The sequence below is a fragment of the Xiphophorus hellerii genome, chromosome 21, assembly GCF_003331165.1.
Source record: "Xiphophorus hellerii strain 12219 chromosome 21, Xiphophorus_hellerii-4.1, whole genome shotgun sequence".
In the NCBI taxonomy this organism is placed as follows: domain Eukaryota; kingdom Metazoa; phylum Chordata; class Actinopteri; order Cyprinodontiformes; family Poeciliidae; genus Xiphophorus; species Xiphophorus hellerii.
In genome coordinates this window covers 19,823,452-19,947,566 of record NC_045692.1, presented here as the reverse complement: position 1 = coordinate 19,947,566, position 124,115 = coordinate 19,823,452, and the positions used below count along the sequence as shown (strand labels likewise).

At 38.8% G+C, this 124,115-nt stretch overlaps 6 protein-coding genes across 9 annotated transcripts; 4 read left to right on the top strand and 2 right to left on the bottom strand.

The window, feature by feature from the left end:
- The first annotated feature begins 13,180 nt into the window (after positions 1–13,180).
- Positions 13,181–16,555, top strand: LOC116711986 (ADP-ribosyl cyclase/cyclic ADP-ribose hydrolase 1-like). The gene is made up of 8 exons (XM_032551645.1): positions 13,181–13,455; positions 13,535–13,655; positions 13,744–13,879; positions 13,965–14,038; positions 14,394–14,467; positions 15,037–15,120; positions 15,404–15,487; positions 15,585–16,555. Exons 1-8 carry the CDS (start codon positions 13,301–13,303, stop codon positions 15,640–15,642), a joined length of 786 nt encoding a protein of 261 aa, XP_032407536.1. The 5' UTR covers positions 13,181–13,300; the 3' UTR covers positions 15,643–16,555.
- A 5,111-nt stretch (positions 16,556–21,666) lies between these two features.
- LOC116711498 (TNFAIP3-interacting protein 3-like) lies at positions 21,667–25,819 on the top strand. The gene is made up of 10 exons (XM_032550811.1): positions 21,667–21,726; positions 22,474–22,577; positions 22,662–22,746; positions 22,915–22,986; positions 23,066–23,128; positions 24,074–24,187; positions 24,267–24,395; positions 24,487–24,564; positions 25,355–25,480; positions 25,563–25,819. Exons 1-10 carry the CDS (start codon positions 21,724–21,726, stop codon positions 25,677–25,679), a joined length of 891 nt encoding a protein of 296 aa, XP_032406702.1. The 5' UTR covers positions 21,667–21,723; the 3' UTR covers positions 25,680–25,819.
- Positions 25,820–27,713: 1,894 nt separating this feature from the next.
- Positions 27,714–54,212, bottom strand: si:dkey-192l18.9 (F-box/LRR-repeat protein 7). The gene is made up of 4 exons (XM_032552129.1): positions 53,770–54,212; positions 47,616–47,705; positions 31,417–32,034; positions 27,714–29,000 (listed from the first exon to the last, which is right to left on the bottom strand). The coding sequence occupies exons 1-4, from the start codon at positions 53,804–53,806 to the stop codon at positions 28,264–28,266; spliced, it is 1,482 nt and encodes a 493-aa protein (XP_032408020.1). The 5' UTR covers positions 53,807–54,212; the 3' UTR covers positions 27,714–28,263.
- Positions 54,213–54,932: 720 nt separating this feature from the next.
- med1l (mediator complex subunit 1-like) lies at positions 54,933–62,951 on the bottom strand. 4 transcript variants are annotated; one of them, XM_032550687.1, is made up of 17 exons: positions 62,824–62,951; positions 61,944–62,036; positions 59,817–59,892; positions 59,680–59,734; positions 59,387–59,513; positions 59,274–59,302; positions 59,040–59,111; positions 58,883–58,957; positions 58,676–58,752; positions 58,520–58,582; positions 58,294–58,423; positions 58,081–58,205; positions 57,883–58,001; positions 57,596–57,791; positions 57,376–57,471; positions 56,511–56,622; positions 54,933–56,421 (listed from the first exon to the last, which is right to left on the bottom strand). In XM_032550687.1, exons 2-17 carry the CDS (start codon positions 61,944–61,946, stop codon positions 56,124–56,126), a joined length of 1,653 nt encoding a protein of 550 aa, XP_032406578.1. In that variant the 5' UTR covers positions 61,947–62,036; positions 62,824–62,951; the 3' UTR covers positions 54,933–56,123. The 4 variants fall into 4 exon arrangements, with proteins under 4 accessions (XP_032406578.1, XP_032406577.1, XP_032406579.1 ...); XM_032550686.1 differs by lacking the exon at positions 62,824–62,951 and adding an exon at positions 62,659–62,803; XM_032550688.1 differs by lacking the exons at positions 61,944–62,036; positions 62,824–62,951 and adding an exon at positions 60,214–60,675 and having other exon boundaries at positions 58,081–58,139.
- ralaa (v-ral simian leukemia viral oncogene homolog Aa (ras related)) lies at positions 62,388–70,216 on the top strand. Its single transcript, XM_032550690.1, has 5 exons — positions 62,388–62,567; positions 64,938–65,173; positions 65,258–65,466; positions 65,880–66,054; positions 66,137–70,216. Exons 2-5 carry the CDS (start codon positions 65,060–65,062, stop codon positions 66,257–66,259), a joined length of 621 nt encoding a protein of 206 aa, XP_032406581.1. The 5' UTR covers positions 62,388–62,567; positions 64,938–65,059; the 3' UTR covers positions 66,260–70,216.
- Positions 70,217–72,570: 2,354 nt separating this feature from the next.
- On the top strand, positions 72,571–82,927 carry cdk13 (cyclin dependent kinase 13). Its single transcript, XM_032550684.1, has 14 exons — positions 72,571–74,620; positions 76,116–76,679; positions 76,771–76,923; positions 77,022–77,161; positions 77,474–77,644; positions 77,724–77,913; positions 77,998–78,054; positions 78,160–78,261; positions 78,354–78,431; positions 79,431–79,547; positions 79,618–79,749; positions 79,832–80,028; positions 80,523–81,017; positions 81,510–82,927. The coding sequence occupies exons 1-14, from the start codon at positions 73,473–73,475 to the stop codon at positions 82,193–82,195; spliced, it is 4,230 nt and encodes a 1,409-aa protein (XP_032406575.1). The 5' UTR covers positions 72,571–73,472; the 3' UTR covers positions 82,196–82,927.
- The last annotated feature ends 41,188 nt before the right edge of the window (positions 82,928–124,115 follow it).

Genomic DNA, 124,115 nt, shown 5'->3' with positions numbered 1-124,115 from the left:
CAAAAGAAAAACCCAAAACTATTGTAACCCTGGGATTTGAAGATTTATACAGAAATCCGTTGAAAAGAACCAACAAATGCAGGATTTTTCTGCTTCTTTTTTCTCCTACAGTGTTCTCTAATCCGACATCCAGCTGATCCAAGATGCTCTCATGATGCTTTTATGCCTCGTATACCTTCTCAGGTTTGTTTGCTTTTTGCTTGTGCGGACATGCAGCTGGCCTTTAATGGCGTTGTGCATGGTAACCACAGCTTGGCTACTGTCCTAAAAGGCTTTTATGGCTCACTGTGGCGAGATCAGTTCACTGAGGAAGAGGTAGTCGATGGTAGAAAATGCTGACTTGTTGCAAAACTTCAGAATTACAAACCCAAATTTATTTATCTGCGTCTGGAAATCATAAACTGAGTTATTAATTCTGTTCAGATCCACTATTTTCATTAATCCCAGAATATAGGCAGCAGCAAAACAATGCTGAAGGGTAAACGTGAACCAAACAGGGTAGCATTGATCCCAGCATGTTGAGAACTTCAGGGACTTTCTGGTTAAATATAAGATTAATGCAGCTTGCAGCAGGGATTAAAATTACAGCAATATCACCAAGGAGATCCTGGGAATAAAATGTGATCCACTAAACTGTTGTGCACTGCAAAAATACAATATTTCACCAATTATTTTTGGTCTAGTTTCTACTGCAAATATCTTAAAACACTTGAAATAGACTAAATTCAACATACAAGTCAATAATTTCTTAATATTGATTAAAAAGTACTAGTACTACCCAGATTATTTCACTTATAACAAATCATTTTTTCCATTTTATAAGTGAAATAATCTGCCAACTTTTTAATCAATATTTAGGAATTATTGACTGAAAACAAGCTCCCACAAGATGTAAGCTAATTACAAATTAGCTTACATCTTGGTGTTGACATGTTGGGGGGCCCCCCAATAAAAATCTGCTCAGGGCCCCACAAAGGTTTGGACCGGGCCTGGTGTTGACTCTGCAGGACAGAGGGGTCCAGCAGGACTTATTTTTACAGCGCAGACGGTGATTGGTGCGTGAATCACCGCGGTGATGTGGGCAGTGATGGACAGCGGCTGGAAAGATGAGAGGAAGCCCATCGCTTTGTCCACTGACTCATCCGTCTGCTGAGGCCGGGGGAGGGAGGTGGGAGGCGGGGGAAGACTGTGAGGACGTTGTGGATCCATGAGTCATGCGGAGGGGAGGGAGATGAACCGGGATGGAGGCAGAAACATGCAGCCAGCACCTTGTGACTGCAGCAGCAGTTAGACGGTCACCTAAACGTAGCTGTGGTGAAGAGTTGGCTAAAAACACAGCATGATTCAGCGGTGAGACGACTGACTCAGATAAAGAATTTTAAAGAATAGAACATTTTTCCACTGGTATTAAAAAAAAAAAAAGAATTTTGAATTCTACTGGTTTTCTCATAATTTTTATTTTTCAGAATTCTGATTTTAAATCTCATTCTAACTCTTTTTTTTAGAATTCTGAAGTTTTTCTAAGAATGCAAACTTTTCTATGAGAATCTGATTTTAATCTCATAATTATAATATTTTTGTCAGAATTTGTTTTTTCTCCCTCATTTTAAATCTCATTCTAACTCTTTTTTTTTGCAGAATTTTCAAGTTTTTCTCATTATTCAGAAATTTTTTTTAACAAAAGCTTTTTTCTCTGTATGTTGAATTAATTTCAAAATTATGAAATTTAATCAGAATTCTGATTTTAAATCTCATTCTGTTTTTTTAGAATTCTGAAGTTTTTCCTCATAATTCTAAGATTTTTCTAAGAATTCAATTTTTTTCTCTGTATTTGATTTTAATCTGAAAATTCTACAGTTTTTCTTGTAAATCTGATTTTAAAGGGTTGGGTTCTAATTCTAACTCATTTTCAGACTAATGAATTTTTTTCTGAATTTAGATTTTTCTAAGAATTCAAACTTTTTCAGAAAAAAATTCAGGGATTTTTTTCCCAGAATTTTGAAGTCTTTTCAGAATTCTGATGTTTTTCTTAGAATTTAGAGATATTTTTCTAGGAATTCAACCTTTTTCAAGTCAGGATTCTTTGTTTTTCCTCCTCCTTAAATTTAGAGCTATAGTTAAATTAGGGTAAAATATTGGACCAGCATTTTACTGCAGAAAAGAAAGGCCTAATTCTCAAGACAGTAAAGAAAAGTAGCAGTAGCCTTTATGTGAGGACAGAAACCAGAGCAGGTGGTTTAAAGATGAAACCGCTCAGGTGTAAACCGTTCCCTGATGTTTTCTCCAAATCTGTCTGTTATCTGTACGAGCCAGGAAGGCAACGCAACACAAACAGCAACGAGGAGGAGGGATGTGACAGACTGTGGGCTGAACACTTTGTGCAACAATCCTTTACTGAGCAAAGCGTGGTGACAGGAGGGAGAAAAGCAGGTTTTATTCAAACGGCAGTCATAAAAGGCAGCAAGTGGGCAGCCGGCGAAATAAAACATACATAAAACACAGCCAGGATTAAAATCAGACGTGAAAACCAGGCTGAGGTTGTTTCCAGGAGGCGCAGTAGGTGGTCGACTATGAGACAATGACTCTGCAGGCGAGGTAGCAACCAAAATATTCCCTCCTTTTTTCCTATTTTCTTTGTTTTTATTATTGCAAATGATTGAAATAAATGTATGAAATAAAATGTATTGGTTTGATTTCTTGCTGCAATAAAAGACGGTGCTGTCTGCTGCCGAATGTCATTCTTTTTAAAAATCTTTCCATATTCATGACAAACACCACAGGACGATGTTTAAACACATCCCGCGACACATTTTCCGAGGCTTTTATCATTCGAAATGTGACGAGCCCCCGGTTGGCATCTATTCATGCTCAGTGATTGATTGCACCAAATTATAAACCCAAAGGGCTAATAGGCAATTTATCTCAGCGGCTGACAGGACGGAGGCCATTTCTGGCTCTTCTCTAATGTCGACTGACGAACATAATGGATTTGGCCCAAAATGAGATGTGATATTTCTGGAGATGAACTCTGCAAATATTGGCACATCAGCGCTGATGCTACTGCCAGTGAACCCAACATGTCAGTCAGTCAGAGGCGGCTCCAGAAAGTTTAACATGGGAGTGGCAAGAGGTCTAAATAGAAACAACAAAATGTCTACAAAAAAAACATATTAATTTATTGGACCGGCAGCTGGATTTCCATTATAAATGTACGCAAAACTGTCAATATTCTGGTAATGTTGAAACAAATGTTGCAGTTTTGGACCTTCATCGAACCGAGTTTACTGGACTATCAGGTGTGAAAACACTGAAGTCATAATTCAGTGTTGAATTATGACCCCCCCCCCCCCCCCCCCCCCCCCCCCCGCCAACAAATCAAATATTTTGATTAAAGGTTGCATCTTTTTTTTTACTTTTTGCAAAACTATGCAACATCATAGATGCAACCATATGACACACACACACAAAATTTATAATTTATTTACAGGAGCTTCAGTCAACATCGAAAAAACACAATGTAGCAATTATGGTGTTTCCATTAATTTTACTAAAAATCACATGGGAATAAGTTTGTTCACAAGATAATTCACAACATAGCATGCCATGCCATCATCTTCCTCCCACTTCCTGACGTCTTTTTCTTCATTTCTGCCAGTAGTAACATCATGTAGTTGATCACATGACTCCTGTGATGTGAGTCATGTGATCTTTTCGTGCAGTTTGTTTTTGTTGGTCTGGAAGCCATGGTTCATCTATGTTTTGCGCTGCGCTTGCCTATCCCAAGATGGCGGAAGTGATAAGAAATACAGTTAGTGTTTAAACGGATTTCTAATGGACTTATATGAAATCTTCATGTGAATAATAGGGTTCCAGTGACTAGAAAAGTAACATACATGCAGGCTACATGCTACATGCTAGCTAAGACATGCTCGTCTTAGCTAGCAGATAAAAGCTACTAAGCTAATTTCGCTACTTCGGCAGTAAGTACTACAGTAAATATCTGATATTTATCTAAGTATTACACAGAAGTGGAGGAAGAGTACTTAAAAAGTTGTAATCGAGTAATAGTTGTAACATACTTGTATTGTTTACACGTTAAATGTGAACGAGGTGATCTAAGCTTGTGGCTCGTTTATTGTTGTCATAGCGACTCCATAGCAACTGCCTTCCAAAACGGCTGTCAGGCACAAAGTTTACGGAAGTGCGACACATTTTTTGTTGTTGGTTCCGTCACATTGAACTGAGTGGTTGTAGCGTGATTAAAAGTTTGATCATTTTTAATTTAGATTTCTTCGAAATCTGGCTAAAAAAATTGCGCCTAGAAAAACGGAAATGTGATCAAAAATAGCGAGTTTTTTAAAAAAAAAAAAAAAGTTCTGTCATCAGACTGAAAGTAGGTGTAGAAGTCTGCCTCCATGTTGATGCCGCCTCCATCCTCCCTCTCTCTCTCTGTTTCTCTTTCACACACACACACACACACACACACCCACGCCCACACACACACACACACGCAGATTGGAGGCCTGGGGGAAGACTCTTATTGTCAGTGGGCTTTACTACAGCAGGAGCTAAATGGAAAGCTGAGTCTCTCACAGAAAGGCGGAGGATGGTCGATGGAGGAGACTGAACACATTTATTCGTTTCTTTTTCTACAGGAACTGAACTGGACCCTCCATAAAATGAAGTGCGCTTCAGCTAAAAGGATTTCACACTTTAAATATGATGTTAAAAAATCTGTGAAGGCGCCAGTTCAGAGACACGAAGGAGGAAAGGAGACAAATCATGTTGCGTGAATGGAAACGTAATGGTTTAGTTTTTAGGAAAGCTGAAACAAAAAGAATATGAAGGAATTTGTTTATTGTTGAGAAATGAACAGATGAGAGTAATTCAAGTAAATCACAACATGGATGGACAGCTGGTTTCCCCGAATCACCTGACTCCGTGTTTTACAAAGTTGGAGCCACCAGGGGGCGCTGTGGGCCTCAGGAAATTGGAGGGAAGATGAGAAAAAAAAGTTTAATCCTATAAATTTTTATGTTAAAAAATTTATGATTTTTTAAAAATCTTAAATAAATTTATTTTATTCTTTTTAATCATATGACAACACAGTTAGAATTCTGAGGGGAGAAAAAACAATTAAAAATTCTGAGATTAAAGTCAGAATTCATTTTTCCAGTGGCCCTAATCCTCTTCCGTACATTTCAAAGTCTTAATAAAAGGTTTGTAAATTCATACGTTGCCGCATGCATTGTAGTTTTTAAACAGCTCGTCAGGCTCTAAACAAGAGGAAACGTTAATTTTAAGCTGCAGTGACTGAATATGACCAGCAGATGGTGCTGTCGCTCCTTATACTGTCAGTTTATAAATCAAGTTCTGCGGTTTTGTCTCTTTTTATTTCGTCTTTCATTTTTTGTTTTGTACAGCCACCAGTCCAAAAGTTATAGTGAATATTTAAGACCACACGAGGTGCTCTTTGTTTGTTTGTTTCTGTGATTACTGTAATTGCTTTAGAGATAATATTTTTGAGGACTAGAGTGCTCCAAAATAGACAAAACAGTTTTTCAGACACAGATTAGTAAATTTGCACGTTCCCACCTACACTGTAGATATTTAAAACTAAAACTATTTCTGACTTCCCCTCACACATTGCATTGGATCTGCTGACAAACAATCCTCTGTCTGTGACTATTGACCGCAGGAGGTTGTCAGGCTCCAAACACGATGCGTTTGAGGTCCAAACAGGAGTCTGGGTGCTTTGTCAGAATGACATTACAGTCTACAGATTCTCAATGTCCCCTTGGTTTCTTCCACAGACTGGTACCACATTAAACCTTCAATAAATTTGGGAACCAGACACCCCCCAATATGGCGACGTTGCATATTTAATGAACTGAAAATAGCTTGAATGTTTTATTCTTATTTCTGAGGTTTTCTGTCGTATTAAACCAACTACAAGTGAGCATGTTTCTTCTGTATGTCAATAAGGAGAATTGATAGTTTGTTGTCTTTGGGTTGTATTGAGTTTTATTTTTCTTCTTTTTTCTACGTATTAGTTTAAAACTTGATCAGTTGTCTATTATTGTTGAAAATAACTCTTGTGTAGACCCCCATTCAGTTTTTTTGGTTTTCTTTACATCTTTGATTTAAGCACGTTACCAGACTGATTAAATATAATTGCCATGAATTAAAGCTTATCAATGCCAATTAATTCTTTCTTTAGGTTATTATCTGTTACCCAAATAAATGAAACTGTGACTACTTAAATCATCAGTGTAAACAGAAAACCCCACTGCAGTAAAACGACGCAGCTTACCGAGGCTTGAATGAACGACCTTGATGCTGTTAGCTGCTGAATTGAGCTTTTAAGTTGTTTTCCAGCCTCAGTAATTGATCAGTATTTGAACTATTCAGCAATAGTTACAATAGTAATTGTTGATGCTCTTTGTCAGAATCTGTGTGACTTTATCCACAACAACGCAGAAGCACAATTTATGCTGTTATGGGAAGATGTCTTACTTGGCCTCACTAAAAGCTCAACAGTTCAGAGTTTCTCATAAATCCTTTATTGTCACTAGCTAAATATCATATTCATTGTTCCAGGTAGGGGAAGCCATGCCTTGCTGCGTTTTACAATGAAGTTAAGTTTTATATCCAGACTATCAAAGACTCTGACAGAAAATAGCTATTAAACAATTGAAATCTGTATTGCTTTAAATGAACCCTTAGCTTTTTCTTTATCTTGAATATGTTTATCTGTATTTGTTTTTTCTTGAGGCAGAACAAATGAGGCATAACTCTGTCGTTATACAGTGTGTCTGCAAATAAAGTTTTAAAAAAAACATCCGCCCCCTCTCCCTCCCCCTCACCCAACAGACTTCTTGTGGCTTTGATGTGAAGCTGTGATGTCACTCATCCAGTCTGTGACATCACAGCCGCCTGTCTTTGTATTCCCAGATTCCACAGAGAAATTCATTTGCAGTCTTCAATCTCTAACAGAAAGGAACAATGGCAGAACACAATTTATTGCTGGAGAAAGTAAAAATTTTGGAGAACAGCAGAGGATTCTGGAAGCTGAAAGAGGATAACAAGCAGCTTCAGGAAACGGTTCAGTATTTGATGCTGCAAGTAGAGAAACTCACTGCCAGAAAAAATGATAACGGGCAGACAAAAAATGAAGTGCTGGCCGATGCAAACGGCTACTACAAACAGCAAATTAGGACTTTGAATGTTGAATTGGAGGCAGATATAGCTACAATAAGACAGCTTAAATCAGATAATGACATACTGTCAAGGCACAATGCGCAACTGGAATGGAGAGAATCGGCAATTAAGAAAAAACTGGAGGATTCAAAAAAAGAAGCATCAGCACAACTGGAGAGACTTAACAAGACGAACAAAGAGTTGAATGAAGAAATTGTTGGATTGAAATTAAAGATGGAGAGAATTAAAAGCGGGAAAGAAAATTCAAAGAATGAGCCACAAGATAAACAAAAGATGGAGAAAGCAGAGAATCAGAGCCCAGAAGAGGAAACTAAAGAAGAGAAATCAAATATATTACAGACAATTGGGAGAACATTTATCAAAATGTATCAATCAGGGACTTTAAGATATTGGGTGCCACCCTGGATATTTTAATTTCAAAATAAAATGTCTAAATAACGACCAGAAAAGCAGGGTAAGATTCAGATGAAGCTTGAGAGCAGAGGCAGAAATCTGCGGTTTCCAGCGGGAGGGACGGACATCAGAAGACCGTGGCCACAGCAGGCTCCTAGGAGTCTCTCAGGTCTTTTCCAGGACTGTGTCTCCGACCCGCCTGCTGGAAACCAGCTGCTGACGGGACGTCCGTGAAGGGGGGACAAGTGAGTAGCGTTTAAATTAAAAAGTGAGCGAACGATTGAGGGTCGTTGGGGTGTAAAACCCCATGAATCCTAGGCACTGATAGGTAGCAGAAGGACAGCGGAGTCCGCGTAAACTGAAAAACCCGTAATACCAAGTGTGTGTGTGAGTGTGAGAATACTTGGAGGAATTTAAATACCACTAGGTATTTGTCCTCATACCAAACGGCAGGAGTGCAAACGGTGAACCTCTTGTGGATGCATGTAGGCAAGAATTTCCCACCTGAAAAGGTTGAAGAGGGAATTATCACAACAGGGGATTGATCACCGTCCTGCTAAGAATTTATCCAGTCTTTTAGAGTCCACCCTATGTGTTTTTAAGACTGGAACGAAATTGACTAAATTGCTCAAAATGGGAAAAGGGAATAGCAAATTAACACCGAAAGATAAACTCCAGTGTAAGGACTGGAAGTTTATGGAAAGACAAAACCCTAACTCAGTAAAGAATTTAAATAAATTGATAGAAAAATATAACTTTCACGGCCAATTAAACACTCAAAAAAAAAAACTGACTGAGTTATAGGATGAAGTACGACAGAAAACAAAAATCAAATCAATAAAAGATGAGTAGTGAAGGAATGGGTGAGTTAGAAAAGTGGATGGAGGAGCTAAAAAGAGAGAAGAAGGCAATCAGAAAAGTTAGGATAAAACAGGAGAGCAAGAAGAGTGAAGCAGATCAGGCAGCAGAGCAGCGAGGAGCTCAGGTAGGAGTTATAAGAAAAAAGCAATGTCAAATTTATTTATATAGCACTTTAAAAACAGGCATAAAACTGCACCAAAGTGCTGCACAAGAATGACAATAACACAAATGAATAAAAACAGAGTATCAAAACACTAGTTCAATTAAATGCCAAGGAATAAAAATGAGTTTTAAGAAGCGATTTAAAATGATCCAGGCTGTGGGTAGATCTAATTTGGAAAAGTAGATTGTTCCATAGAAGAGGAGCAACAACAGAAAAAGCCTGATCTCCTTTCCTCTTAAGCAACCAAATACAGAAAGAAAATAAAAAGAAGATTTTGAAGATATAGAGTATAGATAAATAAATAAATGATTTAGTAGATAGATAAACAAAATGAATTATCTAAAAGCTGGAAAGAAAAGTAGGTATAGTTAAAGAAGGCAAGGTGTAAGTGAGTTAAAGAGAATGAAAGGATGATTTGAAAATTAGAAAATTAGAATGATAATTGTGTTTAAGGTTCATAGCAGTTTGAAAGAACTGAGAACTAAAATATTAGATAAGAATGTGAATTATTCCTTCTGGGCTGAGAAGGTTGTAGAAAAATAGAATAAATTACAAATAAGTTACAGTGGGAGCATTTTATTGCAATGAGAATAAAGATAAAACAGAGAAGATCGTTAGAGAAACAGGCCCTAACTGGAAGAGGAATTGCCCAGATAACAACAAACTACAGCATGAAGCTGATTCTAGATATTTTCACAAACCGTCTTTTTAATAATGACCAAACTTTGGTTAAAATAGAGAAATATTATTAAATCTACAGGATTTATTGATTACTGATTCAGTGAAACTACATGAAACTCTCTTGGTAAATAGAAATTGATCAAACAAACGAAGTTTTGGTAAATTTATAAGATTTGTGGTAAGAGGAAACTTTAGCTTAATTTAAAACATTTAGCTGAGGAACTTTGGGGGTCGATTTCGGCAGCAGAGGGAAACCTACCATTGTTTCCTCAAGCAATGCTTTGCAAGTGTCACAGTTAAGACTCTTAAGTCTTGCATATTAAATGTGCAGCTCTTCACATAAAGCATTTAAAATAAGTTATGCTTTATGATATTTTCTTTGCAGACAAAGACAATAGAATAGTAGTTAATTGAGAACTTTACATGCTCTTCATGCAGATCAGAGCATGTTTGTTTACTTAGGGAATATTAGAGCAGTTTACCATATATTTATCTGTTTTCTCAACTAACTAAGTGGGAAGGGAAGGAAAAGTGGAAAAGACAGAATTATTAAAGTAGAAGTTTAAAGTATACCGTTGTCTTTCCCATTCACCAAGATTCCTTAAAGACTATGAAATGACCTTTTATTCATTCTGAGAGACAATATAGACACCCTTATGTCAAAATTTAATTGATAGAGTGATTTATGACTTTAATAATTAATTGCTTTTAATTTCCGGAGACCGGATGCCTCCCTCTTTCCCCCTCCTTATAAAAATAATCATTCTTTTGACATCTGTTAATCCCATCTTTGTGACAATTGAATGGCCATTCAGGTTTTGTATAGTTTTTTGTTTCTTTAGGTGTTTGTTGCACAAATTCAAATATATGCTGCATATCAAACACAAATTCAATCAATGAATCTGTGTTTATTTCTTAAATACCTTTTTTTATTCAGACTTATTTGCATCTTCTATCTCTGGAAATTAAAGGCAATTAATTATTAAGGTCATAAATCACTCCATCGATTAAGTTTTGACATAAGGGTGTCTATATAGTCTCTATTGTTCACTTATTTATGTTACTGAAGCCTGATTCTAATGCTGTGAAGCATTATATTTAGTATCTTGGTTAAGGTGTAGATTAAGTTTAGACTGAGGTTAGGAGTAGTTTTGTGTTCTGGTAATGTCAAGGTCTAATGGTGCGTTCACACCAAACACGTTACGCGCGTCAGAAACGTGTCCAACGCTTCAAGTTCAACGCGTGTCCACTTTCCTGCGTTCACACCAAACGCGTTTTGAGCGTCAGGCGCGTCTGGTTTACAGTCAAAGTCTATGTGGAGGCTCGTCGAAGGCCGTTGCGCGTTTTGAATCGTTTGACGCGTCAAGAGCGTCCAACGGAAAACAACGGCTAGAGCTGACGTGTCCTCGACGCGCCTCCAGTCTTTCAATGTACACCAGACGCACCAAATGCTAGTTTTCAAGCATTTCGCGTCAAGCGTCTGCATTCAAAGTGCACAAGCGTCGAACTTGAAGCATCGGAGGCGTTTTTGATGCACGTTTTGCTCAACACCTATCATTTTGCACATCTGGTTTACATTCTCAGTCTATAGAGGTGTGTCAGACGCGTCAGCTCTAGCCGCTGTTTTCCGTTGGACCCTCCAATAATAGTGTGTTTGGTGTGAACGCACCATAATGGTGCATTTACCACGAGGCAATAAACTACTTTAAATAGTCAAGATTAATCAATCTGGTTCCATCCATCCATCCATCCATCCATCCATCCATCCATCCATCCATCCATCCATCCATCCATCCATCCATCCATCCATCCATCCATCCATCCATCCATCCATCCCTCCCTCCCTCCAGTATTATTATTATTATTATTATTATTATTATATGTCCTGTAGTGTTAAATAAAAGGCTGCTATATGTGTTTAAGTAAGGAGCAGTTGGTAAATGCATCCATTTCGGAATAAAAGTGATATATTGTAGAATAAAGGTCATACGTGTCAGTAAAAGTGAAATGGGTTCATTTTCTAGAGGCTTGTGTCATGGCTCGTGACTTTTGAAATGTCACTAGATGTTTTTTTTTTTTTATTGACTATGATAAAGACGGTGATAAGGAGGTCTGGTTCTGTTCTGGGGACGGATGTGGGATCTAGAAATTCTTTATAAACTGAAGAACATTCCGGACGACCCACAGGATCAACTTCATGAAACTCCTATGAAACAGCATATCTTCAGTCAAGAGACTTCATCACAGCCGCTGTTATACAGACTGCTACAGGAGATCCTTCCTGCCCAGAGTCATCTGCATCTACAAAAACTCTTTGAAGATACTTGGATAATATGAATTAAATCAGAAATTGATTTCCCTTTGGGGTTTGGAGTATTTCTGACTTGAATTGTTTTTGTTGTTCTATTTGTGAGATTTGTTCTTTATCCTTTCACAGCCACCAGAGGTCCTCGTTTCGCTTGTTTTTGGGTCTAGCTCAGGTCATTGCCAGAATTTCTAAGTGAACATTTTATTTTAAAAAATTTATTATTTTGACAACTTTTTCAATTTTTTAATGTCTCTTCTCTACCGGAAAACAAGCCATTTGAAGGTGAAATAAAATAAAAAACATCAACAAACTGGTTACATGAGTGTGAATACTTTCATGTTAATAATTTGCAAGTACATCTTTTTATTACTGTCTCATCTTTCAGTCTTTCTAAGAAGTCCATCAGCCTGTTGTGTCTTCTTGACTTCACAGTATTTGAACATTTTGTTTGAAATGAAAACTCCTTACGTGTTAAATATCTGGGGATTCTGACTCAGCTGTCCCAAAACTTTAATTTTCCTCATCATAAACTGTGCTCTCATAAAGTCAGTATTTTTTATTTGGATATGTTTTTGGACTCTCAGTGATGCAGAAAAATTAAATCTATTTTCATCTTTGACCTTGCATCTAAACACCTGAATGGTTTGTGTCAAACCTTTTTAAAAAGGTAACCCACTGCATGGTGCTACCGCCACCATGTTTCAGTGCTGGTGTGGTGTTCATTTGGTGACGCCCACTGCAATAGTTATATGTTTTGTCAATGATACTTTTTGAAATTAGGGCCAAAAAGTTCAAGTTGAGTTCCTTCCATGCTAAACACATTTCTCTCCCAACAGTTTGGGTGAAATCTGACTGGTTTCTTGAGCTGATCATAACTCCATGATCAAGTTCCAACCAACCAAAAACGCCTTTCTGACAAGGTTTCGGTAGATTTTCGCTGTACCTGAAAGACGTTTCTCGTTTTCAATCATACCTTATTACTCCAGACATGAGATTGGTTTCACATGCAGAACCCAGTCAGAACTTGGCAAAATTCCCTGAAACCTCTCTGGTGTTGCTGTCGTTGGGTAATTGCCGCCTCCCCAATCGGTTTTTGTCTTTTATTTGCTGCAGTTACAAGGAAACATTTTTGTAGTGTCTCTTTTGCCTCATATTTTCTCCAGTCATCTAACAGAAGAGGACTGAAAACTGAAACCTACAGAAAAGGGGTTTTTAAAAGAGCAGACTCATGCAGACAGGTTACTGCACATTAAGGTCAACAAACAAGAAGATATGGTCTTAAATTCTTTTCCCATGACTGAATGTCAGAACAAAAGACCCTTCAGTTTGGAATCAAACGCTACGTTCACTCTTCCTGCAGCTTGTTAAACTTCAACCTGCAGTGGATGTGTGTACCTCCCACATTCTTTTAATAGCAATTATATTAGCAGGATTTTATAAAATAATAGTTATTTAAACTCCTTTGCTCACATTTAGTTATAAAAATACTAATTTGACAAAGGTGTATACGTCCATCCCTTTGCTTCACACCACTGATAGCACAGGGTTAATATAAGCAACCTTTGACCTCCGGAAATGTGCCTGTGATTGTGCTCCAGGTGTTTTTTAAGTTGCCGCTCTACAGAATAATTTCATTCCACTTAAAAGACGTTAGTGAGAGTGCAGCTTCTGCAATGGGGCTCAAAACAAACCTGGCCGTAGCCGCTGGTCTCTTTCTTTTGGCTGTTGTAGTCGTGGTTCCACCAGCAACTCTCCTTTCTCCTCGAACGTCCCAGTTCAGGGCAACATTCAGGCAGAAATGTCAGGCTTTCCCAGAAACCAGCCAAAGGTAAAACCTCTCTTCAGTTTTTTTAAAAATGCTTGCAAAGTAAAGTTGCAGTGTTGTTTGGTTCTGCTTTGGTTTTCAGATGTGAACAGTTATTAAGTACGTTTGAGGAAGCCTATGTCGGAAAAGATCCATGTAACTTTCCAGATGAAGCTTACCATCCGCTCTTTGTGGAGAACCCCTTCACACATTCATGTGACAAGGTAATTGGTTCTGGTTATAAAGCTGTCAGTGTACAACATCCAGGCATAATTTACAAGTTTTGACTTTCTTATCTCCTTCTTGCTTCAGACAATGTTCTGGAGCGACACAAAAGATCTGGTGCATCAGTTCTGTAAGGGAAGGAATCATTTCGTCTCCCTGGAGAACTCGCTGTTAGGGAACATTATGGATGGCCTGACATGGTGTGGAAAGAAGAGCAGCAAAGGCGAGAACGTGTACCGCAGTCCACGATATGCTTCAACTGCTGCATGAGAGCTCACAGATAACATTGTGTTCTGGTTTGGTCGTAGACACATTCTTCTATTTGTGCGAAAAGTGTGATATCAACACCGTGTCTTCATTCTGGGTCAGAGCCTCTGCAGAGGTGAGTACTCCCAAAACATGACTGACCAAAAATGTAGAAATGCTTCCCAGTTTGATTAATCCTTCTTAGAGTTTAACAGTTTCTGAATTATTTATATTTATATATAACCTCAACCCAATGATAAGTGTGTTTTCTGGAGGTTTCTTAAACACTGTGGATTTCTGATACAGGTATTTATTTCAGCAAAATAAACATGACATTTGAAGATAGAATATTAAATCAGACTGATAAATAAACACTTATAACAACTACATCTACACTCTTAAAAACAGATGCATTTTTAATCTGACAATCTTCCTCATCATAACGCCTTTTTCTAATTTATTGATTTTTTTTTTATTCACTGTTTGTACAGTTTGCAGACTATGCATGTGGAAATGCCAGTGTTCTGCTAAACGGAGCGATAAGCAAACCATTTGATCCCACCAGGTAAGCGCTGTGTGCAGTGACACAATGTCAGAGAAATTAAATGAATAAAATGCTTATCAGGTATAGAGGAGCTTTTTATCTGGTTACCAGATGTACCCTATAAACAATTTGCAGCAAATATTTTCTTTTTCATAGGAGAGTGGCTTTAAAGTTCATAAAAGTGCCAAACATCAGGAACGTCTACAGTGTTGCGCCACTTGTAGCGCCTGGAAGTGATTTGTTAGCGTGAACAATTTTTAAATTCTTTTACCAAAATTGCAATTCAAGCAAGGCCTGCAATTGTAGATAGTTTGAAGTAAAAACACACAGAAGGAGTAATTTCCATTTCTAGGTCTGTTCAGATTGTGCAGTCCATTAAACCACATCCCAGCTCTTCTGAGTTTGATTGGTTTAGTGTTTGAGAAGGTCGCTGTTTCCCGTTTGACCTCTAGATGTCATTAATTAAAAATCTGTTAACGTACATACTGTACATGCCCATTTAATTATGATTTAAAGTATTTATTGAACACATCTTTATAGAGCAAGCGTTTTACAGTATTTCCTGTTTTTTTTATTTTTTGTTCTGCCAGTTACTTTGGAGCTGTTGAAGTTAGGAAACTCGCCTTTCCCAGAGTGCAGAGCCTGACTGTTATTCTTGTTATCAAGAATAATAAGTAAGTTTTTTTTCCATATCTAGTTGTCTGCTGTACTTTATTTGTTAATTTGCTCTGTACTTTGTACGTGCTAGTTTTACTCTGAGTTTGTGTGTGATAGTTACTGTATATACCTCTATATGTATTTTACGCTCATAAAATGAATTTGTAAATTCAATGTACAATTGTAATATGAAATGACAAATTATTTTATAACTAGTTTGAATGTGTAATAGTGACAGGTTTGTTCTGATAAGTCAAATACCAAGTGTGACTTTTTCGTTTGTGCTTTTCTTGTTTTCAGTGCAGATTGTAGCCACGAGTCTCTGCAGGTTTTACGAAACGTTCTGGATCCAAATGTTACTCTCCACTGCCGTTCGGTTACTGAGTAAGTTCAACCTAAACATATTGTACTGCAATACTTTTAATCAACACGTGCCTTCGTAGATTAATGTAACTATGTTGTATTTTGTCTTTTATCATAGATCCAAGCTACTGGAGTGTATAGAAGCAGGTACAACCACTGATGCCTGTTGGACTTAAAACTACAAGCTGCAAAGAGATATCTTAACAACTTAATTATATGCAACATATTTTATTACCATTCATAATTTGTATTTTATAGGTAGTATTTTGTGTTATAAAAGTGTCACTTATTCAAATTAAACCAGAATATTCAATGTACCTTATTGGGATTTTAGGGTATAAACTAAATTATTCCTCATTATGAGGTAGAGAGGAACCAATGCAAGGTTACAAAGATTTTTTAGGCAATTACTTTAAAATCAGCCCCTTTACTCTGATAACTATAAATGAAATCCAGCACAACCAATTACCTTTAGATTAATAGCAGAGTCCATTTATGTGTGCTTTAATCTCAATATAAATCCAGCTGTGGAAGCTGGATGCAGCTAAATGCAGGATAATCCCGGCAGAAAACCTTAGAAGCTGGCAAAAGAACTGAAACTGGAGACGAGAGTCGGCTTCCAGCAGAACAAACATATAATGGGATACATATTATTTATGAGTCAGAATAAACAGTTAATTAAAAAAGAAGTAATAAATAGATTTTATTGTCACGGTAGTACCACAAAAGAAAATCTGAATACAACTTTAAGTCCATCGCCCAGCCCTAAAATACAGTTAATGGAGGTTCTACAAAAACATAAATATAGAAAACCAGTTTTTTTATATCTACATGTATTTTCTGCACAGTTTGTGGTGGTAACAGGAAAATGGTTCATTCATAGTTTTTAAAAGGGACTAAAATGTAATCAAATGAAAATATCTCTATAAAAAACCTATTATTTTTATGAAGTATTTCTATTCTTTAATTATGGAGTAGAAATTTAATCACAGTTTCTTGCCAAGCTTTCTAAGTTGCACTGGTGTAAATGAATAAGCCAGACCTGATAAGTTACCTATTGTAGCAAGATATTGATTATTAATAAACCACTTTGACATCCTGCCTGCTTTCTTTCTTTGTTCTTGTGAAACTGCTACTTGACACCAGAAAGGGTTTGCAGACTTGAGAATATAAATATACGTGAACCTGCTAAACCGCCAGAGAGACTAGAAAGTCTTCCAACAAACTCTCCGGTCCCACTCACTTCTGGGCTTCAATCCGCAGGCGTTGTCCACAAAAGGTCTCGCTCCGTTTCATGTGTAAACAAAAGGGAGCGCCTGTTGTGCAGTTGACAAGATCAAAACGAGTGCGTAGAGAAATGTGTGTGAGTCCCTCGCAGTGGGAGTGCTGTGGCAGGAAGAAGGAGGCTCACTGACATTGGCTGAACCTCCTCTTTCCTTTCTGGTGACTTGCTGGTGTGTCACACGTACCGTAAAAGGGGCCTGAGTCGGTGCTGGGAACAAACGTTCGGGGTTGTCGCCACCCAGGTGCCGCATGAAGAAGGCCCCTTCATAAAAACCACAGCATGGCCCTCTGTGATGTACTGTAATGTCGGTAAACGCGGTGGCAGTTTGACTCACTCATAAAGCAACATTTATTTTAAATATATTTTTTTTTTCGTGTTCTGCTTTTGAGACAATGGCAAAGTGCTGATGTGGCATTACTGAAAGCCATGAGGTCATTTTTCGACATTTGTGAATATTTGTTCTCACTGACATGAATCTGAACTTCATTTTTAAATCACTACTGTCTTCCTTTCTACGTCCTCTTGTTTTACGAGCAAGACTTATTCACGTAGTTAGTTGGAAAAGCTTTACGGCCTCTTTTAGGCCGTTGACAAAAGCAGAAAATTTACTGCAGGTTAAGCCTGATCAGAATGACTGTGAGAGCGTCTCATACTTAAATCACACACAACCCAGACCAGAGAGACTTCCAGTGATCTTTTTTACTTCGTCTCAAACCGAGAACCAGGAAGAGGTATTTCACCTAGTTACTCATGAGGTTAGATTTCTTAGTGGATGTCGTGGATTTTCCAAAATGATCAAGCATTGAACCGCTGATCTGGACTGTTTGTAGCCTTCTCAGAAGAAAACAGAAAAATCTGCATGGTGGGGAGAGGGCGGCTGAAAGGAGGGTGAAAATACGACTTGCTTCACGTAGGAAGACATTTACACAAACACGAGCAGAAAGTCAGAAAATGAAAGAGAAACCCAGAGCAGACGGGATGAGTTCACAGTGCAGACCTGAAGTTAAGGGCTACGATGAAAGGTTTTGGCACGTTTTTAAGATTAGTTTCAGGAAGAATCAAAATCTGATATATTGGCCAAGATTATGTGTATAAAACAAGGAATTTGACTTGCCCAGACATAAACTATAAATATATAAACTTTAGAGGAATAAAGGAACAATATATACAAGTGTTTGCAGCCAATTTGTTGAATAAAAAGCAATGGAAATTACAATATTACAACTTCCACATACTTCTGCATGCCTCAGGTCACCTTGCTTGTGTTTGCAGCATATAGGAAGTATTAAACATAAGACTGTAATCATAACCGTACAACTCGTTTCTATTATTTTGTCAAATTTACTACTTTTCCTCTAATTTTTTAGTTTCTATCATTTTGCTTAGGCAAAAAAATCTATATGATGGTGTTCAAAACCAGTTTTAAACAAAAATGCATAACATTATGTATAGTTAAGCCCGAAATTATTCATGCTACTTACAGGAGTTTGGATTTGAGCAATAAAAGTTTAGGATGACGGCAGAAATTATAAATAGTAATATATACCAGTGAAAGAATGCAAAGAAGCAAATAAGTAATTATTAGAATGATGTAATGACTATAAAGATGTTTTTAACTGATTATTATGAAGCATAGTAATCATTCTTAATATGCCATTTCTTTACAAAGTGCCGTTACAAACGGATTTAGTATTTTCTTTTCAGAACTGATGCCTGTTTTCTATTGTTTTGTTGTCTTTTGAGAGACGCCGTCTCATTTTCTATGAGAAGCAAAACTATAATTTTCCTCCTTTGGTACAAATGTTTTGGGGATTTATTGTTTTTACTTTGAAATTAAAACTATGAATAATTTTAGCAAAATGTTTTTTTTAAGGGTGTTTCAAAATGCTACACATTATCCACACCAGACTAAAATCTTGCATTTGAATAGCGACCTGACTTCGGATCACAGAAGTTTTGCCACCTAGTTTTTGGGAAGTTATCAGAAATGTAATTTCTGAAAACTATAGATGTAGTTTTTAGGGTTAGCGGAAGTACACCAGTAACCGGTACTGCCTGCTTATGCAAGTATGTTTTATTTTTAAAATAGGATATGTTGCTACATTGGTGTGTCAGCATGAATTAGATGAGGACATTAAGGAGAATCTGACATTTTAAATATTTCGTAAACGAATCTGTGGGCCCGTTAGAGCATACTGGAAATATTAGCTAATAGTAATTTGTTAAGAATATGCAAAACTGTAAAGTTTCATGGGAAACTGTAAACGAAGAGTCAAAAGGGCGTCTGCTGACCTCATACAAGATAGGGATGTAAATTCACTGTAATAAGTAATTACAGTTGTCTAATTAAGAAACAAAGTTGTACTATTGTAGTTTTAATGTACAGATGACACCAGATATTTACTATAAAAACACATATAACCATTTCTTCTAAGTCTCTGACTTTAAAACAGATTAAACCTTTTATGTTTTAGGTGAGTAATTTCTTTTTTGGTTATAAAGTTTCAACAAATCCTTAACAAAGCAAAATACAATGGTTAAGTGCTTTGGCCCATTCTTCTTTGCCAAAATGTTTGAATTCAGCCTCGTCGGATGTTTCATTTGTAGCCTGTTTAATTTTTCACCCTTTTGCTCGTTTTGTTCCATCCAAAGCTGAACTTTATGGTCTGATTTGGATTATTCCCCTGAATCATAACCCTTTAGTCGACTTTAACATGAGGTCACACCTCTTAGCTTTTTACAGACTCGACAGATGCCTGTAACTTTGATTCCCACCTACATTTAGTTTATTTAGATCAGGAAATGATTTGCTGAATTTTGAGAATGATGTATCCTACTTCATGTTATCAGAAGGGTACTATTTTAGAAAATGTTTCTTTTTTTCATTCTGCAGATGTGACAATAAAATCAACTACTGATAGGGCCAAGTTAACTCTGGATTGCTTTTATTTTTACCCTGATAAATAAAATAAATTAATTTAAATATATATTTTGTATTCACTCAGGTTATCATCGTCTGAGTTTAAAATTTATCTGAAGATCTAAAATATTTAAGTGTGAGAGAAAAACAGAAGCAGTGTTCAAAGGAGCCAATACTTTATTAACATCCCTTTATTTATGTTTTCTGCTAATTCACTTTTGAAAACACTGAATATTTCTGAACTGTTTTGTATTTTTCTTTTGTTTTCCAATTTGGCACAACTGGAAATGAACATGCTTCTCTTATTTGCTGGATTTTTTCTTGTTTCTCTCCTCTTTTTTTTTTTTGACATTTTGAGGATAAATAAAACAAAAAAATCCCTAAATGTCTTTTATCCTCCCAGCCTGAGACGTCGGAATGTCTCGGCATAAAATCCGGGGAATCCAGCAACATCGGTTCAAAACCCCTGACAAAAAAATAATAAGAAATGAAAGATTCCACTTTAATCAAACGATGCACAAGAACACGCACTCCAACACGGCGTAATGTGTGTTTCTGTGAGTTTTCATCCAGTATCCTTGGGAAAATACATGTTTGGTTGCTTGTTTCGGTGAAAATAACTCCAACCAAAGGATGATGGTTCAGATAATTGATCCTTTACTCCATCTGTCTGCACAAGATGAAAGGGGGCCGCCTTTCTGTACGCAGGGCAGTGAAAGGCCCCGGATCCTCTGCTTATACATGTTTCCACAGGCCATGGTAAAGAGCCCCTATGGGTCCAGTCCCCTGCCGCCCAGTTTACTGGAGGAGGAGCGGCGACGTATTTTCCCCTCTCCTTCTTCCCTGAAACAAGGCTGCTCTGACTCAGCAACTTTGAGAACAGGCTGTGAGTTTAGATTATGCAATAAGATTAGCCTGAGCGACGTGTGATTTTTCCCTTAACCCCACCGCTCTGTAGTTTACTGTTTTCTGGACAGTTTCATTTCAGTATTAGTGGCTCTGAAACGTTTTGTGTTGGCTGAGCAGCTGCAGTCAAACCACTCAGGAAGTCGAAAAGACGCGGTGCTGACACAGTTGACACCCGACCTCTAACTACAGGAAGCCTACTGTAAAAAATGGAGATGTTTTCATGCCAGACGTGATTGTGAAAACAGATCTGCACTTGTGTTGTTTTGTTTGTTTGTTTTGAAAATTAGCTTCCTCGTTTTTGATGCTGAATCAGCCTCTTTCAATCTTTTAAACATCTTACATTCATATTTCTGTATGGCACGCTTCCCATAATAAGCAAAAATGTTGCTGCTGCTGGTTGGAAATAAATGGTGATTAAACATGGTTTCCATTTTTCTTTTTAAAAAATGTCCAGGGTTGGATGGAGGGCATTTATTTTTCTCTTATCTGATTCTCACATTTAACTCAGTCAAACTTAGATGGAAGTTTTATCCAACCTCCACCTCAGTTTCAAGATTTTTGCAGCCTCTGACAAGTTTTGTTTGTTTTTTAAATGTTTAGCTCAAATAAAAATGAGCTAAAAATAAAAACAAAAAAGCCATTCCAACATCATGTTGCTGCCACCGATACGTTTTACAGAGGTGATCTGTACTCCTACATTGTGATCCTTTTGTTGCCGTTTTCTACAAAATGTGTGCAAACTATACATAAGTACTTCAATAAAAGTGTGGATACATTTTTTTTTCAAGAAAATTGCGTAAATTCAAAGCAAATGACAACCAAACAAAACCCGAACAGCTGCTTTCATATTATCACGAAAACCTCCGTGTTTTCTTTACGTAACTTTTTGCAGTGTGGTTGCAGACTTTTCTCTTAGTCATCGATTAATACTGTAAACACTTGGCAAATTACCGCACGCGCACTTTGTACTTTCCTTTCTTTTTCAAACTCGGTCAGCGGCCGCTCGTGAGGGAACCCCGGCGCCGCTGATTGGACGGCGTCGGTTTTAACACGTCACAGCGCTGCAGGATTAAATTTGCGCAGTGGAAGCAGAGGCGCTAAAACAGACACCTAAACCGGCTGAAGACGCCTCGGGGTTACAGCATGGTGAGCTAATGCACTGTACTTTTAATTCCGACTGTTTTATGGCATCAGGTGTAGAATTTATAGTAATCTGTATTGTTTTTAATTTAATTATTTTAGCGTGATAAATATTAGAAATCGCAACAATGTGATTTGTTCTTATATTTTTTTAATATTTTAGTATAATTCCTCATTTATTTTTACATATTATCTTGAATTTATTTAACATAAGTGCTGCGTATCGTAAATTCCTAAGGCTGAAATGGCTAGAAACCTTAAAATTACATCCAATTAAATTAAATTAAATTAAATTTAAAACATAAAATCTGAAAGAGGTTACTTGAGCGAGTTGTTCGACACCGTTTAAAAACTATTGCGAGCGAGACGGACTGCGAAACAAGGGATGACTCAAAGCCTTTTGTAATGTCTAAATGGAAATATCTGAACTGCCACGATGAAGCAAACATGTGGAGGTGAGATCATTTTCTGTGGGCTTGAACCGGATCTTACTCTGAATCACGTTCGAGTTGTTTTTGCATCAGCAGCACCGCTGCAGGTTCTGACGCTGGTCTGTTGTAATGCTGAACTATGATTTGCTGAAACTAAACACAAACGCATAACTTTTGAATTTTCTGCAAACAATATTATTATCTACGGCCAGGGGGAGAGAAAAGATGATGGCGAAAGTAATTCGTCTTTTTTTTTTTTCATGTTCAGATCTTTATGTGATATCTCATCAGTTTGGATTTGCCTTGTTTTGTTTTCTTACAGTCTGCGCATGAAAACACAGGAGACAGCTCGCCTGTTATGACGTCAGAGGTCACGCAACACAAACAAACCCACAGACTGTATCCAACACTGCCAAATATAAACAGGTGAGACTCTTTACGTCACCTCCTGAATCTGAGACGACAGATTTATAGCTTGGAAACCAAATCATGTTTTGTTTATTTCTCTAGGTTGGAGGTTTGCTTGCCACTCGGCTCCACTGGGGAGAAACTTTGTGCAGCTGCTGAGAGTCACAATGAGCAGAAAGACACACAGGTTGGTGGAAGCGGGCAGTTTTTCAGTCTCATGATTCTCCCTTTACTGCAACAGTACAGCAAAACTTCCCGAACTGTGTAAAAGGAAGTTTCATGTTGCACAAATGCCTCACTGTAGGATGCTGCATATCAATGCTTCCTCATTTTTCTTCTGATCGCTGTGATTCAGTTGGAAGAGCCGGTCAGCGGTTACTACGCCATGAAAGAGCAGATTCTCATCTTGGAGCAGCAGAATAAAGAGGTGTGAACATTTCAGAATTGAGTTTTATCAACTCATGCATTAAGTTTTGTTGCTTACAGAGTTCTCTGTTTTTATTCAGCTTCTTGCTATTAACAATAAGTGGGCAAAAGAGTACAGAACGATGGTGCAGTATTACAAGAAGGTAAGGACCACAAAGAGATTTTCTCATACAATACATACACATCTTTTGAACTTTTTGGGATTCTGCCTTATTATGTTGGATTTTCCTTTGGTTTTCAACATGTTACACATGAGAAATTGACTGATGTGGTTTTAGAGCCTTTGTTTTGCTGCAGTCTCTTGATGGTCAGGAGTTTTATATTGTTGCTCATTAAGCAGATAAACAGCTGAAACTCAACTGGATTGAGTGTGTCTGGAAACATCACTTTTCAGGTCAATTTGAACTTTGACTAGGCCATTCCAACCCATAAATAGTCTTTGACCTGATTTGGATCTGGATGTTTGGGGATTTTGTTCAGCTGGGCGATGAACAAACTTCTTTTTTTTTGGGAAGCTCGGCAAATTTCCTTCTTCCATGTTGGTAAAAAGTATTCCCACGGTTTGGTGTTTCACCCTGTGGTTGGTGTGCTGAGTGGAATGTGATATGTTTGTTTTGGGCCACATCTTGGGCATTTTGCATGTCGGCCAAGCGTTGGTGTCATCTAACCAGAGAACCATGTTCGCCATGTCTGCTGTGTTTCCCACATGGTTGTTGGAACTTCATGTTCGTTTCTTTCAAGAATGCCTTTCTTCTATGAAGACTATATTTGTAGAGTAAATCCTGTTGACAGATTACCTTTAGATTTGGATCTCTGCAGCTCCTCCACAGGTCACTTGGCTGCTTCGTCCAGCTTCTGTCCAACAGCACACGTCCATGTTTAGATTCAAACCATGTATAATTTTCCTTCAACATAACAAACATGCACTACTTTGTGTTTTGCTATAAATTCCCAGTAAATGTCAAAGCAGTTTGGTGCTGCAATGTGATGAAAATTGGAGAAGTTCAAGGGGTTTGAATACTTTCCACACTGTACATTTTATTTAATTTAAGGTTATTTCAGCTTCCTGGTCTGCACTCTATTCACAGGTCCAGGTTTTAAAAGCATTAAAACAAGATGGCGTCTCTGAAGAGGAGAGAAGCGATGAAGAAGAGGGGCCTGTCACATTCTGTAAAAAGGAAAAGGTCCATAAAGACACCCAGGTAAATGCACCAGACAAGTTTCCAACATTATAGTTTTTATTTTTTCATTTCTAAGCTCTATCAATTTTTTTTAATCCAGCCTGGAAAAGACGGAGTTCGAACCGAGTTACGGACTGCAGAGGAGGAAACCGAAGAGCTGCGAGCGCAGAACCACACCCTGGCCTGTAGGTGTCAGCATCAGCAGGAGGAGATCAGGAGGCTCAACAAGGTCAGAACTCAGTTTCAAACACTTTACTCCTCGGTTCAGCACAGAGGAGTGTTTACCAGCTGTAACATCAGCTTCACTGTGTCTCCCGAAGGCCTTAGAGGAGACGATTCAGAGATCTCAGCCTCTGGAGAACAGCAGTGAAACACTACAGGACATCTGGAAACATCAGGTGAGAAATGATCACCGTCTGCTCCTCAAAGTACTCAGTGAAGGCGAATCTTATGGGATTTTTTGTGTTATTTTAGCATAACTTTGGCTGTGTTGAGAAAAACTGCATAATATTATGACAGGTATTTTGCAGAAATTGTTCTTTTTGTTCAAATCTGGGAGGTGGGTGTCAGGTGTTTGGATTTCTGAAATTGGCACTTAAGAGGTTAAATATTGATAAAAATGTATTATTATTTGCTTTGTATAGTGAGGAGAGATCCATTCATAATTTTCTGTTTACTGGCGTCGGGTCACAATCACTGTTTATGACAGGATTTATAAACACGTCTTACATTTTGATTTACAAACTCTGAAAAAATAAAAAGCTGTTTTTAAAATCTGTTTAAGACAATGTGGGTAACCCCTGTTTGTAGTGTTGCTTCCAAAAATCTAATTAAGATCTTTATAGACACACACTAGGCCATAAGGTGTTTATAAATTCAAATCTTCATATCAGGGAGGACAGAGTCAAGATAAAGTGCTGCTGGGGTTGCTATGGTGGCGCAGGGGCAAAGCCCGACCCACGTATTGAGGCCTTAGTCCTCGTGGCGGTGGTCGCAGGTTCGATTCCCGGCCTGGTGACATTTGCCGCATGTCTTCTCCCTCTCTCGTTATCCTGTTTCCTGTCAAACTACTTTCAAATAAAGGCCACTAGTGCTAACAAAACCTTTAAAAAACAATAAAGTGCTGCTACAACAGACTGAATCATCTCCACTGATGTCAGGACATGTTGTCATTGTTGCCCGTTTTAGGCTGAAGTCTACAAGGAGGACTTTCTGAAAGAGCGCAGGGACCGGGAGCAGCTAAAGGGGAAAAATCTGGAACTGGAGAAGCGATATAAAAAGGTTCATGACGAGCTTCGTGTCTTCAAATCCCAGGTACGTCAAACGGGTTTTTTTTCGCTTGTAATTTTCCAAGTCGAACCCAACGGATGCTGACGTGGTGCTTTCGCTCTTCCAGGTGACTTTGGCGCAGCCGGTGCACTGCTGTTCCTGCACGAATCGACGCAAATATCCGGACAGGGAGCAGCAGCACGTCCAGCAGCAACAGCGCTACACTTTCAGCAGCAAAGACTGAATGAAACATTTAGGGTTTGAACGATGATGTTTCGGTGGATCTCAGTGGAGGAGGAGGTCCTGACAGAAGAGCCTTCAGGAGGACAACCTGCAGCAGCTTCATGTTACTGAAGACACAGAAAATGTTGTGCTGTCAAAACACTATGACGGATGTTAGACCTCAAGGGAATGTTTTAAGGCATATTAATGTCTGCAAGAAAGGAAGGAATAAAACAACCATAATTGTTTGCTTTATCACATAGTAAGGAAAAGGAGCTGAATCTATGCTGTAACTACAGCTTATAGCATCCGACTTCTTATACACTATTAACATTTAACCACTTTTAGGACTTCGCATTTTGCTTTTAGGGATTAGAAAAAGACAAAAAATAAACTCTATGAAGTACTTGATGTAGTTTTTTTTTCCAAGAAAAGTTATATTTTATACAGTATATTTATTTATTTAGGTATGATGGATTTAACGGCACTTGTATTTTCCATAGTTGATTATTTATGATGAAAATAAACTTTTTTCTTTACGTTTTGACTCTGCATATCATTCGAGAAATACTGCTGACTAAGTATATATATATCTATATTTTAGTTAAACCCTTTCATGCATGAATTAGGATTCTTTGTGTCAGGATTTGTTTCCATTTTTTTATTTTCTTAAGGCACAGATGTCAAACTCCAGTCCTGGAGGGCCACTACCCTGCAACTTTTAGATGTGCCTCTGCTGCACCACCTGAATAGAATAATTAGGTCACAATGGTTTTCTTACCTGCAAGAGTCGTCTACAGTAGGAGGAGGAACGGGTCGGCTGGCATGCTTTTTTGTCTGTCGGCCATATTGGATTTAACAAAAATAATTTCTTGCATTTGCAGCTGATGGCCAGTAGTTGATGGTATATTTTATGATGCATTAGTGTCCACTTCAGTGGTCTGTGTGCATTTATAACATAAAAATCCACAAGAAGCACAAGAAAATGGCTTTTACATAGCTGTCCACTGTAGTGACCACTATGCATGAAATCATTAATTCTGTGCATAGAACTAAAACTTGACTCATTTACAGTTCAGTTGAATGACCAAATAACATGTTCAGTTTTCTCTGTTCTTTAATCTGTTTTCTTAAGAAAAGATACAAAGAAAACTGGAGAACATACTAGGATGCAGTACCTTGCAAAAGCTTTTATAGTTCTTGAACTATAAACATTTCATAAATGTTGTGGGGAAAAAAGCCACAACATGCATCCATTAAATCTGACTGCGCTTGAGTTGTTTTGCAAAAGAAAATGGGCAAAAAAAGTGAAGCTCTCCAAAAGCTTTTAGAGCTTTTACTGAAGCCAAAGGTGCTGTTGCAACGAGAGATGAATGTGCACCAGTTCTTAAGATGAAATCAAAAAAGGAGTCAATACATGTATAATTTTCCTTCTTCTTCACTTAACTGTGAAAAAGTGCCTGCAGGCTGGACGCACACTTAGCTGAAGGCTTTGGGATAACAGCTTTGTGACAAAAAGTGAAAAACCAATTCTGTCCAAGAAAAACATAAAGGGAAGAATTAAATTGTGATCCTGAAAAAAAAGCTTTTGAAATTTATTAAAGATTTAGCATTTTTCCGCAGTACATAACACAGTACATAATAAGCTTTCGTTTGGAAAAACAAAACAAAATGCTGCTGAACAAACTTCTGATAAGATGCTAAAGCTCAATCTGACCCAGAAACCAGAACGTAACTTCATTGAAAAACACCAACAAACAGATGGGCGAAACTCTAGTGACCTCTAGTGGTGAGTCTTAAGAAGTGACAGAAACATCCAGATTTTGTTTTTCCATTAAAATGTGCACAGGGATAAAAAAAAATATTGTTAAAACCGAAATATTTTGGTCAAGATACTTTCTCACGTTATATTTGATTTTTTTTTTTTTTAAAAAAGGGCATAAGCTTTGGGAAGAACCGTCATGGTCACAGTCCTACCAGGAGTCCCTTAAATGCCCCTTAAACTTTTACACCTCTTCTCACTAAATATTCTCAGTTACGACTCGCACAAAAGAAATATTTTTGGAAGAAATTTATTGGCACAGTTCTAGCAGCAATGTGTCCCTGTTTATTTCCGACATTGGTCTCATAACATTGCGGTAAAATTCCTTTCATGCAACAGTAACCTTTAACAAACACAAAAACTGTAAGTTTTGACACTTTGAGCTCAGTTGAAATGATTGTCAGCGCAACAGCGTAAAGTGCATCTGCACAAAACACACAGGTATCAATACTTATGTTGCTTTTTTGCTGCTTTTTGACTACATTCTCAATGACCTACTTTGACAAAGTGTGACTATTACTAGAATATTGCATGATATGGCCTTAAATTGAATTCAATTTAAAGTAGAAATATATATTAATAGGCTTTAAATGCAAACACAGCTGTACTCAGTGCTCAGTGTTGTTACAAATGCTAATTATGATGCTGGGGGAAGATGCCACGTAAGTAAAATACTGCACTTGTCTGCCTTTTTACAGATAAATATGTTAAATACATTCTGCTGAAGATTTACCGCCACTGACTTAAAAAGACAAACGCTAGCCAGATCGACCCGCTCTCTGCGTCAGTAGAAAGCCGGGTTCGTGTGCTCGATGACGCAGCGGCGGCAGTGGCGCCGGACGAAGCGCAGAGCTTCTGGCGACACCTCGCAGTCCTGAACGTTGAGAAGCTGCAGCTCGCAGCAGTTAGCCGCCAGAGCTTTCAGCCCTCTGCCCGTCACGCTCTCGCAGGCCCGCAGGCTCACCCGCCTCAGGCCTTGGCAGTACATGGCCAGCTGCTCCAGCCCGCTGTCCGACACCAGTGGGCATTTCCCCACGTCCAGAGATTTCAGTTTGGGGCAACTCCTGGCCAGGTGGCCCAGACCGTGATCCGTCAGCCCCTCGCAGCCCCTTGCGTTCAGGTAGCGCAGTCTGGGGCAGTAGCGGGCCACGTAGCGGACGCCCACATCCGTGATTCGGGTGCAGTGGGCTACGCTCAGGTAGCGCAGGCAGCCCTCCAGGCGGGCCACCTCACGCAGGCCGAAATCCCCCACCAGGCGGCAGTCACTGAGACTCAGCTCCCGTATGGACGGGCAGTGGAGAGCGAGGTGGCGCAGGGCTTCGTCTGTCAGCCTGCTGCAGCGGCGCAGATACAGGTGAGTGAGGCGAGGGCAGTGCGAGGCGATAGTTCGTAAACCCTCGTCCTCGAGCGAAAAGCAATCGGTCATGTCCAGGAAGTGGATGGAGATCTGCTGGCCATGCATGGGGGACAGCTGGAGTGAGGCCTCCTGGGTAAGGCTGATGCAGGTCACCTTGGAGCAACCTGGTCAGAAAAACAAAAAAAACTCAAGTGAGATAGACTGCAAGTTATCATTTTCAGCTAAGATGATTCTTAATACAGAACATGCCTGGGCATGAACTATACACCACCGCATTAAATGTCTGAGGGAGTTCCACAGGGATCTACTTTGAACACTAGTTTATTTTGTAATTTCAAAAATGACTTCTAACTGGGACATATTTTAAATAAAGAGATAAAACTTGATGAAACAAAGATTTAGAGACTTGTAAAAAATATTAAATGAATAAAAAAATAATTGAATACAGAATTACAAAGTAAAACTAATCAAATTAATCTTTAAAAATGCAGTAATCTGCTGATGACAGTCATTTTTAGCTCAGAAAATGATTTGAGCGAACCATAGAAGTTTTGAAGTCTGCTTAGTGGCCAACAGTGGGATTGCACAGTAAATGAATGTACATTGGCACGTTTTCATTTCTGTAGAAATTAGTCTGAAAAACTCAAAATGCCCATAATGAGGAAATACTAAGGTGTGATTACTTTTTCCCTATGCAATGTGTACTTGCTTTACGATTTTGATGTTGGCAAAATGTTATGTTTATTGTTTGTTTCATACCTGGTGTCTATATGAGGTTTTTATGAAGTAAAGCGCTTGCAGCCTTGCTGCTGAAATGTGCTACACAAATAAACTTGACCTGACTCTTTTTTTGTAAATTGTGGTTTAATTAATTAGATTTAATTGCTACTTCTTTTTCAAACCAGTTTTCTTAGTGCATGCTAGCGTTACTATGCATGCATTTGCTTTCATTTTCTCTGGCTTTCCACTGCAGCTCTCCTCAAGCACACAGACTCAGTGATGATACAGTGGAAGGAACCCAAACTTTGATGCTGATTTTATTTCAAAGTCTCGTCTATGGCTCTATTCATCCAGAAAGCATGAGTGGGAAACTTGAAAAAGACTTAATTCTTTGAAGATGCCCACTTGATCCACCACAGAATAAATTAAACTGATGCTTGGAAGTTATTTTTGAACAGAATGGGTCTGCGGGTTTTGTCTTGGATCACTTAACATTCAAACTGAGTCAGGAGGGAATCTCATAAAGGCTGCTGAGGATAGAGGGAATCATCACAGCAACCAAAATTATGAGACAGGGCTTTATTTTACAGGTTTGCCACATGGGGGCGCCAGAGAGTTTGGTATGTTTTGTTATATTTCAACAGAGAAGTTTAATATTCAGTCAGAAGTGGAATATATCATCAGCTTGAGTATTTAAAATGATTCTGATTGTTTTTCTTCCAATCAAACTCACTCAGTGTGAAAGTATTTGCTTGCATTGTGCTAGTTTAGTGGTGCAATGACGTTCCAACTCGACGTTATTTGTGTCACTTCCTTAATGAAAGCAGCAGACTCATTGCTCATGTTGAAGAAGCCTCTGCTTTCAGTTAAAGAAAGCCTTTCTTCTCCCAGAGGGGGACTGAAGGTTGGCAGAGCTGCTCCTGTACCTCTAATGCTTTTACCAGCTTTACAAGAAATAACTGAAAACCAGAGACTGGAGATAAATCCACACATGTGTACAGCATAAGGAAGCAGCCACTTCTTAATTTAACCTGAATGGAATGGCTGGGGCTCCAGGCCAATTCGCTCCTTCACTAAATTGTGCTCCCATTTTGACCCACTTGTTGCCAGTTTGGCTCCTCTGACTTCCGTTTCAAACCAGTAAACAAATCAGTTCATACCTATTCCCTTAGCTGATGCATATCATTTGGTTTATGTTTGTAGATGAGAATTTTCATGAATTATGGAGGAGCAAAGTCATAAAATTGTGCAAATGTCATGAATAACTGAATTTACTTATGTTGAGTTTTGCAGACTTGGCACCGCACAACGTCTTCAGTCATTTTTAGCCAGGTGATAGTTTGGAAACGCTTATAGAAGCCTATTTTAATAGTTAAAAATATACCAAATATACCTTTATGTGCATTGATACACACATTAGAAACAGTTTTAGCATGACCAGAGAAACTAACATCTACAGTCTTCCTTATCTCAGCTAATCAATGCCACAGAAAATAAAAGCCACACCTGGATTGGTTGCTTTGCAAACACCACCCAATAGCATGTCCAGCAGCACTGCGCATTGGTATTTCACCTTATTTAGCTAATTAAATTTTTTGTTAATACTTTGGATATGCTCTACGATAAAATCCATGAACAGGTGAATCCACAAATATTAATCCAGATGAAAGTCCAGTGTAATTGATGAATGAGGCAATGCCTGCAAGGTAGTTGAGAGTCAAGTCGAGCTGTGGTCTTTCATATGTGATCTTTCGTATATTCTGCAGAATATATCAAGCATACCCTAAGAATTCGAGCAGCGCCTTTAAGTTACAAACATCTGCTGTTTGGTTCTATTGTCTTTTGTGTTTGTCTTCTTACCTGAGAGGTCCAGGTGTTCCAGGTTGGGGCAGCGGGACACCACCTCAAACACTGCATCATTTGAGATGTTATAGCACCCAGCGACCTCCAGGTGTCGCAGCTCCGGACAGCACTGGGCCAGGATGTGCAGGCCGCGGTCGGTGAGCCTCTTGCAGCCATTGACCACCACTGTTTCCAAAGTCAGGCACACATTGGGGGTGTCCTGGCACAGCCTGTGGGTCAGGACTCGGATGGCGCGGTCGGCATGCAGCAGCTCTCCCGTGAGCCGGATGGTGCTCCACAGCCGGGGATCCCATGCCAGGTTGTACCAGCGGCGGCACACGCGAGCGCATCGACAGAGCTGGTTGGTTGGCAGGTGGGAGAAGATCTGAAGGAGGGTGTGGTCGGGGAGCAGGTTGATAGGGGCATAGTGGTGGGATTTGGACTGTCTAGAGCGGGAGTGGACGCCAGGCTGAGGGTGGATCACGGCCACCGTCTCAGTATGGGCGGAAGAAGAGGATGAAGAGTTTGTTTCGTTGCCATTACTTGAAAGGGCGGGTGAGGAGAGGGAGGAGGACTTGGACGGTAAGATCAGACCTGGGCTGGGGGTGCTCAGTGTTCTGGTGCTCGTCTCCAAACCTGAGAAGAAGAAAAACAGAAGAATATGAATAATAGTAAATATGTAAAGTTACTACCTGCTGTACAAATCTTTAGATTTTAAAGTCTTAGCCTATTTTTTCATTTGGATTTAGCTCTGGCTATGTTGACATCCCAGCCCCTAACACGTTTTTCTCTACAATTGTTCTGTGTTTGCTCTGCTGATCTTTTCCTGCAACTAACTGATGTAAATCTGTGATTCTCCTCAACAATGAACACTAAGCCCAATATGGCTGATTATTATCTTTATATCAAAAGGCTTTAAACATGATACATCATGAGAATAATCACTACAGCAAAACCTATTTGATTAATAGTTATAAGTGACTATTAAACAGCTTCAAGATTTACTATTGTGACCAAATTGACTTTGTAGAGTATTGATGAATTTCTGAAATCAATGGCCATGTTGTCTGTTTTTGATGTGTTGATTTGCACACGTGAGTTTTCACACCACCTGATAAAAGAGTCAATGAGTGGACAATGGCTGCTCTCATTGCCTCAGAGAAAACTGACAATTACTGAGTCATCCGCATACTTTATGACGAAGCAATCTTTGAAAGCACTCTGACACATACTGGTATATTTGATGAACAACAGGGCTGAGCGTACACACCCTTAGGTTGAGTCAGTTCAATAAGATACATTGTCAATAAAACAGTACAAGGAAACATATTAACCTTAATACCCCAAGGTCTGCCTGGAAACCACACCCAAGTATTTTTGATTGGCTAATTTTATTTTTTTTTAAAATCTCATTTAAGTACATGTCACACAGACTGAAAACACAAAAGAAAATGTTTTGCATACTGCTGTATTGTCATGAAGCATACTGTACCTTTTAATATTTTAAATATTCAAACAGATGAGTGAAACAACATTTTATTTACTGTTGTTTTTCTTTCCTATGTCAACACCTTAACTGGGGCAAGTTAATCCTGTAGTAGATTAGGTGTTGTTTCTCTGGGTTCTCTTGGATGAGTCAGCGGTGTGTAATTTTGGTAGCTCCTGATAAGGTCCACCTCTGTTCAAAGCAGGTCCTGTTTAAGTGATTTGTTGAAGGATTGAACAACATTCTTGAAGAACCTTTCCATTAGAGCCACAGTTTCTTTTTACACCATCAGCATTGTTTTCTTTGACTAAACCAACTTCATCCAAGCCACAGATGACATCACACCAGCGTAGTAATAAATAGTGATCAATAGTCAAGAATTTTTATGGACTTAAAAGGAGAGAGAAATTAATATACCTTGGAAATATATTGAAAATATGACCGCCAACAAGAAGTTAGTAAAGAATAAGAAGTTTTTAAAGAATAAATTATTTATTCAATGTTTCTGTGTTTGAAGTGACAAACGTTCATAGTGATGATTAGAAGAGAAGGTCACACCAGAATCACTTATCTTAAATGTAATACAGTTTCTGTGGATCTCATTGTCATGTTTTGGGACGTTTGAAGGAAAAAGCAAATCAAATTATACTCCAGGCGTTTGCTGAAGCACTGGCAGGGCCTCTCCATCAGATAAGCTGAGTGGTTTCAAAGTATCAGAAGCGTTTGCTGCTGCAGCTGCCAAAGTGCAGTCAGCCTTGTGTATAGGCCGAGGTCTTCCCAGTCTGAAATATTATGCGCTGATTGTGCATAGATGCAGCAGCTATGAGCAATCGTTAGATCCCGTCACTGTGGCATGAGACGACAAAATCCTTCCTTTGCCAAAACCTCCGACCTGATCGCCCAGATTCTTCTCTATTAAGCCGAGACGCTGTGTAAACTCCTCTTATGCGTCCTGATATTCATCATTTATACTTCAACCTTCACTCTACGAGCGTTTTGGCAAAAATAATGAGGTGATTAATCTTCTTGTATGAGCTATTGAGGTTATACTGGGATTTTTTTCCCCCAGAAACCCATCCTCAGAAAGGATTTACAGAGTGTTAGAACTGCTAAGGTTTTTATAACAACACTGAAAAAATGAAACTGTGGAGCAATATTATTGGAAAAATTACTTTGACGCAAGAGAAAACCGAGCTACTTCCAAACAAATGTCAGAAAAACTTTCTGATTCATGAAGAAATCACCTCAGTTTTCAGCTCCTGGTATTCTAAAACCCAGATGTTATACATTTTCAGTCTGTTAATGTAACTATTGCCTCCAAATAGCTATTGGATAGAGTACCTTTATGCTGCAAAACTATTAACCTGTTACATAATTCAAAATCACTAGAAATTTCTTCACAGAGAGGGCAATCAAAATGCTGCCACTCTTGTAAAACTCACCAAAAAGGTCTTTCCTGCAATTGTTTGCATCTGCAAGTCAATTATGTTGCCACATACCAAAAGTCACACAATGCCACAGTCCTCCCTCATGTACAGTCCTCTTTGGCTGCATCTGGATGCAGTTTCGGGACAGAAAATTACACCTTACTAGAATGATGCTTCCACCAGAAACACAGAAGCTTGCATAAAGTATTCACAGCCTTTATGCAGGGCATGTACTTTTACTGCATGCAAATTTTTTTTTTAATAATTAGATCTTATTATATTGTCATTTCATCATCAAAAACATACTTGGAGTTTTGCTTTGATTCTTTCATTCATGTTTGAGAAATCCTTTAATCTCCCGTGGTAACAGCTGGGTGGACCTAGCTCCGCCCTCAAGACGTGTCTGCAGTTTCCAAACGTTTGAGCTTCTGCCTCATAGAGCAGACCTTCCCCATTACTCCTCCACTCAGCTCCTTCAGACTAGCCAGCAGCAATTAGCAAACACCTGGTGGAACTGCTGAGCTCTTTATAGGAGCTACTTCTCAGTGCAAGATGGTAAAAATAATGTTAAACAGTTAAATCAGGAGCTATTTTGTTTTGACTTTCTGAAGGCAGAGTTTCAAAAAGAGCAAGAATTTTCTTAGAGAAAATGGTCCAATTTCAAGGCTTTGAATTACTGTCTAAGTCATATTTGATGTATGTAATATTTTTGTAACCAATGAAGGTTAACATCACAGCTTGATTGTGCTATAAAATGGCACTATGTGCTTGGAAAACACAGTACTGCACCTTTAATGAATGTTCTTGTATTCACCCAAGTGTTCTTGATCTGGTAATAATGTTTGATTATCTGAAACTATTAACTGAGACAAAAAAGTAAATAAAATGGAAGACATCTATCATAGCTAGAACTAAGTTGATAAATGTTCGCCATTGGACCAACAGTCAGCTGTTTACACAGCGGATGTCGACATAAATAACAAATGTGCGCCATCCCGTCCATCACGTGGATCCGTGAGCCGGGTCTGACAGCTGGGCGGTGGCGCCGCCCTCGCAGATCTCTATTCCAGACCGGCGTCTCAGTCGGCCTCCTGGCTCTGGGCTCTGATGACATCCACAGACTCAGGAGCATGTTGTCTGATTCACGACTATGCTAGAAAAAAAACAAAAAACGCCATTCCTCTGCTGACTTGCAACCAAACTCAGGTGAAACAAAGATCGGAAGTTGGAAAATCGCAGCATTTTCATGCATCACATTTCTGCGGGTGGTCTGTTAATGATTAAGTTCAGTTTGCCTGAGGTCATCTAGCTTATTTTGACAAATACATATTTTAAACAATAAATTTCTAAGCTTCATGCAGAAGACTTTAATAGGCTGATGTCATTACAAACAAATCCTCCATTGTGAAGTTCACACAGCTGTTCAAATATATCCTGACAGTAATGGCACTGCAGTTTTTATATGCAGAGTTTCAAAATTTTAATGGCTTCATCTTTTATTACGTCATGTTTGTGAAGACATGAAAAAGAATCACAGGCTGCAGAGAAATAGTCCAGAAATTGGGGGAACGCTGTTAGTTTTTAAGGTTAACAGGCCTATTTTCAATCAACAGTATTAACAGTACATTAAAGCAAAACATCGGATCTAAACAGCCTTTGAGTCATTAGTTCCTGATGGATGAGGTATGGCTCTGCTCAGTTCCAAGCTGAAGTAATGCTGTAGATGCTGTATGCAAAACATCTGCAGCTGCCTAAAGAGTAACTTCCAGTTGGTGTGATTACATGTGTGACTGATCAAAGGGCGGCTTCAGCTTTTTACATTTACAGGGACACTAATCACACCAACCACTCATTCTGAGATACAGATGAGTAAAGTTGGCTTCACTTTTGTGTGGATGCTCTGGGATTCTTAATCTGACTCCAGTTGATGGGACTTTTCAGTGTTTTAGGAACCTTTCCCGGACATTTTACTGACAAAGGTCACTTTAATTGTCAATTTAAGTTTACAGATCCATAAGTGCTACGATAACGAAAAGTAAAACAGCCTGGAAGACAAATTGTCCAAGAGAGGAATTGAATACTGAAACTAAATAAAAACAGGACAAAAAACCTAAGATAAAATGAAAAGGGCTTAAAACCAAGGTAAAGATTCACCTGTGAACTATAAACATACAGCCAGAGCTGAGACGATAATTTTCCTTCCATTTTTGCTTAGCATTACATCATCAATAAAACCCTTCAAAATATAATAAAGTTGCAGTGTTACTGCACTAGTGGACTAGTTATACAAGACAATGTAACCAAAATCTATAAAAAAAAATCCAAACACTTATGGCTTACGTAGGTGTGGATACAAAATCCTAAAAACATTTTCTGATTTCTAGTCTTGACAAAAAGGAAAACGGATCACGAAGAAACGGCAGAAAATTAAACATTCACTCCAAATTCTCAGCATCGAAGGTTAAGCTTTCAGTTGCTGCAACAAAAAAAAAGTCTTTGAATGAGCTAACCACGAGTGTCGTGTTTTATATCTGTGTATCGTTATCCCAACAAATACCACGCAGCTGTTGAACTCTTTTTTGAAGGCGCTGCAAGTGCAGCTGGTGGACGACTCAGCTTGGTTTCGGAAATCAGGGGAGAACAGTGGAACATCTGGTCTTTACCCTGGATGAAGAACAACTGAGCTCTGGTGAAGTGAAAGAAAATCTCATGCGTTCTGAATGCACACATAGCCACAGCAAGGCATACTTGGCTGAAACCGTTCGCCGCTAATGTGCGATCTGTGCCGATGCATGGCAGTGCTGCACCAGGATCTCATTAACATTAACTTAGCCTTGGTTCTGAGGCACATCTGGATGGCGCTTTCATACTAGGAGTTTAATGTAAATCAATCAGTGGAGTCACTAAAGAGCCAAGAGGCCTCAGATGTACGGAGCGATGTGGTTTTAATGATAAAAACCCAAATAATAAAAAAAAGAGAAAAGAATAAAAGAGCAGGTTTAAGGCATGGGACTTCTAAAGAGAAAACTGGGCAAAAGAGAAGATAAATTGGAAAAAAAGAACCTGCAGACTTTACCAGAGATGGAGACAAGTGCAACGGAACGGTCAGTCCAGACTTTGGTCATAAACCAGAGCCAGGGGGATTCTACGCAGAATCTTTCAGCACGTCGAGGCCCTGCTAAGACCCTGTCTGGTGCTCCAAGGATTATTACTGCTGCATCTGGCAGAATGGACCTATCTATTACCTCTGTGCCATTAGCTCTGAGACATGTTACTGCTCTGCAAGGTTCCTTAGGGCCCTTGAGGCCAGGAATGTAAAGGAATCAGGTGGATCCTCCAAAACACAAACCCTAATTTTCAGAAAACAGAAAACTGCAGGTGTTGGATTTAACTAAACCAAACACAAATGATTTATCAGCACTGGATGGTTACATGCTCCAGTTTTATTTCAAACCAAACATCTGAGGAAAAAAACCTGCTGGGATGAAAAACATCTGGGTCTGTCTCGGGTTTAATTGAATACATGGAAGTTGATATTAGCGTACAGTGTGGCGGCTTGGCTATCAGCACTACAGGAAGCGCAGACGCTACTGAACGACCTGGAAAACAATGGGACCTGCTAGTTCCTTCACAATGTGCACACTTGGGCAGGAAACAGACCTCTTCTCACTGAGAAAGCCTCCCTGTTGTGCTTTTACTTAAAGGCAGCAGCGTTTCTCACAGTCTCAAGATACTGCGCTAAAGCAGATTTGCAGAAACCACAAAGTTTTTTTTTTCCACAGTGCAACTTGTTTCCAACTTGAGCTCTTTAAAACTCTCTATACTCAGATTTCACCTCTTTTCATAAATCCATTTTTGTGTTGTCTGTCCACCCCACATTTCCAGCACACATATGGAAGAAGCAAGTAATTTGGCATCAATCAAAAAGAAGAAAAAAAGGAGCAGGCTTTTTGGGAAATTATGTCATTCCTAAACGTTTGTTCAAATGGAATGCCAAAGACGAAGGTTGATGAAGTTAGGAGGAGGAGTAAAGATCACAGTGTGCCTTTCTGTACAGTCCATTCATGTCGGTGGAGTTGCGTGACGAGGTTTAGCGCAAGGAGGAAAATCATGTTGAATGATGAAAGATGGAAATGTGGCTACACATGGCACCCAGAAGAACTCCTCACCAAGCAGGAATGGAAAAGGAAAACTGGGCCCAAATGCTTGATTTGGTGATGATGAGTAGCAAATGTTGTGATCTTATGTGGTTAAAGCAACAGAAAATGGGGGAAGGGTTCCAACATTTGGGGCTCTAAACTCCTGACAAAAAGGATTCTGTTTAAATGATTATTACGGTCCTCTTTCTAGTTCTATATCTTATCCTGGAACTCTTTTTGGACACATTTGTGTTACTTTGAGTCCTTTTCATTTTGAGCAGCCCTTTATGAAACCTCATGATACTTATGAGCTACGTTACCTATAAATCTGTGGACAGGCTGACCCATTTTACATGGCACAGTCAACTCACTGATCTTGAATGGATAAAGGGAGAGTCTGTCCATTGTGGGAAAGCCTTCAGCAGAACATCCCAAAGATTCTCAACGGCGGGGTAAAGAAAAATAACGTCTGCTGATCCCTGAACTACTGTTTTACGATTTGAGCCCAATGAATCCAAGCATCTTGGAATATCACTGCGTCATCAGCAAAGAAATAATTTATTGATGGAATAACTTGATCATTCAGTATATTCAGGTAGTCAGTTGACCTCATAGTGTTGCTAAACATTGACATGAGCAACTGCAGCAACCACAGATCCTTGCACTTCCCCCACAGGTTGCTACGGTAGACAATAGGCACGTTGGGTGGATCATTTCGTCTGTCTCCCCTCTTACCCCTATACCCTGATTTAAGAAGATAAATCTGGATTCATCAGCCCACATGAGCTTCTTGCATTACTCTAGTCCAATCTTTCATTTACAAATTGTAGCCTTTCTCGCTTAGCTTCACTGAAAGTGAGTAAGGGCAAATCAAAGTTGAGGTGTGGAATTCAAAAAAGTGCAAGGAATATTTAAAAAAAATAAGATTTTGGAGTTAGAACAGGACAATTTCTTCTCGAAAATGTATGCTTGAATTTATGGAACAAAAATTTCCCAATACAACTGGGATTAATATGTCATCAGGCATTCTTGCATTAGTTTCTTGTGGAGTGCTTCAGATGGTCGGACTTAATAAACAGCAATAAAACCCAGGTCTATATCATCTTCTAGATAATAGGGGTTATGTTTATTTGACTGCATGGCCCTGAAGTTATATCTGCATTGTGATGGTTTGTATTCTAATAGTATTATGAGTGGTGTATCTAATTGGATCCTTTCCTTGTGAAACAACAATCCTCTATTGTAATAATATTCATCTGTCTGTCTGTGTTTATTCTTTAATCTGTCACCATGCAAAACAGAAAGCCATCCAAGACTCCCTGTGGAATTATAAAAACTGCTTCTCATTTTTGTACCGTTGCCGATTCAACCACAGCGGACACATCCAAGATTACGTAATGACGCACACCACAAAATGAGACGAAGAGAGTCTAATGTGTTGGTTCAGCTGGTCCATAGCTGTGGTCATGCTGCCACTTAAACGTCCCAAAGACCCAGGTGGATTACATAAAAAACATAACAACCCAAGCCAGGATCTTACAGGAAGCAAAGCCAGGTGGTGTCACTGCCAAATCCTTTCAAACGTAACTCTTGCAAAAATTCAAACACTCTCAAAACTACAGGGTCCGCATTCTCTTCCTGTCAAAAATAGAGGATGGGAAGACTGAGCAGTAATCAGCGAAGAGTTATGAGACAGAGAGATCTCCTCTCTGTGCTGGTGTATCTCTCCTTCGCCTCCTCCTTTTTCTGGAAATCTCCTTGCAATTGTTTTGCATTTTTTTCACTCTTGTTCTGAGCTTTTCTGCTTCGATTTCCTGGCTGTGGCAGGCCGAAAAAAAAAAGGAGGAGGAGTGAGGACAGCTGATGGAGAAAACGTGAGGAAAGCAGCACTGAATGTTTTTCTCTTCTGTGTTCTTTACATGGACAAGTCCCAGAAGCAAAACCTTTACACTTTACACTTCCAATGAAACTTGCTATAAATTCACGAGACAGCTTCAGCTACTGGTCGATTCAAAATGCTCTGAAGTGGGGAAAAAAAAAATAGCCATTTCTAATGAAAAAATTAGAAATGGCGATGTTACGGCCCCTGGCCTCTTGAGGCTGTGCAGGCTCTTTGTTTTTTTCTATTATGCAGGATCAGCTGTGCGGGCACAACTTTCTGATTGGCTGCCTAGAGGCTGCAGGAGAGCAGCCACCTCATTGGAGCAGCAAAGCCAATCAGACGTTGGTGAGACCCACCTGCACCATATAAAAGATGTCTGAGTTCATTCCTCCAGTGGGGCAGCTAGCAGGAAGAGGTTGTGTACAGCTGACCCCCACCTTCTGTGTTTGGTGACTGATTTTGGACAGTTTGAACAATTTTGTTCTCGCTTATTTTGCTAAGTGGTGAATCTGCTTTAGATAAATCTTGAACAAGCTAGAGGCTTGTGTTTGGGAGGTTTTGGTGCTCCTTTTTGTCTTTTCTTTTTGGTTGTTTTGAGTTACTTTAGACTGATGTGTTTGAACATCTTATTTAATTTGCACTCAGTGATTTCTGCATTTGTTGGTCCTTTACTTTTGTTTAATTGGGTTAAGTTGTATTGTGTTTAGGTTCTGTGAAAACCTTCTTTTTGCAATAAATCATTTTTTTATTCCACTTTTTCTCTGGACACATTTTTATGTTACCGTCCCTGAACCCCTAGACCTTGGGGGGCGTAACAGGAGAATAAAAAAATTCAAAGCAACTCAAGTTAGTATTTGCTCCGTAAGGTGAGAAGTTCAAACATCCAAAGAAACAGATGCATCCACATTTAAACAAACTTCTCTGTTTGGATGCAAACATAACAGAGCTCCGGTGTAGCAACAGAGCAACTCCAACCCAAATCGTCTCTCTCCAGTAAAAAAAATGTCCCAGTGGCAATGACACACACGCAAACATCTCTCTGTAAGGAGTATTTTAGCCTTGGCGCAGCAAAAGTCAACAGTGAAACACTATATATCTGGCTGAGCAAACACGAGTAAACAGTTCGTCAGTACTCGAGGTTAGTTTATGGGTAAAGTGTGACGGATTTGTTGCTCCTGGAAGGTTGGAGAAATTGAACATGTTGTAAGAAGGGAGTTTTCATAGCAGAGCTGTTTAGACTTCATTTCTGACCTTTACACTGCCTTCAACACATCACTGTGGGAGTGTTAGGATACTTTATTTTCATACATATTTCACACTGAGGCATGAGCCTGTCACTTATTATTATTTATGTGAATCTACGTTATTTTAACAGATGAGAAAAATCACGCTGATGATGTGGAACTGTAATAGAAATGTCAAGGGATTCTGGTTTATTACCATATTTGATGATTTGTAGTGCTTGACAGTGGACCTTTAATAATTAAACACTATAATCTTTCTTGGAGTTATTTGGATCCCTCTCACCGAACCTGTATTTTCCTATCAAGGCGTTACTTCGATTATGTATGCTTAAGGAGGGAAGTTGGTGCCAAAATCAGAGCATATTGTTTACGCTGCAAAATTTTACTTTTTTTTTTTTTTACCATTCACTGGTGTTTATGTTTTGGGTTTGTGTTTTCATCGTTTGTGGGTTTATAATTGTAATAAGGGTCTTGCCACATTTAATTGTTACTCTCATTAGAGTTTTGCCATTGGAGTTCACTGCTTTGTGTTTTCTTAGTTTATTCTTATTTTCTATTCTTTGTGCATTTAGACTTAGTTCTCATAGGTCAGTGTTGTTCTTTTCCTCTAGCTTATAGTTTGAGTCTCAGTTGACCTCCCTTGTGTTAATTAGTCGCTCTTGCTCAGTTCCCAGCTTTTTGGGGCATAAAAATTTATGTTTTATTTTAGTGAACGGTGAGAGTTTTTGAGCAGTTTTCACAATTAGTACTTTACTGGTGAGCTTGGAATGGTCTGGCGACCCGTTAATTGCTGGGATAGGCCTTCCCTGAAGCCCAAAAAAGAATAAAACAGTTATAGAAACTGAATGCATGGTTGGACTTTATGGACGCTGAGGTGATTGAGGTATGCTGACTCCCCGTTGCTCCCAGACTCAAAAAAGGTGACAGACAAGTAACGTGACTCACGACAGACGAATACTGAGCATGACTTGTTGGCATAATGATAATATTTCACAAAGTATATTTAATTATTTTAGAATGAGCTTATATGGGACCAAATTAGAGACTTCAAAGCAAATGCTATTAATGATGTTCATATACATCTGACCTTGTTTACATCTTATTAAAAATTCATAAAATACACAATAAATTTAAACCTGTGCATTCAAATACTCTTTAAAAATTAATCAAAGTTATTTGTTGTATTATTGATTCACCTGGACCAAAAAAAACAAAGACAAAATAAGCTCAATGGACGAGCGTATGTAAACATCTGACCTCTACTCCATATAAATCTGAGCAGACTCGTATGGCTCGGTTGTGGCTTTAGGGAAGCTTTACCGTGTCGCCGTTATCAGTGCTTCTTTGGTCCTTGACTCCAGAGAGGAAGTCGGCCTGTTCATTGTTCCCTCTGCTTCCCACCTTCCTGGTGCCACTATAAACGGTTGAAGAAACTGACCTCAAACTTCTCCTCTGAGGTGCCCAACACCCACACCGGGTCTGTGTTACATCAGTGTTTTAAAATTTAAACAAAATCTGCCTAGAAATGTCAAACTACACAACATCCTGTTGGGCTCCCACTTTATCTGGGCCGCATTCCTCAGGTACCCTGACTTGGACAAATCCCGGAGGCCCAGATAGGGTCTAAATGTAACCCCTGCTGAGAAATACTCAAGTTCATCCCAAAGGAAGGATTTACTGTCCAGGACTGTGCCTGTTGAGTCTGCAGCTAATAGGAAGCTAAACTAGGTCATGCTACCTCAAAATTGCCTAAATAATAACTGAAAGCAGAAATGCGCAGCTCCCTGCCTGACTCGGTTTATTTTCAACAGAAGAGTGAGTCCAACTTCCTCATGCCGATTTTCTGGGAATGCGTGCAGGATTGGCGAAAGACAACAGGCAGTGCCCTGGTTCTCATTAGCTGACTGATATTAATGCAGGCCAATAACTTAGCACTGTGGTTTTTGTTGAGTCTTAAAGAAAGTCTTTCCTTCAAATTATTGTCATGGAATAGATTATTTTTAACAGAAAAATGAAAGCTGATGCTCTCTCTAACAGCGTCTGGTTAGAATCCTAGACACAGTGGCTACTAAAACTATATCCTCTAAAGGCAAAGAAAATTACTAATATATTGAAGAAGGTAAAATTGAATTTGAACTTCTAGGATTACTTGTGGCTGTACGCTGTTAATATCAGACTGCTATTTCACTCGGTAATTAAATAAACTTCACAAAACAGACACCGCAAGTCCAAGTCTCTGCTTCCCCGCACCACACAGAATCATAATATACTCAAAATGTCAATGAATATCTGGTAGAGAATGAATATCCAATAGAGCTGCAACGCTGTTCCAAGGAACAAACTTGAGATTTAAAAAATGGCAGTTTGTTGGCGAACAGACACAAACTGGTGTAGTATTTTGGTAGTGATAATTTTGAGCTTAAACAGCATGGTGTCAAAGTAAGAAAACAAAAACTAGAATTAAAATCTAAGAAAAGTATACCCTGGACAAATGCCAGTACAAAAACAAACTGTGTTGAAACTCATCACTGAGGATGTTTCATTCTCAGCCACATGCTCCACTTTACAATTCTGATTGTGTCCCTCTTTCTTTCTTTTTCTTGTTAGCAACAAATATTTTATCTCAACTGGAGTTTCTGCAGGAAAGTATATAGCTTCAACAAGGATTTAGTTATAAAAATCTGTTGTCACGACCTGATAGCGTCACCGAAAACATGCAAAGCTTTGTGACTTTTACTAAAGATACATGTGACTTGAAGTGCTATGCGGAAGCTAACATGTTTGATATGACTTGTTGATCAGATGTGGAAAAAATAAAAAATAAATAAATAAACTTCTTCATAAAATTGACCCTTTGAATATTGTAATTTATTTTAGCTGTCTAACAGCTTAGAGCAGCAGCTGGGTGAAGGGAGACCTACCTATTTATGAAATTTTCTGTAAAACGTAGCTCTTAATTAAAAGCGGAAAATTCACAAATTCACTGATTTTTTTGTACAGCATATCTAAAATATTCAAAATGAAATGCCGGGGCTCAACACGATTTGACACGCTTTTGGCTGATGTTTGCAAAGCAGCCAATCCAGAAGCAGCATTTAGTTTCTTGCCATTCGCCCAAGAACAGAGATACAGAAGACTGTAGATGTCAGCTTCTGTAATAGTGCTAAGAAGGTTTCCACTGTGTGTAATAACACATATTTGGAAATATTTAGTGAGTGAACTATTAAAATAGACATGTTTTTAGAGGGGGGTCTCAAATATTTGTGGATGTTAACTGTTCAAGGACAGCTGTTACCCCCAACCCCCACGAATACCAGGGTGCCACTCTACACATACACAGATGACTGATGGCTTGCATGCAATGGGTCAAGGAAGTTCTCTTCTATGTGTTGTACAAGCAGAGAAAAATCTGCACACTCTGTAATGCCAATAAAACATTTTACACTGCAGAAAAAAATTGCAAATGCTTAAAACAGTGTTGTTTATCTTGAATCAGAAACCAATCAATGCCTGCTGGCCGATAAACAAAAACCTGTGGCTGTAGCAGCGCCAACTTGTGCTGGAGAAATTAGAAATGTTTCTCTTTATCGGATTACCGATTTGTTTACTTTAACGGACTACTTTAAAATCACTTGTTGTTTTTGAACGCCTGACATGTGTGGTTCCAGTTCAGTTAAATACAGTGGCAGCAGAAAAAGTCTCACTAAATCGTGATGCTTGATGCTGAGATAAAAAGCAAACCGAATCAGAGCAGCGGTGGCCGTAGTACAGCTCTGGGACGGTATGAATACTCCCAGTGTGCGGTGGGGAAACAGCCCAGACTGCTTCCTGATTAGTTTAGTGGACCACAGGACTGTGTGGGCCAGAGCTGCCTGATCTGCCACTGCAAGCGAGTATCCGTACAGGGGTCTGCAAGGCCTGTGTGCGCTTGTGCCTGTGCACGCATAGTGTGTGCGTGTCTTTCTAAGGAGGGGGGATTTGACTGTGGCTGTGGTGGTTGTAGACCATGTAATTACTCCCACTTAGCATGGAGAAAAAAATAACAATTTCAGTCAAAACACAGTTGAGAATTATGGTTTGGACGCAGTTGTCTACGGTCTGTTACTCACTCAGCCCGTATCTGCACAGGTTGTGCTCAGAGGAGACGTATTCAGGACAATTATACAACTGCCTGGGTTTATTTCCTCAAGCTCCTTTAGGTGGACAGATCCAAATGAGTCAGCGATTCCAGACCAGCTAAACGTGCGGTAATAATCGGATTCTGCTCACTCTGAATCGTAAAGGTTAAACGGGTGAATTAGCCTCTCACATCTAGTATAAAACTAAAGACAATGCATCGTGAGTTTGCCAGGGACTTTCTTCCTCTTCAGTGCTTAACTTCTGCTCCCTGAGAAACACCTAGTATCTTTCTGCCGAGCGACGGTTATAAACACAGGCTCTAGCTGCTATTTGTTTGTGAGTGGGCAGCGCCAAACCACAGGAATATTATGTTCACTATGCCAGAGCAAATTTGAGATTGGTGATGACAATGGCTGACAGCAGCCGGGTGAGTGTGCTCCGTATGTGCATGAGTGAGCAAAACAGGCAATGAGTCACGACTCAGCCGGAAGAAACTGCATGAAGATTTCAATCAGAGCTGATCAGTGACTATGAGTTTTGAAACTTAATGCCTCCTAATGATATGTTTGTTACAAATAAACAGAATTTTTTTCACAGTTTGTCAAGTTAAAACCACAAATGTTTAAGGAAGCTATACAAACAAAGATTATGAGTTATGATCAAAATTTTTACTAGCAAAAATCCCAAAAAATGTTATTCATCCTTGTTTACTTCAGTTCCCCGAATTAAAATTCATCAGTGTAACCTCAGGAGTGCATTAGAAAACATTAACAAACAAACAAAGGATCATGGGATAAAGTCATAACTTTGAGCAGGTGTCATTTTGTCATATAATTGTTCAGAATGAAAATCAATAATATCTTCATAAATGAAAGTTGAAAGTAAGGAGCATTTACAGCAAACATTCCATAATATTTGACACAGCACAGGCGTATCTGTGGTGAAATCAGCCTTTTCAGTTAAGATATCACTTCTCACAAAATGTTTTTATACTCTTGGAATGAATTGGTGACTTTGCCCATCAGCAGTGTGACTTTGACATCACTGCCTTTTTTGGAGCATGGCTGCTTTGTTGAGAGCGTCGGTTTTACCCACAAAAAAGGAAAGTATGAACACCAGAACCCAGGATTCAAACAGGAGCAGAAGATATTTCCTCAGTACATTCTGTTACTCAGCCTGTATCTGCTGATAAGGGCTGAGTATGGTCCCATATTTTGGAACCATACTCTCCAAAATATGGTTAATCAGCAGAACCATATTTTGGAGAGACGCAGGGCATAACTTTTTACTGCGAGAGTAAAAATAAGGGATCAAATGTATGGTTAAAAAATTGTAAATCACCCTGAACACACCGTACCTTTTGTAAAACACAGTAGTGGTAGCGCCATGCTTTGAGGAAGCTGTTCACAAATATGCACCACAGCAACTACAAAAAACCCTGAATTTTGTGGTTGCAAGACCTGCAAAAGATTAAGGGGTTTTAATACTTTTCCAACGCAATCTGTGGTTTGCCATTTTGTTGGGGTAAGCAAACAGAAAATTATGAAGAGAAAAGAGGAAACCAGAGACCTAACTGAGAGAAGTTTAAGTTCCTCAACCTCATATTTACTCTCTAGACTGTCTTCATCTTTACAACAACAAAGAGAAAACCTCTCCTGCAACCGTGCGTCTCCCTCCCTGCCGGGCAGCACTTTGAGCCTGATACAACCTCAGTTTAGATAAGCATTCTTTCACTATGAGGAGCCAGAACTGTGTGTATTTTTTCCTCCATCTTCTGAAATATTTTCTTGGTTCTGATGGGAGCTGGAACCAGGAAACACACAGGTTTCTGTCCCAAAAAAGGCAGCGCATGAGGAGGAGGAGAGAAGAAGAGGAGGAAAAAGGGAGGGCAGTTTGGTTAATGAGCACCAGATGCCTTACCTTCAGTGGTAGCCACATTCTTCAGAGCCTTAGTTGGTGTGTGATCTGTGCTCGAGCTTATGTCAGAGGAGATGCTTGAGCTCCCTTTACCTGCAGAAATGAAAAACAAATGGACTTTAGCTTGACAGCTGAGAAGACAAGTTGACTTTCTCAGATTTATGCATCACTAATCTTAGGAAATCTGTGCCCAACAGTTGCTGAAAATGATTGTTTTTCTGTAAGAAAACAAGCTTTTCAAGTCCATCAGAGATAATTCCTCTTGTATGACAACCTTAGTGAAATTCAAGTGTAAGGAAACGAGAAAAGCCATCAGTCTCTGCTTTTATGACGTTTATGTTGCTTAGTTGAGGATAAATATCTCCTCTTGGCACATGCACAAAGTCTGGGCTGCTCTGTTTAACTAAGCATCCGTTTTTTTTTAGATATTCGGAGGAGGAACTAAGTCCACTGAAACCTCTCCCCAGTCTTCATTTCCACACAGGACGATTGAGGAAACGCTCCAGAGGAAGACAAAAGCATTTAATAAATGATTACAGCTCTTCCACAGCATATTTCTTAGGTCATGGTCTCTTCTCTAAACTGCCACATCAAAGCAGTTTCATTGAGTTTACATGAATTCCTAAGTATTTCAGTATGAGTTATGTTTGTCTTTATAGAAATTTGGTTTAAATGTCTTTGTAATGACTAAAAGTCATGGACAAAGGAATATCACCAAGAAAGAGTGCCTCTGCTGTTGGAGTGGTGGCTGCAAGCTGCTTTTTGCATGCTTGGAAATGTTGCATTTGGCGTTTTGTTCCTTTGTCGGGATATAAAAGCAGCTTTGTGGCCTTCAGTGCGCACAGCAGGCTGGAGAGGTGTTTGCAAGAAGCGATGCCCAAAGAACAGTCACTTCCATAAAATAAACTCTTCCTGAATAAGCAGTCATTTGAAAGGTGCAAAAAATTTTTTAAAAGCATATTACGACTAATACACAAGAAATGAACACAAAAGACACAGCAAACTGTACAAGAAGAACGCAAATGCCTTCATAAGAAACAAACGCCCCCAAGAAAACTTCAGGTTGAAAAAAAATGTAATTTAGTGTTTTGTTTAGCTGTCTTGTTTTTTTTAGTTGGGGGGGCAAAAAAACAAGTTTTGGAAAATGTTCTGCTTGTTTCCTTGTGGATGTTTTGCTGCATACTTGTAACCAGTGTGTAATTAATTGTGGAGATAGACTTGAAAACAGATGTGGACCAAAGCCCTGAAGAATTCTCTTCATATAAATAAGAAGCACAGCTCTTGTGGATTTTGAAGCAGAAATTATACTTCTGTAAAATAATTAATACGGAGGATTTTAAAATGTAAAAGTTTTATGATCAGTTAAGACAAAGATGGAGCCGTTTGGCTACAGTGAGAAGAAGAATGAGGTTTTTCATCATGTACTGTACTAACACTCAAGTATTTTGGTGGCAGTATCATGGTGAGGAGGAGGCCATGCCAGGAATCCCATCAATTAAAAAAAAACATGTGATGCTGCCAAGAGGAAAGGTCAAATATCCAGATAAACCCAGCATGTAAAGCCGCTGTGTGTAACTTTTATAACAAATATTTTGTACATATTTATTGAAACTGTCACTATGTTGTAATAGTATGTTATGAGAGAGGTAATCTGTGAAAAAATCCAGCTCCTCTGCCTTCTCCCAGTGCTAACTAGAAACAACCAATCAAAGCCAGAAGGCGGGTCTTAGTGCTGTCAATCACTCCCATGCGTGCATCTTTCCCACTCTCCTTGCTCTCTGCTATGATATAGTTTCTCCCTGTCATCATAGTTTGTTGTGAATGCTAAGGCTAGTTAGCCTGGCCACCGATGACGGCAGATAAATGGTTTTCCTGTAATAGTATGTTGTTTCTAGATCCTTAGCACATTTAGCAGCATGTTCACAAGGTTGACTGACAGCACTATGACCTCCTGGCTCTGGTTGGTTGTGTTTGGTCGGGAGTGACGCATTTCTTCAGATGGCAATAATAACTCAGGGAAGAGGTGGAGGAGTTTAATCTTATCACGGACTATCTGTCTTATACTGCCACAACATGGTGAAGGTTTTAACAAATATGTAAAAAAAATAAATTATAAAAGTTATGTACTGCAGCTTTAAAACACTTTGGGACTCCTGGACACCACAGCAAAGACTTTTATCTGAAAATGGATCAAACTTGGACCAGAGGTGGACCTTAACAGGAGTAGTTAGCCTAGCAGGATTACTCCAGAAACACTTTGACAACAATCTAAAGCACGGCAGACCTCCCTTGGGGTCACTTAAGGTCAGTGATCATGATTCCAAGAGGTTGGGCAAAAATGGTATGAATCCATATTTAAATCATTTCCAGGGTTAGTGTTAGAATCTTGTGAACCCAATAGAACCAAGAAGAGGTGACAAAGTGACAGAGAAGACAAGTGGTTTGTAAATATGATGAAAAAATCCCCATATATATCTGTAAATAACAATACTGAATTGGTATTCAATTTATAGCTTCTCATTTGAAGTTGAAAATCTAAACTACTTACATCATTTTAACCTGAAGTTAATATTTTGCCCAGCTTACATATCCTTTAAAACATCCCCTAATGTTAAACCGTTACTCTAGTTTTAATAGACAAACAAAAGCTTGCTTTACTCTTAATAGCCTGCAGAAGCTAAGCTAACATTAGCGAGAGATTTGAAACACTTGCCCTACAGCAGTACTTAGTAAGGGTCCATGATAATAAAAACAGTAAATATTGCTATAGTTTTTGTACACCCACTATCATGTAATGCCTCATTTCCTTCAGCTAAATGTATTGTTACCCTCTTATTCCAAAGTGACGAAGAGTGAATCAGCATGAGCTGAGTCTAAATCAGTCTGAGCGAGTCTGGAGGAAGTGGATTTTCCATCTTCTCAATGCGTTTCATCTTTCTTAGTAAGATAAATCTTCCCATCACACAACATCTGGATCTTCATCTAAACTAAACTGAACTTCAATTATTGATTTAAAAAGATGTGTGTTGATTTTACAATCATGTAAAGTTTAGGTTATATCCACTGCACCAGCCAGTTTTTCCTTGATAGGCTCAAGGCTGATCATTGATAGATTAAATAAAAACCTATGATCTATTTATTAAATGCATCAAACTAAAAACCAGCAGCTTGTATTTTGATGTACCTGTATCAGATAAATGTCTACTGAAGAGTATAAACTAATGCTGTTCCCAATGTTAAATGGTGCCTATACAATTTTTCTGATGACGTACTATTAGAATACAATTTCACATTGTCTCCTCAGTTAAACAAGGATCTCAGTTTCATTGTAAATCTATTTATTTGATATTAAACACATACAAAGGTTTGCTTTAATCGCATTTTCTAGCAGAATCCCTTCTGCGGAGCTAAAAGAGCAACTTCAACTCAATTAGAAAAGCCACTAGTGAAGCTTAACATGATAAAATCAAAGGTGGAGAAGGACCACATGTTTTCTTTTTTTTTTTTTAAATCACGAGGTTCAGGCATTTCTCTGCACTTATTGACTTTGGAAGAGAGCTCATTGGAATGTTATTTATACAAACATCACTGCTCTGAGGCCAAAAATAATGCATTTGGCTGTACTGGACAGCGACTTTAATATGCTATGCCCAAAATGCAAGTAAAATGTTATTTATGGTAATAAAGACGACACAGACTGTCCACCTGAGCTGATATTCCAGGATTATTAAAGCCACATGGAAGAGATGTAATCATTTTATGGTCAACAGATGACAGCAAGTTGATAAAAATGAAGTTGAGTCAAGTTCAGTTTGAGTTTGTTACATTTTTGTAGATTAAAAAAAGTTGCATGAATTGGACAGTTTATATATTATTTTTTCTATTTCCAAAGCTGTTTTAATTTATGGATTTAACTTCAAATATTTGATAATTACTTTTTTTGCTCATATTTCGTATCCCAGCTTTAATCATTGATGCTCCACACATCACCACATTTATGATAATAATCAGCTGCAGGAGTCCTCTTATCACAAAACTAATAAACATAAAGATGGCTTTCCATCATTAGTTATTCTGCAAGAGGCCGCATACTTTCAAAGTTTAAGTAAAACTAAAAAAATAAGAAGGCTGAGGAAAGTCTTATTCTGCTTATTTTGTTTTTAAAAGAGTTTAGAGGGAAAGTGAAAGTGGATTAGTCCGTTTGTTGTTAATCAAATGAACTAAACTGATAATCAGCAAATGTGTCAATCTGATCTGGAGGACACAGCTCTGTCTCACCGCAGTGACATAGAGTGAAGACATCGCCAAAGTGACCAAAGTGAAGATATCTGACCATAATTCAATGATTGGAGAAAACCTTTCACAGCTTATTTCAACAAGACCTAATACCAGATGTTACATAGGACTCAGACAGCATGTTATATAACAGATTTTACTTGTTTGAAAGGGTTAAGAGTTCAGTTCCAAAGTGTAGGTGCTTGGGCATAGTGAACACCTCCATATTTGGAGGAAACCACACAAAACACATCAGCACAGAGACTTAAACACAGTGGTGAAGTGGTGCTGATTTGAGCTTATTCTGCCATCACTGAAGCATGTGAGTAAAATACCTACCTGACAGTTACAGTTTGCACAAATTTGAGTCATGGAAGCATTGAAGAAAAGTGGGGAAACTTTCCTCCACAACGATGGGAGAGGCTGATAAAGATACGCTGGAATGCAAAAACTTTGAGATAGCTGTTGCTAAAGGCGGATCTACAAGATCCAAGATCCACAGTTTTGTCTTCTCCAAGTTCGTTTTGCTGCATAGCAACAGTGCTACTAAGTGCCCCACCATGCAGTCCGTAAACCAGGGCTGTCCAAACGTTTTGTCAAAATCATCGGACCAAAAGTACTCATAGGCCAAGAAAAAAAAGAAATTAAATACTGAAATCAAGCAAATAAAGCTGCATGGTATTCATTTTTAGTAGAAAAGGGGTTATTAATTGCATAGATCCAAAACTTAAAAAATATTTTTGCACATTTGCTGAGCCTAAAATACATTTGCTGTATTTAAGGCTCAGTTGAACAAAATTATTCTTAGGTTTAAAAACGGGATTTGTGTCACTTTCTTCCAAAACACCAGCTATATTTGGACAAGTTTAGTAAATTAATTAAAAGCTAATGTGGGTGCAGCAAGATGGGCTTTCCAGTAACAGCCTCTGGATGTGTGTGGTTCTATTAGTTATAAGTTTGATTGAAAAAGAAAAAAAAAAAGACATTTTGTTGTCCTTAACATTTTCCATTGTAATAATAATTTTACCCTGAATAAAAATAAACCTTAACAATTTTGAATCACTCTTGAGGCCAAACTACATGCACAGTGGAAAACAGATTTAATTTTAGAATAATTTTAGAGCCTGCTCACGTTTTTCCCCTATAACATAAAACACTCCAGACCAAATGAGGCGACTATTATCCATGAAATGGCTTCCAAGCCTTAAGATTGGGAAGAAAAATCTCAGAAACTGTTTCTTGTCAAGATAAGATGCCCAAACCACAATATTTTGTCTCCATATCTACCTTCAGTTAACCAGCAAGAGCAGGCTTTTTCCTTTTAAAACAAAAAGGGCCATAAATTACAGCAGTTGTGTTGACAGATGACTATGTTGCCCTGCCAAGGCAGCTAATTATGTGAGGTGATACTGAATTTGAACTCAAGATATCACAACCAAGTGTCTGCAACAGTCAATTGTTTAGTTTCACTTCATAAAGATGAACGCAAACTGATTTTAATTGGGTCAGAAATAGAAATAAGATGAAGAGGAGTTAATTTATTTCGGTAAAGTTGCGCTTATGTTCAACGAGTTTTACATTTAAAAATGAGAAGATATGACCAGCAGATGTCACTCTGTTGTGTTTTTTTTTTGTGTGTGTTTTTTGTTGCATCTAATAAAATAGCCGTTAGAGGTCGAAAAAGACCAAGAAAACTAAGGATGTCTGGAGAGAGAAGAAAAAGCTCCAACTCACCCAACCCTGCGTGGTCTTCTATTTTTAGTTTACTACGGGACAAAACACGCACATAACGGGATTTTCATACCAACTACACCGAGAATTACATATGAAATCAACAGATTCAACATAAAGCGTGATCAGAAGTTATCATCGCTTCACTTACCCTCGCTTCCATACTGTTTTCCATTGTTCGCACCCATTTTAAAGAATACATAATCTACGAGCAGGCACTCGGGTTTATCAGGCTGAACTCCAGAGGAAAACACAAAGGAGGCAGGCTGCTTTAAAGTTGAAGTTTGCTGTTGCCGTTAGATCCGACTTCAAATAGTTAATCCAGATGTTGAACTGAGGACGGCGGAGCATTGCGCAAAAAACTCGAGTCCAGATTTGGTGCGTTTTGCAGCGTTGCAGACTCTAAATCCGAACATCCGCAGACAAAAGTCCCGATACCAGATGAGGTCCAAGGAAAACTTCTTTTTTTTTCTCCTTTTTTTCCTGAGAAGTTCCCCCTTAAATGGTAAGCAGCTGTTTATCAGGATGAGTGGAGAGTCCAGACAGGCTTTGTGAGGACGCACAGATCCCGTCCACTGGTTTGGGATTTAAAGAGACCGCAGACCAAGAAAGGAGAGCTTTTTCTCCTCCACCCCCCACCCCACCCCCTTTTTAGGATTTCCTTAAAATAGGCCAAGAATGCGACCTTAAAATAGTTACAGTTCTATATATTGTATTTACAATTCTGGTTAATAATTTCCACCTACAGATGTGTTTGATAGGAGTAATATGGCTCACCTCTCAGGGTGACAAAAATTAGGGGATGGCACAAGTGTAAGAAAATTGTAAACCTTTAAGTTATTACAGTTTGTGTCCAGTTAAGAGACAGATGTGTAAATGTATTACACATATGTCCTACTTTCATCAACAAAATGCAACAAGATTAGACTAATGAATAATTAGATCTGCAGAAAGGACCTTCAGGGCTTAACCTTCTTCTACAAGTCTAGGTTCAGAAAAAAGGGCAGATGGCAAATATGCAGATCCCTCATATCCTGAACTCAAACTGTTTACCTTCAGTTCAGGGCTACAAATGTATGCATTCAGAATTACATTTTAAATATTGAGAGTAAAGTGTTATGGAGCACAAACGTAGCAAATGGAGCACATTTTGATTGAAACACCATAATCTTGTATGGCAGGTGGTTAATGATACTTTAGTGTCTGATCAAAATGATTTGAATAGTTTTGGACTAAAAACCAGATCTTTAAACAGAAATTTCTTTGGATTTATGAAACCTTTATTTGATTTGTACAAAAACAAAAAAACAAACAGTAATTTCAGTTTTTATTAGTGGAGGTAGGAAAGCATATCCTTTAGACTGGTCAAACTTTCAAGCTCAATATTTGATATAATATTCTAATTTTTAGTTGTAATACATTATATAGTGAAAATATATTTTAAATTCCCTCCTGCTGTCCTCATATTATTGTTTTACTAGAACATTGCCCTGTATCTTTATTTCAATATTCTACATGGCAATTTGAAGTAAAGATTTGCAACGCTGTAAAACAGCCCAACATTTTGATGCTGCCACCACCAGCTGACTGTGTGTGTGTGTGTGTACAGTTTACTTAAACTTGAAAGCTTCACCAAGACCCCTACAAAACACACTTTCTACTATTCTGTGTAAATGGCTACATTTCTTTCTCAGGTTTACAAAGGCTTGGACAGTTATTTAAAATCCAGCATCATCATGTGCTCCTTTTGTGAACGTTCTCAACCAGCCAGAACAAAAATATTTCAAGGACACAGTTCCTCTGAAAGAAGAGAGCATTTCTAACCCCACATGTTTGGCTACTTCAATGAATATCAGTCACACAGGTCTTTGGATATGCATACAGACAAAGCCAGTTGTCTACTGTCAACAGTTGGATCAAATATTCTAAATACATGTTAAAAAAATAAAACTAATAAAAAATCCTCCATTTCAGTAGGTTTAGAAAATTGTATACAAAGACCTGTAATGCAGTAAAAATCACATTGTCTCCTCTGTAGTCGTATAAACATTTCTTCTTCGATTGTACAGGCTACAGGCTTTTGTTCTATATTTGTACAAGTCCTGGCAGGAGTCCAGAAAAAGCAAGATGGTCCTCAACTGTAATCAAGAAATTTCTTCTAGCTTTTTTTTCTCTATTCAAACCAAATTGTTTCTTTATTCAACAAAGTTTTCATTTTTTCAAAGCTGAAAAATGTCAGATCTGTTTGGTCTCCACAAGCCAATATAGAGACATTTAAACCAGGACTTACTGGCTCACATGGTAACAAGCAACTGGTTTCCTGCCCTTTTGAGGCCCACTGCCAGACCTCAAAAACCTTTACAGCCAGCCATCCCTACCACACTGGAATGCATAGTGAGACAGATTCAACCATCAGCATCTCAAATTGTTACACAGTGGCCAGTTTCTTAATAAAGTCCAATAATCTGTGACGCAGGCAGCTGCTAAGCCCTCCTTATGTTGAGATCAGCTCTGACAGTTTGCCATTGGAGCCACAGGAACGAATGGGTGAAGGTCGTCAGGCATGCTGGCGCTCATTTCAGGATGAAGCTCAGATTTAGAGACAGATACGGCACCGTGAACTGAACCAGGAACACCGTCATGCTCTGGCATGGCTGCGCTTTGGGAGGCTGCAGGCGACTGGCCATCGGTGTCCATCACAGGACTCAAACGGTCGTTTTCAGCTACTGCGGTGGTGGGGCAGCTGGTGGTTTTCTCCAGCCTGATGTATAATGCCCTCATGGCCACAGGAATGGACATACATCTGAGATTAAAAAATATATATTTATATACACACAAGTATTATGAAAACAATTATTAAAATGTGTATTTCTGCAATAGTACAAAACAAACCTAGTCAGAACTATGGAGATGTATTCGTCCAGTATGGCAGTAGATAAATCATAAAGTCCTCCTCCAAACAACTGGCAGGTGATCTGACGGGGATTAGGTATGTTGACCAGCACTGGTGACAGAAAAGCACATGAGTCTATATGTTTTCTAAGTAGTTCTGTAGAGGTTATAAGGTATATGTGTTTCAGTTGCAATAAAGAAACTATGTTAACTTCAGTTGGACAAACAGAAAGAAGTTTGCAGCTGACAGTGACCCTGAGCTGGCAATTTCATCATTTTTAAGACTCCTTTTACAGACACCAATTACACCACTCTGAAAAATTAGGCCACAAATTTTAAGGTGTACATAAATAGACTAAATATTTTTTAGTTAGAGTTACAACTAATGTATATTTTTTAACTTTCCTTACATTTTGAAGCAAAAGGTTTACCAATAAACACGGTTCATAGATATTTCTTGTTAAAGTTGCACACACTCAGACTCACATTTACAGTTCAGTCATTTTTACTTCATTTAAAAATCAGTAGTTTTAGCAGCAACAGGAGTAGTATATTAATATACACCACTTTTACACTACATATAATCTAATGATGTTAATGGCTAAGGCAGATTCAAAATGCTTAGAGTATTTCTACAGGTCCACTACAGTTCTTTTGAATTTACAGAACACAATGTTCTTTATCAATTTATGACAGAAATTACTGCAGAGGACAGGCTTTAAATACCAAACCTGCAGGAACCATAAACCATATGAAATCAAGTCTGGAAATTCAAACATTTTCCTCCTATACTTATCCAGACCTGAAAAATACTTAAATTAAGTGGCTTTTTTCCCCCATAAAATTCTCTTTAAAAAATGCTTACAGACAGCAAGACGGTCAATGTGGGGTTGACGGAAGGTCACGGAAATGCTGGTAGTGTACTCTGGGCGAACCTCAAAGTGCAGGTCACAAACTGAAGCTGGTGGGAATTCACAGAAATAAAGCAAAACACAACATAAATATAATAAGAGCATTACAAGTCTTCTTGGCAGCATCCCTTCCTCCATATTGGATATAATTCTACCACATGAACATCCTCCCACCTGGACTGGCACTCTGAGTCAAGCAGCTCCTCAGCAGGGTGTTAAAGGCACACTGGTGACGCAGCAGCTCCAGCACGGCTGAGACGTGAGCCGGCTGGGTGAAAGGAACGCTGGCCAGCAAAGTTGCTCTTTGTGTGGGAACATCCCACGAAGAATCAGGGAGAACATAAGTGTGCATCCCACCCTCAGGAAAAACCTGGACGACACATTTCGATTCTCCCTCAGCATATATTCCATAAGAATTTACATTGACAAAAAAATAAATAAAGCTAAAAGCAGATTCGTACCACTGTAAAGATCTCCTGTCCATCTAATGGCTCTGAGGGGCTGTTTGCACTTGCAGAAGCTTTCATCAGAAGCTTGGGTAATGGTGCCCACTGGAGGTCACAATCTGGTATAGTCACGCCTGGAGAAACAATGGAATAAGTGTGGAGCTTTCGAAAACAAAAAGAAGTTAGATTTTTTTTCTAGGAAAGGTTTCTAACCTGTGATTTGTCCAACTCTCTCCACAATATGAAAAAGCACAGGTATTGGTGTCTTCAGTCTGAGCAGGAAACACGTGGGAAGCATCTCATTCGAAACCTCACTGAAAGCAGCGACTGCAGGACAACTGGCTCCAAGATGCAGGTTTATTGTTAACTAGCAGCTGGGACTTTCACATTATTCTACTGAATGAGAGACTAAAATAAAATACAGACCTCTGAGTGTCCAGCTGAGGAGCCTCTGAGATTAGAGATGTCGTCTGAAGCTTGCGAGTCAAGTCGCTGACTCCGATTGTAGCCCGGGCTGCCTGGACAGCTGGTTTGAAATCCTGCAATTCCTCAAATGCTATGAAATAAAAGAATAAAAGATGCAACTTTGAATCTGCTGCATGATCAGACATTGAATTGAGAAGAGAAATCAGAAGCCAAATCAGAATCTTACACAACTCTGAGTTCTTCAGGCAATCGTTTGGTGAGACATAGAAGTAAAGAGATGGAGGATAATCTGGAAAAAATAAAATAAAAAAATAAGAAATCAGATCCTAAAAAGAAAAGAAATCCATGTGTATGATTTAGTGTAAAAAGTTCCAACTCGTGCCTTGTTTTTCTGCCATTAAAAAGCCAACCCTGCCATTGTTTATTAAGCCCATTTGAGCTTCAAAGCACTTTGGTTCACTAAAAGAAAGAAAACATCGTTAATGAATAAACAGTTTAATTCAAGTTGTCCAAAAGCGGTGTAAACCGTTACTGCTATTTTTAATAGTAACTGCTAAAAATCACCATGTTAGCCTTTTTTGTTACTTACTTTGGCATATCTGATATTTGCTGAAGGTCTTTCCAGAGGCATTGTAGGGATTTCAACATTTTTGATTTTGTTTCACTGTGAAAGCAAGAGATGGGAGGCCAAATGGTAACTATTCCAGATTTTAAAAGTGAATTGTGAACGTCTTAGGAAAACCTACTTGTCTCCAGGAATGTTGTACTGAGCAAACAGTTCTCCCAGCCTCATGGAAAAATCAGAAAAGTTATTGGACCTTTAAATTATCCAGAAAAAAAAAGGAGAATTAGCATTTGCAGGTAAATTACTCATCTAACGGCTGAAACTGTTGTTGTTATCCAAAGTTGTTGCCGATAAATTGCCTGTTTCACCTGACAAGATGTCAGAAATGTAAATTTAACATTCCGTCATCGCTTACCTAAGAAGATGCAAAAGGGACCTGCTGGGCTGCAAAGCAATGTTAGTGCATTAGTGAACAAAATTCAAAAAGAGGGATAGCTTCATATTGTCTGAAGGGCAGAGTCAGCTTACAGCAGGGTGTTCTCCCTGTAGAGCCACCTTTACCTCCTGCACCTCACCAGACGGCAGCAGCAACACTTCCAGGTAGAAAAAGTCAGCTGTCAGGTAGCAGGTGGACTCAGTAAAGTGAAAACCCATCCTAAAAAAAAGCAAAAAATGATATATGAATGAAGGTTAGACACTACAATAAATGATGCATCAACTACAAGAGAGCTAGATCTGAGATATAAACACTTTTATTCACCAGCTCACAAAGTTTTTTTTAATTATTATTATTTTGTCATGTTACAACCAAATGCATTTACCCTTGTTGTTTGGCGATCATTTCCAGTCTGCATTTCATGCTGTTCATAGTTGGTGCTGAAAATTAAAGAAAAAAATAATGTTACCAATATTACTGTGCTAGGAAGCAGAAAAATGAATCATTGGAATATTTGTTTACCCTGAAGCTCTTCCTGGAGTCTCTCCAAAGATCTCACAAGCGGCTCACAAGGTTTGGATTCATCCCTGGATTTCTCCTATTGTGGGACAAAGGGAAGTGAAAACCCAACAAAGGATGTGTTGTGAAGCAATGTGAGGCTTGTGTCAACAGTCCAGTGCTGTCTGTCCCCTCAACGAACACGAGCTGCATGATACCACAGCAAGGGAAATATTGACACTGAGGATCCTTTACACAGAGTCTTAAACAGAGGGCAAATATACTGTGAACTCATCCTTTGGTTTGAGAATCTAATTTCTTCATAATCCTTGCTGGTCAGTATTGTATAACTAGCCCCAGCTGCAGTATCCCTTTGGGCCACACATCACTTTAGACCACCAAGTAATAAAGATTGCCTTACCATACTCTGGAGACTGACCCCTGCCAAACTCCACTTTAAATAAATCCACAAATATTCTCCTCTCTGAGGGCTCCACCCATGAAAATCTCAAGAAAACTCAACCGTCTTCTACTTCCAGACTCTCTGCACGCGGGTTAGCTTTGTCGTAGCCAGGTAAAAAAACCAAAAAAACAGCCCCCTTACTCTACACTTTGCTTCGCACAGAAGGGCTATTGTGTCCTGGAGGCGTGGACTCTTCTTCTATGTTTTTTGGCAACTGACCAACAGCAAAGTCGGTGCATTACCGCCTCCGACAGGCGCGCACGCTGTTTAAGTTTTACATTTTACCCAATCGTTGACTCGCAGGTTGGAGTCCTATTCTCATCAAATGAGACCTGAAAGGCGGGTGTATATAAAGGACAGTGCAAAGGGACCTGCTCTACTAGAGCACCTTAGTAGTCGTACATTTTTTTGTGAATGGAGTGCGATCCCCACAAAAATTCAGAAGTGCATGACCAGATTACGCGCGATGCCAATGCGTGTGAGCGGAGTTGACGCGTGCCTCCTTACGCACGGCACCTTAACCATCCTTCACTGCAAAAAGAGAAGTGCCTATCCGAACAAAATGGCGTGGCCAACACCGAACGGCTTAGTACAATTACGCTGCTGCCATTAGTAAAAGTACAGGCAGACTACAATTCTACAGCAACACAGAAAATCAATATCATTCACAACTTCTTCTGTTCGCTGATTAGCCTGGTAGAAATTCTACCGGAGGGAATCCAAGTAAACAGGAGAAAACCCAGACTGGGCTGTAAAAGAGATTTGAATCAAGCGGAACAGCGCAGGAAGTAGTGGCCAGACTGGCTTCAGTATATTTAAAAACGGCATGATTGGGCTGCATAATAAACATTTGCACATTCGACCCTTTGTCCTTAAACTTTTATATCATATTGTTGGCAAACACACTATATCTCTCAAGCTCTGAGTCTTGTTCCACCATTCTGCATTACACAAAAAATGTTTTTAATATTTTAACATGTGGGGACTGGGCTGGTCACAGAACAAGGTTAAATTTGTGTCCAATGAGCCATTTCTCTGTCAACTGGCCATGTAGTGTGGATCATCACCCTGTATAATTACTCGTTTTCAGTTTCCTAGTGGAGTCAATCATATTTTTATTAGCTTAGTTCAAAGAGTTCCTAATATCATGTAGATTCCCAGGGCTTAGTCAAAAAGAAACAGTCCCACAGCATCACAGAACCTCTACTGTACTTAGCTATGACTGCGTTTATTGCCAACAATAACACACTAGCAAACGTCCTACATTTAGGTTAGTGATGGAAGTAAAAGTGCAGAACTGGCAGCTTTATTTACAAGAAATATTTCTCACTGAGGTTGTATTTCTCGCTGAATGCACTTAAATAGTTTGAGTGTGAGCTAATGTAATAAAACAAATTTATTCTAAGGCGTTTACATAAGATTACATTCTAATGTAGATGGCAAGTGAGACTAAGTAAACATCAGAAGCACATCAGTGTCCATAGTAATGATCAAACAAAGGCTCAAGTATCCCACTATGGATGATCTAATGGGAGTGCATCGCCACACAGCAGTTCCTGATTCATCACGTTATATTGTTAAAGGGCCCATCCCAAACTGACTCAACAACTGTAAGGCAGTTTTTATTCTTTTAAATGAACGTGTGATTAAAAGGACAAAATGTTTGCCTTAACCATAGATTGCCTTACCATGCATCTGCGGACAAGCTGAAATGTGTGATTCCAACTTCTCTCTGCAGACTTGCAGTGCAAGTTGGAAATGCTGATATTTTTTTTTCATTACTGAAAGAAAACCAAAGCAGAAAATGTCAACTGTGGCAAATGAGATTAATTTACAGTACATTATTACTGTAGCCGCTAGAGTTGGCTTTTATAGCAGGAAAGTGTAATTAAATTTTCAGCACTTTTCAACAACACCTCTAGTATTTGGCCATCTTAGTGCCTCTCCAATGTTTCCCCATTTAGGCAAATTGGCCCAATTCATATCATATCATAAGCTTCACGAAAATTATTAAAGTTAGTAGCATCAAAATAAAGTGATTTTTTTTTTAGAGACAGAAGAATCAGTTTAAATTCAAAAGTAAAACGTAGAGCTGGGAGAGTGTCCCTGGCGGGCGGGCGTTGTCAGACAGAGCCAAGCCCACAGGACGTTCAGTCAGCCCGCTGCTAACAGCTACCGCCAGAGTCCCTGGAGTTAGCCACTGAGCTAGCCATGAGCTAACAAGCACAGGAAGCAGAGTGTTTTTATTTTGCCTCTTCTCACTCACCATTCGACTATCATTCTGCCCCAAGGGGAAACCAGTTAATTTGCAGGTATGTTGTTCTATTAAAGCGTCTTTTAACCGCGGCAACCGGTTTCCCCCCTTTTTGCGCGTTAGTTGTGATTAGCTGCTGTGGTACCAACCGCTTGCTGCTAGCTCCTCTTTTCCCCCTTCTGCTATCGACAGAGCTGTTCAACGGTGTAAGCATCTGTTGCTGGGTGTCAGGATAATACAGATTTGATTTTAGAGGCGTTTCAATCAGCCTGAGCTTCCCCGGCTGCTAATTAAACGTCAGGTGACATGTTTACCTGCTCCGTGCGGTTTAGGTAGCTGCTCGCTTAGCCACATCGCCCACTTTAATAGCCTCCAGGCTTGGATTTTGAGTATTTAGTCTGTACATTCGTAGTTTAATCATCTGTTAACGGGGTTGTACATGTTTTCCATATCCTCTTTTATTAGTTTGCTCAATTATAGATTGCTCAGTTACCAGAAACTAGCATTTCAGTGCTAATTTATCTCTCTTACTGGTTTATACTAGGAAAATGATAATAGTTTTTCCCTTCAAATATTATTATGTAAAAAAATAACATAATTTAATCGTTTTATCAAGAGAATGAGACTCTTACAAGGCGTTTATAGTTCACTATTTTTATTATTTGCACTTACGTTAAGTAAATAATAGGTGAGCATTACATTAAATGCTAAATCGTTGTATTGACTGACAGCTGACGTTGCAAATTAGCTTTTGTTAATTTGTCTAATGAAGTATTGGCAGAATTCCCATGTTTAATCCTGCTTCCAAGTGGTTTGCCTTGGCCTGTGCTGGGAATGGGCCTTCACCCACGCATTTCTATGCATCATGATTCCCTTATGGTCTCCATGCATTAGTTCTGACCACTAAATTGCTCTTGCAGATGTCAGATTTGGGGGAAAAAAAACAACACATCACCAGATGCTGCCTGGAAATATTAATCATAATAAAACAGTTTTATGTTACACATGTCATGCGTATCAACGATCCTTCATCAACTACAGGATACTCCTGCTACATTCTGGGAATTTCCCAACTGTTTTACCTTCAATGTGAAAGAAAAGGTGCAGTTAAAAATTAAATGTTGATGCATTTTAGTAATATTTTAATTCCAGTGTGTGTTAAGGCAGTGTTGAGATGTTTTGTCTCTTATTCTGAAAAGCCTGAATTGTTTTACCGCAATCCATCATAAATTATTTAATTTCCCATAAGAATTGCACATACTGGTCAGTATACCTTTAACACATCTCCACCTTGTGAATCATAGTTGCCTTTCAGTCTTGTCCTTCTTTGCATAAAGAGACTCTTTTGCATTCAGTGAATCTTTTCTGCACACTTTGACTGCTGCATGCGTTGCTTTCACAAAGCGTTAGAGGAAACGGCACGGCAACTATTAACCACAAACACTGTAAAGCCTGTCATTTATGGAACAATGGTAAGAAAAAAGCTGCTTCTGAAAGAAAACCATGTAAAGAAACAGCAAACGTGGGAGAAGGTGATTAAATAAATTGGACATCACACTGGAAACTATTGCAACTGTAAAACATGATGGTGGCAGCATCATACTCTGCAGCGGCGTATCCTTCTGAGATTCACCTTCCAGCTAGAAAACATTAAACACACAACCAAATTACATTGAAGCTTGACTGTGTTTTGTGTCAAAGTACAGAATCAGAGGCAAAACTTGAAGATGAATCTTCAGTCATTTTCCATCTGTTCTGACTGATAGTGAGCTATTTTAGAAAAAAAATTGGGAAACTTTTTAGTGCGTAGATATTCAAAGATAGTGGAGACATACCCCTAAAAACCGCTCTGGTGAAATTACAGCAAAAGGTCGTTCTAAAAAATACTTACTAGAAAGTAACGTTCAAATTCAATTGCACAATATGCTTTTATTTGTAAAGAAAAAAATTACACATGTTTTGTTTTCCTATCAATTTATCATGCATTACTTTGTGTTGGTGTATCGCATAAAATTCCAGCAGAATACAGAAAAGTTTGTGGCTAAATGAGAAAATCATAATAAACAGAGCAGCCAGAATGTGATTTTCTTTCTTTTAAATTATTTCATCTTAATTTAATGATAAATGCTGCTAAATGAGTAATTTGTACCAGCAATCAAATATATTTATCTTCTCTGGCATTAAAAAGATGAATAATTAAATTATTTCAGTGAAAAAAGGAAGAAAGCATATTAGGAGAGAGGGAATAAAATGGAGACAGTTTAATTTATCTGGTGCGATCTGAAACAGTTGCTCTCCACAGCTTGTTTAAGTGTAACATCCGTCTCTCCTGACAAATCCATCAACCTGCAGACATGGAACAAGGAGCCTGTGGAAATTATGATGCAATGTTTTTATTATTTTCTCCTTCTCGCTGTACTTTTAACAGGAATTTTTACCCTGCACTTCGTTACACCTGGAATCCTTTTACGATCTTCTTTTCGCAATCCCATCCATTCACCCGCTGCCTTGACCTTTCACCCCCCCTGCCCTTGACATCTACGCCAAGCCATGGCCGCTACGAAGCCCAAAGGACAGAACTCTCTGGCCCTCCACAAAGTGATCATGGTGGGCAGCGGAGGGGTGGGGAAATCAGCCCTCACCCTCCAGTTCATGTATGATGAGGTCGGTGTCTCGCATTTCAGCAGGCATGTGAAGCTGACACGTTTCTTCCACCTGTAACCGGTCAAATCTACTTTTTTTCCCCAGTTTGTTGAAGACTACGAGCCCACTAAAGCAGACAGCTACAGGAAGAAAGTAGTGCTGGACGGTGAGGAGGTGCAGATAGACATTCTGGACACGGCCGGCCAGGAGGACTACGCCGCCATCCGGGACAACTACTTCCGCAGCGGCGAGGGATTCCTCTGCGTATTTTCCATCACAGAGCTGGAGTCTTTTGCAGCAACAGTAGACTTCAGGTGCGAGAGAGCGTATCTACATGAACACCCACACTTTTTCCTTTCACTTAACTTTTTTTGAGTATACTTGGGGAAAAAAGCACTCTATAAAAAAAAAACCTACTACCATAGCAATAACTTTTGTGCCTTTCAAGTCAGCTGTCTTCCCCATGATTGTGTCGCCTACTGACCTAGACAGTGAGAACGTTTTTGCAGGCTCAGGAATCTTTTGCAGGAGTTCATTAGCTGATTAGGATGTGACACTGTGAGTTACCGATATTCGCCTTAAAACTAAGACAATTTTATAATGGAAATGTGGATTTAAGGAAACATATCCTTAATACCTGCTTAGAGGTTGTTATTTCCAAAAAGGTACTTTTAATTAAGACGCACATTCCATTGTACCTGTACATGCTCCATGGCTGTTTTTGCAGAGAGCAGATTCTGCGAGTGAAGGAGGACGAGAATGTGCCCTTCCTCTTGGTCGGCAATAAATCGGACTTGGACGACCGGCGGCAGGTCAGTGCGGACGAAGCGAAGGCTCGTGCAGAGCAGTGGGGCGTCTGTTACGTGGAGACTTCTGCCAAAACCCGTGCCAATGTGGATAAGGTTTGTCGCCCCCTCCTAGTTGAACTAGCTCATATTATGTTATATAAATATAAAATTTAAACTTTTTTTTGTTTGTTTTCAGGTGTTTTTTGACCTGATGCGAGAGATCCGAGCGAGAAAAATGGAGGACAGCAAAGAGAAGAACGGGAAGAAGAAAAGTAAAAGCCTGGCTAAAAGAATTAGAGAGAGATGCTGCATTTTATAGTGGTGAAGGAGAGCAGGCTAGCTGCTAGTGTACATGTACATTTCTCAGACTTTTGCATTTCTTTTGTGCCCAGACCTGACCATGACTTTCTGTTCCTGGCTAAAGCAGGACCTCTGACCGTGCATCAGGAAGTAGTGAGGTGGCACTTCATACACCATTTTTAGCTCTTAACTTTTTATGTGCTGACACTCAAAATAATTTATGATTTATGTAATCTCTTTTTCTTACTCTTACACATGACAGAGTTTTAATAGATGAGTGGTGTTTTAATTTTAGGCCTGAGCTTGCCAAGAAGCCCTAAAATGTCCCGAAAACCCCCCGAACATTTTAATTGTAAAGTGTATTCATATTATCTTCAGACAGCTGTACAGGTGTATGTTCAATAGAGAAAGACTGAGACGTTTTCAGAGCCAAGGCTTAAACTGGGAAGGTGTAGTCAGGAAAACCCCCAGACCATAAATAGAGTCCACCGCTTTTGCTTGGAAATACTCAGCATTGCAGTGTGAACTTCTGGTTCAAGTGCCACCAAGTAAATATAATTTCCACTGGTTAATCTGGAAAGGATTATATTAAAATAACGCCTCCCTTTTCTAAGCAGGTGCCCACATCTGTTGCCATTCCTACTTGTTTTTTGTGCAATAACATGCTTTTAAACACTATTTTCTGTTTTTTTTTTATTCTCCTCCACATGAAACACTGTAAAATAGGCACACAATTTTTCCATCTCCTTCATTTCTTCCTGTCAGTTTGTCTTCTAAAAATGCACAAACAACATTGATCACTACCCTGAATCCTCAAAGGGATTTCTGCAACACTTGAACATTTTTCAGTCCTAACGTTTTAGAAGTGTTACCTCGCTCGGCTAAGGAATTTCATTGCCTTTTTTGTGATTGAGGAATCCCTGGTGCTCTGATTAAAAAAAAAAAGAAAAAAAAAAGGTGATTCCATAACACTACATGCAGCTCAATACTAAAAAATAATTGCTTCCAGACAACTTAACTTTTTCTTGGCTCAGACTTTTAATTAGCAACTTTATATTACACTAGTTTTCATTTAAATGTATCTCTTATTTAGGAATAGCTTAACAGAAGGAGGAGTTAGAGGATGAAAACAAGCAAAAGCAAAGATTGAATTACAATTTCCTCTTTCCAAAAACGTTGCCGTCAGCAACCAAAGAAAACTGCTAGGTAATACAAATAACAGGGTTCCTACACCGTCTTCAAAATTCTGAACCGGTATTGATGAAATCAACTTGTCTAGAAAAACATTTGTCTTCATAGACTCTTATTTGTTCCTTTATTCCAAAATATTCATTCCAGATCTTTCTACAGATAACAGTTTAAATAAGGTTATCTCTAAACTGCTAACACACAACACACTCAAAAACTATTTTTTCTCAGAAAACAATAAAATTGTTATTAAAACAGAATTTTTTTTTTTTCCCTGATAAAATGACAAATTAATATGTATAAAGTCCAGATGTTTCTTTCTTGAGATAAAGGACTCACTATCGCAACAAAATCAAACATAAGCTCTTGTTGTCTCTATAACGGCACATTAAAATGAAAGAATCTTGTTTTTTGCAAAATAATAAGCTAATGAACAGGGAGAAACTCGTGTGGATCCATTTGCACGCGCAGTTTTATTCATCTGGATTTGTTTGTGCGTATGTTTGGGTTGGAAATCCATGCAAGTCTTTGTTAGTGAAGTCCCTTTCGGTTGGAGCGCTACATCAGCCATGCAGTTTAACATTGTTTAACACAGAACCGCGCCCACGTACCGTGGATCATGGGCAGCAGGTTTCTAGTGTTTTGTGTATGGAAAATACTGATTATGAATGTTTTTTTAAAAAAAATACTTCTTAGCTTCTACCTACATGCCAAAAATGACCTAAAACACGATTGAGCAATTTAAAAATTTGAGTCTAGATTTTTCAAGTGAAAAATGTGTAGGAACCCTGAAATAAGTGCCCAGTTGTTAATTCCAGTGAATGAGAAATTTCCATGGTGAGCATAAACCGATCAGCACTACAGCGTTGTGTAAAAACAACCTTAGCAGAGGATCGACAAGGGGGAAGTGAAACAGTTTAATTGGTGTAAGAAATGGAAGTTTCTGAGGGCTTTTGTAATTTTTGTGCAGTGCGTCACGGTTGCCTCTCTGTCCGTCGTGAATGTGAATAATCCCTTCTTACTCATCCTGTAATTCTGAACTGCCAGTGCTTTGCAGAGCATAGAAGTCATCGACGTTCTACTTTTTTTTTTGTTGTTCCATCAGCTGCATCCTGTGGCAAGGCTTCTCTGTAACATGTTAACAAAAACGTCATGCTTTCCTTTTTTTTTTTTTTAGTTCTTGTAACTGGATGGTTTGAGAGGAAAGTTGATGTTTGAATAGCACAGAAAGCAACTGGCTGCTCTTCAGCAATAGCTAAATTTGACCAAGAAAAGAAAGAAAACCACCAACTAAACCCTTCTATTCTTAAGACTGAGGCTCTAATTATTAAGACATTTATTTTAAATGTCTACACTTTTTTTCCTCCAACAGCCACACAAAGGTTGTTGCTAACATCCAGTCTGATTATGTTTTAAACTATTGATGTGAGCGTAAATACAGTTCCGGTCAGACACTTCTCATGGGCATGGATATTATACTCATTTAGGGCTTTAAATGCTTTATTTAATCATTTATCTTTGCAGAGTGAAATGATTGTCAAACATACAACTTAACTAAATTTAAAAATTGGATTTAGGTGCAGCAATTGAACTATTTTTCCACAAAGTCAGTTTGGGACTTCCGACGTTTTTGTCAGGCTTGGTGAAAGCAGCATCATTCTGAGGGAAACATTTAGCTGTCAGTGGTTACTGTGGGTTTTGAATTTCTTTATAGCCTGTATGTATAAATTTGATCAATTTGATGAATTCAAACTTGTGCATTATATTGTATTTTTTAAAATGCATTAAAGTAGTGTGCTTGATTAACCAAGTGACAGAAGAAAACCCACTTTAGATCATTTATGAAGATCTAGTATTAGTGTTGCATTCTTGCCCATGAAAAATGGATCTAAATTTCTGTCCAAAACTTTATGTGGTGTCTATGCAAAAGGTTTTTTGGAACTGGAACAAGGGAATGTAAAAAATTTCAAAATACCGTCTCTGTGTCTTTTAAACTACCTTTCAAAAAGGCGAAGCGCAGTAGAAGCACTTCAGCTCTAAAGCTCTCAGTAGGAATCCGATTTCAGCTCGGAAAACACAACATCATCCAAAAGTTATGCATCTTATTAGATTTAAAGTGACTCAGTGAGAGTTCATCGATTTCCCGAGTTAATGCGTAAAAAATGCACAATTGTGTTTCCTGATAGAAACGTGACGCATGTTGAGCATTAAGCACACAGAGGCAAAGAGTTGGACTCTGGAGAGAAGGAGGCTAGACCCAAAATGTTGGGAAGCCATTACATCAGAACACAAAGCGGTTACAGATGTTCTAAGGGCTAACCTTCGGCGCATCACACAGATTGGGCTCTTCCCAAAAAGTTAGTGAGACTTGGGAAGAAACTAAGAAAGACCCCAGTTTGTTTTGAGCAGGCCTTCCCCTACACTGTTCCTGTTTTTTGTTTTTTTTTGCTTCATTTTCATGTAACGAACTTCACAGGCCAACACCTCTGCAGGACTCTAAAGCAGATATTGTGTGAAAAGCTGCAAGCAGAATGTCCTAATGGGGCTTTTAATTAACTTGCTTTACCTTTTTCTATTAATGCCCTTGGAGTGATGACAGCTATCTACGTCTTGGACTGGATGGTTGTTGTACGTATGCCATCGGTTAAATCTCTCCTTCATGTTTACTTATTTTGAGCATTATCACTAATGTAGCCTGTTTGTGAATGCAAGAGGTGAAGCTTACATTTCAATTCATTTTTTGTGAGTAATTTGGAAATGGCAAATAAAGTGGATATTACTAATAACATTTGGAGATGTGTTTGTGAGATCTTGTGAAACAGCTGGTCTCTCTCACTGTGGTCATGTTTCGTTTACTCTGAAAAGACAGGCTGACCTTTAAAACGAAGAGCTTCCTTAGAAACACTTCGCTTTTCGGCTGTTTGTTTTTGTTTCTTTTTGCGAATATGCTGAATCTCTGCAACCTCCTGACCTTGATATTTCAAACAGAATTTTATCACATACTAGATTACTTCTTTTTTTGTCATGGACATCAGGGAATGCGTCACAGGATGTCATCTGCTTCACTTCCCTAAACGTTTGGCTGCAGATTATTACAAAAAGCTGGATTTCAGTTGAATAATTTGTAATCATTCTCAATCACAACAAAAAGTCACATCTAGCTATGTTTACTCTTTTTTATTTTCCATTATTAATTATCTTCATGTTCAGTTTATTGGGAAATTTCTGCTGGCAAGTAAAATATTTATTTAAGGAAACCATGATATTAGATCAAAGTTTCTCTTTGATCCAGTGAACTACCTGCTGCAAGCATTGGAGGGGATGGGGGGAAATAGTTATAGTGGCTCTAAAAAGTGTCACACTCCTCTTTCAAATTAATTTTGATAATTAAAATGGAGAACATTGGAAATATCTCAGAAATTAAAGATAAGACAAGGCCGGAATTAGTCTTGGATGCTACCAAGAGGTCACATTTCCAACAAATGCTGGTTAAGCCTTGCATGGGATTAAGGATGAAGCGGTATAGATATATAACATATGTGGGTTATATATCACATATATTTCACTTTCCTTTCAATACTGAAAAAATGACCACAATGCTGACATTGCTCTGCTGCTTCAGATAAACACCCAACAATCTTTCACCATTATCACTATTATGTGACCAAACAAACACCAAATGTTCTTTGCCTGGAAACGAATACGAAAACAACAAGATCGCAAATGCGTATCAGTGATAACGTTTTTTTCTTATCCAGCCAATATAGATATGTTGATTATCAGTATTGACTATCATCAGCCGATATCAATGTTAATCATATATTGTACATTCCTACCTGCGGCAGATATCTTCTGTAATGTCCATATATTTGAATTATGTTGTAGGTATGGCTAAAATTGGCTAAAATCCTGGATCTATGTTATAATCTGATGGAACTGAACAATACACTTTGGTCCATAATTGTAAAAGATAAGTTTGACATGAAAACAGCACCGAACGACACATAAAAACACTATTATGCTCTGGGATTACTTTCTGTACATGCAGCAGGTTTTTGTCAAGCTGGAGGAATTTTTCCAAGTTTTAAATGTCAGTTTGTTGTGACCCAAAACCTTCCAGAAAGTTAAGGACCTAAAGGAATTTCATTAGCATCATAGTGAGTCCAAACATAAGTCCAAATCCACTAATTAATTACTTTGTAAGAGGATGAACAAAGTTTTGGAATGGTTTAGGTGGAATCCAGAACTAAATCTGATAGAAAATGTTACAAACTGATTTTCTGAGAATGTACGCAAGGTGAAATGGACAAATATTGCTAAGTGAAGATATGAGAGGCTGACATTTGACTAAATGCTAAATGAGTAGCAGGGGTTTCAACAAAAAAAGAAGAAAAAATTAGCAAGTAAGTTATTTCTCCTCTGTAGATTTATTTTCCGTTTACCTGATGTGTTTCTCTTATTGTGTAAAATAAATGCTACATTACTTGTGGAAAAAAAACAGGTATGGAGACTCCACAGGATTTTTCATACAAGAAAGTGTTCTCTGGTTATTTTGCAACTGCTTTAACAATTGATTAAGCAATTTTCCGCAGTCTATTCATAATCTACTGAAAATACACAGAATTATATGACCCCAGTCAACCAGCTGTAACGGCTGTGGCTTACAGATAATGAAGGCCCAAAATTGAGTTACTCTGAGAACTGGATTATTGCATGAAAACCACAAAACATGGAACAAACTGAGTTTTGGATTAATCATTTTAATGACAGAATTACTAAAATTATCAGAAGTAAAGCTTTAGAAAATATCATCCTTGGCAAATAAACTATGTAATTATATACTCTTACTTTCTGACGTGAATTGGTGAGATAATTTTACTAGTTAATTATTAATATTCTTAATAATTTAGACGTAGTTGTAATCTTAGAGGGAGCCTGGTCGAGTTTTAAAAATTATTTGTGTCATACCTATTACATATAATCTGTTAGCAAAAACGCGATTTAATAATTTGTAATCATTTCTGAAAATCTTGGGTGTTTTATTATTGTTAACTTTGTGTTCTATTTTGAAGGCAAGGGTTTCCCTTCGCGTTGACGTCAGCTCTTGTCTGGATTACGCACGCGGACTCTATTGGTTTACGTCGTCGCACGAGGCCTGTAGTTCGAACGCTGCACGGCCTCGACGGTCTGAACCGTTAGCCACGTTACGCACAAACTTATTATATCTTGAGATGAATCCAAAGTGTTTCCGAGCAGCTTTCTGTGTCAGGGTGGCTGCTGTATTTGGGTGATGTTGTGAGGAGATGCACCATCAGTCCGGCTGGATTTGTTTAAAGAACAGCGTGTTTTGAATGGCTTTGTTTTCCCGACTGATTTGCCTTGAACTCCACGCAAGGAGAAAGGAGAGCTAGCGGAGCTAAGCTGCTAGCGGGCTATCTACTTCCTTGTTGCACACTGGAGTGTGTTGGAAGACGACAAGAAGTTTCTAAGGGGACGATTTTTGATTTTTACAATGTAACACTGTCTGGTGGATGGACTCAAAGCATCGCGTGGATTGTAGCGGTAAAGAAGAACACGCTTTTTAATAACTGGAGTAATTTTGGGCCTCTGTAGGCGATTCAATGGAATGCGATTGTGGACCAGAACAGTTAGCTAGCTTGAGCTAGCTGATTTAAGCGATTAGCATTGGCTATCCAATCTGGGAGACAGCCATTCTGGAGTACAATGGTTGAGTACCTTCTGATTTTATGACTCTGCAACACAATATTACTTTAGTGTGGCGGATTTTTTTTTGCCACCAAGTGTCATCATTTGTAAGACGCACTCGGTCTGGGCTCTTTGTTGTGCTGGTTTTGCAATGGAAACGTTAAGCTTTTGATCCTGCTAGCCGACAGGCTGTCTAATTGAGAGACGTCAGCTAAGTAGCCTGTTACACCGCTAGCCCAATGTTTTGTTTAGCAGCACATAGGGGGACATAGTTTTGAAAGAACATTCTGTACTGTTATTCTGGACTTTGTGGTAGCTGTGATTTATTTGGAAGATAAATGCCCAATTCAGAGGTGCTTCGCGAGGGTCGCGGACGGAGCCCCTCTGAACAGCGACATGCTAACAGACAGGACAGGCGGAGTAAGCCGGGGAGCGGTGAGACACAGCGAGAGCGGCACCGGGAGAAGAGGCGCTCGTCGGCTGCCCGAAAGAAGAAACGCAGGCAGGGGAAGAACAGAAACCTGTGGCCCATTGGTGCGACAGAAAAAGCAGAAAATAATCGAAAGGGCGCTTTTGATAAGGAGCTCGAACTTCGGACGCTAGTGGAATATGATGACGTTAGCTCCCAGTCGGAGCGGTTCTCTGGAAGCCCCTCTCCTAAACTTTACCCTCACCCTGACGGGCTGGCAGTGGATCGACTTAGCGATGTTGACTTGGGGGAGTTTAACGGACCAGCATCCCCAGTAAGAAGTCAACTGGAGGGCCGGGAGGCGGTGTGCCTTAGTAAGGATAGCATAACAAGAGGACCATCCGTGAAGAACAAACAAGCGAAAGAGATAAGTAGAAAGAAAGTCCGTCGCAGCCGTGAGAGAGACCCCTCAAAAGTCAGGAGTGGTGGCAGCCTGAGTGGCTCTAAAAATCACAGGGACGCTGCAAAGAGCGGTGACAGGAATGGCAAAAGGACTTCCACATCTCTGACCTCCCAGTCCGCAGACAAAAAAGATTCAAAAAGGCACAAAAGTAAAACGAGGTCTGAAAAAGAGCCTCCGTCTGCATACAGAGAAGCTCCACAGGCTTACAGAGATGACCGCAATGACCTCAGGGCATACAGGAGAAGTCCTGGTTTTAAAGCAGACAGTCCCTATGGGCCATCTTATTCATACAACTACCAGTCTCCTGGTGGGTTCAACCAGGTAATATCTAGAAGAAGTCCAACTTTCATAAGTAAAAGACCCTCACCCAGCTCCACTTATTATAGTCGGGACTTAGACGTGTACGGAGCATATGGTGTTTCAAAGTCACCTAGTTCGTACTCCAGCAACAAGAGGAAGCGATCTCCATCCAGTCCAGTTAACTGGCGCAGGTCGCCCAGTTTCGGCAGGCATAGCCCATACGAACAAGGAGAGTTCGTCTCAAGTCCCAATGGAAATCGCAGAAGATCCCGAAGCCCCTATAGGAAGTCCATGAGTCCAAGTCCAGATGTCAGGTGAGCTCCTAAAGCATAGCTTATCTAGCATTAAAATTTGTTATTAGAATCCAGCTAGGTATGGGCTGGTTACCACATCTTGCTGTCCATCCCACACTTATTGGTGCAGACTGCCAGTCAGCTGGCTTTTAAGAATGATACATTTGGTGGTTTGGAGATTTTTGTGATATCATGAAGCCACTAATATTTTTACTTGGTCTGTTTCAAAATACTGTCTTTTTTATAAATATTTTTAAATTGTTTTTATGGAGGTGGAGAAAAGAGATAGAAAGCATCAGGAAGACAGCTCATACTGACCTTATTACCAAGTCTAGTTGTACTAGTGAAGAACATAAATGAAAGTTCCTTTTATCTTTATGCTGTTTTGTTTGTCCATTTTTATGAGTTAGCATAGTCATTAAAATACTAACATTGCTTTTAATAATAATATGCATCATCCTGTACAGCATTACCTGTGTCCCTGTTGTTTTTGAATCACTTTTAGAATTTGAAAGGAAAAATTATTGTTAGACGTTGTTTGTTTTTACAGACATGGGAAAGATTAGAATAACTTACCTGAGCAGGTTTTGTGTGTGTTTATGTGACAATTGTCAGAATATAAGTCATTCAGGTTGGGTCAATCCAACCTTTCGCCAGTTTGAATTCAGACACATTAACATTATGTTCCAACAAACCTCCATTTTGTACCCATGCACTTAAATATAGTGCACCATCGTATTACTTTTGGTAATGGGGTACTTTGTAATCATAAAAAGGCTCTAAATGCACATAATTATAATTTGTGTATTAATTCTTGTTTGGGCCAATTTTTGACTATCTTAAATCAAAACAAAGCTGAGCGTCCTCCTACCATATTGCCTCACCGTAGATCTAGTAGGTAATGGAAAGTTACTTTAGATTTTCAAAACAGGACCGGAATGTCCTCAAGGTAAAGGTACGGAGGTGTTTAACTGCCAGAGCTACGAACTGAATTCAGGAGCATGATCTTGTTGAAACCAAAAAACATTCTTGTTATAAAGAGACAGAATACTATTTTAAATGAGAACATTTTTAATTTTAACAACATAAAATACATTCTTCTGGCAGAATATGCCTTCCTAATACATTGGCTTCTTCAACACAACACCCAAACATCCCAGAGAGTTTTACTGTTACAACCTTTCTTGTTGAAATGAAAACCTATTTTGGTTTTAATAAGATATAAAACTTGTCATAACTAGATTTTTACTTTGCTTAAACAAGGATGTTTCTCATTTTAATGAGATGCTACTACTGTATTTATTTCCTGGCTCTGGCACTTAAATGTTTACGAAGGGAAGCGTGAGCGGTGCGAAGCGTTCTGTGGCATAGCTTGTTTTTGTACCGACACGTGGGTGTGAAAGAACAATAAAAGCACAGTAAATGGGTGAAATGATAAACATCCAGTTTAGACAAACTGGATGCTTTTGCAATTGAATTCTTTTAGGTCTAAATATATTTTTCGTTATTCTTCCAGACGACCTGCTAAGTCACGTAGCAGAAGTCCATATTCAACCTCAAGGCATTCACGCTCTCACAGCCGCCACCGGCACTCTCGTTCCCGCAGTCGCCACTCCAGCCTCTCGCCGAGCACGCTCACGTTCAAAAGCAGCCTCGCCGCCGAGCTCAGCAAGCAGAAAAAAGCGAAAGCAGCAGAGGCTGCCGCGAAGGCCAAGAACTCGAGCAATACATCTACTCCGACCAAAGGTCCCTCCTCGGCTCCTCAGCCGAGCCCCAAGTCTAACCACACCTCCAGGAAGGGACGTCCTCCCTCTCCACCTCCACCAGAGAAGGGACCCAGAACTCCGCAATCCAGTCAGCCGCAGTCCCCTGCAGACAAGTTGTCCAAGAAGACCACAGAACGCCAGACCAGTAAGGACAGAGACGGGAAGGGCAGAGATGATTCGATACACCGGGACAAAAGGAAAGTGGCAACATCTGGACCAAGCAAAGACAAGGAGCGATCCACCGCTCCGATTATTTCCACACTGCCAGCGCTACCGTTGCCCCCTGTCATTGAGAACTTTGATAAAGGAGAAAGGTTTGGGTTTACTTCATGCCGTTTGAGTACTTCTTTAGGTTTTTATGTTATCACTGAGATTTGCTCAAGCACTTTCTGATTTTATCTTCAGCTTAAAGGACTTCTCAACAAAGAAGAAATTAGAGAAGAAATCCCGTCAGCTCCTGACCGACTTGCCTCTTCCCCCCGAGCTTCCTGGCGGCATGTCTTCTCCACACAGCCCACTTGAGGACAAAAAGTCCCAAACGCTTCGTCGAAGACCAAGGTTTGCTCAAACAGTTCATGACAGTCTTTTTTTCTGTATTTCACAGTAAATGTGCTTTTTTCTTAATCTTTTATAAATGTTTTTTTGTGGTTCCCCAGAATTTGTGGCCCAAGACACGGTGAAATTAAAGAAACAGAGATGTATTGGGGAAAACGTTGTGTGGACAAGTTTGAGATAATTGGAATAACGGGAGAAGGGACCTATGGTCAAGTGTACAAGGCTAAAGACAAAGACACTGGTGAGATTTCACATCAACACAAATGTTTTATTCCAGAAGGATCAACTTTCCAGCACAATTTGGAAAAGTCTGGAATATTTTCTAATCTGGACTTAAAAGTTGTTTGCCATTCCAACCATTTGTCTATCCGCCCGTCCAAACGCTTGTCCATTTGTCTGTGCAGACTTTAAAAATGATAGAAAACTCTTGAAAGTTGAAGTTTGTAATGACAAAAATGTTAGGGAACCAGGAAATTTTTAGCCACCAGGTAACCCTGTCAAACACAGTTTCTAGGACTTTTGTCAGCAGCTGCTCTTCACTTCCATCCTCCAGGTGAGATGGTGGCTTTGAAGAAAGTTCGACTGGACAATGAAAAAGAGGGCTTCCCAATCACAGCCATTAGAGAAATTAAAATTCTGCGACAGCTCAATCACAAGAGCATCATAAACATGAAGGAGATTGTCACTGACAAGGAGGATGCTCTGGACTTCAAGAATGATAAAGGTAACAACGTTTTTCCAGTCACTCATGTTACTGGCTGTTTGCCGTCTCTGTGCTGACTGAAGCTTCGTTCTTGTCCCAGGTGCTTTTTACCTTGTGTTCGAGTACATGGACCACGACCTGATGGGTCTTCTGGAGTCCGGTCTGGTCCATTTCAACGAGAACCACATAAAGTCCTTCATGCGGCAGCTGCTGGAGGGCCTGGATTACTGCCACAAGAAAAACTTTCTTCACAGAGACATCAAGTGCTCCAACATACTCCTCAATAACAAGTGAGACAGAGAAAGAACAAGCCTCTGTTTAGTGAAGATTTTCTCCCAACAGTCATTAATCGATGTTTTCCTCGTTTTAATCAGAGGTCAAATCAAGCTGGCAGACTTTGGACTCGCTCGACTCTACAATTCTGAAGAGAGGTGAGTCTTGTGTCCTTGGCACAATCGTTTTGATTTTGAGTCTAACTTTATTAGCCCAGCTTTTTAGCTTGAGTACATCAGTAATGAACACACCTGCTTCTCCAGTCGACCATACACCAATAAAGTGATCACACTGTGGTACCGCCCCCCGGAGCTGCTGTTGGGGGAAGAGCGGTACACTCCGGCTATTGACGTGTGGAGCTGTGGGTAGGTGATCGTCCTTTTTTTTTTTACTTGTACTTAACACGTTTCTTATAACTTGTACGTTCATGTTTGATGAGTTCTTCTGTTTATTACAGATGCATTCTGGGTGAACTCTTCACAAAGAAACCAATCTTTCAAGCTAACCAGGAGCTTGCACAGTTAGAACTTATCAGGTAAGTCAACTTGTGTTCATGAAATGGTCATTTCACCAAATATATCTTAATATGCATTAACACACACAGTGGAAACTATGTTAGCGCCAGGATGGAAGCCAATATCTGCAGTCAGCTGTTTTTCTCCAAACATGGTGCTCTTATTAACGCTTTAGTAATTATTGCAGAAGTATGAAACACAAATTGTGATTTTGCAGGCATTTCTCTGTTTTCCTTTCTCATTGTTGAATTATGGTCTTAAAATTACTTAGAAATGGCCTGATAAGTTTAGCACTTCTTAGATCGAACTGCAGCAGGACTGCCCGGCAAGTTTCAGGCTGCGTTTGCAGGAAACTCTTTTTAAAAATGGTTTAACTAACGAATGTAAACGCTGTTCTTAAACTCTTTTAAATAATTTGATGAAGTCTTAATTCCATGTTCTATTTTTGGTAGTTTTTTATTTTGTATGTGCTTACGTGAACCTTATGTTTAAATTGTACCTTTTATTTGTGGTTTTGTATACTGTACACCGGTGTACTTCTTCTCTTGGCCAGGTTTTCCTCGAGAAAGAGATTTCATCTTGAGGGAGTTCCTGGTAAATTAATAGTTAAATGAAACCTATCCATACTACTGACTGACACAAGCAGACTTCTGTATGAACAGTTTAGACCTCCAAAGAGTCCCGCGCGAGCAGAAGAAGAATGTAGGCGTCACACAGCAGCGATGGTGTTTGTTAGTTTTTCATGGAAACTCGTAATGTTCAGACAGAATGTGATTAATTTTTACCAGGACTTCATGAAGAGAATAAAATAAAGTTACAGTATGACTTATTTCAGTTAAATTTAGTAATTAGAGGTGGTGAGTTTTGTGGCTTTTTTTTTTTGGATTGAACTTAAAAGGAACACTGTTGTTTCTTCATGATGGGGAAAGGAAAAGGACAGAGTTTAGCTGTAGTCTATTGTCAATTACATTTCCATGTCACTGCATTTTTGCTACAATAAATAAATGTTGTTCTTGTAGCCGGATCTGCGGTAGCCCCTGTCCTGCTGTTTGGCCAGATGTCATAAAGCTTCCCTTTTTCAACACCATGAAGCCAAAGAAGCAGTACCGGAGACGCCTGAGGGAGGAGTTTGCTTTGTAAGTAAACCTGAAGTGTTGCTGTATATTCCTGGGAGCTGCTCTCCAGCTGTTCTGTTTTTCTGCTCAGCATCCCCCCGTCCGCCCTGGATCTCTTCGACCACATGCTGAACCTGGACCCCAGCAAGCGCTGCACAGCTGAACAAGCGCTGGGCAGTGAGTTCCTCAAAGACGTGGATCCGGACAAGATGCCTCCTCCAGAGTACGGCTCTCCGTCCGTGTCATTCCCACTCTCCGATTGTTTTTAGCATCATCAGATCGTTGACGTTTTTCTGTCTCTGCAGCCTTCCCCTTTGGCAGGACTGTCATGAGCTGTGGAGTAAGAAGCGTCGCCGGCAGAAGCAGATGCCAGAGGAGCTGGTGGCCCCCAAGGCCCCCCGCAAGGAGCTGGGCCTCGATGACAGCCGCAGCAACACGCCGCAGGGCTTCACCGCTCCTGGAGGCATCAAGGCGCAGAATGCAGCTGCTTCTGCACTGCTGGGTCAGTTTAACTACGTTTGCTGTTCTGTAATTTGCTTGATGGTCACCCATGAATCCTCCTGGGAGTTAACCCAGGCTCCAGAAAATTCAGCCTCATTTTCATGCTTTACGTGTTCAACTACAAGCTTCAGGGTTTTTTACTGGGATTTTATAGTCTAGCAACACACTGCATTATGTGATGGAGAAGTATAATCATACATGGTTTTCAACAGCTTTACAAATGGAAATTTAGAATTTGACTCACTTTACTCTAATGCCCGCAAATAAATACAATCCAGATGACAGAAGTTTTACATTTTCTCGTAATTAATATTTTTTTCTTAACCTGGCTGTAATACTCCATTGTAGTTGATTGATGGAAGTTAACATAGTGGAATCAAAGTGATTTTAAAATAAAGATATATGAATACTTTTAGGTTTTTCCTGGACATCCTACTTTCCTAAATGTGTTTTCTACCAGAAAACCATTTGATGCTCTTTTGTGTCTTCTCACAGAACCAAAGGGTCCAAACTCCCAGTTCACCCAGGAGCAGCTGGCCGTCCTCTTGAACATATTTGGCCAGCCCAAGAGTGCAATCAACCCCGCGCAGTTTGTCCAGTCCATGAGCACAAAGGTTAACCAGGAGGCACTGCAGCAGCTCACTAAAGCCTTAGCTCCCTCTGACCCGTCAGAACCCGTGCCCCAACCCACTCCCGCCAAACCCCCCCCGCCTCCCGCCCCATCCGGAGTCCCGCGTACTCCCCCCATGCCCAAGCCTCCTTCGCCCCCCATATCCGCCCCGCCGGTTATTCCTGAGGGCGAAGCCGCGGCCGCCACTCACACGGCCGTGACCATGCTGCTGGCCCAGCTGCTGCAGGCTCAGCAGGCTCAGAGGCAGGAAGCGGCCGACAGCGGGGAAGGAGCGGAGAGCAACAGCACCGCGGCCCCGCCTCCAGCACTTCCACCTCCAGAGGTCAAGCCGCCTCCAGAACCCAGCCCTGTTTCTCCAGGTGAGAGAGCAGCACTCCTTTAAAGCCAGAACCAGAAAAAGTCCAGCAGTCAGAGACGGACTTAGTATTAAAGCTGCACTATGTAACTTGAATATAAACTTTTTTTAAAAATAAATTTGATAAAACCATCACCGTGTACTGACATGACTTATAGAAGCATTTTTTTTTGCTCTTGTTCCTGTAGAATAAATGTTTGTCATGCACAATACTTTATGCACTATTCAGTCATAACTCAGTAATTAGTCTGGGAATCTTGCATTATTCCTTCATCAGTCTTTTGAGCATGGAGGAAATGATGCTGTGGCTCAGTGGAAGTGTTGAGGAAGTCCAGGTGGCTTTAATAGCAACCTTCTGAACTCTCTTGGTAGACGGCAGCTCAGTTTTTCCTTTCTCTCAACTTTCCAGTTCCTCCCAGCTCTGTAAACAATCAGCCAGTTTTAAATCAAAATAAATAAATCAGATGTTTCTGATTATGATTTTTTTCTTCCTCAGCGTCTGAGGTTGGGGGCGTGTCCATCCTGCCCCCGGACCAGCGCCCCCCTGAGCCCCCTGAGCCCCCCCCACATGCCGATTTGGACTACCGCCAGCCACCGCCTGAGCCTAAGCTGGGTCACGCCCCCCCCATTGCGTCTGCCAGCGGAGACGAAGGAGGTCGGCCCCCGGAGCCAGACTACCCTCCTCTTCCTCCCTCTGCAGAGGGGTCTGCCTACAGCCACCCTCCTCCCCCTCCTCCCCCCTTCACTCCCGCTGGCTTTGCTGACAGCTACATGGGCCACATGCTGGGCGGGGGCCTGCCGCCCCACGCCCTGAGGGAAGTGTTCAGCGGTCCAGGCGCTGGGTCCTCGAACAGCGCTGGGGTTCTTCCGCCGGCCCACCCGGAGTCTTTCCCCCCAGCGGCGGCGGCTCCTGGCCCCGGCAGCCTGCTGTTCAGCGGGGACAAGGACCACCGTTTCGAGTACAATCACAGTCCGTTAGCCGTGGAGGGGCAGCCCAACCCCGCCGCCATCCACATGTACAACCACGCCCTGGCCAGGAAGGACGTGGGTCCGCCTCCCATCCCGGCGCCGGGACAGCCCTGGGGCTCCCCGTCCCAAGTCGGGGCGCCGCCTCTTCCCCTCGGATTTGTTCCACACGTGAATTCTTCAGCAACAATCAGAGGACGAGGGCTGCCTTTCTGAAAGCCTGGAATCTGAAGGCAGTGGCGTTCTGGAGCCGTTTTTCTAGACCGTATCAGATCTGGAGATGCACTCTCAGTTTTATTAACTTAAGTCTGTGTAAAGCATTGTATTTTTTCCTTAATCTGGAATATGTTGCAGAAGGACAAATGATTAACACCAGGAGCTTTTCTCGCTCGTACTGTTTTCATATTTTTTTGTAATCTATTCTGCTGTCTTTTAAATTAAACTTTTACCTTTATTTTTTTTTTCTTTTGCTTTTTGTTTTGTTTTTGGGATGTACAGCGTCAGGCCGGGTAAAATTTTTAATCTCTACCTTTTAGCCTTTCTGTAATTTTTCCCAGGCAGAGTGGTATTAATGTTTTGCACTACTGACCAAAGTAGGCAGAAACTATTTTGGCTATGAAAGGAGATTGATGCACACTTCGAACATGACTGATGACGAGGTGTCGTCTTTTCCGTCTTGAAGTCGATGGCTGAAGAATGAGGCGCCAGAGCGGGGAGCGTATTCAAGGACTGGGTCTGGGTAGCACGTGTACCACCGCAGCACCCCCGATTTTCCATCACGAAGTCTTGGAGTTCCATGGGAATCCTCGGCACTGTAGAAAACAAAATGAAACGTCGATGAGCGAAGCAAACTGATCCAAAAAGGAAATAATTTTTCTTTTGTACTAAAATGATTTGTCCTCCTCCCTTGTCCTTTGACAAATGTTTATTAAAGAAATGCCAACAATGCGTCTTTGTTTTTCTTTCTTTTTTTAAAATTTCTGTTTGTTTTGTGCTGAACCCCACCACAGGGGGGCGGTGTGGGGCCAAGCATCTCCATACAGACGAGCACTGTTCTGCTGAAGCAGTGACTCAGATTTACTGCCTTCTTGCTCTTATTTGACCCCCTTCATGTCTTGTAAATTGTAAATTGAGATTTTTAAGGAGTTTGTAATTTAAAAAAAAAATGTTCAAGTGAATTTAAATTAGAATCAGGAATTTTTTCCAAAAAATGTTGTTGTACAACAGCATTTTTAGTATGCGCTGTTGTACAACATGCTGTTGTATAACAGCATTTTTTGACCTTTGTAGCATTACAAATGTCATTTCGATCAAGACTAAAAGCTAATAAAACTTCAAAATCATGTCAGAAACTTTAGTTAAGAGCAACAATATATAATTTTAACACGGGAAGGAAGCTTGGTGTAAGGCAAACTGTCAACTATTTACCGGGTGATTTTCAGCGCTCATCTGCCAAAAAAGTTTAAGATGTTATTTTCCAGTAGGATTTTACACCTGCCTACAGAGCCGAAGGTAACACCTGCCTTTACATGGTGTGCCTCCCTGATTGGCCGGAATACTTAACAGACCTGAAACCCTTCAGAGAATCTGTGAAAGGAACTTCCCCGTCACAGTGATGCAATAATTCATGCAAAATGAGGCCTAAATACTAAGTGCATAAAATGTACAGTGCATAGATGTGTGATATTTCTGTATTTTCCAATCCTCATATGCCCATATTGATCCCTATTGCATTTATACCTCTGTCTTCCGCACTTTTTCCTTCCACTAAACATTCTATCAATATTATGAGATAACAGCCAGCATCATTGGCAATAACATTTTTTGACTTGGCCTTCTTGTGATAAATCAGCAATGATTCACAAAATAATATTCCTGTATTGAAAATCCATTGCTGTTGGTTCTGCTTTACAGAGGATTCTGCATTTTGGGTTTTAATTCTTTGTAAGCCATATTTATCAAAATGAACTGAAGCAGATTCTCGAAGTATATCACTCTTTGTCAGTCATTAAAATCAGGTTATTTGGTCCACAATATTCTGCTGCACATCAGATTTAGAGCGATTGGCCTGTCCACTCAGAATCAGCTTAATTTCTGAAATAAAAGATATTTTAGATTTCTTGGGAATTCATTTGCAAAGAAGGGAAAATACTTTTACATGGGAAGCTAGCCATTAACTGTTTTAAAAGACTGACACTAGCTAAAAACACAACTTAAACTAAAGCTTCATGTTATTATAGGGAGTTTTCATGCGTCTGTTTTGTTTTACTCAATTTTTCCCCCCACATTTTATTGCTGGTGATAAAAAAGCCATTATCTCTTGATGGGATCTGTTCAGCAAAGCTGATTCAGAACATGGACAGCACAGAGTCTGTGATTAATACAGCGTGGATGATGGATTGCTGAAAGTTTACGATGCCTTCAGTGAGACCAGCATCATCGCTCTGTTTCCAGTAGAATTTAAAGAGCTTATGTGGATGGAGGAAATACAGTCAACTGTGGCAATTTTTTATCTTTTTTTAAAAATCATACAATGACCCGCAAACAGCTTGAACCTTGTGGGAAATCATTACAGAGTGTGAAGTCAACTTCATCGGGCATAATATTTCATTTATTGAAATATTTAGTCTTCTTGCTTTTTACTAAAGTATTAGTTTTTGCTTTTCTTAGCAGTTGGTGCTGGTTGCAGAGCTGAAATCAGGAAAGAAATATAAATATTTTTAATAAAATCTCTACAGGACATGAAACGCCTACACAGTTTTAATGAAGAAAGATATATGAGATTGAGTGGCATCTTGGCCACATTGGTGTCCTGTTTGGAAAAGTGTTTGGAGGATGCTTTCAAACCTGAAATTACCAACTGCCAGGCATGGCGGTGGCAGCATAATGCTGGGGGTCCGTTTTGCTATCAGTGACTGTGTGGAGGAAATTCCTCAATTTCACCTCAAATTTGAAATTTGTGAAGAACTGAGTTTTTCATTTGATACTGATGTTAAAGACAGAACTGGATGCTGAGGAAAATTAACTTTGGTCACATATGACACTTTATAGTAGAATTATTTTTATTTCATTTCAGAGAATGTACAAATAAAAAGAGGCTCAAGTGAAAACAGTTTTCACTAAATTGCCAATCCTATTATTCCACTTGCGATCCAGGACTTTCAATGAGTGAATGGGTCAGGGTGCAGAAAAACTAGAAATTGTTGTTTTAGTTCTGTATAGAAATCAGAATCTTTTAATTGTTTCTAATGCTATTCGGAGTGTACAGACTCAAAAACAGGTCAACTGATGAAAGAACAACATATTCAGAGCAGTAATTAGGCCAAACATGTACAAAAATATATACATTTTGCATCTAAGATGAAGAAAAACTCTTTTCGCTGGCATCGTTTTAGCTTCACCCGGTTTAAATTCTGGGAGAAAAAAAAAAATATTTTGCTGTCCAGTTAATCTACCAGCTAATCTAAAATTAATCAACAGATCAGCCCTACGATGTGTTGATGTTAAGTCAAGCAGAAAGGGCTGAACTTTTCACATGTTGATGCTAGAAGTATTTTTTTAGCTGCAGATTCACTCTTTGCCTCAAATGATCAAGCATGCATTAGATGAATGCTGTGTTTCAGGCGCTAAAATGTTTATTTTCTTATTTAAAAGGGGATTTAATTATTATTTTGCACATTTTAGTACATACAGTATTTCTAATATTGTATAAAATAAGTAGTTAAAGTGGTTAAATGAAAAATCTTCAGAATGTGCCATTTTGTTTTATCTGTTTAATCGCTTAATCATGAGAAAAATCAATAGAATAATTGATAACTAAAATATTGTGTCTCGCCTGACTGCTATATGTCAAGTGATGTTTGTTGCAGAGGGACTTGGACTCATAGCTTACTTTTGTATAGATTTTGTGATACTTTGTTTATTACATAAAGTACTGTTTAAAATGCACAGCATATTTTACCTGTAACACTACAAACATACAACAAAAAACCCCAGCTGTCATGCCCAGTTAATCCACCGGGTGGTGCTGCAGGACAGGTGGCTAAATGGACATCAGAAGTCCCTTCATCCTCCCAACAAAATTTCATATATTTCATGAAAGTGTAAAGGATGAGTTGTACTTCTCATCCTTGAGCAATAAGGATGAATCTGAATGCTTCGATTTCTGAAAACGAAGGCGCTGCATACTAATCCCCATCATTGTGGTTTAATCGTGGCAGAGTGGTTTCCTTTCTTCAAGACATGTGGTCGACCTTGTCAGGTTTATGCAGTTTGCTAACTCAGTACTATCTTGAGAAACCCGATGACAAGAAGAAGTACCACATAGTGGGTTGGTTGGTGCTGAAATGTGGAAGGAAAATAATTAGGAGTCCAGGGTAATTTATTGAGAAATAAACATGCTGACCTTGAATAAACCTTTGAGATCCATAATATGAGAGTGCATCCTAGTGCCAGTGGCTCCTTGACGGGGTGAGTAAGCTGAAATAATGGGAGCTTCATGGCTTCGGGTCAAACCTTGTTTTCTTTTTGCGTGTCTGTGTGTGTTTAGAGAGAGGAACAGAGGAAATGCATTCTTGTTTTTCTTTCCAAGCAATTTCCCTCGCGGTGCTGCGTTCACTTCTGTCCTTATTTATTTATTTCATTTTAATTAAAACGCAGAATCTAAAAGTAGTGGCGAGGAAACAATGAAGGTGCAGTCTTCCGCATGCATGCACAGCCAAACCCTCTTATGGTGTCAGTAATTACAGTATGATGCATATTATTACAGCTGGCGTGCAACACCAGCCATTAACGGGACTGCATTACGGGATGTTTATCTCCTCTAATGAGTGGCCGGGTTTTGAAGGAAGTGTGTTACAGACAGAGATCCTAGACTGGCTTGATGTTCTCTTAGCCGTCAGAGCCAATCAGGAATGATGGCGTGTCAAAGGGCCGCCTTTCGTCTCTTGGCGCTGTGCATCAGATCCGCGAGGTCAGCAGCAAGGTGACACTTCTTAAAAGGTTATCGAGCACCAACCTTTACCTCACATGGTGGCAGAGATAACCACCGGTTACTCAAGACATCACGTTGACGAAAAGGTCAGAATCTCTTCAAATCTTTTTTGCAGAGGACGATCTGCTAAATTTGCTTCACAGAATGCGTTATTTCACATGAGGCCAGGCTCTAGCTTTTCACTGACATCTCCATTAACTCCATACAGGAAGACAAAGGCCTCGCAAATCACACACAGCAGATATTACCCAGAAATGTCACTCTCAACCTACCATTAGACTTTACCTTTGAAGTGTAAGGTCAATGTAAGTCACTTTAAAAGTTAACCTGGCTCTCCAGGACCTATGAAGACCTGACACTCCTTAAATATCATGGAAAAGTCAACTGAAAATCAAACAAAACGGTTGGGGAGGGAAAAAAAAGCTTCCACAAACTGCAAACCTTTAAAAAACCATTCTGGGTAAAAGCAAAGGTGTCAAACTCCAATCCTCAACAGCCGGCATCTTGAAACTTTGTCGAGACACCCAAATTACATAATTAGGTCATTAGCAGAACTCTGGAGAACCTGAGTGTATGATGAGGTAAATCAATCCTCAGATTCAGGTGTGTCGGTTTTGCAAAACGTTGCAGGACATCAGCTGTGGAGGAGTAGAATTTGACATCCCTGCTCCACAGGGGGACTTTTGGCTCATTCCTCTTGACATAACCAGTGTTTTTTTGCTCACTCACATCTCTTGCAGTCATCACAAAATCATCTAAGAGACTGAGATGAGTGTCACTTTGAAATATTAACCTTTTTGTCCTTCAGCTACTTTGTAGCTAATCTGGTTGCATACTTTAGGGTAATTGTCCATTGGACAGACACCTTTGTGTCTATGTTGTGTGCTTGATGTCTTGAGATATTGTTTTAATATTTCTACATAAAGTTTTTTCCTCATGATGTAATCTTTTTTGTGTATTGCACCAGTCCCTCCCGCACAACATGATGTCATATTTTATAGTAGGGAGGAAGTTCCCAGACTTGCTCGTTTCAAAATGTTCCTCCAAATAAAGCCGGTCATTATGGCCAAACATTTGAGTCTCTGTACAATCATCAGACCACATGACATGCCTCCTTTGTCTCAGAGTGTTTCCAAACTTTAACCTGGCTTCTTTCTCGCTGAGTGGCCTTTCAGCCTGGGTACAGTACAGAAATTGTTTTACTGTAGATGATATTCTCTCACCAGTCTTTTGCTTTTGTTCTGGTGTTGATACACACGTTTTACACCAAAACACATCTCTCTGGGACTCAGAACACCTTCCTGAACATTATGATGGGTAGACATTCTCGCATTATTTATATTAGCATGCAATTGTTTCAACAGATGAAATTGTCACCTTCAGACATTTGCAAATTGCATCCATGGTTAACCCAGACTTGTAGAGATCTGAATTTCCTCCGCTGATATCTTGGATGACTTCTTTTGATTTTTCCATGAGAAAAAGCCTCTTTAAGTCGGATGTGTTTAAACATTTGACTACATAATTAGCTAGAACTAGTAAAATAATGTTAGACTTGAAAGAATCTGGTTACTTATGTTACTTTATATGTCTTTAATTTCTATAAAGATTGTGTAAAGTTGCTCCTCCTGGTACAATGCTATGTTTTTCAACAAATCCCTTTGCTCCAGGCCATGCAAAGTCTCACATCTCCAAAGCTATATGACCTGTGAAACAGGGTAAAGCTGGTTTATGAAGTGGCTTCCTACACATTATGGCTGTCCAATCCACAGCAAAAACAATCTGCGGAGCTATTAATGGGAATTGTTCAAGCAAACACAAGTGTTCTTCAAGAAATGTGAAGGGAAATGTGAAATCATGTGTGAAATGTGAGTTGCAATCCAAAGAATTATTGTGGCTCAAATTGAAATGTCAAGGGGGAGTGTAGGAGTCGGGGTGACAACCACTCCGACATGCATAAAGGCAAATAAGATATCTTGGTTATGAAGCACCCTCTGTAGTTTCAGCCTTGCCCGAAAGCGTTTTACTGTTTGAACTCAGCGGCTCTGTTTTTATAACCTTAACCCTGCGCTGGAAGACGTATACGGAGCTGCAGTGACTTCAAATATCCTGTTCTGAGACTTGTTTCTCTGCCGACTCCTGCAGAAATGCGGCGTTTCCATGTTGACTTTTCAGGCTTCGTATCCATCTACCCGAGCTGCAAGTGAACCGCTGACATCCTCCTGAGCAACAGAAGCTGTCAGAGGAAAACACACTTCCACACACCTAGAGACTGATGATTACCTGGAAGGAAAATTCACCCTGGAGGCTCTTAAACTCATCAAAACAACAAAATGAGCAAAGATTGTTGCTGTTGTTTTTAGTAGGAAAATATTTAAATAGTCCAATCACTATGAATGACACTGTTTTAGAAAATTATCTTTCATAATGATGACAGAATCAGATTGTATCAGAGCTATTTAGGAAGATAATTCACATTTCTGTGATATGAACATTTTTAAGGTAGCTTATAATGAACTATTCACTTGTGTTTAATGGTTTGCAACCAACCTATTTAAAGATGCTACAGATTAAAACAGTTTTACTGACTTTTTGGAGACTTTGGAACAATTTCTGTTTCCTTAAAGACAATCATTTTTCTCTAGGTCTTTTTACAACAAGGCAAAAGAAAACACTATTCTGGTTAAATTAAAACATGTTTGCCAAAGAAAGATTCTTGTCTATAGTCCATCTTGGACTATTGTCTAAAATGGACTATAGAAGACATTTTGTTTTTATTTTGAGGTTTTTTGATTTGATTTGTTTTATTTGTTATGCCATCCAAAAATCGCAATGCAACAGATTACAATATATCCTAATAATTCATCAAAATTTAACTCTTTGATGTGGCTGTGTCTTTACAGTGTGGTCCTCAGTTTAGTTAGGATGTCTCCAATACAATCTAAAATGATGCAAATGCATTTTTTACCACACCAGGACCATCTGCAGCCATAAAACATATATATTTTTGCCACATTTCTATTGCTTTTAATGCATTGGACTGGCAGATAAGCTAATGTTGTCTCTTTCCCATAATTTCACTATAAAACTGAGATACTTTTCTCCCCTTAAGAGTGATTGTCCAGGAGAGGTCCTTTAGAGGATAAATATATCTCACGAGATAAATCTGTGTTTGATGGGCCAGATGTGGATGTTTTTATTTAGATTTGTCAAAGAGCAGACATTGAGAACTAAACATCCCAGCACTGTTTTCTCCTCCTCAGCTGGTGGGTGACTCATCAAACACGTAATAGTCTAAAAAGAAATTAGTTTGTTTAGATTTAAATTAATGTGGAAACCTCATTTACTCTGACAGTGATTCATCCAGAGGTAATGGCTTATGTGGGCTTTAGCTGCAGGTAAATGCCTGCCCCTGAGCTGGCATTTAAATGTAGTCACCTATTAAAGCATGATAATTACAAAAAAGGCATATTATTATAAAAGGTCCTCATTAAAGTGTCCTTGGTTTTTAATCATTTCCACCAGTCACAAGAGATTACACATCAGCTGGCATTCGGCTTTATGTAAAAAACAGCTTCTCCCAGAAGACTTGATCTGATTTGGCAGTTGAGTGATTAAGTTCATCAGGCACATTGTCAATTTATTTGAATTTCATGTGAAGCTGACTGATGAATGCTCTCTTCTGAATCACAAGTATGCTTTTTTGTTGTTTAACTGTCATAAGCTGTTGGCACCACTGGAGCATGAGAGCAAAATGTCTGCTCTCATTACAGCAGGTGTTTTTTCCCGTGAAACACCAGTGTCAATGTTTGCATCTTTTGCCACCTTTGTTTGCTCCAAGACTGATTAAATCCAAAGTCTGACATGGCAGAGGTATGCTAGCTTAAATCGGATAGCGCAGCTTTGTCCTTCCAGTTAGCATAGCTCTGTCCCAGTAACTAAACAGCTAGCCTAATTCTGTTCAAAGGACTAGCAAAAATAGTCCGATACAAGTGCTGTAATATCATTTTGTAAAACAAAGTCAATTAATAATTTTAAAAGAGTACATAAGCAATAAAAACCTGACAAGATTTATATCTTAATTTTTACTAGCTTGTTTTTTAGCGCTTTAACAGTTGCTAGAAAACAACAACAACAAAAAAATATGCTAAGTAAGAGTGGGATTAAATCTGAAGGCTAGATTGTCCAATTTCACAGCTGCTTACTTTTGGTCTTTGCTGTTTTTATTTTTTAAAGATAACATAGAATGACTATTTATTTTTCTACATTCCATAAAAAAAAAAATCCATGACAAATTAAATTCCCTGTGAAATGATGAATAAAAAAAACTTGATTGAGGCAATCAAACTCTAATAGTTGCTGACCAGTTGTTAGCATGCTACCACTGTTAATTTAATAATTTATCTTTAAGTGATGAGCTCCTATAGTCATAGAGAGGAAGGCCATTTTGCCATCACACTAATCTTTAACTTCCTCTACAGATTATTTATTAAATTCAAGTTGGGAGTCCAGCTCTAAACATCAGTATTACTTCCAGTCAGAAGAACCGTGCTTTAAGCTTAAATTTATCAAGGTTCTGAATAGTTTTGGGCTTAACTTTATGTATAGTTTCTTTCAGAACAGCATCAACGTGTGTAAACACCTTAACTCTGTTCAAAGGGAGGTGAATTTCCAATAAAATGTTTTGCTTCCCTGTCTTTTACTTTAGCACAAGAAAACATCTAAACTACCAGTTGTGATTTTCCACTGTTACCAGCCCGACTATTTTTTCAGACTTAATTAGTCGCATCTCCTTTATTTGTGAAGAAATTTGACCTGAAACTGAAGCAGTGATAATCCCACTCAGGGATCATTAGTATATCGTGTTTCTGGTGACAAAGTAAAGTGTGTTATATCATCACCATCCTTCAAAGTGGACTGTAAGTGTTTTTCATCGTGCGTGTGTCTGTCCTTGCCCCTCCGACTGGCATCAGCCTGCACAGGAAAATCACAAATTACAAAATGGAAAATTCTGGATTCAATTAAATGAGTTTAACGTGATGTTAAAATGTGCAAATGCAGAACCATGCCAATGATACAAAACGTAGACTTGCACTTCAATCCTTTGAGCCTTCCAGAAGCCTCCTCTCTCCTCGTCAGACTGATATGCATTTGAGAGATTGGAATATTGATAATGATACTGCAAGGAGAAAAATGTAGTTTACATTCAAATTTGTGCACAATCCTTCTCTCATGAGAACACTGTTGTTTCCTTCTTGGCTTAGACAGGGGAAGTATTACATCTAGTGGGTCCACTCAAGATTTCATCCACATTATTTTCCCCTGTTTCATCCAGATGTTTGCTCTCACTTGTGCACTGGCAGACTCCTGAACCCGCACTTCTGACCAGAAGGTTTCTGCTGCAGAAGCACTTTGTGTTGAGAGCCCAGATGAGGACAAACTGTATATTTAGTGTTGGACCCAGTCATTCGCAGTGTGATTAATGAGCAGGCAGACAGACAAGCAGAGTACATTCTAATCACCCACAAGGACAAAGAGTGATAGAGTGAAACTGGGGGTGTGAAGAAATGCCTGCCTGCTAATAGCTTCAGCTGTCTTAAATCTGCAAGACACTTAAGTGGAACTGATAATGGAAACAACACACTGATTCTAGAAATTGCCATACTTGAACGCAGCACATTAGCAGCACTCAAAATCTTTCCTTGAACACATTATTCAGGTTTTCTTAAAAAAATAAATAAATAAAAATACATGTTACCTTTCACAAATAGGAGTTATTTGCAAATAGTTTTGGAGTTACATAATTCATAAATACTGAACTGAATACTGAAAGTGCAGAGGGCCAGTACCAGTGGAACATCTTATAATCTCTGTTTTTGGCTATTATTCTATATCTAAATTTAGCTACAAAAGAAAATTTTTTGCTCTGTAATTTTTCCTGCTTTTGGTGTCAAAGCTTCTTTTTTTTTATCCGAATAAATTTGCCAAAAACCTCATACACTGTATATACTTTTAGCAATATATTCATCAAACTGAACTGCCCCATATTAAGGCAACTAAAGCATTTGGAGCTTTAATTTCTTCTTTCATTAGCAAAATTGAAGAATTATAATAATGTTTATGCAATTAAGGAAGTACTCAATGTTTTGTGTAAAAATCCAGTGAAGTCATTAAAAATGAAACACATGCACTCTCTGGTACCGGTGATCTAAAACTGGAGATGGAGTCAAACTGGAACCTTCTAATACAAAATACTTTTATTGAAAAACAAGCTCTTATGTTAAAACACTGAGCATCTATGTGAGAACAATGGAATCAACAGTCACCACAAAATTTTGTTATTTATCAGTATCGTCACTTTGTGAATAAATTCTGAACTTTTCATTCAATTTTGCAAGAAATGTGGCCTAAACTGGCAAGAAAGACTGATATGAAGAGGACGGAATCCATCACAGAGTGATTTATAAAGCATTCACATTCTCCTTTGTTGTGAGACACAGACAAACTGCTCCTAAACGGCCGACTGTTTCATGTGGTCGAGCAAAAATGGAAAATACTGGCCAGAAAGTTAAAAAATGAGTGGAAGGAAACATTAATAAACAGGCGAGAACAGGCGGGGGAAAGACGGAGAGAGAGATGGTGTTCAGAGCAGTGGAGGAATCGACTTCTTTCTTCATTTGGCCTCTTTTGTTTGAGCTGTTCCACAATTGATCAGACCAGAATGTGAATTGATTACACTGTCAGTGCCACTGTCATCGCCTTTTGAATGAATTTAATATTTGATTTAGATTGTTATTCATGCCGCTGGATCTTTGCGGCACCATTTTGCTCCATTGTCACTTTTGATTCATCTCGAACTGCCCTTCTATCAATAAATGAATGAATTAATGAAGAGAAAACCTTTTGCTTGAGACTGGTGTGCAGATTTACTATGTGATATAATTACTTTTTTTTGTATATATCTTTGTTTTCCTTTGGTCTTATATATTACAAGATCATCATTCTTGTCTTTTAGGAAGATTAAACCAAAGTTATTGCTTCTTTGCAAACAGCTGTTCACAAAGGGGACAAACTCAGTTGACATTGCAGGGTTTACCTAAGAAATTTAATGTTGTTTTTTTTATCAACTTTTACCAATTGATTACTTCATTTTTAGGGGGTCATTGATTTTGTAAAGAGCACATTTTTTGAAAATGTAAAATGAGATTTTGCACGCCACTAAAATAATTTTTAAATCTGTTTATTATTGTCAGTAAGGTCTTTCCATACTCAGTTCATTTCAGATGTATATTATTGTTGTTACTGTGTTTCCATATAGTGTAATTCCTTTGTGTTTGTTTGTTTTTTCTTGTTTTCTTTTTCTCTGCATATTTTGAATTGGTGTTGAGTTTTTTTAAAATATTTTTTCTATTGATTTGTGGATCATTGTGTGCCTAAGTTCAGCTCTCTGTGTTTGTTAGTCTCCTTCAATCGCCTCTCCTGCTCAGCTGTTCAGCATTTCCCTAATTAGACCCATGTGATTTCCACGTCACTAATCACACCTCCTCCGCATTTAAGCTGCCTGGTTTTCATTGATCCTTACTGGAATCTTCTCTTATCTTCTGTGATGTTCTGTTCCTGCTGTGCTATAACTGTGAAATCCTGAACTATTCCACCATTGAATCCTTTTTCACTCCATTGCTGCTTCTGCTCTGCCTGCATATGGGTCCATTACAATACAAACCATGACGGCTTGCTCTTCTACAATGAAAAATAATGTAGTTTTTGTAGAGGAAGCTGTAACTTTAGATTGACTACTTTTTACAGATTTTATTTTCTTTCTCTAAAACTCAGTGAAGAAACACAAAACTGATTTGAATGTGCCTCATGAGAAACAACATGCAGTTGCCAGCAACCAAATTGTTCTCCTGCGTCGTTCGTTACCAGATGAAGCCGTACGTGTCATTCTGCCTGCCATGATCTCGAAATATGTGCTACGCTATTCATCTTTTCTAGCGCATTACTCCCAGTGCCTGAAGCAGACAAAAGAGACACAATAAAGATAAGCGTCAAAAGAAAACTATGAATGAAATAACATCATTAGGCATTTTCTTGCTCAGTTCACTTAGGAGATAAAGTATTAATGGAAAACCTATGCCCTATGTTTTATGCTCATGGTGGGAAAAGTTCATCATAAGAAAACAAAACTGTAAAATAATTTGATGTCATGAGAATTATTTTTTTTTGTTGGGTGAATCTTTGTACGATGCCATGCAAAAGCCTGGCAGTTCAACATTTTAATATTGTGTTACAATCACAAGCTTCATTGTAATTTGTCATGATTTCAAGTTACTGATCAACAATAATTAACTTTGCATAACTTTGAAGTGGAAAATTAATGCATCCATTTATTGGCTACACCTGCTTACAAGTAATGCCATTCAGAACGTTTCTGTAGAGCAGGGGTCTCAAACTCCAGTCCTCGAGGGCCGCTGTCCTACAGTTTTTAGATGTGCCGCAGGTACAAAACACTGGAATGAAATGACTTAATGACCTCCTCCTTGTGTAGATCAGCTCTCCAGAGCCTTAATGACCTAATTATTCTATTCAGGTGTGGTGCAGCAGAGGCACATCTAAAAGTTGCAGGACTGCGGCCCTCGAGGGCTGGAGTTTGAGACCCCTGCTGTAGAGCATATCTAAAATATTTGAGAAAAAAGAATTGCAGCTTGGGAATCAAAATACCTTAGATATACCTTCACTCAATGCTATTTTGATATGCTATTCGCTGGTGTTTGCAAAAAACAGCCAATCCAGAAGCGGAATTTATTTTCCTTGGAGCTGATTTTCTGTAGCCCCAAGAGCAGCGATAAGGAAGGAAGTCTGTGGAAGATAACTTCTGCTGTAGTGCCGAGACGGTTTCCACTTTGCATGTTAATGCATATTAAGGTAAATGTAGTGTTTGAAGTATTGCTATAAGTATTTTTAGAAAGGTTCTCAATACTCACAGATTTTAGCGATGTGCCGGATACCAGAGAGTCCACTATATATTGTTACCAGAAACTGAGGTTTTTACAGAACAGCTCAGATTAGTTTGAGAGGATTCGTGAAAATAAATGTTCAAGTCTTTCCACCAATTCCCAGTTGGATTTAGGCCTCGACTGAATCATTGTAAAACACAATCTAAATTGTTCCATTCCAACTCTGAATGTCCTTCCCATTCTCTGGAAACCTCTGAAATGTTTTCTTCAAGGATTGTTCTGTGTTTAGCTTCACACATCTTCCAGTCAGCTCTAACTAGCACATCTGTCTACCAGAAAGTGGATCTTCTTCCAGATGTTTTGTGTGTCCCCTACAATGTCATTCCTCCTTGTGCATAACTAAAAATCTTTCTCGCTGACAGAATCTCCCACCTGGCTTGTGAGTTTCTGCAGCTTCTGTAGAGTTACCAGATTACTGCTGCGTCACAATATGTGTAAAAAAAAAATTGAAGTAGCTTGAATAGAATTTGACTTTTTTTATTTTTTAATTATTGTAGATTTCACGTAGACCAGGAAGCGAAATCACAGTTTCAAGTATCCCGCTGATGCTTTCCACACATCACAGATCCAGAATCTCCTCTGTGTCGTGAATAATTAATGTGTTTTGATCATTTCATGCAGTGGGCCACTAACAGGGAGAGTCAAACTTTTCTGCATCTACTTTGTTTTCCTCTTGGGGGTTTGTTTTTGGAGTTTGAAGGACTTCTAGACCCACAAGAATTGGATTTAGAGAAGATACCAGCACAGGCCGCACCGGTCTCCTGGCACACGTGTGCTGGAATTGATGTCGGGCTTTGGCCCTCTTGAGATGTAAACCGCATCGCAGGATAGTTTGAAGGCTACAGGGAGCCTGTCTCACATACAGACACAGGCCGAGCCAGAGGAAGCGAAAGGTACGCTTGCGACGTCTCCTCAGCTGACCTCCCTGCAAAACATGGATGCCAGCTGTCGTCACTGTATCCGGCGGGAAACTTCCCAAGTCAGCTAACAGCCGGAGGGGAGGAACCGTTGAATAAAAGGAGCTGCAACTAGAAGCAGAGGAGTCGGTGTGAACCGTCGACAAACTCACACACACGCCTGCACGCCAACACACTGCATCAGGCTGCTTAAACAAGATATGACACATGCCCCATTCCCTTACGCCAGCCAGTGACAAGTGATCAGGCGGTCTCATAACTCATGCAGCGCCGGGATAGTTGGAGCACACATTTAAATACATATCCATTCAAATACAGCAGTTCCTCTCCGTTATTTCATCATTTAACACCGTCATAGTTGTGATTGCGTGAGCGTGCGAGGATACAAATTTGTATGCAAGCTCTGTCTTTTTGTGTGTTTGGCCCCTGAAATGTATACATACAAAAAGCAGCAACGATTACCAACAACATTTGGGAAAGCGTGAACTGCGAGTCGGAATTTTAAATGTGATCTTATAAACTGCAATTCGTATTTGATGAGGAGTAGAGTATGATTTTTACTTTCTCTTGGTGAAAGACAAATGAAGTGAGTCAAGGAGCTGTGTGGTTACTTATTTATTTATTTTTGTTTCACTTTTCATTTTACATTCAAATAGCCCAGCTCCAAGGAGGTAAAGAGACAATTGCAGTTTGTGATTGTCAGTTGAAGACTCCTGAATTATCCTCTGACAATTATTATGCTCTGAAACTTCACTCCCTATGATCTACCAAACGCTTCTTTTAATAAAACAATCATATACCCGGTTCTTTTCCCAAAATACTCTGAAAGACATTCCACTATCTCTTCTGTGTGAAGATGAATTTTTTTAGGAAGTACAGGTTACCAAGGTCGAAGCATTTGTTTTCAGATACTCGTCCATGGAAGAAAAAAAAAAAAAGACTGAGATGTTGTTGGAAACCTGTGGCGAAGTGATTGCAGTAAAAGAAAAATTTATACCCAGGCTGCTTATCAGCCGGCGTTTGTTGAGAAGTATTAATATGTAACATCTTGCAGGGCTCTCCAGGACACTTGCTTTGGCTCCAAAGAGGGAGAGAGCCCGGCGTTATCGAGGCTTGGCAGTGTGACTTGGTGATTGTATCAGGTGTGCTGACTGGATTCCATTAGGCAATGCCCACATCTATGTCTGCTGAACATATTGGCTCGCACTGCAGGAAACTAAGCAAGTGATAGGCCTGCAGCCATGACACATGAGCTATCATCCACCATCCAGAAAGGCATATCGGCGCATAAACATTTACTGCAGACGTGATGCTACAATGCAGAGTCCACAGAAGGTTTTAATGAAAAGGCTGTTAGCTTGGTGTGAATGTTGTCTTTTAGTTTTCATACTTAAATGTTGTATCTTTTTCTCTCTTGTCAATGTGCAGACTTGCCAAGTTGGCCTCATGCAATGATTACAGTCTGAGCACAACCAGGCAAAGAGCAATTCTGGTTTTGTATTTAGTGATGACAATGGAGTAGCATGGAAAAAACAAAGGTTTATAAAACAATTTTACACCAGTTGCTTTGTACAGAGAGTCTGGGCTCTTGGCTATTGAAACTGTTCCTTCCTGGAGGTGAGGACTGTATTGAGGTTTTAAATTTTACCCTGACCCTGGTTTTGAGACCTTGTTGTTTAAGTCGATTCAAAGAGTTTACAGTGAGATATATTTCTAAAACAATCTATTACATTCTGTTTCTAAAGGTAGGGAGGAACAGCAGATGTTTGTCCCTGCTGGTGAATGTCAATGACTGGTAGCTCTGTTGTGATGTAAAAAGTTTTGTATCGTATTTTATCACTCTTGCTGCAAATGAAAAAGATCCAGCTGATTGAAATGCTGTTGATGCTACTTTTCCTCTTCGTGGTTTTAAGTGGCCCAGCTGAAGAAATTACATTAAAACCAAACTAATTTTGTGCTGTGAGTTTGAGAAGTGTAGAACTTGGCCCTAATTTCTCATATAACTTTTTTTGTTTTGCTAATTTACAAAACTACAATGGCAAATAAAGACTTTGTGAATTTTATCAACTTCAGGGAGTGATGGAAAAAAGGCTGGGCAGCGGTTGCTCCACTGTCCAGGCGCCTGTGACCCCATTGATTTTGACTTTGATTTTGTCTTAATCCTCTGTTTTGAATATTTGTCTCTTGTCTTTCTCATTTGTGTTTAGTTGTAGATTCAATTATTTTGTGATTATCGGTTATTCCCCTTTGCTTACATTCTCTTCACAGATCTGTGTCATTAGTCAATTTCCTTCAGCTCTGTGGTGTCGCTCTCCTCACAGCTGCTGATTTGTAACGGTTGAACCTGTTTCTACCAATTACCTGCGCAGCTTTTATTTTCCTGTTCTCAGCTTCGTTTCCCACCAGTGATCTTCCCCGTCTCACTGCTGTCTTTGAATTTTGGTGGACTTTGGGTGTTTAGAAGTATTTAAATGTTAGAAAAATGAAAAAAAAAAAAATACTTCAAAAGGATAAAAATGCAGTGGTGTGAGAAAGTATTTGTCACACTTCAGTGTTTCAGAACATCATGCATGTTAGTAAAAAAATAGGTGTTTATTGCTACAGGAGGGAAAATATCCAATATGTTGGCTGTAATGTAATATTCAAGCTTTATTTCTTAACACGTTCAATTAAAAGAATAAACTAGCACTGTTTTAGAACATAAATTGGCTTCAAATTCAAGTTTTGTGACACAAAACTTGCAGTATAGTAGTATGTTCTGCTTCTCTTTAGCTCTTCCTGCTTGCTTCTGTAACTGTGCGCTTTGTCGCAGATGTGGGTGTTCATTCATTTTCTTCACAGGCAGCTTCCAGGCTCAGGCCTGAGTTCACAGTTTCCTCATAGCTCAGACAAATGCATTGTGTTTTCCTGTAAGGATTATCTACAGAGGCAAAAGGCTTCAGAGACACTGCCAAACAAAACCCTAATTACTCACACCGCACCGCGTTCCACTGCTAGCAACGACTGTGGCTCTGAAATGTTCCTACATGAGTTACTGGGCTTTGTAAGGTGTAACGACAACAGACATAAATCTTAGATCCTTAGCAGTTTCTTTAAAAGATTAAACTCCTAAAAGCTTTTTTTTTTGTTGTTTTAAATAAATCCTCTCCAGAAGCAGCGGCAGTCTGTGTAACAAACAAATATGTAATCTTTTGCCTGCTTTTAAAACATTGCTCTAAAGTTTTAATTGTGAACATTTCACATATATTGGGAATGCAGTTCATATTGAATCAGCAGCTCTGGGAAGGTTTTCTGACATCCTGCAAAGAAATTCAAGCAGAAACTATCCACAAACTCACAAGTTCAATGGATGCAAGAATTGTGCAGGTGATATCAAAGAAGGTCCTATGTTAACATGTAACTCGGTCTGTTAAGATGTTTTTGATTGAAATAGCTTTAGATTTTAGTACATGTGACCATTTAATGCTGCACATTCAAAGAATGACCGTTTGCAGTTCTTTATAATCCATAAAATGTTAAGAAAATCTGCTGTGCATAATAATTTGGAACAGTGCATTTTGAGTTTTTTATTTTAAAACAATACTGTTCTCATGGGGAGCTTTGTTCAGTAAAATTTAATTTATACTGTAATAGTTCATGACTTGAAAATTATACTGACCATCATTTGCACTGACCATTTAAGAAAATCTGAGAAAATATCACTTGCATATTAATTTGGAACATGGTGTATAATCAATATTACTTTATTTTTTATACTTGAAACCAGAAGTTTACATATGCCAAATTAAAAGACACAAATCCATTTTTTATTTGCTCACTAAATGCTTTTATACCCAAACGTGGAGCTGTGTGACGAAAAGCAGTAAAATTTTAAACAGATGGGTGAATCCAATTGCTTAGGCACCTTTTAACTTGAGGATGCTAAAATATTTTAAATTTGCACAGAAACACAAAATAGAGCCCAAATTACCTATTTATGCCGTTTATCAGAGAAAAAAAGTTGATTTAAAGGTTAGTTGCACTTTAAAGTCTACAAATCAAAACTGCCAGAGTTCCTGCTGTTTGGTAGGTCATCAGATATATTTTGTTTTCCACTAAAATTCAAATTAACTATTTGAAAATTATACAATGTGAATTTGATTTTGCATTATATCTCTTGCAGCTCAAATGAAAATTAAAGACCTCTCCATTCTTTGTAAGTGGAAAAACTTGAAAAAGCCCTACTACTATGAGCTAAAGAATATCTGGAATAATTTTAAGTTATTTTTGAACTTAATTAAAGTTGTTTCTCTCAAAGGTGATGTACGAATGTGTCCTTTCTGTTTTTATTTGCTGTGAAAACTAATAAAAAAGACTCACTTTACAGCAGAGACAAATACATGAAATGCGTTGCCTTTACAAAGTGGGTACAGACTTTCATTTGTGCTTCAAGCCTCATAACATGCACTGATAGCTGTGAACAGGAACAAATAAACAAATAAACAAAAAAAATCAATAATACATAAACCTGAGTCACATTGACTGACTGGCAAAGTTTTTTCCAGCTTTCAGAAGTTGCTTGTGTCTTGAGCGTAGCCGAGGGGAGAAACTGCGCAGTCATCCAGCAAATAAGAGAGCAGCTCTGTGATTTAGAAAGAAGCTTCCCTGTCAGGTAGCCGGTCCACCTGAGACTCCGATCATTCTGGGCGTTCAGCCGCCCGCTGATGGATGGACACACTTCTTTTATTGCTTTTTCTGCCCTTTGATCATCCTATTGTGAGCACACTATTTCATGTTTTATCTGCGCAGCAACATTCTTTGATTTATTTTACGTTGTGCACCAGGAGACTTGTGGTTTTAAGAAGGTGGCTTCAAGGAGAGCGAAGTGTTTTCCCCTCTGGTTCATGTGGAAGTCTGGGTGTGCGTGGGTCTGTGTGTGTGTGTGACAAGGAAAGACTGAAAAATCATTCCTCTTGTTGATTAAGGTTCTGCAACACAAATCACCACATGGCCTTGGTTTTTACTGGCAGATGCACAGAAAAACACCAAGACAGACCAAACTGATGCAGAGTTCTGGTTCCTAATGAGCATCTGGGAGTTATTTAAGGCCACAACACTAACTCCTATTTAAATCAGGAGGACAGGCATGAAGACCAGCCATAAATTAAAGGAAAAGTGCTGATCTTGCTCTCCTGTTCAGTATCTGCTCTGTACAGTTCAAAAAGAAGTTCACACACACCTCTTAGGCATAAATTTCTTATTCATTTTTTGACTTTTAATGATGCATTTGAACCTTTATTTCGTCAGCGGGAAATTATGCCGAACACAACCTTGATGACTCCTAAAAACTTGTTGCACAAATTTTAATTTAAGGCCAAATTTATTGTCAAAATCCTACATAAATGCACAAATATAAGCATATATATGACTTTGTATTATAAATAATCATTGACAAGTTGCAGAGAAAACAATTTACAACCACCCACCAACTTTTGGGATCATCTTGAGTAACTGAACAGTCTTCCTCTCAAAAATACCTGGTTAATTAGTCAGTTGAGTTAATCACAAACTTAAATTTTAATAATTTTTTCCAATCATTTTCAATAGAGTTGATGTCTGAGTAATTACAAAATTATAATGTTTATCTGCCTGATCCATTTAAAACCAGTTTTGATTTTTGTTTATGTTTTAAATTTGGAAATAGTTCTCCTCTTTATGTACTTTACTGACATTGTGAAATGCAACAGTGCCACTGACAGTCAAACAGTCCCACAGCATGATGCTTCCATCACCATGCCTTACAGTGCTCTTACATTTCAATGCCTCACTTTGACTCATTCAAGCATATTTTGTGTCACTGAAGCAAACAACTGACTATATGTATCATAATCTTAAACTTTTTCATCAAAGAAACACTTGGTTTGTCCTGGAACTCTAAATCAAAAGAATATTTAAAATTTTTTCTAAAATTTAAACTGAGATTATCATCCTAAGTGAGTTGAGATTCTTTAAAAAGCACTTTGAGAGAAGTCATCTTTTATTCATTCTATAACATTTTTAGTTCATTTTGGGCATTAAGACAAGACAACGGTCAAAAACTGGATTGGATTATTTTCACTGATTGGAAATTCCTTAAAGTACACTTTGTGATTTATGAAACTTTCATTGGTAAAAATAAGCAAACATCAATTATTTCAATTTTTAAAAATTTATTGACTTACTGCTCAAATCCTTAAAAATAGTTTAGCCATTTAGCATTGCCGTTTTAGGAAATGATCCAGTAGTTAAGCTAACAAACCAGCAAAGCCTTGTTTTACAGTGTATATAAAAATCAGAGTATAACTCTCATAGCCTTGAAATAACTGACAAAATTTGACACGCGACTCGCAGTTCTTGTGTTGCATTATGACACCAGATGCAGTCAAGCAATTTGCAGCCTGGTGCCCTTTCTTGTAACACACTGAACGTAAATTCTGTGCCTCATTACTGAGCCTGCTAGGAGAAAATGCTTCAACACTCAGCTTCTTTATTTCTTTGCAGGAGTTTTTCCCTTTACCTGAAGCAAAGCTCATTTCACTGGAAAATTGGCTCCCCCCTTCATCCCCATTCTCTCAGCCTGCCTCGCTAAATTCAGCCGTTATTGTAGTGCCTGAAGCGCTAATCCAATTAGCTATAGGAAGCTAATGAAGCTATCTCTCATTTGAGCTTGTCACCTGCAAAGAGAGGGGCTATGGGCAGTATTTTAAAGTTTTAGGAGGAACAGAGGATGTCAATTTTTCGAGTATGCAGAGTTTTGAATATTAAACACATGAACTGCTTGGTGGTTGTATTAGAAAAGAATCAGAAACAGGCTTCAAAACCCTCATATTATCCACCAACTACCTGCTAATAAATTTTCTCCTGGAGTGAAAGTTCTGGTTGCCCTTCAGTGATTCACAACGTCATAATTAAACCTGAACATTTTACTCTGCTGACCGTTCTGACCTCAACTTCTGGCTTGGTTTTAGATTCCTTGGACCTGCTCCGATCCATTAGGGGCCGTAAACATATCTTCAGCTACAAAGTGCTTGCCCCGGGCTGCCCTCTGCAACCAGGCTCGCACACGGCTGCCATATTTCTCTCAGTGCTTCATTTAATGCCATATGGTGTCAGCGCTCACCAAGCCTCCAAAAACAGTGTGGGAGGCGAATTTAGCACCTGCCTGCAGCGATATTTTAAAATGAGTTAACGATGGGTTTCATGGCACTTTGCATTCTCACAACGGCACAATGGAAAGCAAATGTTTTAGGGTATTAAAGTGTCTGAATTATAATTGTGGAAATATTTTAGTTGTTGAGCAGAGAAGGCAACTCTGGATCGGATTGTTAGTACAATGGTTTCAGTTAATCCTATTGTCGTAATTCTTTGTTAAAAGTGTTGTTGGGAACAATGACAGGAGACAACCTGGTTAATGTATGTATTTTAGCATAAGATTCAACTCATGAGAACAAGGTGAGATTTTAAAGTATTTATTTTTTAAGAAAATAAGTAATTTCTTCAGTTATTAAAGCTCTGCAATCAGTATGTAAAATAATTTAATTCTACTTGCTTAAGTAGAGCAACTTTCTAACTAGGTCCCCTAAAGCCTAAATTACTTATAAAAATTATTAATAGTTTTGTCTACTTATTATGACCGTGTATAAACCTTATGTGCTATGCACTCACTGGCTACTTTATTAGCTACGCCTGTCCAACTGCTCTTTAACACAAATGTGGAATCAGCCAATCACATGGCAGCAAAGCAATGCATATAGGCATGTAGACATGGCCAATATGATCTGCTGCAGTTCAAACTGAACATCAGGAAGGGGAAGAAAGGTGATTTAAGTGACTTTGAACGTGACATGGTTGTGGGACTGAGTATTTCAGAAACTGCTGATCTACTGGGATTTTCACTTTTTCAACTATCTCTGGGGTTTACAGGTTTGAAAAAGAGAATATATCCAGTGAGCGGGATTTATGTGGGCGCAATGCCTTGATGCCAGAGGTCAGAGGAGAATGGCCAGACTGGTTCAAGCTGATAGAACGGCAACAGTAACTCAAATAACCACTCGTTACAATCAAGGTATGCAGAGGAGCATCTCTGAATGCACAACATGTCGAACCCTGAGTCGGATGGGCTACAGCAGCAGAAGACCACACTGAGTGCCCCTCCTGTCAGCTAAGAACAGAAAAGTGACACACAGGGTCATTAATTGGTCAATAGAAGACTGGAAAAACGTTGCCTGTTCTGATGAGTCTCCACATTCGGATGGTAGGGTCAGAATTTGGCGTCAACAACATGAAAGCTTGGATCCATCCTGCCTTGTATCAATGGGTCAGGCTGCTAGTGGTGGTGCAGTGGTGTGGGGGATATTTCCCTGACCCATTAGTGCCAACTGAGCATGGTGTCTATGCCACAGCCTGCCTGAGTATTGTTGCTGACCATGTCCATCACTTCATGACCACAGTATACCCATCTTCTGATGGTTACTTCCAGCAGGAAAACACGCCATGTCATAAAGCGCAAGTCATCTCAGACTGGTTTCTTGAACACGACAATGAGTTCACTGAACTCGAATGCCCTCCACAGTCTTCAGACCTCAATCCAATAGAGCAGCTTTGGGATGTGGTGGAACGGGAGATTCACATCATGGATGTGCAGCCGACAAATCTTCAGCAACTGCGCGATGCTATCATATCAATATGGACCAGACTCACTGAGGAATGTTTCCAGTATCTTGTTGAATCTATACCATGAAGGAATAAGGCAGTTCTGAAGGCAAAAGAGGGTCAAACCCAGTACTAACAGGGTGTACCTAATAAAAACGTAAGGTTCCTCTTTTAGACTAAACCAATAGATATATTTTTTTCTGCCCAATGCAATGTACTTTCTGCATGACATTTTAAGACCTGTTTTCTATACTGTACACCCACTGGGAGTAAAAATGGCTCCGTTTTATGCTCTAAAAAGTTTTTGTATGAAGTGTCACTATGAAATAAAGCATGAGCAACACTGCGCTGAGGTACTTCGGTTTGGATTTTGCGTCTTTGTTCAGACAATGCAACAGCACTTTCCAGGCAGGGCTGAAAATAGCCAGTGGCAGAGTTTTGGATGTTAGCGCCTACCTAAGCACTGTTCTACATAAAAGCAGCATGGAGGCCTCTGTAGGGATTTCATCACATTTCTGTGGTTGCAGACAACATGCCTATTAAGCTTGAAAATGCCTATTTAAATTCAGAGTGGTAGAAGTCGTTGCACCCGAATCTGGAGCGTTTCTCTTCTCTTTTTTTTTTCCTGCAGCAGGTAAATTTGTCTGTGGTGTGAAAGTAGAGGACAAGTCATCCTGTGTGTCATATTTCAGCGTAAAAACCTCACCTGATTCAGGTGCTGTGCTACACATTCCAGTTCTGTTCTCTGGTGCTTTGTGTGTGTGAAAGGCTAGAAAGGCATTTGTTGATTTGGCTTGTTCTTCCTGGGGCCCATAGAGCAGTGTCAGACCTTGCCTGTGGTGCTGCCAGCCTCTTTGACGCCCCGTTTCGCTGTCGTGATGACAGCTCTGCCTTTTCGCTTTTCCTGAGCTTTTACAGGTTGTGTTGGAACATGGTGAAAAAGTAGCATAGGGACCATCAAACTGTTGCTGGTGGTTCATTTTATATCTGATAATGCCAAGGGGAGGCCAGATTTTGTCAGCCGTCAATACCTTTTAATTTACGAAATATGCAGGGTTTTTACAAAAATATTCACAGTTGCTGAATTTGTTTGAATTTTGTCATGTACCTGCCAGAGACCTAAATATATTTTATTAACTATAACATGGTAAAAAAAAATCCCGAAAAAAAACCCCAATGCTCTTAATTTTTTCTTATACAAAATATACACGTGTGGTGTATATCTGCATCTAGCCTCTTTTACTCTAAATAAATTGCGACATAAAACTTACACTTCACATCACTTTGAACACATCCTCTCTATGGCGAGGCATGGTGTTGGTAACATTACTCTGAGGGGATGCAAAAAAACCACATCAACCATATTTATTATTTATTATTGCTCACCTTTTAAAGCTGCATGTTCAAGAAGGAGTAAGGCGAAATTTAAGTTTATCTTGATACCCAACCTCGTGACATACTTTGCTCTTTCTTAACTACATACATGTACACTGCTTAAAGTTATAAAACAGTAGTTTACTTCTCATTACAGTGCTTTTATTATGCTGGATTTAACAGCCACTCTTCATGTTGATATTTATTTAATATATGCATTTTATAGAAAGACCTGAATGATGGGCAAGATGTTGAACTTCCTGCAGGATGACAGTGAAATGCTTTAGTTATTTATGTGTTGGACTAGTCAAAGTTCAGATTTAAATCTAACTGAGAAAGACTTTAAAATTGGTGTTCACAGATACTTTCAATGAGCTCGAACTATTTTTCGTACAGCCAAATTTGGTGTCTAGGTGTGCAAAGTTGGTAAAGATATACAATATTTGCAGATTCACCAATTTAAAAATATTAATAATAAAGAAATCATTAAGAATTCTCTTATTGGTGGATTTTTTTCATAAAGCATGTATAAAATATTTGAAAGTAAATGCAGCTGGGAAGCTGTAATGAGTGGGAACAATACTACTTGAGAAGCTATTGGCTTTTGTTTGAAAAGCTGCAAAGTCACAAATGTTGATCATTTTCATTGCCAGGAAAATTTGCTGAACGCCCAAAACTGTAGATGTGAACTTTGGTAGTCGTGCTACGATGATTTCCATGTTGTGTATTCATGCATGTTATAGTATATTTGGTATATGATATATTTAGATAGGCAGTTATTAGTGTTTTTAGAGTGAATCTCAAATATTTATGGATTTTAGCAATTCACAGGCAGCTGTGGTTCACAACCCCTAACGATAATATGAGGTTTGCAGCATATTTACCTGAGGAGTGTGACTCTAAATGCAGTTTGCACCTTTCAGATTCCTATTTTATAAAAAGTTTGAAAACCACTCCTTCTCTTTCCACTTCACAATTCCGCGTGACTTTGTGTCGGTCGATTACAGAAAATTCCATAAAAATAAATGGAAAGATGGAAGAATGAATGAATACATTTGCAAGGTGTTGTACAAAAGCAACTTTCTGTTCATTTATAAATCTTTAAACAGATAGAGAACATTTAAAGCAAGCTGCAAAACAACAAAACTGTGGCACTCATGGCATTCCACAGACTGATTGTATCTGGGAACATTTGGAACAAAGGAGAAGTTGAAAGAGCTCCCTGCATTCAAAACTCTACCAGAGGCTGCGCGCACAGATTGCACCGCTGCACTTCTTCATCAGAGAGGAATTGCAGTGTCACATCGAGACTTCAAAACGCAAGCTTTTTCTTCAAAGGGAGCGTTTGAAAGCCGCCTGCTTCATTCTGCGGGATTTCTCTGTTGTGTCGAGGAGAGGCTGGCCTCTCTCGACGCAGGTGCATGGGACAAACACTCATCTCCACACTTCTCCTGTCTGCGCGGGAGGATGAAACAGATGATGCTAATTGAAGTAAAGTCCACCCTCTGTCTATTCTGAGGACATTGACTCCAGGTAATTATAGCTTTACAAGAGCCAGACTCTTTAAAAGCAGGTTGCTGACATACAAGACCATTTGTGCCATGTTTGTCTCTTTATAAGGCCTGTTTTTATAACTTCGACATTCCTGCTGCTGCCTTGTTGTACCTCATTTTCACCCTGCTGCTTGGTGTTAAAGCCTGGTAGAAAAAAGTTAAGCCCCCTGTAGTCTAAAATTGTGCAGTTCAAAGAAAGACACAGGAGTCAAATCTTCAGGATGACCATCAGATGCGTGCGTCATAATAATTTTTATTATGTTGCAGCGACTGAATCTGAGTCTTGCTGCAGAAGTTATACAAGTCCACATTACTGGGGCTCTAAATTATTCAGAGTAAGCTGAATGGTTGCACGGCTAAATCAGGCGGAGGTAATAAGTATCCTTGTCACGCACAGTCATTTCTGCACTGCTGGACTTTTTATTCTTTAAACTTTGTTTTCTGGAGAAGCTTTCAAACAAATGTTTTCAGTATTCATGTTTTGCTAGAGAAGAATTTACTTTCTCGGGACTTTCAGCTCGTAGGTGTTTCGTATTTTTTGATTGGCTTAAACACCCTGAATAATCATTGTCCCTGTAAATAGAAGATTCCAGTCTGTTACATTCAAATGATGACAGTAGCAACACATGACTTGATCTAAAGTCTAATTCTTCTACTTTTACTCCATATCTCCTATTTCGCTTTGTTGTTTGTTTACCTGCAACGCCTGGGTGATGTAATATTTTTTTATCAACTGTATCCTCTCACTGGGTCTCACTAGGGTCTCTGCAGATGTCAGCATGCAGGCCATATTTTATATGCACTTGCAGCAGCGCACAAACACAATGAATAAAAAAAAACATTGGTTGTATTTAAGAAGAAGAAGAAGAAACAAAAAATAAGATTATTTTGAAAGAAATACAGTGAGGAGAGCTGTACTGCTTTCTCAGTGTGGATACCTTTTCTCGAAAGCTGCATTAGTATTTTAATGAAAAATCTAGTTTTTCTTTCATCAATCAGTAAAATCACTAATTAATACACAATATTACATTGTAAAAAGCAGAATTAAAGGGGAAAAAATTATATATTAAGAAGTCTAGAAGCAAAAATATTATTGATATATTTTTAAGTGAAAACAGGATTTTTAAAAATTGATTTATTAATTGATAAATTTTTTAGTTATTAGATTTATCAGAACTTATAAGATAGCACTTGACGATTACAACTATTTTCTCAAGAGATTTCTATAACAACAACAAAAAAATTGTTGAAAGTTTGAGATAGATTTCCCCAGATAGCTAATGAAATGTTTAAATCACAATTGATCAAACATCTTTAACAATTGCTTGCCTATAAAAATAATAAAAAAGAAGTTAAAATAATTATCAGCAGCCTACGATGACTCAAGAATTGTGTAAAAAATGTCTAAAGCGCAAAATGATAAGACAGTAATTGCAAGTAGAAGAGTAACACAGATGTTGTCAGCTTACCACTCAGAGAAACATCTGGGCAATCGTGAATTTAAATTAGGCTGTTTTGTTCACTCAACCAGGAAACAGACTTTAAATAAAACAAGGCCTTGTTAAGAGCTGTTTTGTTTTTTTAATTCCAGGCAGATTGAGGAGGTGATAGACTGCATTAGCAAACATCTTTGTGTTATATTGACCCTAAACTCAATGAAGAGCTTGGGCATCTGCGGATTGGTTTGGTGACTGGATTTCTCTCTAAGTGCATAAAATGAGTAGAAATACAAAAGTGGTTCAGTTTATTTTCAACATTTGAAATATAAATCAACAGTCTGTCAGAGTTGTGCAGGTTAAACATATTTTGAACCATTTCTGGGATCAATTTTGATTAAAGTTTAAGATTAAAGTCTCCAATAAAAAATAGGAACTGTAAGTAACAAAAGTTGTGGGATGAAATGAAGTTTTTGTAGTCATTATGAAAGGTATCAGACACTTTCCAAATTTCCAAAGTTGTGTGCATCAGGACATCTCTTCACCTGGTTCTCGAGTTATTTAAATCAAAGCAGCAGATTCCACACAATCGGTGTTTTTGAAACAATAATACAGAAACAATGAGTGACCAACTTTGCTGCTTATATTTGACTACTAGGGTAAAGTATCGGCCAGGTGTCTCTTAGCATCTGCAATGCTAACAGAAACTGTAAAAATCCAGCTGATCCTGAAACTCTACCAGCTTCAGTTAACATGTCAAAGTTCAGACACAACAGACAGAAAAAGACTAAACAAGCAGAAACATTTCGTAAAGCTGTAATATGTAACTTTTATAATATATATATATATGTATATATTTACATATTTGATTAAACTGTTTATGTTGTCACAGTTTATGAGACAGATGATCTGTGAAAAAACATTTATATACTGCAGTTTTAGTGAATGAAAACCGAGTTTAGAAATCCTTCCCAAACAAAGTCTGAAGATGACAGTGTTGTATAGAAAACATCTACTGAAAATTATTGCAACTGAATTGCTGTTATAGAAGCTCAGATCTGCATTTTAAATGTTGTTACTTTTTAATATGCAAGATGCCTTGAGATCCCTTTTAAATAAATAAAGCGAACTGAATTAATTACATGTAGACATAGCCAGCAGCTTGAGACCCAGAGCATCTGTTTCAGATATTACAGGTCACCTACTGTGCTTCATTACTGCCCTGTATAAAGCCAGTCTGGTTGTCATGAGTTTGGAGCGAGAACAGGCTGTTATATCACATCAGTTTGGATTTAATGCCGGTATATTTGTTGTGGTACGACCAGATCAATTTTAAGAACCTACATGTGTACCCACAATGCTTGACTGCACAGCGACTGCTGGAAAATTTCCAAGCTTCCCTCATTAAAGCTATTAAATTAGGGGCAGCCCATCCCCCACTGTTATGAGTAAGAAAATAAAATGCCCACAAGCTATAGTCATGACACGTTGTGGCAGCGCCTCGTGTCGGATGATCATTTTGCTTAACAAGAGTAATTATCACATTCAACATGACTAATTTAATTCAAGCTAAATTGGTGTGGTCCTCCTCAGGCGTCACATTCCTTCCATGTTATTTCACATTGTTGCTCATCTAAAGAACTACACGGGAACATAAGCAACTTATAATCAGTATCAGAGGGAAATCAGAGATCGTTTTCCAATATTGGCTTTGGTAGTTAGGTATAATTTACAAGTGCTGATTTGAATCCATGATCATGGATAGCTTTCTGCATTAAATGGAATCTGGAAAAAGACAGTTTTAACAATTTACAACTGTAAATAAAAGTCAGATTTAAGTCAAACTTTTTTGGCAACCACTTGATTTGCAACTTATAGGATAAATGGGGTGTATTATGTAAAATCAACTTTTTTTTCAGCTTTATATCAGGTTATAATAGTATTATCTCATCAAAAACATACCTTGATTGTTGCTTTGACTCTTTCTAATGAGAAATCATTATTGAGTCTCCCATGGCAACCGTTCTGGGGTGCCTAAATGCTTGCTCATACAATTGCCCAAATCTCCGCCTTGGAACTTCAGTCTACTTAGCTTCAGCCCCACAGAGCACCTCTCCCCCAAGCCTTCCCCACTCTGCTCCATCAGACTAGCGGCAGCAGCAACTAGCAAACGCCTGATGGAACTACAATGCTCTTAAGAGAATGCCGACCATTGTAAACAACATCAGTGGACGTCATTGTTGTGATAACGTACTGAAAGGGTAGGATCTCCTTAAAGAGGCTATGATGCAAATTTCCTTTAAGTTGTTTTGATGCATACAGTATTTTCATGACAACTGAAGGCAACATAGTTACTTGATAGTGCTATAAAATGGCACTACACACCTGGAAAATACATAATACGCCCCCGTAATAAGATTTAAGGTGTGTTCAAATTCAAGGGCAGCGTTCCTGGAAGAGGCCGGGTCCTTCGTCAACCATGACGACCAAAAGTTAGCGGCTGTGAAATTGGACGGTCTAGCATTCAGATTTATTCCTGCCCTAACTTCGGCATACATCTTGTCGCCTGGCAACCGTGACGGCGCTCAACACAAGCTGGTAAAAATGGAAGTGAAAATATTGCAAGACTTCTCTTTTAATTATTTAAACTGTTTAAATTATTGAACTAATTAAGTCAATTATTTTTTGATAACACGATAAAAGCCTAACCACACTATTGCTGTTTGTAAGAATTTATATTGTAAAAATGTTCTTATGCCGGTTTCACGGCTACACGGCAGTTAGGGTTTGACATGTTCGCTTGTCTTTCATATTTTGAAGAATGGTGGAGCTGAACTGGCCTGTGTCACATCATATTTAGTCGTCAATGGTTATTAATTAGAAGGTTCACGTAAAAAAGTATGAAAAAGAAATTCTATTGCTAAAAATAAATATTTTGAAGAACAACCTCGGCTGCAGGTATGAACATCTTTAAGTCGGTTTTGAGGTATGAAATTGTTCATGAATAAATTTTGTATAAATTGTCAGGCACATCAATCAATAACTGTAACAAAGGATTCCTTGAAAATGTGACTAAATTTCCAGAGTAAGTTAAGTTTCTGCAATAATTTATATAAAAACTTTTTACAAATTCTTCCATATCTGATGTAGTTTATATAGTACGGGTGAGATGGAAAGAGCGTCTTGCATTGAATAACACTGACAGCACTTTGAATCTTTACAACAAAATAGAAATAATAAAGATCTTTTCACAGGCTTTATCACAACACATCTGTTTGCAGTCTGATTATTGGTCTGTGAGAACACAGAGACGTACATGTGGGCTGAAAGGAGGTGAAATGAATGTCATATCAGCCATCTCAGTCCAAATGTCAGCTGGGCTTTTTTCTGATAAAGCGACTGAGTTATCAAACTGCTTCCTATTGCTGGTGCCATGGTGACAGGAAGGCATAAAAGCAAGTGAATTCAGAACCTGATAACACTAGGAAATAGATGTTATGGCTTCATCTTTATGTCGGTTTTGTGCCATGAAATTGTACATACCTGCAGCCGAGGTTGTTCGTAAAAATATTTCTGGGCTTGTTATTAAGAAAAGTTCCAGAACAGACCTGGGTGGTATTTTCAGCATGTATACGGTGCATTGCAAACAGATGCAGAGCCAGATGGAGACATTAAAATCAGTTTATTTTACTGGGATTTTATGTAATAAACAAACATTTTACTTAATAATGTGTCATTTATACAAGTAGGTATCTGAAAAGTGTGGTTTGCGTTTGTGACTGGTTCTGTTTTTACTCCCTGTTAGAAAAGTTACACCGCACTTCGCCCTGAACACGGCATCCTGACTGTGAAACACGGCAGTGGCAGCATTATGGTTTGAGGATGCTCTTCTTCAGGAGACACACAGAAGCTTACAGAAGATAAGGTAGATGCCAAGACTCAGCGACTCAAGAACAGACTTAAGACTATTCAATAAATCACATACGGCCACACAAAAACTAGGAGCAGCTGAACAGTTTAAAGAGAAACTAAACCTGATGTAAAAGCATAATCCCGACCCCAGAAAAGTTTTGAAAAATTCTGTCCAAAGTGGGTGGAGCCAGGAGACGCATAGGAGCGTGGCCAAAAGTGAGGATGAGTGGGGGTTTGGTGACAAAGAGGGAAAGCACTTTTGCTATCTTAGCATTTTTTATTGACATATTTAATAACTTTTCAGACCAATCAAGCGACTTTATTCAAATGAGACAAATCTAGCGACTTTAGCTACCTTTAACCCAAGGAGGGTAACATTAGCACAGTTTATGAGCAAATATTATTGAGGTAAACAAAATTACACAAAATTTGCACATTAACAAAAGATATCAACCCAAAGGATAATTTTATACAGCTCATCTGAAGAAAAAGTTGTTTTGTGATTTTGCAAATTGTTGTGAAATCCCTGCACAACCTTATAAATCTAGAAATTATTGTTTGCTAGTATGTCCAGTATCTTCTCAAAATTCTAAATAAAAAATCAGATTTACTTTTTATTCTCTTTTGTATTAACAAGTTAAGCAAAGTATAAAGACCTACATTAGTTATTTACAGATGGATTGGCAATTATTTCAGTTGAGAGGGACATATTCCAAAACGTTGCAGCCAGTAAATGCCAACAATAAACAGACAGAAGTTTGTGATGCGCTCCGTATTGAGTTTTGTCTCTCACTCTCAAATGCCATGTCTCCCGAAGCTAATTGTTTTGCCTGTTGCACTTTTCAAGTTTATCCCCCTGGGATTAAGAGGATTTCACAAGTCCAAGAATGATTGCATGTCTTAATCTATTGTAAGTTCTTGCTTCAGCAAAATAAAATAAAACAATATCATCCTTCCTACAGGTTCAAAAAGTGAACTTGTGTTTTTCTGCCTATTTTGAATTTATATTTTTCACAAAACTCCTTTTTTTCCCCATCTCTTCACCAGTGTGCTCTGATGAGCTTTTCAAGTTTTATAACAAACTGGCATGATGCAATGTGAGCAAATACTCCCAATGACTGCACTGATGCAAATATTGCACCAGTCATAAAATATTTGTTGCACAAATATATTCAGAAGAAAACAGTCGGCTTGCAAACTTGCCATCAAAGCTTTAACAGTTTTGCCTTAAACATCAATAATGTTTCTTTGCTCTCTGTAGCTTGCATAAGAATAAAGTCTTATTTTGAAATTGTCTTTCATCAGAGATTTAGATTTTAAAGTTTTGTGCAGTTTGGAGATTGCACTGAGATTACCTCTCAGACATGACAGTTTAATTAACTTTGCTGCCCAGCAAAAACAGGAAACCATGTCACTGATTATTCATTCATTCATGAGTTTTCTTTAGTGGGTGGATAACCACTTAAAATATTCACATAAACAGAAAAGAAAAACTTGTTGTTGGTTGAAAATCGTGTAGAGCGATGTTTGCTGCTGTTCTCTTTCACTCAAAAGAACCGATAATTGTGACGGTCAGCAGCAGAAAAAGAGGAACATTATGAACATTCACATTTTTCTGTATCCGGATTTGACAGACAGAAATAGCACAGCCATTCTTTCCTTTTCATAACAAGATGTCCCTTCCTCTGCGGGAGATTTTTAAGGCTTTTTAAATGAGGAGAAAAAGGACAGAAAACATAGCACATTTTGTCTCCTAAAGAGCAGGACAAGGACAAAAACCCATTGCTTAAACTGACTTGATGTGTCACTGCTTGAAAGGGTTGCTGTTAAATGTCGTACAAGAGTTTTCTTAAAGTAGTCTACTGCCTATTTTCAGGAAAAGAACTACAATTTACTTTGACTGTTTCTTCTATAGTTGGGGCTCAAATCAACTTTTCCTTTAGTAGTTTCCTGTTCATGTGCTGGCGCTAGAAAGTCTGCAAATCACGACATAAAAAAACCTCATAATCTAGTTTTCCAGTTTTTATAAAAAAAAACAAACAAACTCAGAAATGTTAAATGAAAACAATAAATAATTAATTCTTTTAGAGGCTAGTTTTTATGAAACTGGATAGATGGAGTTATGGCCGGCCATCTGGAGATCCCGGACTGACTGTCCATTTGTTTAAACCACAACAATAGAATGCTTTGACTGATGGAAAAAAAAACAACCTTATTTTTATTAGCTTATCGATGTCGTGAGCACTCTTGTTGTCCCCCAAAAAACACTATGCAGGAACAATTTGAGATCTGTGAAAGAATATAGATGGAGATGACAGATTTCTCCCCCATCCTCCAAAAGCACCATCAGTAATCCAAACACTTCTTGCCGTAAGATGATGATAATAATAATAATAAAAAAATAAAGTAGTCTACTGCCTATTTTCAGGAAAAGAACTAAAATTTACTTTGACTGTTTCTTCTATAGTGGGGCTCAAAGGCTCACATCAACCTTCCCTTTAGGTTGATTTCCTTTAGGTGTTCTGTTTCTTTCAAACAGAACATGCACACAAAAAGCAAAAATGCATCTTTTCCAATTCAAATGGAGCAGGTTTTACCCATCCAGAAAATTCTGTCTGCATTTGCAATGTTTTTGATTTATCTGCTTGTTCTCATTGCAAAGCAGATGCTCAGACGTGACGCTCCCAGCTTTGAGCAAATTACATTTAAAAGCACTTAGCGTCGCCATAAATTATAACTCAGCTGCTCCTAATGTTTCTATTCAGCTTTCCTTCTGTTTTGTTCAAAATGCTCAAAAATAGGAAATACAAGTAGGTGACCTTTTCCTTTAAACATAATTCCTTATACTATTTTGTAAACTAAATCACTGTTTATTCAAAGCTAATTTAGAGAACTGGTCACTATTCGCCGAACTGCAACAAACCCAAATCCACAAAAGCTGAAGGATTGCAGGAAAAGGAGTTTTGAGTAATGCCACCATGCTGTTACAGTTAAATATAACATTATTGACGGGATATGAATCACAAGCTCCTGCGTCAGAATCTCACAGCTTGTTGACTTGACTTATTGAGAGCCAGTTTTCAAATGATTTCTGTGAAGTTTTAGCGTTTTACTGGGTAAGGTAAGGAAATGACTGCAGCAAAACCTTGACAGAATAAATTTGAACGACACATTGTTTGTGGTTTTAGAAAAGAAATCACCATACTTCACAATTTTCAGGAAAGAATAATCACACAACACCTTCAAACAATGTAAAATTAAGACTTTCTCTACATCTTGATTCACCGCCAATTAAATCTTTCTTACAAAAAGCTAAAACTTTTTTCTCTGTTTCTGCTTTCACAGATGAAGTGTGAGTCATCAGGAGATTGTTTTTATACTTGATTAGACAAATGTGTGGATGTGGTGACTGAATGGAGGCAGTGCTGTAAAAAAATATTAGGGTGTTTCTTTTCCTCCAGCATGTTGCAAGAAGAACGACTCATCTTATATATTTCTGAAAGTTTTGTTCAGCTGCCATGTCAGTGCTTAATGTAAATCATTTATATTTGGCTGCTTATTTAGTTTCTTGAACAAGAAGTCCAGAGAGCAAGTTGAAAGCAGCGTCTCCTTGAATATAAAACGCTTCCTAAAAATCACAAATTTTAGAGAAACACTCTTGATAAATCAGGACAGCTTCCAAAAGTTATATTTTAAGCATTTATTCATGTTAATTCTGAAGATTAACCTAAACTTCATAAAGAATCAATGAAGTGTTGATCGGAGATATAGGATTCAATAAACTGAAGGCAGCAGTTGGAGCAAACTGTTTTTTTTTAAATGCATAAGCAGAATCACAGGCTGATTTCCCCAGTAGCATGTTCCTGTATGGCCACATTTCTGGATCAAAAGTATATTTCTAATTTATTTGGTCTGACTTATTGGTCACCAGTATGAACTATATGCAGCAAATCAATTTGTAAACTCTTAATACGTCTTTTTCATTGCAAACTACCTTAAACCATTGGATATAAACATCTGAGCCAAATTCTGACTGACCCATTTTTGTCTCATTACAGCTTCGCGTTGATCAGTTTGTTGGATTCTGTTTATCCACCTGCTTCTTTCCTTCACTCACAACTTCCCGTTTTTACGACCAAACTGAGTCACTTAATCATTTATTTCTACCTGAAGAATAAAGCGTGTATAAATGTTTTGCAACAAACTGAATTTAGGATTGACTAACGCTTTCTGCATTTAATTAATTCACATTTCAATTGGCTGAACAATAATATAAGCAGCATGTGAATTATCATTTAAAAAAATGCCATTTTCATTTCCCTTTTGTGATGACTGTTGAAATTGTTTATGTGTGACTTTCATGACTTCCATCAAATTAGTCAATCTGTAAAGTCAGTTGAACTCTGTGGAAATTTGAATAAAACTTATCAAAGCCCAGAAATATCTCTTGGAGACATTTTTAAACAGTTACATATTCACAGTCATTCAGGTAGGAACAGATTTCACGTGTGCAAGTAATAGTAGGTTTGTTGAGTTCTAGAAGAAACTGTCACCACAAACTGGGTGGAAATTACTTTAAATTGTCATAGACTTTAAACCTGTCAACATCTTCCTCTCCGGAGTGACCAAGCTGTAACTGCTGAGTCATAGTGACACAACACGCCGAGTGTGAAGCCTCAGTTGGGCTGATTTCTGAAAATCACAACTAAATATTAACTCCAATCCAAACTTGAAGTGTTTTCTGTGAAATATAAAATAATTTTGTCCTGGTCAAAGAAGAATGTATTGTGGTTTCATATAGAAGACTGTTTTTACCTCAACCACATCATATGCAGAAAGACCCTCAACCGGGATTTGAACCCAGAACCTTCTCGCTGCAAGGCTGCGGTGCCTTTTTCTGGGATGTGGTAACATGTTTCCCAGGCTCTCTGTTCAGTGTCAAACCCTGTTTTTCTTCTTGTGATATTTATTAGTGGTTGGCAAACAATGGTGCATTTCTGCCACCAGCTGGAAAGAAAATTAAACCCTCATTTGTCCATCATCATATTAAAATTCATTGCCTGTGAACACTGTAACAGATGGTGTTTTCAGATGCAGCTGAAGACGTTACTGAAGACGACTGATCTGGACGCTCTACTGACTAATGTCAGTTTGTATGTCGTGATCTTTAGAACTTTTGTTTTCCTTATTTTTAGATTTTCACCAATGAGTTTTCAAATTCAGTTAATTCATTAGTTTTTACATTCTTAGACTTCTGGCTCTGTACTTTAGTATTTTGTATGTTTTTATAACTTGTTTCTTGGTTTCCTGTGTATTCTGGTAAGCATGATAAAGTCAGCTGATCTCTAGGGCTTTTCTTAGAGAACGCCCAGAGGTTCCAGGGGTTAGAAAACCCCTGGAAATGTTCAGGGCAACCTTTCTCCTCTTTTGTTTGCAGTCCTGCTGTCACACCATAGTCACTTCCTCTTCATCACTGGATTGCATAAAAGCTTCTGTGTTTAGCTCTGTGTACCGAATGTTTCAGCAACTCTGATTTGATCTTTCTGATCTTTGAACTTTTCCATTCAAGAGATCTTGTTTAGATGGAAATACTGGCAAGGGTCCTCCGCCGTTTTCATTTAACTAACCTTCCTTGTTGTTTTGTAGCCAGACAGGGAGCTCAGAAATTGTACTTGCCTTGTCAGATAAGAGCTGATTTTGTTTTCCAGCTAGGATTGTATTTTTTGTTGTTGTTGTTGTTTTTTATTTAGAGTGGCCTTGGAAGCCTTGAAGTTTATTGCTTCCCTTCTGTTTGCAAAGCCCTGAACCAGTAGAAAAATGAGTTACTGTAATGCCAACTTGAGTTGTTTTTAAGTTAATAGCTTCTCATTTAATTTACAATTTGCGTCACACCTGTTGCCTCTTCGACTCAGGCCAAGGAAGGAACAGAAGTATTTGGAGTTTCTGTGTGTTTTAAAGCTTCCATCTGCTAGTGCTCACTATGCTTTCTTTCTGTTTCCTGATTTACCCACTACCTTCCCATCACTCTCTAGCTGTCTCTCATTTTCTCATTAACTCACCTACCCTTATGGGACTCTGAGTGGAAATTAGCATTTTGCTAAATCCGGTGTATTAACCACAACATTGTAGTGTCCCATTTAAATAAAATCAATCCATCAATACTTTGGGTTCCAGTGATTAATATCCCTTCCTAGCATAAATGCTAGTTGATGTTCTCATCTCAGATCCTCCTGCTGTTGTCACCAGCCTGTTTCATTGGTCGTCAAGTTACTCCTGTGAACTATTGTTTTGAATTTTACTTGGAGTTTTTGATTTTCCTCAGTTTTAGCAAACAGCTGTTTATTTATCAAGGGCCTGCCTCTTGCCTCTTCCCTGCATTTGGGTCCTCCACTTCACTCATTGTGTGTATCCCCTGTAAGAGATGTAGTGACACAGTAGTGGGTTTGGAGGAACCAAAATCCTTCTTCCAATCTAAAGTTAAATATGGGGCTTGTCGTTTCCCCGCTCCAGCCATCTCCTGAGAATTCTGATATTTTCTCTGTTTGACAAAGTGACACATTTTACATTGGGGCATCGACGCCAAAAGGATGTCAGAGATGCCATGCATTTTGACAAAATGACAATGTTTGATAGGTTGTAGGTTGCAGAGTTTCAGGAAACTCTAAACTTTCTGCATGAATTTCTAAATATTTCAAAGTTAAGTGAAAAAGTTGTTTGGTTCTGTTTGCAACTCCAGGGAGCAAACTTTGTTAGGCATAAAAAAGTAATATATTCATGTTTAAATGATTGAGTTAAATTGCAATCTTCTCCCCAAAGACAACTCATCCTGAAAGAAAAACGTTTAATTTCTGCATGGACTCACACATGCACAATGCTTTTATTCAAATGTAAAAAACAATAATGCAAAATTGATTGGAGTGTAATTTAAAGCAGCAGCTTTAGGCTGATTTATTCTGCATTATGCTACTCATATTGCATAATGATGTACTAGGGAGCAGTCCATGACAAACTCTATCCTCTCACTGAATCATTACTGCATATCCATTTTCATTATTTTCAGTGTCCTATTTGTCTTGCATGGCTCTAATGAAAGGGACAAAATGAAATGTTTTAAAGGTTATGCTCTATTCTCATAGAATAATAATTGGTGCATCTTGAAAAATGCATTTTTGTCCTGCAGTGCTTTTGTGCACCTCTACTGTCAGTCCAGTCATGTCTAAAACTAACTACACCCTCATTTAGTGGCTGACTGGGACTAAAGGATGGTGGCACCATGTTGGAGTAACTCTGTTATGTTAGTTTCTGATTGGTTCTTTTTGTTTATAATGTTTTTGGTTGAGGCGTTGCTTCTTTGAACAACATTTCCTCTAGTTTTGGATGCTGTGCAGCTGGAAGGATGTTTGCTAGGGCTGCAACGATTCCTCGAGTGATTCGAGTACCTCGATTATTAAAATTCCTCGAGGACAATTATTTGCCTCGAAGCCTTTTAACATGATGTTTTATTGACTAGCACACCGTGTTCCGGCCGGGTGATTACTTATGCTGCGCAACCCTCTTATTTCCACCTATGCGTGGTTGACGAATGCTAAGTGTTAGTAGCATAATGATAAGGAGGCTTCATGATGCAGAGAGAGGAGGAAGTTCAGACCATCTCATCCATCCATCACAATGGGAAAGATTCATATCCTTGACTCCAACATCAAGTCTGGTCACATGACCAGACAGATTTTAAAAGAGTGGCAAAAATAGTCAAAAACTGATGACGTCATCCAGATTATGTTACTGTGGAAATTGCCTCTGCTGTTAGCATGTCACAACAGTAATGAGATCATCATACAGCATTACATATGCACTTTTTAAAATATTTTCAGTTCTGTAGACAACTTGACTCAAATTTTAGACTGTTTATGACTGTATGAGCATGGAGATCAAAGTAAATATTGTAGGTTACATTGCAGAGTTGGACAAAATGCTTCCACATTATGAAACAGAAAACAACTAGGATTGTTGCTATTACTGTAAATGTGACTACAAACTGTTGAGTCATGGTGTGCACTTAGTTTTTTCCATTACTGTACCTAATCTGAAGGCCTTTGAATTAGTAAACAAAACACAAACCACCTACTAAGGAAATTTGGTCCAGAGGTGCTTTAATTTTTGTTTTTACATGCAGCATTTTCTCCTGTATTTATGGCAATTAGAAATCTTCAAAGGCTCTTTTCATCCTCCACTATAACATGACCTGAAGGAGCAGGAGAGGAAAATGGCAGAGGCCGCTCCCTCTGATTAGCTCATCCGTGTTAACAGGTTGTGTTTACCTCATCGGGGATCAAAGGTGTGCCACTCCCGCCTCTGCAAGGACATCACACCGACACGGCATCCGGACGAATAATCCAATTAAGCGTGTCCGTTCAGGTTGGGACGCATCGAACCAAAACGTCGCTGAAGGCCGCGCACGGCGGGGATAGTGCGCGTGTCCTCGGTCAAAACGCAGACGGCCAAGAAAAAAGAAAAGGAAAAAGATCAGCTTCTGAGTATATTTACAGCAAAGAGACGACCAGCATCTCATCTTAATTATTCACCACCCGTGCAAGATGTAATGACTTCCTCCTGTTATTAATGACCTGTGCTTCAGCTTATTTATGAAAGGGCACTTGTGTGTATTAGGCAGAAGATGAAGGAGCATGAGATTGAAGATGTTCTACTATATAGTCATTCCAGCTTAATTAAAAGTTTTGTGAAGTCCAAATAAATAGATTGCCTCTTTACACTTCCTCTAGTGCACAGAAAAGCTGTTTGATTTCAATTTTTAAATGCTAATTTCAATAATTTATGAAGTGTATTGCTTTCCTTGAAGTTTCTCTTTTGGTGTGAGCCAGTTTTTGAACATCAAATGTCAGCTCGTGTATTAGCTTGCACCACCAAGAAAGTGTTTTTTTTTTCTTCTTTTTTTTTCTCAGAGCACAAGCAGCTTTAATTTAGTGACCACCCTTTGAGTAATGAACACCGAAAGCAGTGAAACAAGGAATATGCAGAAATAAAACATGATGCAACCTTAAAAACATACTGTCCTTGTGAACACAGGAGGTAAAGAAGTAAAAAAAAAAGAAAAGTAAAAAGTAATATTCACAACTATTCAGCAAAACTGGTTCCTTGTTCTTTAACTAAATTTATAAACACAATTTTAAATTGCGTGATTTAAAATTTTGTTTTAAATCACAAAATTTAAATTTTGTTTTAAAATGATATTATAGATGATATGGTAATTGTTGCCATTTTAACAAGTTAATTAGATTCAATTACTTATTAAGTGAATCCATTTTATGTCTTGTGCTCTTTTTTGCTATTGGGCATGGACCTCATAATGTACACAATCCTGAAGTATAATTTGAATCCAAATAACACCTATGTTGCCTTTAAATAGGCCACAAAGTTGCAGCTGTTTGGCTCCCGGGGGAAAAATGAAACTTTAATTTATCTTTAGAACCATGCGATGAGGAGGATTGTTCTCCCAGGACTAGAGATTGGGATTTACTCGGTCTCTATTAAACGGTCACGTTAGCGTCCCACTGGGTATGTAATTATTGACCCGCATGGCGTTAGATATTGCGGCAGCAAATCCTCACACAGACATTGCTCGCACCAGATGATCTGCTGATTCAGGCATTGTGGGACTGTGAAGCCGGGGAATAGAACCGGTTCGTCAATACCGCTGAGCTGTGGAGCATTCTCCTACTGAGTCTGCAAAGAAAAGCTTTTAATCAGTGATTTTTAAACATTTAAAAAGATGCAAAGTAATTTATGCTTTTATTAACTATGTTAATATGTGTTGGTGAGCATTTACTAAGCACCCTCGCTGCTTCCTTAGATGGATCTACGTTCTGGGCACTGAGCCATATTGCCACTTTTTCTAAGTGAATAGCAGAGTAATTAAGCTATTAATCCATTTTGAGAAGCCCTGAAACACTTGGTGGTCGGTCTACAGGCAGTTTGGGTCCAGTCATTTCACACACATAGCTATCTTAAGAGGATTTTTCTGGACACTTTCTAGCTTTATACACAAGCTAAATTATAAATCAAGACTGGAAAGCAAACAACTCAGGAATGAGTATCGATTTTGAGTTCTGACCACACAGCTTGCTGCTACTTTTATGTTTTCTGAATGAGAGGTAACATTCAAGTAATAATCCTTCTGTGTTCGCTGACGCCTATGAAAACGAATGTGCCTTTCAAACCCAACTCTGCGGCTCTTTCTGCTTGGTGA

Excerpts from the sequence above, each read along its gene's own strand:
- LOC116711986 (XM_032551645.1), top strand. The coding sequence starts at position 13,301 with ATGGGGCTCAAAACAAACCTGGCCGTAGCCGCTGGTCTCTTTCTTTTG. Across the intron at positions 14,039-14,393 it reads GGGTCAGAGCCTCTGCAGAG|TTTGCAGACTATGCATGTGG; the intron begins GTGAGTACTCCC and ends CTGTTTGTACAG. Across the intron at positions 15,488-15,584 it reads CACTGCCGTTCGGTTACTGA|ATCCAAGCTACTGGAGTGTA; the intron begins GTAAGTTCAACC and ends CTTTTATCATAG.
- LOC116711498 (XM_032550811.1), top strand. Across the intron at positions 22,578-22,661 it reads ACACTGCCAAATATAAACAG|GTTGGAGGTTTGCTTGCCAC; the intron begins GTGAGACTCTTT and ends TTATTTCTCTAG. Across the intron at positions 22,747-22,914 it reads ATGAGCAGAAAGACACACAG|TTGGAAGAGCCGGTCAGCGG; the intron begins GTTGGTGGAAGC and ends GCTGTGATTCAG.
- si:dkey-192l18.9 (XM_032552129.1), bottom strand. The coding sequence starts at position 53,806 with ATGGGTGCGAACAATGGAAAACAGTATGGAAGCGAGG. Across the intron at positions 32,035-47,615 it reads GAATGTGGCTACCACTGAAG|GTTTGGAGACGAGCACCAGA; the intron begins GTAAGGCATCTG and ends TCTTCTTCTCAG. Across the intron at positions 29,001-31,416 it reads GGAACACCTGGACCTCTCAG|GTTGCTCCAAGGTGACCTGC; the intron begins GTAAGAAGACAA and ends TTTTCTGACCAG.
- med1l (XM_032550687.1), bottom strand. Across the intron at positions 59,112-59,273 it reads TCCCTTTTGCATCTTCTTAG|GTCCAATAACTTTTCTGATT; the intron begins GTAAGCGATGAC and ends GATAATTTAAAG. Across the intron at positions 58,424-58,519 it reads CCTGAAGAACTCAGAGTTGT|CATTTGAGGAATTGCAGGAT; the intron begins GTAAGATTCTGA and ends TTTATTTCATAG.
- ralaa (XM_032550690.1), top strand. The coding sequence starts at position 65,060 with ATGGCCGCTACGAAGCCCAAAGGACAGAACTCTCTGGCCCTCCACAAA. Across the intron at positions 65,174-65,257 it reads TCCAGTTCATGTATGATGAG|TTTGTTGAAGACTACGAGCC; the intron begins GTCGGTGTCTCG and ends TTTTTTCCCCAG. Across the intron at positions 66,055-66,136 it reads CCCGTGCCAATGTGGATAAG|GTGTTTTTTGACCTGATGCG; the intron begins GTTTGTCGCCCC and ends GTTTGTTTTCAG.
- cdk13 (XM_032550684.1), top strand. The coding sequence starts at position 73,473 with ATGCCCAATTCAGAGGTGCTTCGCGAGGGTCGCGGACGGAGCCCCTCT. Across the intron at positions 79,548-79,617 it reads CTGAGGGAGGAGTTTGCTTT|CATCCCCCCGTCCGCCCTGG; the intron begins GTAAGTAAACCT and ends TTTTCTGCTCAG. Across the intron at positions 81,018-81,509 it reads ACCCAGCCCTGTTTCTCCAG|CGTCTGAGGTTGGGGGCGTG; the intron begins GTGAGAGAGCAG and ends TTTCTTCCTCAG.